The sequence below is a fragment of the Mus caroli genome, unplaced genomic scaffold, assembly GCF_978045245.1.
Source record: "Mus caroli unplaced genomic scaffold, Mus_caroli_1 scaffold_11, whole genome shotgun sequence".
Taxonomy (NCBI): domain Eukaryota; kingdom Metazoa; phylum Chordata; class Mammalia; order Rodentia; family Muridae; genus Mus; species Mus caroli.
Window position 1 is genome coordinate 8526229 of NW_028227266.1, and position 144179 is coordinate 8670407.

Consider the following 144179-nt stretch of genomic DNA (forward strand, 5'->3'; position numbering starts at 1 on the left):
CTCTTCTGAATTTCCTCTTCAGTTGAGGCTACAGGGTCTCACCTTCTAAAGTCCAACTGTCCACCCCCCAGGTCACCTATTTTGGACTAACAATTACCCCAGCCCACAAGGCTTAGACAGAATCTGATTCAGTCTCTAACTGTTCCTTCTACAAAAGATTTTATCTTTCCTAGGAATAGCCAGTTTTTTACATCCATGAGTTCCTTCATTTTCCCTTTCTTATCCCTTATATGAAACAGTGTTAGGTCCCACTCATGATCCTCTTCTCAAACCTATTACCAAGCCTTTTCAGAGGCTCCAACAGTCTCTCCTTAAGGCCCCAGCTAAAGATGGCCGTTCTTCATACACATTGACCCTAACAGGACTGTGCTCTGTTAAGTTTTGGATGATGTTGAGACCACCAGTCGTGTCCCCTATCCCAGAAAATGAGACTCCACTCTGGCAGCCAGGCTTGACTTCACTGGATTAAATATAGGTTTCTCGTCTTCACCCTGATGTTTATTTCCATCCAGGGCAGCCATTACATCTGGAGATTCTAGGTGCAAGGAACCCCCAAAGATAACAGTCTTTCCAAATAGGGTCAGGAAACTGCTCCAGAACTGGATGCCAGGAACCAATCCAAATTGCTATCATCCCTGTATCTGTTGTCCCTTATAAATATTATGATCTCTATACTTGCTTTTTCTTTGACCAGATAAAAGATTATTGTAGAAAATGGCCAGATGAATATGGGGGATGCCTACATTTGTCTTGCCAGATACATATGCTAGGATCACAGATCAATCATTTCTTCTATCAACACTGCAAGACACTCTTTTTCTACATACAAGGTCCATGACATTCCAGGTGGGAAACAGGAGTTGTTGGTAAGCTATACCACAAAAAAAAAATAGCTCAGTTCCCCAGTAAGTATCATCCATATCCAGAGAAAATATGTCACAATCACCCAAACCCTAGATATAAGAAAAGTAGAAGAGATAATCAAACACTCCTCTGAGGTCCTTACCTCTTTGACTTCTCCCCTCATAAATAGTACTAACTTGTTATTTTGCCTTTTGCTTCAGACTTTGACCTTGGCCTTCCAACTCATTAATGTCACCAGGCCTGGATGCTTTAAAGATTACTGGTTATGTGTACCCCCCTGGAACTAACTCACAATTGTCACTTACAGTGTCTCCGGTGATACTGTCAAGTAACCTTATGTCATCCTTTGTCAGCTGCCCTGAGTCTAATGTTGCCATGACTCCATACCTTATCTCTATCCATCTCTTTGGCTTGGCAACTCTTTTAAGACCTCTAGGACACATTCTGTAGGAACACTGAGCTCCTTAGACTGCAATAAAATCATAACCCTTGATATATCATCTCTGCCACAGTGCCCTGCAGTCCAGAACATGTCAATTCTCTGTAGCACTCAGGCATATCATCGCCTACTGGCCAGCTGGTCAGGAGTTTTCATGTAAGTACTTCTTTTCCCTGAACTGGGAGTAATCCAGGGAAATGAGCCCCTGCCAATCCCAGTTGTAGATATGATAGCTGCTCAACATAAGAAGGCAGTTCAAGTCATGCCACTTTTGGTTTCTATGGGTATAGCCATAGGTGCTGGCACTGGAATTGAGGGATAACAACTTCTATGACCCAGTATAATATGTTCACTTTCCAGTTTAAAAGTGATCTTTAGGAAATGACTGAAATTGTGCTTACTATCCAGAAACAGGTATATTCTTTGGCACCTGTGGTGCTTCAAAACCAATGGGTTAGATGTCCTGACAGCTAAAGAAGGTGGTCTTTGCCTGTTCCTCCAAGAAGAAGGCTGTTTCTACGTCAACTAATTCAGGATAGTGAGAAATAAAATCCAGGAGCTACAGCCAGACATCGAGAACTTCAGAGATTATGAGACCTCCAGTTCTGGTATTTTTGAAAATCCTATATGGAAGTGGATAGTCCCTTTTGTAACACCTTTCCTAGTCATCTTCCTGGCATTATTTGCTCCTTGCCTCTTTAATCTTGTTTGTATATTCCTTCCAAGACAGATACAAAAAATTTCTAACCAAACTATTAATCAGGTCCTGTTACAGGATTACCAGCTACTGCCCACAGAAAAGCCGATGTCCACAAAGGAATCTGATGTGAATGTTCATCAAGTGGATCCCTATGGTGAAAGCCAGCTACACCCCAAAATTGACAATGCCTCTAGACAGCAGGAAGCAGCTTAAGAGAAAGCACACCCTAGTTCCCTTTTCCTCATTGGCTTCCCCCTACCTTTTCTTTCCCTTCTCTTTATGATAACAAGAAGGGAGGTATGTTGGCATCAGGACATTCCAAACCTATGATATCACATAGGCAACAGGAGACCTGAGACCTGCAGACTGGTTGCCAAAACAACAGGCACCATATTCCCTGCATTCATTTGACTCACCTCCCACCCTTACTGGTTACTTCATTTTCCATATAAATAAGAAGAACACCCCTTCCTAATTCTCTCTCCCCCTCTTCTCTGCCACTACTTTATCTCCCCCTTCCAATAAAATCTCTTCCACATGGAACTGCTTTGTCCTAGTGTGCTGTTGAGACATGACCCGCCATTCTAACACATCAGTTGTTGCTTTGGGAAAATCATTAGATTGATTAATCCTTAGCCAAACTACCTAAAAGTCAGAGAGAGAATTTCCAAATTCACAAAATTAGAAATGAAAACTGAGCACAACAACAGACAGGGATGAAATGCAGATAACCTTAAGGACATACTTTAAAAATCTGTACACCACTAAATCAGAAATCCTAAAAGAAATGGGTAATTTTCTCAATATATACCACCTACCAAAGTTAAATCAGATAAGCAACTTAAACAGACCTATAAAGCCCTAGTGAAATAGAAGCAGTCATTAAAAAGCCTTCCAACTAAAAAGGGCCAAGGGCCAGATGGTTTTAGTGCAGATTTCTACCAGATTTTCAGTGATGATTTAACTGCAACACTGCTCAAATTATTCCACAAAATAGAAGTAGAAGGAGCTTTGCTTAATTCCTTTTTTACAGAAGCAGAATTACCCAGATACCTAAACCACATACAGATTCAAGAACACGGGAAAATTAGAGCAATGTTCCTTATGAAGATAGGTGAAAGAAATCTCAAGATATTTGCATACAGAATCAAACATCATCTACTATGATAAAGTAGGCTTCATCCCAGAGACATAGGATAGTTCAACAAATATAAATCTATAAACATTATATTCATATACCAAATGACAAAAGGCACATGGTTATTTCATTAGATGCAGAGAAGACCTTGAGAAAATTCATCACCCCTTCATTATCAAAGTCCTAAAGAGAGTAGGGGTATAAGGAACAAACTCTATGATAAAAGTTCTGAAGTATTTAGGGATACCTTGACACAATAAACATAATGTACCCCAATCTCAAAGCCAACATCAATTTAAACGTTGAGAAATACAAAGCAATTTGACTAAAATCAGGAGCAAGACATGGTTGTCCACTCTCTTCATAACTGCTCAATATAGAGCTTGAAGTTTTAGCTAGGGCAATAGACAACCTAAGGAGATCAAGTGTATATGAATTAGAAAGGAAGAAGTTACAGTATCTTTATTTGCAGATGTTATAAGAGTATTTACAAATGACCCTAAAATTTTACCATAGAACTTCTAAAGCTGATAAATACTTTCATCAAAGTAGCTGGATAGCAAGATAACAAAAATCCTTTTACCCTTCTCAAAGATATGGGCACAGGGGAAATATTCCTGAACAGAACATTAATGGCGTGTGCTGTAAGATCGAGAATTGACAAATGGGACCTCATAAAATTGCAAAGCTTCTGTAAGGACAAAGACACTGTCAATAAGACAAAAATGTCACCAACAGATTAGGAAAAGATCTTTACCAACCCTAAATCTGATAGGGGACTAATATCCAAAATACACAAAGTACTCAAGAAGCTGAACTCCAGAAAAACCAATAGCCCCATTAAAAAATGGGGTACAGTGCTATATAAAGAATTCTCAACTGAGGTATACCGAATTGCTGAGAAGCACCTGAAAAATTGTCCTACGTGAGATTTCTTAACAGATACTCTAAAAGCCATAAATATCTGGGAAGATGTCTTACAGTCCCTAAGAGACCACAGATGGCTGCTCAGACTACTATAATCAGAAAAAAAATTTAATCACCATAGATGGAGAACACAAGATATTCTATTACAAAACCAAATTTAAACAACATCTATGCAAAACTCCAGTCCTATAAATGACACTAGAAGGAAAACTACAACCCAAAAGGATTAACTATACTTAATTAACAGGACATAAATAATTCTGCATCAACAAAAACAAAAGAATGGAAACACACACACACACCACCACTACCACCACCACTACTAAAACCACAATCATCAACAACAAAATCAAAATGACAGGAATTAGCAATCATTGGTTATTAATATCTCTCAAAATCAAGGAAATCAATCCTCAGGTGAAAGATACAGGCAGAAAGAACTAATGTGGAAATGGGATCCATCATTATGTTGCATACAAGAAACACTTCTCAGCAATGAAAATAGACATAACTCAGAGTAAGTGGCTGGAGTTTTTCTTTTTGTCTTTCTTCCTTCCTTCCTTTCTTTCTTCCTTTCTCTCTTTCTTTCTTTCTTTCTTTCTTTCTTTCTTTCTTTCTTTCTTTCTTTCTTTCTTTCTTTTTTTCAAACAAACTGAAGAACCACACTGGTGCATCCATTACAATATCCAATAAAATATATTTTCAACTAAATTTAATCAAAAGAGCTAGGGAAGGACACTTCATGCTCTTCAAAGAAAAAAGCAACAAGCTGATTTCTCAATTCTGAATGTCTATGCCACAAATAAAGGACACCTACATTTATAAAATTAACATTACTAAAGCGTAGATCATATATTGAACCCACACATTAGTAGTGGGATATGTTAATGATGTGTTCCATAATATTAAGTGTCTTTGTAAACAATTTGGACACTAATCATATTAGCAATTTAAGAGTACACCTGAAAGGTCTAGAAGAGAAGAAAGAGGAGGAGGAGGAGGAGGAGGAGGAGAAGGAGGAGGAGGAGGAGGAGGAGGAGGAGGAGGAGGAGAAGGAGAAGAAGAAGAAGAAGAAGAAGAAGAAGAAGAAGAAGAAGAAGAAGAAGAAGAAGAAGAAGAAGAAGAAGAAGAAGAAGAAGAGAAGAAGAAGCAGCAGAAGCAGCAAACACCTAAGAGAAATTGATTTGATGACAGGGGAAAAAAAAAAACAGAAGCAGGAATGAAATCAATAACTTAGAAACAAAGCGAAGAATACAAAGAATCAACAAAACTAAGAGTTAGTTCTTTGAAAAAAATCAACAAGATAGACAAACCTGTGGCCAACCTAACTAAAAGGCCAAGAGTGGATTCCAAATTAACAAAATAAGAAATGAAAAGGGAGCCATAACAAGAGATACTAAAGAACTTCATTAGATCTCACAAAAAAAAAGAAGAAAGAAAAGAAAAGAAAAGAAAAGAAAAAGAAAAAGAAAAAGAAAAAGAAAAAGAAAAAGAAAAAGAAAGGAAGAAACCTATACATCATAAAATTAGAAGATCTAAATGAAAGAAAGTATCTTGACAAATACCTCTTATCAAAATTAAATTAAGATCAGGTAAACAATTTGAAATAGACCCAATAGCCAATAAGGAAACAGCAGCAGTCAATAGCAGTCTCCCAATCATAAAAATCCCAAGACCAAATGACTTATCACAGAGTTCTACCAGATTTCAAAAAGAGCTAATAATACTTCTCAAAATATACCACAGCTCCAAACTTTGTCTCTGTAACTCCTTCCATGGGTGTTTTGTTCCCAATTCTAAGAAGGGGCACAGTGTCCACACTTTGGTCTTCGTTCTTCTTGAGTTTCATGCGTTTAGCAAGTTGCATATTATATCATGGGTATCCTAAGTTTTGGGGCTAATATCCACTTATCAGTGAGTACATATTGTGTGAGTTCCTTTGTGATTGTTTTACCTCACTCAGGATGATGCCTTCCAGATATAGCTGTCTCTTGTGAGACTATGCCGGGGGCCTAGCAAACACAGAAGTGGACTCTAGCTGCATATGTATCAAAAGATGGCCTAGTCGGCCATCACTGGAAAGAGAGGCCCATGGGACTTGCAAACTTTATATGCCCCAGTACAGGGGAACGCCAGGGCCAAGAAGTGGGAGTGGGTGGGTAGGGGAGTTGGTGGGAGGGTATGGGAGACTTTTGGGATAGCATTGGAAATGTAAATGAGGAAGATACGTAATAAAAAATATTTAAAAAAAAGAAAAATATATACCACAAAATTGAAAAAGAAAGAACATTGCTAAACTCATTCAATAAGTCCTAGTCACTCTGATACCTAAACTACACAAAGTCTCAATACAGAAAGATAATTTTGGATTTATTTCTCTAATGAACTTTGCTACAAAAATACCCAATGAAATACTCACAAACTGCCTCCTTCTGGTCTGGGCCGGTGCCCTGAGCAGACCTTGGGCATGAAATCCCCAGCCAATCCCACAAGACCCAGAGGAAGATCCACTCCCAGGAGCTTTAACACTTCCAGGAACATAGAATCAGAGGTGAGAAGGACACAACACCCTCCCCAACACCAGAAGTAACAAGGACCAGTGGGACCAAGGCACCCAAGAACTCTACCCAACCAGTGTTACAGGTTCATAAAAGTCTGGGCTGGTGGTCTGAGCAGACTTTGGGTGTGAAGTCCCATGAACATATAAAAAGACTACAGAACTCCAAATAGACTGACCAGAAAAGAAATTCCTCCTGTCACATATTCAAATATTCAAAACACCAAATGCACAAAATAAAGAAAAAGTGTTAAAAGCAGTAAGGGAAAAAAGTCAAGTAACATATAAAGTCAGACCTATCAGAATTACATCAGACTTCTCACCAGGGCTATGAAACCTAGAAGATCCTGGGCAGATGTCATACAGACCCTAAGAGAACACAAATGTCAGCCTAGGCTATTATACCCAGCAAAACTCTCAATTACCTAAGATGGAGAAACTGAGGCAGTCCATGACAAAACCAAATTCACAAGATATCTTTCCATAAATTCAGCCCTAGAAAGGATAATAGGTGGAAAACACCAACACAAGGAGGAAAACTATACCCTAGAAAATGCAAGAAAGTAATCTTTCAACAAACTCAAAAGAAGTATATCCAGACAAACACAATTAATCCTCTAACAACAAAGAAAACAGGAAGTAATAATCAATTTCCTTAATATCTTAATATCTCTTAACATCAATGAACTCAATTCCACCAAAAGACATAGATTAACAGACTGGATACATAAACAGGAGCCAGCATTGTGCTACATACAGGAAACAAAACTCAGTGACAAAGACAGACACTATGTAAGAGTAAAAGGTTGGAAAACAATTTTCCAAGAAAATTGTCTCAAGAAACAAGCTGGAGTATCCATTCTAATATCTAATAAAAATCAACTTTCAATCAAAAGTTAACAAAAAAGATAAGGAAGGACACTTCATACTGTTCAAAGGAAAAATTCTAAACATCTATGCTTTAAATGCAAAGGTACCCATATTCATAAAAGAAACTTTACCAAAGCTCAAAGCACACATTGTCCCACACACAATAATAGAGGGAAACTTCAACACTGCACTCTCAGCAATGAACAGATCATGGAAACAGAAACTAAACAGAGATACCATGAAACTAACAGAACTTATTAACCAAATGGACTTAATAGATATCTATAGAACATTCCATCCTAAAAAAAAAAAAAGAATATACCTTCCTCTCAGCAACTCATGGTACCTTCTCCACATTGGCCATATAATTGGTCATAAAACATGCCTCAATAAATACAAAGAGATTGAAATAATCCCATGTACCCTATCAGATCTCCATGGACTAAGGCAGGTCTTAAATACCAACAAAAACAAGGGAAAGCCAACATAAACATGGATGCTAAACAATGATCTACTCAATGATAACTTGGTCAAGGAAGAAATAAAGAAAGAAATTAAAGGCTTTTTAGAATTTAATGAAAATGAAAACACATCATACCAAATCTTATAGGACACAATGAAAGCAGTGGTAAGAGGAAAATTTATAGCTCTAATTGCCCCCAAAAAGAAACTGAAGAGAGCACACACTAGCAGCTTGACAGCACATCTGTTAGCTCTAAGACAAGAAGAAGCAAACACACACAAGAGGAATAGATGGCAGGAAATATTCAAACTCAGGGATGAAATCAACCAAATATATACAAAAAGAAAGGTAGAAAGAATCAACCAGGCGCCTAGCCTGAGCATCGGCAGCAGACATCCTGGTTCCAGGACCCCGCCGAGTGTATTCTGCACAGGTGAGAGTACAGAATACAGAAGCTAAAAGCTTCTGGGACTGGGGGAGCCACAGAGCTTCTAAGGCAGCCCCCTTTTCGGGCCCCAGACAGCTGGCCCCTTTTCTGGCCAGTGGTTAGGGATCCGACCAGCCCAGGAACGCTTTGCCTGTGCATTGGCAGCAGACATCTTGGTTCCGGGACCCTGCCCAGTGTATTCTACACAGGCCCCTGACATCTGGCCACCTACCTGACAGAGGAAAGGGGTCTGAGCGGAGAGGGAGTGCTTTGCCTGAGCATCAGCAACAGACATCTTGGTTCCGGGACCCTATCTAGTGTATTCTGCACAGCCCCAGAGATTACCAGATGGCTAAAGGCAAACGCAAGAATCCTACTAACAGAAATCAAGACCACTCACCATCATCAGAACGCAGCACTCCCACCCCACCTAGTCCAGGGCACCCCAACACAACCGAAAAGCTAGACCCAGATTTAAAAGCATATCTCATGAGGATGGTAGAGGACATCAAGAAGGACTTAAATAACTCACTTAAAGAAATACAGGAGAACATTGCTAAAGAGTTACAAGTCCTTAAAGAAAAACAGGAAAACACAACCAAACAGGTAGAAGTCCTCAAAGAAAAACAGGAAAACACATCCAAACAGGTGATGGAAATGAACAAAACTATACTAGACCTAAAAAGGGAGGTAGACACAATAAAGAAAACCCAAAGTGAGGCAACGCTGGAGATAGAAACCCTAGGAAAGAAATCTGGAACCATAGATGTGAGCATCAGCAACAGAATATAAGAGATGGCCACCAACAGATTGGGAAAGGATCTTTACCTATCCTAAATCAGATAGGGGACTAATATCCAATATATATAAAGAACTCAAGAAGGTGGACTCCAGAAAATCAAATAACCCCATTAAAAAATGGGGCTCAGAACTGAACAAAGAATTCTCACCTGAGGAATACCGAATGGCTGAGAAGCACCTGAAAAAATGTTCAACATCCTTAATCATTAGGGAAATGCAAATCAAAACAATCCTGAGATTCCACCTCACACCAGTCAGAATGGCTAAGATCAAAAATTCAGGTGACAGCAGATGCTGGCGAGGATGTGGAGAAAGAGGAACACTCCTCCATTGTTGGTGGGATTGCAAGCTTGTACAACCACTCTGGAAATCAGTCTGGTGGTTCCTCAGAAAATTGGACATATTACTACCGGAGGATTCAGCAATACCTCTCCTGGGCATATATCCTGAAGATGTTCCAACCGGTAAGAAGGACACATGCTCCACTATGTTCATAGCAGCCTTATTTATAATAGCCAGAAGCTGGAAAGAACCCAGATGCCCCTCAAGAGAGGAATGGATACAGAAAATGTGGTACATTTACACAATGGAGTACTACTCAGCTATTAAAAAGAATGAATTTATGAAATTCCTAGGCAAATGATTGGACCTGGAGGGCATCATCCTGAGTGAGGTAACACAATCACAAAAGAACTCAAATGATATATACTCACTGATAAGTGGATATTACCCCAAAACTTAGGATACCCAAGATATATAATACAATCTGCTAAGCACATGAAACTCAAGAAGAATGAAGACAAAGTGGGGTCACTGTACCCTTCTTAGAATTAGGAACAAAACATCCATGGAAGGAATCACAGAAACAAAGATTGGAGCTGTGACGAAAGGATGGACCATCTAGAGACTGCCATACCCAGGGATCCATCCCATAATCAGCTTCCAAACGCTGACAGCATTACATACACAAGCAAGATTTTGCTGAAAGGACCCTGATATAGCTGTCTCTTGTGAGACTATGCCGGGGCCTTGCAAACACAGAAGTGGATGCTCACAGTCAGCTAGTGGATGGATCACAGGGCTCCCAATGGAGGAGCTGGAGAAAGTACCCAAGGAGCTAAAGGGACCTGCAACCCTATAGGTGGTACAACATTATGAACTAACCAGTACCCCGGAGCTCTTGACTCTAGCTGCATATGTATCAAAAGATTGCCTAGTCGGCCATCACTGGAAAGAGAGGCCCATTGGACACACAAACTTTATATGCCCCAGTACAGGGGAACGCCAAAAAGAAAAAAATGAGAATGGGTGGGTAGGGAAATGGGGGAGAGGGGGTAGGGTATGGGGGACTTTTGGGATAGCATTGGAAATGTAATTGAGGAAAATACGTAATAAAATATATTTTAAAAAAATCAATACTGAGGGCTGGAGTGATGGCTCAGCAGTTAAGAGCACTGACTGTTCTTCCAGAGGTCCTGAGTTCAATTTCCAGCAACCACATGGTGGCTCACAGCCATCTGTAATGGGATCTGATGCCCTCTTTTGATGTGTCTGAAAACAGCTACAGTGTACTCATATACATTAAATAAAAAATATTTTTAACAAGCCAAAAAAAAAAAAAAGAAATGTAAATAAAAAAAAAAAAGAATCAACCAAAACATGAGCTGGTTTTTTGAGAACATCAACAACATAGCCAGACTAACCAGAGGGGACAGAGACAGTATTCAAATTAATAAACTCATAAGTGAAAAGGGAGACATATTAAAAATATATTTTAAAATAATTATTCTGTGTGTTGAATATGAATCGTGTTTTTTAAAAAAAAAATCCTCGCAAATTAAATCCAAGAACCCAGCAAAGACATAATCCACTATTATCAAATTGGCTTCATTCAAATGATGCAGAGATAGTTCAACAAACTAAATTATCAATGTAATTCAAGATATAAGCAAATGTTTTTGTTTTTGTTTTTGTTTTTTTCAAAAGAAGTGGGATGATCTTATTAGATTTTGAAAAGGCCTTGACAAAATCCAGTGCTTCAACATGATAAAAATCTTGAGAGATTGGGGATACAAGGCATATATATAGGCACAATAAAGGAGATAAACAGCAAGTCAATTTTTGACATCAAATTAAATGGAAAGAAATTTAAAGCAATTCCACTAAAATCATGGACAAGACAGAGTTTCCCACTCTTTCCATATCTAGTCATAAGACAACTAACTACAGGAGATCAGGTCGGTATAAATTTGAAAGGATATTGTACAAATATTACTTTTTGCAAAATGAGAGCTGGCGCAGGAGCTCGGACAAGAAAAATGAGCAAGATGTCCAGGCAGGTAGGGATGCAGTCAGACACAAAGAGACACAGCAGGGAACGAGGAAGGAAACATGATGTAGTTGGGAAGTAGGCAATGAGAACAACATAGAGGGAGTCAATATCAGAGAAGTAGGTTAAGTTACAGGCAAGTTTGAGAGACTGCCTCAGCAAAGGGCCAACACCCTTAAACTAAATAGTCTTCTCAGTGACTTACTTATTAGACCTCAAAGGGGATCTGAAAGAGTGCCTTTGGTACCAAATGGTAGTGGCATAAAAAGAGACAGGTTGAACAATGTAATCAAATCAAAGACAAAGAAATAAGCACAGACACCTATGGACAATTGGGTTTTGACAAAGAAGTCAAAACTATACAATTAAAAAGGGAGAGCATCTTCAACAAATGCTGTTGCTTAATTGGATTTCTTCATGTAAAAGAGGGGAATAGAATGCTGTCCATCACCCTAAACAAAACTCAACTCCAAGTGGATCAAAGACATCAACTTAGAACCAGATATACTAATTCTGATAGAAGAGAAAATAGGGAATAATCTTTAACACATTGGCACAGGAGACAACTTCCTGAACAACACAAATAGCATTAAGATCAAAAATTAATAAATGGCGTGGTGGCACATGCCTTTAATCCCAGCACTTGGGAGGCAGAGACAGGTGGAGTTCTGAGTTCGAGGCCAGCCTGGTCTACAAAGTGAGTTCCAGGACAGCCAGGGCTATACAGAGAAACTCTGTCTTGAAAAATACAAAACAAAAAAATAAATAAATGGGACCTCATCAAACAGAAAAATATCTGAAAAATATAGGATATCATGAATAGGATGAAATGGGGAATAATCCTCACCAACCCTACATCTGACAGAAGGCTGATATTTAATATATATAAAGATCTCAAGAACTTAGTCATCAACAAACCAAATAACTCAGTTTAAAGATGGGGTACAGAGCTAAACAGAGAATTATTGATAGATGTCTCTCTAATGGCTGGGAAAAAATTAAAGAAATGTTCAATGTCTTTAGTCATCAGGGAAATGCAAATCAAAATGGCTGAGATTCCATCTTACACCCATCATAACAGCTAAATTAAAAAAAAAAATCGATCTACATCTCATGCTGAGGAGGAAGTGTAACAAGGCGGGATACTCCTCCATTGCTGGTGGGAATGAAAACGTGTACAACTGCTTTGTAAATCAATTTGGTGGTTTCTCAGAAAATTAGTAATAGTTCTATCTCAAGACCCAGCTATACCATTCCTGGGCATGTACCCCAAAAATCCTCCACCATATCACAAGTACACTTGTTCAGCTATGGTCAGATGTGCTCTACTCCTAATAGCCAGAAACAGGAAACAACTTTATGTTCCTCAACCAAAGAATGAATAAAAAATCTGGTATATTTACATAATGGAATATTACTCATTTATTAAAAATGACATCATGAATTCTGCTGGCAAAGAGATGGAACTAGAAAAGTTCATCCTGAGTGAGGTAAACCCAGATAGGCACTTTGTTATATACTTACATATAAGTGGATATTAATCATGAAGTACAGGGTAACCATGGTACATTCCATGGCCCCAAAACAATAACAAGGAGGGCTAAGGGAGGATGCTTTAATCTTACTGAAAAGGGAGAATAAAATAGACATTGGAGTTGGATGAAGGGTGGGAGAAGTGGGTGGTAAGGGGAGCAGGAGGGATTAAATGTGGGTAGAGTGACAGAAGAGGACTGGGAGAACTGGCATAGGTGGAGGGGGATATCTAGCATGAGATAGACACCTACCTAGGACAGTGGAAACTCCTAGGAATCTATGAGGGTAACTCTATCTACAGATCCTAGAAATAGGGGACATGGAACTTGTAATAGTCACTTCATGCAGCCAGGCATGAGTTCCAATGGAGGAATGGGTCACCCAGTCACAAAACCTCTGACACACAAATTTTCCTGCCTAGAAGATATACAGAGATAGAGGAGTAGAAATTGAAGGAATGACCAACCAATAACTGGCCCACCTTGATACCCATGCCATGAGAGAGAGCCTACCCCTAGCAGTATTAATGATATTCTGCTATACTTGTAGACAGGATCATAAGTGTCATCTGAGAGGCTTTACCCAGCAGCTGATGAAAACAGATACAGAGACTCACAGGCAAACATTAGGCAGGACTTGGAATCATTGGGAAGAGGGGAAGAATGATTGAAGGAGCCAGAGAGATCAAAGACATTGCAAAAAAAAAAATTATACAGAATCATCTAACTTAGGCCTATAGTGGCTCACAGTCTGAACTACCATAAATATCATGCATGAGATGGGCCTAGGCCCTAGGCACATATGTAACAGATGTGCAGCATGATCTTCATGTGAGACCCTTAATGACTGGAGCAGGAGCTGCTTCTGACACAGATGCATGCTTTGGATAACTTTCCCCGAACTGGGCTGCCTTGAAAAGCCACAATAGAAAAAAGATGTGTCTGGTCTTACTGCAACTTGATATGCCAAAGTAGGTTGATATTCATAAAGACCTCCTCTCCTTCTCTCTGAGGAAATAGGGATGTAGGGAGAGGGTGTGGTGAGGTGAGGAGGGACTGGGAAGAGAGGAGGGAAAAGAAGCTGTGATCCAGATGTAAATTACATTAATTAATTAGTTAATTAATAAATGAAAATCATAGTATTTTCTTTTTATATTTGTCCTCTAAAAGCAGACAATCTGATGCCAAGATTATAATTATCATTGTTTTTAGTAGAGCCAAATTCATGACAACACTCTGCTAACACTGCAAGAAAAAAAATCAAAGCATTTATTTAAAAAATTATTCCACTGGGGGAAAAAATCTAATCTTAATAAATTAGTACTTTGAAAGTATGCCTACTTATTGATGTTACTGACAAAGGAGAGCTAAGCAAATGTATTCTCACCAACATAAAATTCTTGAAGGCATCTCTCCCCTAATCAGCCTTATTCATCTGAAAAGAAGGTAAAACCATCTTACTTCTAGAAGTGTTAATTAGGTATGTAATACACATCATCAGATAAATGAATGCAGGTTTATTCTCAGTGAGATTTCAAAATGTATCTCATGTTCATTTAACTTAAACACAAATCTCTGAAAGGATGTAGTAAAGATCAGCCTGAACAGATAAAAAATTACCCCTATTAAAAGAGAGTAAGTGGGATCAAATGCATTTCTTCTGTCAAAGTAATATTGTATTGATTAAAATAGTGATGTTTATCAATGTTAAAGTGACCTAGCCACACAAACATATCATTTTTTCTATGCACTGCTGTCACTATGAAACATCATCTTTGCAGTTTAGAAAAAGTCTTGTGATAATATTTAGGATACACACAGGTATAATGACTATCAAAATAGTAAATAAAACATACAACATTATCAAGGACCTTAAAAGTCATAAAATTTTGGAGTAGGTAAAAATGCCATATTGTATATATTTTAGAAGTGATATAAATTTGACACTATCTAGGTCTAATGTATACTAAAGGTCATGTGACTAACACATTGTTTATAGCATTAAATTCTAATTAAACACAAAGTGACAGTTTAAAATATTATCCTGTTATTCTGATTAAAATATTAAGGTTATAGCAAGTGATAAATTACCCACCATTTTGCACATATTAGGACTTCTTAGTAGAAATAAGACAAAAAGTTGATCATGCTATAATGACACATAAACACACACACACACACACACACAAATATGAACTTCCAGTTCTGCAAGGTCAGGTCTTGTTAATGTTGCCACAGACACTATGAGTCTGCCTGTGCAACTACACTGCTGTGTCTGAGAATCACTGTTTCCACAGTCATCTACCACCTCAGACTTTTACACTCTTCCTGCTTCATAAACTGAGGTGCTCTCTAAGCCTTGAGAGAGGGGGTGTGAGGAATGCCCCTTAAAGCTGAGCACTGACACCATTGCATACACTAGCAAGATTTTGCTGAAAGGACCCTGATATAGCTGTCTGTTGTGAGACTATGCCGGGGCCTAGCAAACACAGAAGTGGATGCTCACAGTCAGCTATTGGATGGATCACAGGGCCCCCAATGGAGGAGCTAGAGAAAATACTCAAGGAGCTAAAGGGATCTGCAACCCTATAGGTGGAACAAAAATATGAACTACCCAGTACTCCCTGGAGCTCGTGTCTCTAGCTGCATATGTATCAAAAGATGGCCTAGTTGGCCATCAGTGGAAAGAGAGGCCCATTGGTCGTGCAAACTTTATATGCCTCAGTATAGGGGAACGCCAGGGCCAAGAAGTGGGAGTGGGTGGGTAGGGGAGTGGGTGGGGGAGGCTATGGGAAACTTTTGGGATAGCACTGGAAATGTAAATGAAGAAAATACCTAATAAAACATTTTAAAAAAATGCTGAGCATTCCCTGCTCTTCATTTCTCTGTATCTTTGACCAATTGTGGGTTGCTGTAAAATAAATGTTACATTTTGATATGTTCAAAGGGAAGAAATTTCAAGATAGAAAATTGGGGATTTCTACATTTTCAGAAAGAGTTAAAAACTCAAATATAAGTCTAACTAATAGCATGCATTCTAGAGGTTATTTCTGAAGAGTTAAAGCTTGAAGACATTATGACTTGGTTTAGTTGAAATTGTGTACCAAGAGGTCTACTCTTATAAATGAATGAAAAAGTTGGAAGGGACACGATCAATAGTAATGGGAAAAGTTAGGCATTGAATGCTTCCCAACTTCATGCTTATTTCATATGTTACCAAAAGCATGTTTTGCAATTCTTTGAATGTTTTGGTACTTTCACGACCTTATAATCTTGCACTCTTGATATTACTGATTTTAAACTGGGAATTTGGTGAGATGATGTGTCTATTTTAAATGTATATTTTATGTTATAATTTGTCAACTACATTGCTGTGTGTGAGAACCACATATATATGTGTACCACATGTATACAGTGCCCTCAGAAGTCAGATTTCAGGAGTTATGTGGATCTCCTATAGTTGCAAAATCAGGTCCAATCTTACATTTTGGTATTGGGAATTAAACTTTGACCATTGTAAGAGCAGCCAGTGCTCCTAGCTGTTTTTGAGAGTAATACCCTCCCTATATTCAGCTGTGATCAAATGATTTCTGGAAAATATATTTTTTTCTTCATAGAATGGTTTTATCTACCTCCCTGCTGGACTAAAGTCCTCTTCTCAATTATTTGAATGGGAAACCTAATGTTAAGACCTAATGTAAGTCTATGAAAAAGGAAGTGGCAAGGTTGGCTTTAACATTCTATAATATACAGTCTTAAGAACATTCCTCTGAAGGGGAAATAAGTTTTGGCCAACATTGCAAAAACCTCTAAGTGGAAGTATATCCTATGGTTAAAAGCATAGTCATAGTGTGAACACCTTAGAACTTTGGAAATATATACATGTCCCTGGGCAAATCATCTCACTTCATATTCTCATGAAATATTTTTGCCATTGTTTTTATAAACTATATTGGCATCCATTTATTTGGTGCAATTATTATTTTGATTTTGTATCATACTAACCATCTATACAACAATGCATACTGTAAGATGTATCAATTTGTGTTCACAAAAGAACATCAGGGAAAGGGAGGAGGAGGAGGAGAATAAATTGAAAATGGAACAAAGAGATGGAGTAGGTAACATTTGATGAAAATGTTATAATGCAAGATTCTTTTAGCTTTTCCTTTTGTGTAAATCATATGACAGATTTTTTTTTCAGCGTGGGGATGGGTGTGCATTCACCTGTAAGTTAACAGTTATTATTTTGCTAAAGCTACAGCTTATGACCTACAAAAACAGAGCAACTCACTGTGCTATACAGAATTCAAAGCCATAGAGAACCATGAATTTATCAATGTAGAAATTCAGTAATTGCCATTGATAAAGTCTTAATTAATGAAGCAGTAAGGTAGGATGGAGTTTCACACTGGCTTTAAGGTATTTACTGAGTTCAATGACATCAGGGGAATTGATTATGATTTTAAAATGAAGAAGAAGAAGAAGAAGAAGAAGAAGAAGAAGAAGAAGAAGAAGAAGAAGAAGAAGAAGAAGAAGAAGAAGAAGAAGAAGAAGAAGGAAGAAGAAGAGGAGGAGGAGGGGGGAGGAAGAAAGAAAAAAGGAAGGAAGGAAGGAAGAGAGAGCAGAGAGAGAGAGAGAGAAGAAAGAGAGAAAGAAACCATAGAGAACTATATGAATAAATTTATTTCAAATTTTAATACTAAAATCAATTTACATTCATTTTCAGTATAAAATTTTATTTACAAGGTTCTTCTTCCCTGGGGGTTTAAAGCTCACATGTAAGGTGTGGTCCTGTTGGAGTAAGTGTATCACTGTCAGTGTGGACTTTAAGATGCTCATTCTAGCTGCTACCAGCCTTCAGATGAAGATGTAGAACTCTCAGCTCTGCCTACACAGTGCCACCCTGAATGCTGTTGTGTTCTTGCCTTAATTACAATGGATTGATTGAACCTCTTCACCTGTAGGCCAACCCCATTTAAACACTGTTCTTTATAAGACTTGAATTGGTCATGGTGTCTGTTCAAAGCAGTAAAACCCTAACTAATACACATAGGTTTTAACATTTTCTGTGAATGATAAAAAAAAATTGTAAATCAGGTATGCAAAACTATAAATATGAATGGCAAATGCAGGTATGAGAGCCTTGTACTAAAAGTGACTGTAATAGAGATGAAAGTAAAAGAACCAACACTTATTAATTTTTTCAGGAAAAGTTAATTTTGTAAACAATCTAATTCAAAAAAGTCCTTGTAATGATCAATATCATTACATCCAAAATTTCTGGGCTGGGTTAATTTACTTAAAATATCATTTCAAAAGGGTTGGAAGGAGGGCTGAACAGTATTACTTATCTTCCAGAGGACCTGAGTTTGGTCCCCAAAATCATGTTGGTTGGTCAGAATAACATGTAACTCTTCACTTCCAGGAAATCCTTCAGTTCTCTGGCCATTGGGTGTGTCTACATTAACAAGCACTTGCACTCATGTGGACACACACACACACACACACACACATATATATATATATATATATATATATATATCAACTTGGTTACTTGCATAAAATATATTTGGTATTGTTTTATATATACTATTTCACATTTATGCTATTCTGAGAAAATCAACATAAATAATATACTCTGCATTATTTGTAAAAATAGCCTAAGAAAGTTATAGTGGTTTGAGTAGGTTTGCTTCACTTTGAAACATAGACTCTTGTGTTTGAAAGCTTGGTCCACAGGAAATGACATTATGAGGAGGTGTGGTCTTGTTGGAGGATCTGCATGATTACAGGGATGGGCTTTGGGATTCTAAGCTCAAACTTCATTCAATACAAATGGGAAGCTCCTTCTGGCTGCCTTCAGATCAAGATGTGGAATTCTCAAATCCTTCTCTAGCACCATGTCTGCCTGCATGCTGTCATGCTTTGTGCCAAGATGATGTTGGTGTAGAGCAAACTCAATTAAGTGTTTTTGTTTTTATTTTTTATAAGAGTTGCCTTGGTCATGGTATTTCTTCATAGCAATGGAAACCTTAACTAAGAAAGGAAAAGACTGAAGAGACAGATCAGACAAAATGGCAAGTTGTTTTAACAAAATCAGAGAAAGACAAACACACTTTTTTAGAAGAGTCAAAGGTATTAAAAATTTAGCCTATTACCTGATGAGATGGCTCACGAAATAGTAAAAATTGAACTAAAGATAAAGTACAGATATCAAATGGTATCAGGATTTGCTGCCATCTTGTCCTATTGACATGTCCTTTGCCTTATAAAAACTGGGCAATTTTATGAGGTCCCATTTGCCAATTCTTGATCTTAGAAAATAAGCTATTGGTTTTCTGTTTAGGAAAAATTTCCCTGTGCCTATGTGCTCAAGGCCCTTCCCCACTTTCTTTTCTTTCTTTTTTTCTTGTTTCTTTTCTTTTATTTTCTTCTCTCTCTTTTTTTTCTTTTCTTTTTTTTTTTTTTTAACTTTCAGTGTATCTGGTTTTATGTGGAGGTCCTTGATCCACTTGAACTTGAGTTTTGTACAAGGAGATAAGAATGGATCAATTTTAATTCTTCTACATACTAACCATCAGATAAAACAGCACCATTTGTTGAAACTGCTGTCTTTTTTCCACTGGATGGCTTTAACTCCATTGTGAAAGATGAAGTGACTATAGGTCTGTGGGATAGAGGGCTAATATTCAATATATCCAAAGAACTCAAGAAGGTATTATCCAGAAAATCAAACAACCCTATTAAAAGTGGGGTACAGAGCTAAACAAAGAATTCTGACCTGAGGAATACTGAATAGCTGAGAAGCTCCTAAAGAACATCCGTAGTCATCAGGGAAATACATATCAAAACAACCCTGAGATTCCACTCACACCAGGCAGAATGGCTAAGAAAAACCTAAGGTGACAACAGATGCTGGCAAGGTTTTGGAGAAAGAAGAACACTCCTCCATTGCTGGTGGGATTGCAAGTTGGTACAACAACTCTGGAAATCAGTTTGGTGGTTCCTCAGAAAATTGGACATAGCTATTCCACTCTTGGGAATATACCCAGAGAATGCTTCAACATAAAACAAGGACACATGCTGCACTATGTTCATAGCAGCCTTACTTATAATAGCCAGAAGCTGGAAAGAACTCAAATGTCCCTCAACAGGGGAATGGATATAGAAAATGTGGTACATTTACACAATGGAGTACTTCTAAGCTATTAAAACAGTGACTTCATGAAATTCTTAGGAAACTGGATGGAACTTGAAAATATCATCTTGAGTGAGGTAAACCAACCACAAAAGAACACATGTGGTCTGTACTCACTGATAAGTGGATATAAGCCCAGAAGCTCAGAATACCCAATAACACAGACAACATGAAGCTCAAGAAGAAGGAAGACCAAAGTGTGGATACTTTGATCCTTCTTAGAAGGGAGAACAAAATACCCATGGAGGAGATACAGAGACAAAGTGTGGACCACAGACTGAAGAAAAGGCCATCCATAGTCTGCCCCACCTAGGGATCAATCCTGTTTACAGTTACCAAACCCAGACACTATTGTGAATGCCAAAAAGTGTTTGCTGACAGGAGCCTGATATATCTGTCTCTTGAGAGGCTCTGACAGTGCCTGACAAACACAGAGGTAGATATTCTCAATCAACCATAGAACTGAGAACAGGGTCTCCAATGTAGGAGCTAGATAAAGGACACAATGAGCTGAAGGGGTTTGCAGCCCAATGGGAGGAACAATGATTTGAACTAACCAGTACACCAAGAGCTGCCAAGAACTAAACCACCAACCAAAGAGCATGCATAGAGGGGCCTATTGCTCCAGCAGCATATGTAGCAGAGGATGGCCTTGTCAGACATCAGTGGAAGGAGAGGCCATGGGTCCTGGGAAGGCTTGATGCACTGGTATAGAGGAATGCCAGGGTGGGGAAGCAGGAGTGGGAGGCAGGGTGGGGGAGCACCCTCATAGAAGCAGGGGGAGGGGGAATGAGATAGGGGTTTTCTGAAAGGGAAACCAAGAAATGGTTTAACATTTGAAATGTTAATAAAGAAAATATCTAAACAAAAAAGTATCTGTGCATTTGTGAATGAAGAGTCAGAAAAGCAGACACTTCTTTCAAGGAGCTTGCCAATGCCAGGTACTACCAGGCTCAAACTGTGGTCAAGTAACTGGCTGGAACTAACTTAGTGCAATTTGTCTAGATTGTTGCCATGGGCTCTTTAGTTTCTGGTTTTTTTGTTTGTTTGTTTTTGGGTTTTTTTTATTTTGTTTTGTTTTTGTTTGCTTGTTTGTTTTTGCATTCCTTTGATTTTGTCTTTTCCCTAGCATAATTTATTTGATGTTATTTATTTCTTGTTTTGTTTCATGTTTTGTGTTTGTGTAAATGGTTATCCATGGCATTGACCATATTTAGGCAAGTACTTTACCACTGACATACATGTTTACCTATGGAACCCTTAGTCCTAACTTCAAGCTATATTATTCTTACAGATGATTACCCAGATATCAACAACACAATTTTCTTTAAGTTCATTTTTACCTTTTACGATACAGAATTGCTGCCTTGCAATACTACTATATATCATACAATGATAAAAATTATCCAACTGAAATATAGAACGTAATTCCAGAACTGTAGGGAGTGGACAGTAGAGCTTAGATTAGCAGAAAGGTTGTAAATGTGACACCAGGATTGAAAGAGTGGATAAAATTAACAAGCAAACCAAAGTGGTAAGATTATTAACAGAAAAGTTGTATGTTTAAAAGTTCTATTTGTTTCTTGATTTTTCAATTGGTAACTACTAAGGTGAGGGAAAGTCAGTTTTCTTCAGCAGTGTAACACTGGTTACATAAGTTATACACCACAGCTGATTCATGTAAGGAGTCAGTAAACATGCACTGGACTCTACCTTGTCTATTTAGTTCGTTGAAGAAAGCAAAATAATGAGGAATGTTAGTGGCTAGTTGGTAAGGAGGTGAAAGAATATGATTTAAAAATACAGAAAGATCAGCCAAACAAGTCTAAACAGTTAGTATAACTCAGGCAGAGATTCAGTAATAGACTGGAGGTCATATTAGCTGCAAGGACTCCAGTTATGTGCCTCACCTATTGATCATTTCTAGTCTCTAAGATCCTTCCACAAACTATCCCCAATCTCCCCTTCCCTTCTCCTCATTCTGTCTCAGCCCCTAACTCAGACAGAGCTTCTTTGATGAAGTTGAGGTCACACCAGATGCCATAACTTTAAGTCACAAAACCAGAAAGACCAAAGAGGAAATAGAAAGCAAAGAACAAACACCAAGACAAAGAAGGCAAACTCAGAAAGAGGCACCTAGACCTATAATCACCCCAAGCCCAGATACCTTGACACCAGTGTAAGAACACAATCAACAACAGCCTGGGCAGTATTTTTCCACCAAAAGTCAGCTGTGCTACAACAGCAAACTGTGAATATTTCGTCACTGTACACACACACACACACACACACACACACACACACACACACAACTGTAAAACCAGCTTTATAAAGATGATAGAAGTCCATAAATTGGGAATGAATTAATCCTTAAAGTAACCAATGAAAATCAAAATGAACAATTGAAGGCAATGAATAAATCCCTTTAAGGAAACCAAGAAAGAAAAAAAAAAAAAAAAAAAACACCAAAATACTTGAGGGAAACAAATAAAACTGTTCAAGACCTGAAAATGGAAATAGAACCAATGGAAAAAAAATCACAAAATGAGTAAATTCTGGAAATGGAAATTCTAGGTAAGCAATCAGAATTACAGACACAAGCATCTCCAAAAGGATACTAGAAACTAAAGAATTTCAAGCATTATTGAAGACATGATAATTCTATCATATATCACTCAAAGAAAATTTCAAATTAATACATCACTCAAAAAATGTAAAACAACAAACACAAACCAACTTAGAAATCTGGAATGCTATGAAAACACCAAACCTAAGAATAGTAAGAATGGAAGAAAGAGAAGAAACCCAATTCAAAGGCCAAGAAAATAGTTAAGACAAGACCTACAAGAAAATTGTCCTAAACTAAAGAAGGATATGCCTAATAAGGTGCACAAGTCATACAGAACACCAAATAGATGGAAGAGAAGAAGGTCCCATCACCACATAATAATTAAAACATTAGAATTCAGAACAAAGAAAATTAAAATTTGCAAAGAACAAGAACAAGTAGAGAAGCAGCAGAGCAGCTATGACATGTTTCTTCAAGCCTCCATCTGTACCCAGAAGGTGGGGCTGTTCTGAAGCCCTCTGTGCACTGGTCTTGCCAGGAGAGAGATGGTCTCCCAGGAGTGCTAAAACAGGCTGACAGATTCACAGAAGGAACAACCTCCAGCCAGAGACAGCAAGAACACCTAACACCAGAGATTATCAGATGGTGAAAGGCAAATTCAAGAATCTTACCAACAGAAACAAAGACCTCTTGGCACCATCAGAACTTAGCACTCCCACTACAGCAAGTCTTGGATGCCCAAACACACCAGAAAAGCAATATTTTGATTTAAAATCATATTATATGATGCTGATGGAGGACTTTAAGATGGACATAACTCCCTTAAAGAAATACAGGAGAACATGGGTAAACAGGTAGAAGCCCTTAAAGTGTAAACATATAAACCCCTTAAAGAATTACAGGAAAACAAAACCAAACATATTAAGGAATTAAACAAAACCATCCAGGATCTAAAAATGGAAGTAGAAGCAATAAAGAAACACCAAGAGTGACAACTCTGAAAATAAACAAAACAAACAAAAAACCAAACAAAGTAGTTAAATATATTCTACAAAATTATAGAAGAAAACTTCCCTAACTTAAAGAAAGAGATGCTATAAACATAAAAGAAGCCTACAGAACTCCAAGTACTTTGGACCAGAAAAGAAATTCTTCCTGTCACATAATAATAAAAACAGCAAATGTACAAAACAAAGAAAGAATATTTAAAGCAGTAGGGGAAAAATTTTAAGTAACATATAAAGCCAGATAAATAAGAATTATATCAGACTTCTCACCAGAGACAATGAAAGCTAGAAGATCCTGGGCAGAAGTCATACAGACCCCAAGAGAACACAAATGCCAGCCTAGGCTACTATACCCAGCAAAACTCTCAATTACCATAGAAGGAGAAACCAAGATATTCCATGACAAAATCAAATTTACAAGATATCTTTCCAAAAATCCAGCCCATCAAAGGATGTTAAAGGGAAAACTTTAACACAGCCGGGTAACTATGCCATAAAAAAAAATCTTGAGTGATCTGCCCTGCAGGGAGCACCATCTTGGCTCCGGGACTCTGCCGAACTTAGTCTGTACAGGTTAGAGTGAGGACCACAGAGGCAGACAGCTTCTGGGACAGGCGGGAGCCACAGAGCCGCTGAGGCAGCACCCTTCTGGGGCCACAGACATCCGGCACCCTCCCAGCTGGAAGACAGTGGTCTGCCCTGCACAGGAGCCCTCTGCCTCAGGAGCAGGGAGCACATCTTGGATCCAGGACTCCACTGAACTTAGGAAGTTAGTCTGCACAGCTGAGAGAGTGCACCACAGAAGCCTACAGCTTCTGTGACCTGCCAAAGCAACACAGCATCTGGGAAAGGTCCTGTTTTCCGCCTTCTTCTTCGGCCAGGAGGAGGTCCAAACGCCAGATATCTGTACACCTTCCCTTTAAGAGGAAAGCTTGTCAGCAGGGAGTGCTCTAACCACTGAAACTCAGAGGAGAGAGCCTGTCTCCCAGGTATGCTGACAGAGGATACACAGAATCACCAGAAGAACAACCTCTGAACAGAGACAACTATAACAACTCCAGAGATTACCAGATGGCGAGAGGTAAATGTAAGAATCCTACTAACAGAAACCAAGACCACTCACCATCATCAGGACCCAGCACTCCCACTTCCCCCAGTTCAGGGCACCCCAACACACCTGAAAAGCTAGACCTGGATTTAAAAGCATATCTCATGATGATGGTAGAGGACATCAAGAAGGACTTTAAAGAACTACAGGAGAACATGGCTAAAGAGTTACAAGTCGTTAAAGAAAAACAGGACAACACAACCAAACTGGTAGAAGTCCTTAAAGAGAAGCAGGAAAACACATCCAATCAGATGATGGAAATGAACAAAACCATACTAGACCTAAAAAGGGAAGTAGACACAATAAAGAAAACCCAAAATGAGGCAACACTGGAGATAGAAACCCTAGGAAAGAAATCTGGAACCATAGATGCAAGCATCAGCAACAGAATACAAGAGATGGAAGAGAGAATCTCAGGTGCAGAAGATTCCATAGAGAACATCGGCACAACAATCAAGGAAAATGGAAAATGCAAAAAGATCCTAACTCAAAACATCCAGGAAATACAGGACACAATGAGAAGACCAAACCTACGGATAATAGGAGTGGATGAGAATGAAGATTTTCAACTCAAAGGACCAGCAAACATCTTCAACAAAATTATAGAAGAAAACTTCCCAAATCTAAAGAAAGAGATGCCCATGAACATACAAGAAGCCTACAGAACTCCAAATAGGCTGGACCAGAAAAGAAATACCTCCCAACACATAATAATCAGAACAACAAATGCACTAAATAAAGATAGAATACTAAAAGCAGTAAGAGAAAAAGGCCAAGTAACATATAAAGGCAAGCCTATCAGAATTACACCAGATTTTTCACCAGAGACTATGAAAGCCAGAAGATCCTGGACAGATGTTATACAGACACTAAAAGATCACAAATTCCAGCCCAGGCTACTATACCCAGCCAAACTCTCAATTAACATAGATGGAGAAACCAAAGTATTCCATGACAAAACCAAATTCACACATTATCTCTCCACGAACACAGCCCTTCAAAGGATAATAACAGAAAAAAACCAATACAAGGACCGGAACCACGCCCTAGAAACAACAAGAAGGTAATCCTTCAACAAACCTAAAAGAAGACAGCCACAAGAACAGAATGCCAACTTTAACAACAAAAATAACAGGAAACAACAATTACTTTTCCTTAATATCTCTTAATATCAATGGACTCAACTCCCTGATAAAAAGACATAGACTAACAAACTGGCTACACAAACAAGACCCAACATTTTGCTACTTGCAGGAAACTCATCTCAGAGAAAAAGATAGACACTACCTCAGAATGAAAGGCTGGAAAACAATTTTCCAAGCAAATGGTATGAAGAAACAAGCTGGAGTAGCCATTCTAATATCTGATAAGATTGACTTCCAACCCAAAGTCATTAAAAAAGACAGGGAGGGACACTTCATACTCATCAAAGGTAAAATCCTCCAAGAGGAACTATCAATCCTGAATATCTATGCTCCAAATACAAAGGCAGCCACATTCATTAAAGAAACCTTAGTAAATCTCAAAGCACACATTGCACCTCATACAATAATAGTGGGAGACTTCAACACACCACTTTCACCAATGGACAGATCATGGAAACAGAAACTAAACAGGGACACAGTGAAACTAACAGAAATTATGAAGCAAATGGATCTGGCAGATATCTACAGAACATTCTATCCTAAAACAAAAGGATATACCTTCTTCTCAGCACCTCATGGTACCTTCTCCAAAATTGACCACATAATTGGTCACAAAGCAGGCCTCAACAGATACAAAAATATTGAAATTGTCCCATGCATCCTATCAGATCACCATGGACTAAGGCTGATCTTCAATAACAAAATAAATAATAGAAAGCCAACCTTCACGTGGAAACTGAACAACATTCTTCTCAATGATACCTTGGTCAAGGAAGGAATAAAGAAAGAAATCAAGGACTTTTTAGAGTTCAATGAAAATGAAGCCACAACATACCCAAACTTATGGGACGCAATGAAAGCATTTCTAAGAGGAAAACTCATAGCTCTGAGTGCCTCCAAAAAGAAACTAGAAAGAGCACACATTAGCAGCTTGACAACACACCTAAAAGCACTAGAACAAAAGGAAGCAAATTCACCCAAGAGGAAATAATCAAACTCAGGGGCGAAATCAATCAAGTGGAAACAAAAAGAACTATTCAAAGAATCAACCAATCAAGGAGCTGGTTCTTTGAGAAAATCAACAAGACAGATAAACCCTTAGCCAGACTCACTAGAGGGCACAGGGAAAGCATTCTAATTAACAAAATCAGAAATGAAAAAGGAGACATAACAACAGATCCTGAAGACATCCAAAACACCATCAGATCCTTCTACCAAAGGCTATACTCAACAAAACTGGAGAACCTGGATGAAATGGACAAGTTTCTAGACAGATACCAGGTACCAAAGTTGAATCAAGATCAGGTTAATGATCTAAACAGCCCTATATCCCCCAAAGTAATAGAAGCAGTCATTAATAGTCTCCCAACTAAAAAAAGCCCAGGACCAGATGGGTTTAGTGCAGAGTTCTATCAGACTTTCAAAGAAGATCTAATCCCAGTTCTTCACAAACTATTCCACAAAATAGAAACAGAAGGTACTCCACCCAACTCATTCTATGAAGCCACAATTACTCTGATACCTAAACCACAAAAAGACCCAACAAAGATAGAAAACTTCAGACCAATATCCCTTAAGAATATTGATGCAAAAATCCTCAATAAAGTTCTTGCTAACCGAATCCAAGAACACATCAAAACAATCATCCATCCTGACCAAGTAGGTTTCATCCCAGGGATGCAGGGATGGTTCAATATACGGAAATCCATCAACGTAATCCAGTATAGAAACAAACTCAAAGACAAAAACCACATGGTCATCTCATTAGATGCGGAAAAAGCATTTGACAAGATCCAACACCCATTCATGATAAAAGTCTTGGAAAGATCAGGAATTCAAGGCCCATACCTAAACATGATAAAAGCAATCTACAGCAAACCAGTAGCCAACATCAAAGTAAATGGTCAGAAGCTTGAAGCAATCCCTCTAAAATCAGGGACTAGACAAGGCTGTCCACTTTCTCCATACCTATTCAACATTGTACTTGAAGTCCTAGCCAGAGCAATTCGACAACAAAAGGAGATCAAAGGGATACAAATTGGAAAAGATGAAGTCAAAATATCACTTTTTGCAGATGATATGATAGTATATATAAGTGACCCTAAAAATTCCACCAGAGAACTCCTAAGCCTGATAAACAGCTTCGGTGAAGTAGCTGGATATAAAATTAACTCAAACAAATCAATGGCCTTTCTCTACACAAAGAATAAACAGGCTGAGAAAGAAATTAGGGAAACAACACCCTTCTCAATAGTCATAAATAATATAAAATATCTTGGCGTGTCTCTAACTAAGGAAGTGAAAGATCTGTATAATAAAAACTTCAAGTCTCTGAAGAAAGAAATTATAGAAGATCTCAGAAGATGGAAAGATCTCCCATGCTCATGGATTGGCAGGATCAACATTGTAAAAATGGCTATCTTGCCAAAAGCAATCTACAGATTCAATGCAATCCCCATCAAAATTCCAAATCAATTCTTCAACGAATTAGAAAGTGCAATCTGCAAATTCATCTGGAATAACAAAAAACCTAGGATAGCAAAAACTCTTCTCAAGGATAAAAGAACCTCTGGTGGAATCACGATGCCGGACCTAAAGCTCTACTACAGAACAATTGTGATAAAAACTGCATTGTACTGGTATAGTGACAGACAAATAGACCAATGGAATAGAATTGAAGACCCAGAAATGAACCCACACACCTATGGTCACTTGATCTTTGACAAGGGAGCTAAAAACATCCAGTGGAAGAAAGACAGCATTTTCAACAAATGGTGCTGGCACAACTGGTTGTTAACATGTAGAAGAATGCGAATCGATCCATTCCTATCTCCTTGTACTAAGGTCAAGTCTAAGTTGATCAAGGAACTTCACATAAAACCAGAGACACTGAAACTTATAGAGGAGAAAGTGGGGAAAAGCCTTGAAGATATGGGCACAGGGGAAAAATTCCTGAATAGAACAGTAATGGCTTGTGCTGTAAGATCGAGAATTGACAAGTGGGACCTCATGAAACTACAAAGCTTCTGCAAGGCTAAAGACACCATCAATAAGACAAAAAAAACCACCAACAGACTGGGAAAGGATCTTCACCTATCCTAAATCAGATAAGGGACTAATATCCAATATATATAAAGAACTCAAGAAGGTGGACTCCAGAAAGTCAAATAACCCCATTAAAAAATGGGGCTCAGAACTGAACAAAGAATTCTCACCTGAGGAATACCGAATGGCAGAGAAACACCTGAAAAAATGTTCAACATCCTTAATCATCAGTGAAATGCAAATCAAAACAACCCTGAGATTCCACCTCACAGCAGTCAGAATGGCTAAGATCAAAAATTCAGGTGACAGCAGATGCTGGTGAGGATGTGGAGAAAGAGGAACACTCCTCCATTGTTGGTGGGATTGCAAGCTTGTACAACCACTCTGGAAATCAGTCTGGCGGTTCCTCAGAAAATTGGACATAGTACTACCGGAGGATCCAGCAATACCTCTCCTGGGCATATATCCTGAAGATGTCCCAACCGGTAAAAAGGACACATGCTCCACTATGTTCATAGCAGCCCTATTTATAATAGCCAGAAGCTGGAAAGAACCCAGATGTCCCTCAACAGAGGAATGGATACAGAAATTATGGTACATTTACACAATGGAGTACTACTCAGCTATTAAAAAGAATGAATTTATGAAATTCCTAGCCAAATGGATGGACCTGGAGGGAATCATCTTGAGTGAAGTAACACAATCACAAAAGAACTCCCACAATATGTATTCATTGATAAGTGGATATTAGCCCAAAACTTAGGATACCCAAGATATAAGATACAATTTGATAAACGCATGAAACTCAAGAAGAATGAAGACCAAAGTGTGGACACTGTGCACCTTCTTAGAATTGGGAACAAAACACCCAGGGAAGGAGTTACAGAGACAAAGTTCGTAGCTGTGATGAAAGGATGGACCATTTAGAGACTGCTGTATCCAGGGATCCGTCCCATAATCAGCTTCTAAACGCTGACACCATTGCATACACTAGCAAGATTTTGCTGAAAGGACCCAAATATAGCTGTCTCTTGTGAGACGATGCCGGGGCCTAGCAAACACAGGAGTGGATGTTCACAGTCAGCTATTGGATGTATCACAGGGCTCCCAATGGAGAAGCTAGAGAAAGTACCCAAGGAGCTAAAGGGATCTGCAACCCTATTGTTGGAACAACATGATGTACTAACCAGAACCCCGGAGCTCTTGTCTCTAGCTGCATATGTATCAAAAGATGGCCTAGTCGGCCATCAATGGAAAGAGAGGCCCATTGGACTCGCAAACTTTATATGCCCCAATATAGGGGAATGCCAGGGCCAAAAGAATGGGAATGGGTGGGTAGGGAAGTGGGGGGCGCTATGGGGGACTTTTGGGATAGCATTGGAAATGTAATTGAGGAAAATATGTAATAAAAATATAAAAAAAAAATAAAATAAAATAAAATTAAATCAAGCAAATCAGTGGCCTTCTTCTACACAAAGGGTAAACAGGTTGAGAAAGAAATCAGGGAAATAACACTCCACAATAGTCACAAATAATATAAAATACCTCAGTATGACTATAACTAAACAAGTGAAAGATCTGTATGATAAGAGCTTCAAGTCTCTGAGAAATGAAACAGAAGATGATCTCAGAAGATGGAAAAATATCCCATGCTCATGGACTGGGAGGATTAATATAGTAAAAAATTGCTATCTTGCTGAAGGCAATCTACAGATTCATTGCAATGTCCATCAAAATTCCAACTCAATCCTTCACAGAATTAGAAAGAGCAATTGGCAAATTCATCTGGAATAACAAAAAACTTAGGATAATTATAACTATTCTCAACAATAAAGAACTTCTGGTGAAATCACCATTCCTTTCTTCAAGCTGTACTACAGGGAAACTGTGATAAAAACTGCATGATATTAGTACAGTGACAGGCAGGTATATCAATGGAATAGAATTGAAGGCCCAGATATGAACCCACACACCTATGGTCACTTGATCTTTGACAAGGAGCTAAAACAATCCAGTAGAAAAAAAAAAAGACAGCATTTTCAACAACTGGTGTTGGCTCAACTGGTGGTTAACACGTAGAAAAATGCAAATCCACCAGTTCTTATCTCCTTGGACAAAGGTCAACTCCAAGTGGATCTAGGACCTCCACATAAAACCAGACAAACTGAAACTAATAAAAAGAAAGTGGGGATTTTGGTTCCCAAATAACGCTGAGAGTGTGGACTACAGAAGCTAACAGCTTCTGGGACAGGCCCAGTTTCAGGCTTTCATCTTCTGCCAGGAGGCAGATCCAAATGCCAGATATGAGTGTACCTCCCCTGCAAGAGGAGAGCTTGGCTGCAGAGAGTGATCTAACCACTGAAACTCAAGAGAGAGCTAGTCTCTCAGGTCTACTGCTAGATGCTAACAGAATCATGAGAGGAACAAGCTCTAACAAGAGACAACTATAGCAACTAACTCCAGAGATTACAAGATGGCAAAAGGCAAACATAAGAATCTTACTAACAGAAACCAAGACCACTCACCATTAGAACCCAGAACTCTCACCTCAGGAAGTCCTGGGCACCCCAAAACACCCAAAATCTAGACCTGGATTTAAAAGCATATCTCATGATGATGGTAGAGGACATCAAGAAGGACATTAATACCTCACTTAAAGAAATACAGGAGAACACTACTAAAGGGTTGAAAATCCTTAAAGAAAAACAGGAAAACACAACCAAACAGGTAGAAGTCCTTAAAGAAAAACAGGAAAACACATCCAAACAGATGATGGAAATGAACAAAACCATACTAGACCTAAAAAGGGAAGTAGACACAATAAAGAAAACCCAAAGTGAGGCAAGGCTGGAGATAGAAACCCTAGGAAAGAAATCTGGAACCATAGATCCGAGCATCAGCAACAGAATACAAGATATGGAAGAGAAAATCTCAGGTGCAGAACATTCCATACAGAAATCTGCACAACAATCAAAGAAACTGCAAAATGCAAAAAGATCCTAACTCAAAACATCCAGGAAATCCAAGACACAATGAGAACACCAAACCTACGGATAATAGGAGTAGATGAGAATGAAGATTTTTCAACTTCAAAGGCCAGCAAATAACTTCAACAAAATTATAGAAGAAAACTTCGAAAACCTAAAGAAAGAGATGCCCATGAACATACAAGAAGCCTACAGAACTCCAAATAGACTGGACCAGAAAAGAAATTCCTCTCGACACATAATATTCAGAGCAACAAATGCACTAAATAAAGATAGAATATTAAAAGCATTAAGGGAAAAAGGTCAAGTAACATATAAAGGCAGGCCTATCACAATTACACCAGATTTTTCACCAGAGACTATGAAAGCCAGAAGATCCTGGACAGATGTTATACAGACACTAAGAGAACAAAAATGCCATCCCAGGATACTATACCCAGCCAAACTTTCAATTACTGTAGATGGAGAAACCAAAGTATTCCATGACAAAACCAAATCCACACATTATTGTTCCACGAATCCAGCCCTTCAAAGGAAAATAACAGAAATAATTCAATACAAGGAAAGAAATCACATGCTAGAAAAAGCAATAAGGTAATCCTTAAACAAACCTAAAAGAAGACAGCCACAAGAACAGAATGCCAACTCTAACAACAAAAATAATAGGAAGCAACAATTACTTTTCCCTAATATCTATTAATATCAATGGACTCAATTTCCCAATAAAAAGACATAGACTAAGAGACTGGTTACACAAACAGGACCCAGCATTTTGCTGCTTGCAGGAAACCCATCTCAGGGAAAAATACAGACATTACCTCAGAAAGAAAGGCTGGAAAACAATTTTCCAAGCAAATGGTGTGAAGAAACAATCTGGAGTAGCCATTCTAATATCTAATAAAATCGACATCCTACCCAAAGTTATCAAAAAAGATAAGGAGGGACACTTCATACTCATCAAAGATAAAATCTTCCAAGAGGAACTCTCAATTATGAATAACTCTGCTACAAATGCAAGGGAAGCCACATTCATTAAAGAAACTTTAGTAAAGCTCAAAGCACACATTGCATCTCACACAATAATAGTGGGAGATTTCAACACACCACTTTCATCAATGGACAGATCGTGGAAACAGAAACTAAATAGGGACACAGTGAAACTAACAGAAGTTATGAAACAAATGGATTTAACAGATATCTACAAAGCATTTTATCCTAAAACAAAAGGATATACCTTCTTCTCAGCACCACATGGTACCTTCTACAAAACTGACCATACAATTGGTCACAAAACAGGCCTCAACAGATACAAAAATATTGAAATTGTCCTATGCATCCTATCAGATCATCATGGACTAAGGCTGATGATCAAGAACAACATAAATAATAGAAAGCCAACATTCACGTGGAAACTGAACAACACTCTTCTCAATGATACCATGGTCAAGGAAGGAATAAAGAAAGAAATTAAAGACTTTTTACAGTTTAATGAAAATGAAGCCACAACATATACAAACATATGGGGCACAATGAAAGCATTTCTAAGAGGAAAACCCATAGCTCTGAGTGCCTCCAAAAAGAAACTAGAGAGAGCACACATTAGCAGCTTGACAACACACCTAAAAGCTCTAGAACAAAAGGAAGCAAATTTACCCAAGAGGAGTAGACAGCAGGAACTAATCAAACTCAGGGGCAAAATCAACCAAGTGGAAACAAGAACTATTCAAAGAATCAACCAAATGAGGAACTGGTTCTTTGAGAAAATCAACAAGATAGATAAACCCTTAGCCAGACTAACTAGAGGGCACAGTGACACCATCCTGATTAACAAAATCAGACATCAAAAGGGAGAAATAACAGCAGATCCTGAAGAAATCCAAAACATCATCAGATCCTTCTACAAAAGCCTATACTCAACAAAACTGGAAAACCTGGATGAAATGAACAAATTTCTAGACAGATACCAGGTCACAAAGTTAAATCAGAATCAGATTAATGATCTAAACAGTCCTATATCCCCTAAAGAAATAGAAGCAGTCAATAATAGTCTCCCAAACAAAAAAAAAGCCCAGGACCAAATGGGTTTAGTCCAGAGTTCTTTCAGGCCTTCAAAGAAGATCTAATTCCAGTTCTTCACAAACTATTCCACAAAATAGAAGCAGAAGGTACTCTACCCAATTCATTCTATGAAGCCACAATTACTCTGATACCTAAACCACAGAAAGACCCAACAAAGATAGAAACCTTCAGACCAATTTCCCTTATGAATATCAATGCAAAATCCTCAATAAAATTCTCGATAACTGAATCCAAGGACACATCAAAAAGATCATCCATACTGACCAAATAGGTTTCATTCCAGGAATGCAGGGATGGTTTAATATATGGAAAACCATCAACATAATCCACTATATAAACAAACTCAAAGACAAAAACCACATGATCATCTTGTGAGATGCTGAAAAAGCATTTGACAAAATCCAACACCCATTCATGATAAAAGTCGTATAAAATTAACTCAAAAAATGTCAATGGCCTTTCTCTACACAAAGGATTAACAGGCTGAGAAAGAAATTAGGAAACAACATCCTTCTCAATAGTCAAAAATAATATAAAATACCTTGGTTTGTCTCTAACTAAGGAAGTGAAAGATCTCAATTTTTCAACGAATTAGAAAGGGCAATCTGCATATTTATCTGTAATAACAAAAAGTCTAGGAATGCAAAATCTCTTCTCAAAGACAAAAGAACCTCTGGTAAAATCACCATGTCTGACCTAAAGCTTTACTACAGAGCAATTGTGATAAAAACTTCATGGTACTGGTATAGCGACAGACAAGTAGACCAATGGAATAGAATTGAAGATCCAGAAATGATCCCACACACCTATGGTCACTTGATCTTTTCCAGTAGAAAAAAGACAGCATTTTCAACAAATGGTGCTATCACAACTGGCGTTTATTATGTAGAAGAATGCAAATTGATCCATTCTTATTTCCTTGTACTAAGGTCAAATCTAAGTCGATCAAGGTGCTCCACATAAAACCAGAGACAGTGAAACTTATAGAGGAGAAAGTGGGGAAAAACATCGAAGATATGGGCACAGGGGAAATATTCCTGAATAGAACAGAAATGGCTTGTGATGTAAGATCGAGAATCAACAAATGGAACCTCATAAAATTGCAAAGCTTCTGTAAGGCAAAAGACACCGTCAATAAGACCAAAAGACCACCAACAGATTGGGAAAGGATCTTTACCTATCCTAAATCAGATCGGGGACTAATATCCAATATATATAAAGAACTCAAGAAGGTGGACTCAGAGCTAAACAAAGAATTCTCACCTGAGGAATACTGAATGGCTGAGAAGTACCTGAAAAAATGTTCAGCATCCTTAATCATCAGGGAAATGCAAATCAAAACAACCCTGAGATTCCACCTCATACCAGTCAGAATGGCTAAGATCAAAAATTTAGGTGACAGCAGATGCTGGTGAGGATGTGGAGAAAGAGGAACACTCCTCAATTGTTGGTGGGATTGCAAGCTTGTACAACCACTCTGGAAATCAGTCTGGAGGTTCCTCAAAAAATTGGACATAGTACTATCAGAAGATCCAGCAATACCTCTCCTGGGCATATATCTAGAAGATGTTCCAACCGGTAAGAAGTACACATGGTCCACTATGTTCATAGCACCCTTATTTATAATAGCCAGAAGCTGGAAAGAACCCAGCTGCCCCTGAACAGAGGAATGGGTACAGAAAATGTGGTACATTTACACAATGGAGTGCTACTCAGCTATTAAAATGAATGAATTTATGAAATTCCTCAGCAAATGGATGGACCTGGAGGATATCATTTTGAGTGAAGTAACCGAATCACAAAAGAACTCACACAATATGTACTCACTGATAAGTGGATATTAGCCCAGAAACTTAGAATACCCAAGATATAAGATACAATTTGCTAAACACATGAAACTCAAGAAGAATGAGGACCAAAGTGTGAACACTTTGTCCCTTCTTATAATTGGGAACAAAACACCAATGGAAGGAGTTACAGAGACAAAGTTTGGAGCTGCGAGAAAAGGATGGACCATTTAGAGACTGCCATACCTGGGGTTCCATTCCATAATCAGCCTCCAAATGGTGACACCATTGCATACATTAGCAAGATTTTGCTAAAAGGACCCTGATATAGCTGTTTCTTGTGAGGCTATGCCAGGGACTAGCAAACACAGAAGTGGATATTCACAGTCAGCTCTTGGATGGATCATAGGGCCCCCAATTGAGGAGCTAGAGAAAGTACCCAAGGAACTAAAGGGATCTGCAACCCTATTGGTGGAACAACAATATGAACAACCAGTACCCCCTGGAGCTCATGTCTCTACTTGCATATGTAACAGAAGATGACCTTGTTGGCCATTAGTGGAAAGAGAGGCCCATTGGTCTTGCAAACTTTATATGCCTCAGTACAGGGCAATGCCAGTGCCAAGAAGTGGAAGTGTGTGGGTAGGAGAGTGGTGGGGTTATGGGGGATTTTTGAGATAGCATTGGAAATGTAAATGAAGAACATACCTAATTAAAAAAAATTGGGAAATAGATGAGAGCACTTGGGCACAGGAGAAATTTTTCCTGAAGTACACCAATAGCTTTCTCTCGAAGATCAAGAATTTAACAAATGGGTCCTCATAAGATTACAAAGCTTTTATAATGCAAAGCACACTGTCAATAGGCCAAATGGGCAACCGAGATTGGGGAAAGATCTTTACTAATCCTACATCCAATAGAGAGTTAATATCCAATATATACCAAGAACATAAGTAGTTAGATCATTAGAACCAAATAACACTATTTAAAATGGGGTACAGAGCTAAACAAAGAATTTCCAAGTGAGGATTATCAAATGGCAAAGTACCACCTAAAGCAATGTTAAACATGCTTATTCATCAAGGAAATGCAAATCAAAGCAACCATGATATTACACCACACCAGTCAAAATGGCTAAGATTAAACGTCAGGTGACTGCAGATGCTGTCGAGGATGTGAAGAAAGAGCAATACTTCTCCATTTTTGGTGGGATTACAACCTAGTACAACCACTCTAGAAATCAGTTTGGTGGTTTCTCAGAAAATTGGACATAGTATTAATTGAGGACACAGCAATACCACTCCTGGGCATATACCCAGAGAATGCTCCAACATAAAACAAGGACATATGCTGCACCATGTTCATAGTAGCCTTATTTACCCAGAAGCTGGAAAGAACCCTATCATATCATCTGCAAATAGTGATATTTTGACTTCTTCCTTTCAGATTTATATTCCTTTGATCTCCTTTTGTTGTCTAATTCCTCTAGCTAGAACTTCATGTAGTATATTAAATAGATAGGGAGAGGGTGGTCAGCTTTGTCTTGTTTTATATTTTAGTTGGATTGCTTCAAGTATCTCTCCAATATGTTTCATGTTAGCTATTTGTTTTCTGTAAATTTATTTTACTATATTTAGATATGTATCATGAATTCATGATCTCTAAAAGACTATTCTATTTGAAAGGGTTTTGGATTTTGTAAAAGGTTTTCCAGCATCTGATGAGATGGCCATGTGACTTTTCTGAGTTTATTTATATTCTGGATGACATTGATGTATTTTAGTATATTTTCTCAGTCCTGCATCCCTGAATGAAGCCTACTTGATCTTGGTGAATGATGTTTATGATGTGTTCTTGGATTTGGATTGCCAGAATTTTATTGAGTAATTTTGCATCAATATTCATAGGCAAAATTGTTCTTAACTTTACGTTTTTTGTTGGGTTGTGTAGTTTAGGTATCAGAGGACCTGTAGGTTCATAGAATGAATTAGGTAGTATACCTTCTGGTTCAGTTTGGGGAATGGTTTGAGGAGAATTGTTACTAGCTTCTCTTTGGAGGTCTGGTTGAATTGTACACTAAAACCATCTGGCCTTGGGACTTTTTGGTTGGTAGGTTTTTTAATAAATTATTCTACTTCTATAGGGGTAATAGGACTATATTGATAGATTACCTGACCTTGATTTAACATTAGCGGGTGGTATCTATCTAGAAAATCATACATTTCATCTAGGATTTACCAGTTTTGTTGAGAATAGGTTTTTGTAGTAAACTCTGATGATTTTTAAAATTTCCTCAGTTTATATTGTTAACTCTCTCATTCTACTTCTGATATTGTTAATTTTGGATACTGTCTCTGTGCCTTTTAGGTAATTTGTCTAAGGTTTTATGTATCTTGCTAACTTTCTCAAAGAACTAGCTCTTAGTTTTTTTGATTCTTTTTTTATTTTCTCTCTCTCTCTCTCTCTCTCTCTCTCTCTCTCTCTCTCTCTCTCTCTCTCTCTCTCTCTCTCTCTCTCTCTCTCTCTCCCTCTTTCATAATTCATTAGTTTCAGCCCTGAGTTTGACTGTTTCCTGCCATCTACTTTTCTGGGTATGTACCTTTCTTTTTGTTCTAGAGCTGTCAGGTGAGCTGTTAGGTTGCTCTGACCTCTCCAACTTCTTTATGAAGGCACTTAATGATATAAATGAGTTTCTTAGCACTGCTTTGATTGTGTCACATAGGTTTTGCTGTACTTTCATTTTCACTTAATTGTAGAAACTTTTAATTTTTCCTTTCTTCTCTTACCAAGTTATCATAGAGTACTTTTTTTTCCAGTTTCCATGGGTTTGTGAGCTTTCTGTTGTTTTTCTTGTTACTGAAATCCATCCTTAATCTATGGTGATCGTGGCACTATTTTAATCTTCTTTCATCTGTTGAGACTGTTTTGTGTCTGATTATATTGTCAGTTTTGGAGAAGGTTCTATGAGGTGCTGAGAAGAAGGTATATTCTTTTGTTTTGGAGTGAAATGTTCTATAGATATCTGTTAAGTCCATTTAGTTCATAAAATTCTGTTAGTTTCACTTTTTGTCTGTTTATATTTGTTTAAGTGATTGGTCCATTAGGGAGAATGGGGTATTGAAGTCTCCCACTATTATTGTGTGAGGTTCAATGTGCATGCTGGGTCTTAGTAAACTTTCTTTTATGAATGTGGGTACTTTTGCATTTGGGACATAGATAGATGGTCAGAATTGAGACTTAATCTTGGCAAATTTTCCTTTGATGAATATGAAGTGTCCTTCTCCACATCTTTTGATTACTTTTGGTTAAAAGTCTATTTTATTGGATATTAGAATGGCTACTCCAGATTCTTTTTGGGACGGTTTGCTTGGAAAGGCTTTTCCCAGCTGTTCTCTCTGAGATAGTGTCTGGTTTTTTGGCTAAGGTGAATTTCTTGTATTCAGCAAGATGATGGATCCTGTTTATATATACAGTCTATTAGCCTGTGTCTTTGTATTGGGAAATTGAGTACACTGATGTTTAGAGATATTAAAGACAGATGCCTGTTACTTCCTGTTATTTATGTTCTAATTCTCTTCTTTTGAATTTGCTTTGATATGATTAATTTCTTGTGTTTCTTGGCTGTTGTTATCCCCCCTTGTGCTGGAGTTTTCCTTCTACTCTTCTCTGTAGTGCTGGATTAGTAGAAAGATATTGTTTGTTTAAGATTTATTTAGCTTGGAATCTCTTGGTTTTCCTATCTATGATGATTGAGAGTTTTATTAGGAATAGTAACCTGGGTTAACATCTTTGGTCCCTTCATGTCTGTATGAAATATGTCGAGGATATTCTGTCTTTTAGAATCTCTGTTGAGATGTTTATTGCCGTTCTGATAATTCTGCTTTTATGTCACTTGGACTTTTTTCTTTACAGCTTTTGATATTCTTTCTTTGTTCTGTACAGTTAGAATATTTTTTATTATGTGGAAGGATGATTTTATTTTCTGGTCCAATCATTTTGATGTTCTGTAGGCTTACTGTACATTTATAATCATTTCTCTCTTTAGCTTAGGGAAGTTTTCTTCTATGATTTTGTTCAAGATGTTTTCTGTCACTTTGAACTGGGAATCTTCACCCTTTTCTAGTCCCAATATTCTTAGGTTTGGTCTTTACATTGTGTCCCAAATTTCTTGGATGTTTTGGGGTTAGGAACTTTTTATACTTTGAATTTTCTTTGACTGACATATTAATATCTCAATGGTATTTTCTATGCCTGAGTTTCTTTCTTCTGTTTCTTGTATTCTGGTAATGATACTTGTTTCTGTAGTTCATGTTCTGTTTTGTAGATTTCCCATCTCCAGAGTTGCCTCCATTTGGAATTTCTTTATTGCCCACTTCCATTTGGAGATCTTGGACAATTTTTCCAATTCCTTCACTTCTTTGATTGTATTTCCCTATGTTTCTTTTTAAGCAAGTTATTTATATCCTTTTTAAAGGGCTCTATCATCTTCATGAAATGTGATTTTAGGTAAGAAGAGCTCTTCAGGTGTGTTAGGATATCAAAGGCTTATTGTCATAGAAGAACTCTGTTTTGATATTACCAAGTTACACTGCTCGTGTTCTTGCCCTTGACTTTCACCATCTGCTTATCTCTGGTGTAAACTGGTCTGGATGTCTCAGATTAGAGTAGGCCTCCTTGGAGGCAGGTAGAGCTGTGTGGCCTGTGTTGGATCAGGAATCCTGAGAGGTAAGCAGTGCTGTCTTTTGTTATGGCATGGCTCCTGTGATCCTGGTTAGAGCAGGCCTTCTGTGTCCCTGGTTATGGCAGATCCCCTTGAGGACAGGCAAGCTTTGTGGTTCTGGGGCAGGCACACATATATGCTACAGGTGCATATTGATTTGCAGAATGAAAAGCAATTGCTGTAAGGCAGAGAGGGATAGATCCCATGTTTGCTAGGCTCTGTGAGGGTTCCAGATGGTGTGGCTATTAGGCTGTTGATCTCACCTGTATTCCTGATTAGGGAAGACCTCTTTGGACACTGGCAGGCTGTGGGGTCTGGGGGTCAGGTATATTGATATGCCACAGGTTCAGGTGGAGGTATAGACAGGAATGGCCAAATATTTCATTTTTTTAAAAATCTATGCTCCAAATGCAAGGCCATGTGCATGTGTAATTTTACTGAAGGTTAACTCATACCTAGACTCTTACACATTAACAGGGAAACACTTTAATACAAGTCTCAGCAATGGACAGGTTAGTCAGACAAAAATGAAACAAAGAAATACTGGAGCTAACAGATATGAAACAAATGGACCTAACAGATATGTACAGAACATTTGCCCAAACACAAAATAATATACTTTCTCTGCACCTCATTAAACTTTGTCCAATATTGACAATGCAGTTGGTAACAAAGCAAGTCTCAATAGATCCAAGAAAATTGAAAGAGCACCCATATCTTACCAAACCACCACAGGCTAAAGTTAGGTTTCAAAACAAATGGAAAAATCAGAAAGCCTACAAACTAATGGAAAGTGAACACCTCTACTCAATGACATCTGGGTAAAGGCAGAAATAAAGAAGCTAAAGATTTTCTAGATTTCAATAGTTCAAAAAAATGAATGCAAAATATTTCCAATCTTTTGTGTTCCAAAGAAAACTGTGATGAGAGAAACGTTCATAACTGTAAGTGCCTACATATAATTGGAGAGAGCTCATACTTGCAACCACCACAAAGCTATACACCAAATAGAAGCAAATATACACAGGAGTAGACAGTAGGAAATAATCAAACTAAATGTTGCTATCAATAAAACAGAAACAAAAAATCAACAAAGAATCAAAGACACCAAGAGATGGTTCTTTGATAAAATCAAGAGGACAAACACTTTCTCAAACTAACTAAAAGACACATAGGAAATATCCAAATTAACAAAATAATAAACAAAAATGGGGTTATAACAACAGACACAAAGAAAATCTAAAGAAGAACTAGGTCATACTTTATAAACCTATACTTCATAAAATTAGAAAATATAAAAGAAATGCACAGTTGTCTCCATAGATACCAATAACACAAGTTAACTCAGAATCAGATGATTTAAATAGACTTATAATCTCTAAGGAAATAGAAGCATTCCTAAAAGTCTCCTAATCTAAACAGCCCTGAGCCAGATGGTTGTAGCACTGAACTCTACCAGACTTTCAGAACAGAGCTAGCATCAATACTCCTCAAAAATTTCCACAAAATAGAAACAGAAGAAATATTGCCAAATTCATTTTACAGTGCCACAGTCACCCTGGTAACCTAACTACACAAAGATTCATGAAAGAAAAAGAATTTGAGAATTTCCCAAATGAACTTTGATGCAAAAGTACTCAATAAAATATTTGCAAACCAAATCCAAAACCACATTGAAAACACCATCCAACTTGACAAAGTAGGTTTCACCACACAGACACAGGAATGACTCAACATATGAAAATCCATCTGTGTAATCCATCATATTCACAAACTGAAAGAAAAAAGACATGATCATTTCTTCAGATGATGAAAAAAATCTTTGACATAATCCAAAATTATTTTATGATAAAAGTCACTGAGTTATTAGGAATCTAAGCGACATACCTCAATATAATTAAAGCAATTTACAGCAATGCTATGGGTAACATGAAGTTAAATGAAGAAAAACTAAAAGCAGTTTTAATAACAGGATAAGGCTGTTCACTCCCTCCCCATAGCTATTCAATATATTACTAGAAGTTTTAGCTGGAGCAATAAGACAACTGAAGGAGATCAAGGGAGTAAAAATTGGAAAGGAAGAAGTCAAAGTGATTTTATTTGCAGATGGTATGATTCTATACATAATCAATCACAAAATTTATACCAGGAAACTTTTCACCATTGATAAGCACCTTCAGTAAAGTGGTTGTATACAAGTTTAACTCAAAAAAAAAAATAGGTAACCTTCTAATAAATGGACTGAGAAAGAAATCTGTGAAACTTCATCTTTCTCAATAGCCATAAATATGATATAAAATAGCTTAGGGTACTCTAAATAAACAAGTGAAGTATCTGCATAAAAAGGCTTTGAAGTTAAATTGAAGAAGATACCACAAGATGAAATGATCTACCATGCTTGTGGATTTTAACATAGTAAAATTTACCATTTTACCAAAAGCAATCTATAAATTCTACACAGCTCTCATTAAATTCCAAAACGTACTTTAAAAGAATTTTAAAGAACAATACTCAACTTCATATGGAAAATCAAAAATCTCAGGATAACTAAAGCAATCCCAGACATAAACAACCAAAGTATAAACTTCCAGAGGCAGTTATACTATACTTAACAAAACAAAACAAAACCTTGGTATCACCATAAAACGGACCATCTAGTGGAATAAAATCAAAGATCCAGACATATATCCACATACTTATGGACTTCTGTTTTCATAAATAAACCAAAAACATACAGTGGAAAAAAGAAAGTATCTTCAACAAATGGTGTTGATCTGTCTTCATGTAGAAGAATGCAAATAGATCCATATCTATCACTCTACATAAAACTAAAGTCCAACTGTATCAAAGTCCTCAACATAAAATCAGAAACACTAAATCTGATAGAAAAGAAAGTTGGAAATGGCCTTGAGCACATTGAAACAGGAGACAACTTTCTGTACAGAATACCAGTTGTGCAGGTACAAAGATGTTGTTATTTACAATTAATAAATGAGATTGCTCAAAACTGCAAAACTTCTATAAAGGAAAGGACAAAACAGCAGTGCACAGAATGGTGAAAGACTTTCACCAACCCTATATCTGACAAGTAGCCAATATTCAAAAACTATAATGAACTTAAGAAACTGGATGTCATCAAACCAAAGAATGCAATTAAAATAAAGTCTATAAATTTAAACAGAAATTCTCACCGGGCAGTGGTGGCACATGCTTTTAATCCCAGCACTTGGGAGGCCGAGGCAGGTAGATTTCTGAGTTTGAGGCCAGCTTGGTCAACAAAGTGATTTCCAGGACAGCCAGGGCTATACAGAAAATCTTTCTCAAAAATCCAAAAAAATAAAAGAAAAAGAAAAAAAAAGAAAAAGAAAAAGAAGTTCTCAACAGAAAATTGTTAAGTGGCTGAGGATCACTAAAGAAACATTCAACATTCTTCGCTATCAGGGAATTGCAAATCAAGACTACTTTAAGATTCTATCTTACACCTGTCAGAATGGCTAAAATCAAAAATACAAGTGACAACTCATGCTGGTGTGGAAGTGGAGCAAGAGAAAATATTTCCCCATTGTTGGTGGGAGTGTAAACTTATATAGCAACTTTGGAAATCAATATGGCATTTTGTCAGAAAATATGGAATCCATCTTCCTAAAGATTCAGCTATAATCCTCCTGGACATACACAAAGGCCAATTCATCCTACTACAAGGACACTTACTCAACTATGTTCACAGCAGCATTATCTGTAATAGCCACAAACTGGGAACAAACTTGATGCCATTCAACCGAAGAATGGATAAAGAAAATTTGAACATTTACAGAACAAAGTAGTGAAATTTGCCTCCTGAATAAGGTACTTGAGAAATAGAAAGAGGAACAGAGTATAGACTCACTTATATGTGGGTGTTATCTATTAAGTAAAGGATAAGACTGCTACAATCCAAAGAGTTAGAGAGGTTAACTAACAAGGAGGGCTTAGAGATGGATAAATAGATCTCCCTGGAAACCAGACTTAGGATAGATTATTCGAGAGTGAGCTGAGATCATAGGGCTTGAGGAATAGGAGGTATCAAGATAGAGAGTACCAAGAGAGATACCTGTAATTGGGTACGGGGGATTTGAGGGAAATGTGACAATTAGTGCAATGGAAACTCACTGGAGTCTATAAGGGTGACCTTAGTGAAGACTCCTAGTAATATGACATATGAAGCACAAATTAGGCATCTTCCATAACCAAGCAAGGCTTTCAGAGTTAGCAGTGGGATGTCAAACTAGCCACAGGCTTCTAACCTACAATTTGTCTTGGCTGCAATATGCAGTGTAACAACAGCTCAGAACTTGTGGGTGTAACCCACCAATGACTGGTCCAACTTGAAGTTTGAGCTTTGAGAGGAAACTCATGCCTGACATTGCTGGATGGCCAGAAAGCAGAGGTTAGATAGTTCAGAAACCTAGGATTAGAACTAAACATGACTAGCTAAAACCATACCAACCAACAAACAAACAAAACAAACAAAAAAAAATGAAATGATTCCTGATATTTGTCTAAATTCATAGGCTAGAGCCTAGCCCACTTGTCCTCAGAGAGGATTCATCCTGCAACTGGTGGTAACAGACACAGATGCAGAGATCAACAGCTGAACATTAGACAGGGCTTGGAGAAACCCAAAGAAGAGGAGGTGGAAGGATAGTAGGACCCAGAGGGGCTGAGGACACCATAAGAACTCAGCCTACAGAATCAATTGAGCGGGCTTCATAGAGGCAAACAGAAACTGCATGAAAGAGACTGTATGAGTTTGACTTGGATCTTCTTGCACATGTGAAGGTTGTGTCACTCAGGTTTTTGTGTGACTCCTGATAGCAGGAGCAGACTGTATCTGACTATTTGGCCTCCTTTTGAAACACTTTGCTTCTTCTGGGTTGCCTTGTCCAGGATCACTATGAAAGGCTGTGCCTTGTCTTATTGCATCTTGTAATGTCATATTTATTTGATGTCCTTGTGGGGTCTGCTTTTTTTCTGAAACAAATGGGAAGTGGTGTGGATCTTGGAGGGGGGGTTGCAGGGACTGGGAAAAGCTGATGGAGGGAAAACTGCAGGAATATATAAGAGAAGAAAAAAGAAAATGAGAGAGAGAGAGAGAGAGAGAGGAGAGAGAGAGAGGAAGGGTGGAAAAGAGGAAGGAATGAAGAAAGAAAGAAAGAAAGAAAGAAAGAAAGAAAGAAAGAAAGAAAGAAAGAAAAAAAGAAAGAAAGAAAGAGCACTGAATTAAACTATCAATGAAAACATTGAAGCATTTTATAAATATATACTATTAAATAGTTGGTTATGCATTCCAAAGATACACATGAAAATGTAACTTATAAAATTAAAGTGTACTTTCCAATTATTGGAATAAATATATTATAATTTAAATTTTCTTAGGTACACCATTTTCCAATAAATGGGAATAGATTCAGTGTGAATTGTGTGTAAGTTTCTATATTTGCATTAAAATTAAACTGAAAATATCATGCAAATGGCCTAAATCTACTCTAATATCAAGCAATAATGCTTAAGTCCTCTCTACCAATTAGTTCTCACAGTATGAACTGGAGCTCATATTTTTAAATTGTTATGCCATTTCTAAGCATTTTCCTTTCTATTGCTATTATACGGATTTAATGGAGGCCGCCTCGCTGTATGAGAATGTGCCCCCTAAAACTCAAGAAAGATAATTATAAGCTATCAGTTTTTCTAAGCCCTCTACAGCTCTCCATGGAGATATAAATTTAGAAGGGCATATGATTAACTATTACTCCTGTCTACCTCAAAGCAAAGTTTTAAGGTTTAATTGGATAATGTCGGCAAAGTGTTTCAATTCCAAGGGAAAATAATACCCAAGCATAAGGAGAAAAGATGTCAAAGTGAAATTATTGCATGCATGTGGCTTTAAGGTAGGTTTTGGCTCAACTTCCAACAGACTAAATGTGGGACACAAATATGAGCTGTTTTTAAAACTTATTGCAAATTTTGTCAGCAAAGGCTTAGAGAGTTGAAGTGTTAAGGAAGTATATGAGACATACAGGATTGGGTAAGGAGACATGCCATTCTTTACGTATCAACCATAAGTCTATAATGCTGCATGGGAATTCTCAGTACCAGTTTCCTCCAGTTAGCAAGATTTTCCAGCTTTTTCACAAGTTCCTGTGATGCTAATGTATCAAGAGTTTATGGGAATTTACTTGAAAGTCCTCAGTATTATCTGGAAATGTTGCCTAAATATCACAGTTATTAAAAAACAAGGAATGAAAAAAAGATAAAGTATGACTAGTTTGCTTGGATGTGTGTGGATGACTGGTGCCCACAGTGGTCAGAAGGAGTCATATCTTCTGAAGCAAATCACAGTCTGTGTAAGACACTTAACCACTCAGTTAGTCATATGTGTGCTGGAAGCCAAACCCATGTTCTCTACAAGAGTGGTGGGTGCTTGTACCCTTTGAGCTGAGTTTACAGCATCAATTCTATTTTTATTTTTTAAATTAAGGTACTTTATATTTACATTATTTTTTGTTTGTTTACTTTGAGGTGCTCTTGGTCACATACAGTAGATCAAACATCTCATTTAGCATCTGTTTTCCTTTCTTTTGTTCTTTCTTTCTTTCTCTCCGTCTTTTTTTTTTTTTTAGTATAGAATAGAGTTTATTCAGGGCATGGGGAGGGGAGTTGAAGCAGAGAAAGGGAGAGAGAGAGAGAGAGAGAGAGAGAGAGAGAGAGAGAGAGAGAGAGAGAGAGAGAGTAGAGAAGTAGAGGAGTAGAGGTGGGCTATGAGCATGTGGAGACAGAGTGGGGAAGGGAATGGGGAGAGAAAAGAAACAGGAGCAGAAAAAGAGCAAGACCATCTGTATTTCTTCACCCCAACCTCAGCATAACTTGCAGAGAATATTAATAGTCTTTTACTTCTATGTATTGTCAAAGAGATCTTTCATATTGAGAAATGGTTTGAGTTCCCAAAGGAACAAGTCCAAAAAGAAAAAAAATCTCTTTCCTCATTCTCCACTTCCCACATAAAACTACCCAGCTTAACCACTATGAATTAATCCTTTTGGTTAATATCCTAGAGCCTTTAACAATAAGCCTGCATATGTTCATGTACACGTTTCTGCAGGTGGATGCACAAAGCTGACAGCACTACAGTTTGAATACTCCAGTCATCAGTAGTGCATTACTCTCTGGTTAGGATTTCAATATTTCATCCTGTAGCAGTGCTTGTCCTGTTCTGTGTTCTCTTTCCATGTGCCCAGTTCATCAGCTGTTTTTCTTCATTGAACATGTGCATTTAATGTTTATATTTGCCTACTATATTTTCTTAACCTACCTCTGTAACTCTTATGAATCTAGGTTGATGAGTGAATATATATGCATGACTTATTTATCCTGGTGTGTGGTATGTGGTTGTGTGTGTGTGTGTGTGTGTGTGTGTGTAGACAACTAGTGGTAATGTCTTAACCATGCTTTTACCACTTTTCTGTTATGCTAGATGACAATGAAGATCCTGTTTTCAAATAGTTCAGAAATTCAATGCTGTGTTATGTTCTATGCTTGTTTAACATTAACTCAAAGTTTCTCTTATAATATAATAGACTGATATAGATAATTCTATGAAATTGTATTTTATCACTAATTCTTTTGTTTGTTAGTTTGAAACAGGGTTTCTCCATGTACTCCTGGTTGTCTTACAACTCCTTCTGTAGACCATGCTGGCCTCTGACTTACAGAGTTGGCCTGATTCTCCATGTACTATTATGAAAGGCATGTGGCATCACCACTGAGAAGCACAGCTTCTCCATGATTTTTTTCAAATTGGATATTTTATTTACCATTCAAATGTTATCCCTTTTCCTGGTTTCCCCCCCAAAAATGTCCTATCCTATCCCCCTATCCTATCCTCCCTCTCCCTGCTTCTATGAGCATGTTCCACTACCCACTCCTGGTTCCTGGCCCTGACATTCCTCTACACTGGAGCATCAAGCCTTCACAGGACGAAAGGCCTTTTCTCCCATTGATATCAGACAAGACCATCCTCTGTTACATATGCAGCTGGAGCCATGAGTCCCTCCATGTGTACTCTCTGGTTAGTGGTTTAGTCCCTGGGAACTCTGACGGGTCTGGTTGGTTGATACTATTGTTCTTCCTATGGGGTTGCAAATCACTTTGGCTCCTTCAGTCCTTTCTCTAACTCCTCCATTGGGGACACCATGCTCAGCCCAATGGCAGGCTACTAACATCCGCCTCTCTGTTTGTCAGACTTTGACAGAACCTATCAGGAGACAGCTATATCAGACTCCTGTCAGCAATCACTTCTTGGATCCCAACAGTGTTTGCACTTGGTGACTCTATATGGGATCCCCAGGTGGGACAGTCTCTGGATAGCTACTCCTTCATTCTCTGTTCTGTCTTTGTCTGTGGATTTCTTCCCTTGAATATTTTGTCCCTCCTTCTAAGAAGGACAGAAGCACCCACACTTTGGTCTTCCCTCTTCTTGAGCTTCATGTGGTCTGTGAATTTTATTTTGGGTATTCTGAACTTTTGGGCTAATTCTACTTATTAGTGAGTGCATACCATGTGTGTTCTTTTGTGACTGGGTTACCTCACTCAAGATGATATTTTCTAGTTCCATCCATTTTCCTAAGAATTTCATGAATTCATTGTTTTTAATAGCTGAGTAGTACTCTGTTGCATAAATATACCACATTTTCTGTATCCATTCCTCTGTTGAAGAACATCTGGGTTCATTCCAGCTTCTGGCTATTATAAATAAGGCTGTTACGAAAATAGTTAGCATGCGTCCTTGTTAAATGTTGGAGCATCTGCTGCATATATACCCAGGAGAGATAGAGTCTTAAGCACTGAAATGCTGCCATTACCTTTGGTTTTACAGTTCTGTAAGGGGCACCTCTCCACTACAACATTCAAAATCCTTACCAAGGGATGAGTTTTAGTTAGAAATGAATATTTTCTATGAAGTCATCTCTGGCCTTCCTAAACTATCCTCCATCCACTAGATTATAAAATATGTTTTCTAAGTTTTAAATGTTAATTTTGATATAATCATGTTAATAAATATGTTTATGTATCTGTATTTGTGAGCATTGAAGTAGACCAGCATTTACAAAAAAAAATAGCTTTTAATATAAATTTATTTGTTTTCTTTCTTTCTATACTCTGACAGCAGGTTCCTCTCCCTCCTCTCCTCCCAGTCCTGGCACACCTAGCTTTACCCTCCCCCCATAGCCACTCTTCAGTTTCTAACCTCAGAAAAGAGCAGGCTCCCAAGGATATCAACAAACATTGACTTTTATTCTCTTCAAATCTCATCCTAACTCCTAAGAAATTACTCCTAAGGAATTACATTACTGACCTAACAAATATTTTTTGTGTAAAAAATACAATAATTTTTGTGTAAAAAAGTACAATAATTTGTAAAGAAAAGTTCATAATTTGTAAAGGAAATAGCTACTTGTGTCCACATGCATAGAATTATCTCCAATACACAGCAGTTCCCAAATTTCGGAATATATTAAAGAGAAGCAGCAAATATATTCTAAACTCTGCACATCACACATCTTCTCAACCAACTTACCACTAAGTTACATCCTTAAAATCCCAAATGGTTCACTTTTTGTGATTTTTTTTCATATGCACATACTTTGAATGGTTTTGACTTTATGTATAACACTATTCATGCACAAGGAAATTACAAATCAAACCTTTAGTATATTACTTAAAAGTTTCTTAGTAACTAAATTTCTGCCTAGAGTTATTTGATAGTGTTAAATGATTAAAAAATAAGTACTTGAACTGTTGAATGTATAATAAAAAAAAATTCATTGAAGTAAGTCAGCTGACCAGATTAGTTACCTCATTTAATATTTGCTGGTTCACATCATGCTATCAAACTTGGTTTTGATCATTATCCAAATTCAAATGTAGAAAGTGAAGGATTTGAAATGATGATAAACACAAAAATGAATATGAAATAGAGACAAGATTATTTTGCAAAGCATCCAGCTTTCTTTGAATTCACAGATGCTGTGTAAAACAGGAAAGAGAAATAAATCCCATTGTATCCTGTCCTGACCTCTGACAGATTTTACTTGCTATTTCTATGCAATTTCTGATCTAGTAGTCTCTTATTATGGCCACCTCGACCTCTCTTTTGAGAATGGTGGCAAGTCAATTTTGAGAAATTATTACTAACATTTAACACCAAATAGATTTCTAAAACAACTGTTACAATTTGACTTAAGTGATGAATTATGGTATACTTTTATGATAACTTCCTATGTATTTTCTTTTGTTGTTATAGGAGGGTATTTAATATATTCCTACAATCCATAATATAAAAATGAATTTTAAGAGGCAGACATTATACAAAGCTCTAACCTATAAATATGTCTTGGGCCCTTTTGCTCACAAATGTGAATGCAAATTAAATTTTAAATTATAGTTGCTTATACAATTTATAGTTTTCCCTATTGTGCTATTAACTATTGAAAACTCAAAAGAAATATAGTTATTGAAGATATAGGTAAAGCATTTAAAGAAGATTCAAATGTATTAAGTACAGTTCAACCTTTGGTGACAATGCTCTTCTGTTGTGTTAGCCAGAATAAAAATGTTGATTTTCTGCATATATAAGAGATACCAATGAAGTTTTAGATGTACTTCAATATACCATGTGTACTGGCTGGTTTTGTGTCAACTTGACACAGCTGGAGTTATCACAAAGAAAGGAGCTTCATTGGGGAAATGCCTCCAGGAGATCCAGCTGCAAGGCATTTTCTCAATTAGTGATCAATGGGAAAAGGCCCCTTGTGGGTGAAACCATCTATGGGCTGGTAGTCCTGGCTTCTATAAGAGAGCAGGCTGAGCAAGCCAATAGAAGCAAGCCAGTAAAGAACATCCCTCCATGGCCTCTGCATCAGCTCCTGCTTTCTGACTTGAGTTCCAGTCCTGACTTCCTTTAGTGATGAACAGCAGTCTGGAAATGTAAGCTGAATAACCCCTTTCCTTCCCAACTTGCTTCTTGGTCATGATGTTTGTGCAGGAATAGAAACCCTGACTAAGACAAATTGGTACCAGCATAGTGGGGTATTCCTGTGACAACCTGACCATGTTTTAGGGAGGACTGTAGAAGGACTTTGGAACTTTAGGCTAGAAGATCCATTCGGTGTTAAGAGCTCTGTGGGATGTTGCATAGGACCTTCGAAGATAATGTTGAGAGCAGTGCAGAAAGTGGAGGCCTGGCTTGTGAAATTTCAGAGGGAAGATTGAAAACTCTTTTAAGGGCCTTTGCTGTGTTGATTATGAAGATTCTGTGGTTCTGGTTAGCTGGGGCTGAAGAATCAGCTGTGATTAACAAGATACCAGAACTACTAAAGTGAAACCTTGGCATTACTGGGACTATTGATGCTGGTTAGCTGGAGCTAAGGAATTAGCAGTGATTAAGAAGAGACCAGCATCTTTGGCATGACATCTTCTGGGATGCATCTTTCTGAGAGCACAGAGGCTGTGTTCGAAAGATAGCCAAGGTTGTACCTTGTGCTGTTGCTGGACTTAGTAATATGTAAGAGTTACCCAGGTGGTACTGGTTTTGAAGGCATGAAGATGTCATGCAGAGCAGCTGAGGCTCAGCACTGTGAGAGGCCATGGAAGGCCATTGGTGAAGCTGCAGCCTCAGTTGCAATTGATGACCCAGGACTGATGGGGTCATGCAGAGGAGTTGAGGCTTGGCATCATGAAGAGAGCCTATGAGAGGCTATTGTTGAAGCCAAGTTACTGTGGAAGACAGAAGCATTTTGGTGATGCCAATACCATGAACAACCACCAAGAACAGCAGCGGCGGTGGAGTGCAGGTATCTGGATCCTAGAGGAAAAGCTGTGTGCTACAAAGGACAGGGCTGGAAAAATGACCCCAGCTCTTGGAGAAGCCCAGAAGATCATGAGTTGTCCAGACATAGGAAAACTGGAGTTTAACTTTTGCTTTTGATTGTGATTATGCCTTGATATTTTTCCCTCTTGAAGGAAGAATGTTTGTGCAGGAATAGAAACTCTGACTAAGACTCCCATGTATTACTGTAAAGCTCAGAGAGAGAAAAAATAAAAGACAACAAAGAAAGAAAGGGAAGAAAGAAAGAAAGAAAGAAAGAAAGAAAGAAAGAAAGAAAGAAAAGACAGAGATAGAAACCATGTCTATGAAAATGCATGTATCTGGATAAAAATGTGCATATGTATTCATTTTTAAAGCTAACATTAAAAAGAAAGTTAATACAATAGCTAATGTATAAAATATTGACACTTCCAATAGCCCAACATTTTATGAAAACTCATTCTAGAAATGATCCAATTTTGGCAGAAAGTCAAATACATTGTTAAATTTCTAGAGTTTAGATGATGAATTTTCACTGGCTTTCTCTCCACAACTCTACTAGGTCACAGTTTAACAAGTCAATCTATGACTGAAGAAGGATAAAGTATTTCCTGTCAGAGGAAAAGAGTTTTCAAAAGACTTTTAAATTTTTTTATTTGTTAGCCTGGACCAGTATCATAACAACCTGTCATTCATATCCTCAGATTCACTTATGAGTTTGTTTGTCCATTAAGATCTTTAAAATGGTTCTGACAGCTTAGTTCATTGTTCATTAGTAAAGCGTTTATATCTACACACTGATATTTGCTTACTCCCTACTTGGGGTTTTGTGGTTACCACTGAGTTCCAAAATGGATCAGTTGTAGAGTCAAGGATTCCTATTCAAGCTGTTGAAGACATCTTTCTTCCAGAAAGAGGTTAGGGAGGGGGGTAAGGAAGGAAGGGAGGAAAGAAGGAAGGAAGGAAGAAGGAAGGAAGGAAGGAAGGAAGGAAGGAAGGAAGGAAGGAAGGAAAAGAAAGAAAACAAACTTCATTTTAAAATTTTTTCTCTAGGTAATTTTCATTCTACTGAAATTTCTGATTGTTTAAATTTCCCAATTATATGATGATTCATAATTTCATTTTAAGTCTTATATTTAGAAGTTCCTATCAATTGAATGTAAAGATCTGCTCTATGCTGAGCAAGGAGTAACAAAATTGTACTTGAATCGGTGTGTACATTTATGTGTGTGTATGTGTGTGTGCATGTGTATGTTTGTGTGTGTGTGCACTTGTATACTCACACCCACACACATTAGAGAGAAAGAGAAAGAGAGAGGAGAGAAGGGGTCATAGGAGGCAATATTCCATATGCTTTAAGATCTCAGATGTAATTATAGAGTCACTCATTGAAATATAAATCAAACAATCCTAAGATTCCACCTCACACCAGTCATAATGGCTAAGATCAAAAGCTCATATGACAGCAGATACTGGTGAGGATATGGTGGAAGAGGAACACTCCTCCATTGTTAGTAGGACTGCAAGCTAGTAAAACCACTCTGAAAATCTGTCTAGTGGTTCCTCAGAAAATTGGACATAGTATTATGAGACAACCCAGCTATACCACTCCTGGGCATACACCCAAAAGATGCTCCAACATATATCAAGGATAGCTGCTCCACTATGCTCATAGCAGCCTTATTTACAATAACCAGGAAATGGAATGAACCCAGATGTATTTCAACAGAAGAATGGATACAGAAAATGTGGTACATTTGCACAATGGGCTACTACTCAGCTATTAAAAACAATGAATTCATGAAATTCTTAGGCAAATGGGTGTATCTGGAGGATATCATCCTGATTGAGGTAACCCAGTCACAAAAGAGCACACATGGTATGCACTCACTAATAAGTGGAATTATCCCAAAGGCTTGGAATACCCAAGATACAATTCACAGACCACATGAAACTCAAGAAGAAGACCAAAGTATGGGTGTGGGTGTTTCTGTCCTTCTTAGAAGGGGGAACAAAATATTCAAGGGAGGAAATATGGAGATAGTGTAGAACAGAGACCGAAGGAATGGCCATCCAAGGACTGTCCAAACTGTGGATCCATCTCATATAGAGTCATCAAATGTAAACTCTATTGAGAATCCATGAAGTGCTTGCTGAGGAGACTGATATAGCTGTCTCCTAATAGGCTCTGCTAGAGCCTGACAAATAGAGAGGTGGTTCTTATCAGCCAACCATTGGACTGAGCATGACTTTCCCAATGAAGGAGTTAGAGAAAGGACTAAAGAGCTGAAGGGCTTTGCAACCCCACAGTAAGAACTACAATGTCAACTGACCAGACTTCTCAAACCTCCCAGGGACTAAGCCATCAACCAAGGAAGGGTTCATGGCTTCAGCTGCATATGTAGCAGAGGATGGTTTTGTCTGACATCAATGGGAGAAGAGGCCCTTGGTCCGATGAAGGCTGGTTGTTTCAATGTAGGGGAATTCAAGGGCGGGTAGGCAAGATTGGGTGGGTGGGTGGGGGAAAACTCTTACAGAGTCAGGGGGAGTGGTGATGGTGTAGGGTTTTTCCAGTGGGAACCTTGAAAAAGGATAACATTTAAAATGTAGATAAAGAAAATATCCAATAAACAAAAAGAGAGAAAATGTTCTGTAGAAATGCCTACATGCCAGCCTGATATTCACATTTCTTCAATCAAGTTTCCATGCTCCTAGGTGATGCTAATTTTTTTGTCAAGATGGCAAAGCTTAATGAGGGTATACCATTTATCTCATTAAAGGAAAGTGAAATTAGTAACATTTTCTGGATTCTAGAATATTCTTTCGATAAAGACATTAATAATATTTTCTTACTATCTTTCAATCTGACTTTTTTGAACTATCTGGATGTAGTAATTTGGTTATTAGAGTGTTTTAAAATTTGATAGGTCTTTGGATAAATGCAAAAAGACCACATATATACATAATTAATATTGTTTTGACTACATACATGTTCTTGTCAAGGTTATACAGTCACATTTTTTACTGATATATGTACTACAATGTACATTCCTTGAGCATAGGCTGAAGTAAGTGCTAAAAACTGAACCTACTAAAGAAAATAACACAAGTTCTTTTAAGTCTGCCTCTTGTTTTTTTTAAGATGCATAATCATAATTTGATTTGCATTTCCTTGCTTACTAAGAATGTTGAACTTTTCTGTAGGTGCTTCTTGGCCATTTGATATTTATCAGTTTGGAACTCTTTGTTTAGCTCTGTACCCCAATTTTTAATAGGGGTATTTAATCCTGTGGAGTCGAACTTCTTGAGTTCTTTGTATATATTGGATATTAGTCCTCTGTTAGATACACGATTGGTAAAGATCTTTTCCCAAATCTGTCAGTTGCCTTTTTGTCCTATTGACAGTGTTCTTTGCCTTACAGAAGCTTTGCAACTTTATGAGGTCCAATTTGGTGATTCTTGATCTCAGAGAATAAGCAATTGGTGTTCTGTTCAGGAAATTTTCCTCTGTGCTCAAGTGTCCAAGACTCTTCCCCACTTTTTCCTCTGTTAATTTTAGGGTATCTGATTTTATATTTAGGTCCTTGATCTACCTGGATTTGGGCCTTATACAGGGAGGAGAATGGCTTGGTTTGTATTCTTCTATGGGCTGTCAGTTGAACCAGCACAATTCATTGAAAATGCTCTTTTTTCCACTGGATAGTTTTAACTCCTTTGTCAAAGATCAAGTGACCAAAGGTATGGGGATTCATTTTTGTGTATTCAATTCTATTCCACTGATCTTCCTGCCTGTCTCTGTACTAATACAGTACATGTTTTTCACTATTCCTCTATAATATAGCTTGAGGTCGAGGATAGTGATTCCCCCAGAAGTTCTTTTATTGTTGAGAGTACTTCTCACTATCATATTTTTATTATTATTACAAATGAACTTGGAAATTTCTCTTTCTAACTCAATGAATTGAGCTGGAATTTTGATGGGGATTACACTGAATTTGTAGATTGCTGTCTTCAAAATGGCCATTTTTACTTTATTAATTTTGAAAATCCATGAACATAGAAGATCTTTCTGTCTTCTGAGATCTTCCATTTCTTTCTTCAGAGACTTGAAGTTCTTGTCATACAGATCTTTCACTTGCTTATTTAGAGTCACACTGAGGTATTTTATATTATTTGTAAATATCGTGAAGGGTGTTGTTTCTCTAATTTCTTTCTCAGCCTGGTTATCCTTTGAGTAGAGGAAGGCTATTGATTTGTTTGAATTAATTTTATATCCAAACCCTCTAATTTACATCTTTTTATATACAACCCTCTGAAGTTGTTTAAGAGTTCTCTGGTGGAATTTTTGGGGTCACTTATGTATACTGTCATAGCATCTGCAAGTAGTGATATTTTGACTTCTTCCTTTAAAATTTGTGTCCCTTTGCCCTCCTTAGTTGTCTAATTGCTCTGGCTAGGAATTCCAGTACAAAATTTAATAGGTAGGGAGAGAATGAAACCCTTATCTAGTCCCTGATTTTAGTGGGATTGCTTCATATTTCTCTCCATTTAGTTTGATGTTGGCTATTTGTTTGCTGTATATTGCTTTTACTATGTTTAGATACAGGACTTAAATTCCTGATCTTCCCAAGACTTTTATCATGAAGCAGTGTTGAATTTTGCCAAATGCTTTCTCAGCTTCTAATGAGATTATCATGTGGATTTTTTTTTCTCTGAATTTGTTTATGTAGTGATTACGTAGTTGGATTTCTGAGTATTGAACCATCTCTGCATCCTGGGATGAAATCTACTTGATCATGATGAACCATGGTTTTGATGTGTTACTGGATCTTGTTTGTGAGAATTTTAGTTTTGCATTGATATTCATAAGGGAAATTGGTCTGAAGTTCTCATCCTTTGTTGGGTCTTTGTGTGGTTTAGGTATAAGCATAGCTGTGACTTCATAGGATGAATTGAGTAGTGTTCCTTCTGTTTCTATTTTGTGAAATAGTTTGAAAGGTATTGGTATTAGGTCTTCGTTGAGGTCTGATATAATTCTGCACTAAAACCATTTGGCCATGGGCTTTTTTTTTTGGTTAGGAGACTTTTAATAAATGCTTCTATTTCTTTAAGGGACATGGGACTATTTAGATGGTTTATCTGATCCTGATTTAACTTTGGCTCCTGTCTAGAAAATTTCCTATTTCAGCCAACATTTCCAGTTTTGTTGAGGAGAGGTTTTTGTAGTAGGAACTGATGACTGTTTTGAATTTTCTTGGTTTTTGTTTTTTATGTTTCCCTATTTATTTGTGATTTTGTTAATTTGGATACTGTCTCTGTGCCAGCCGGTTTCTCTGACTAAGTGTTTATCTATGTTGTTGGTTTTCTCAAAGAACCAACTACTTGTTTTTTGATTCTTTGTATAGTATTTGTTATTATTGTTGTTGTTGTTGTTTTTTCTACTTGTTGGTTTTCAGCCCTGAGTTTGATTACTTCCTACAGTCTACTCCTATTAGGGGTATTTACTTCTTGTTGTTCTAAAGCTTTCAGGTTGCTGTCAAGTTGCTCTGATATTGTCTCTCCAGGTTTTTGTTTGTTTGTTTGTTTGTTTGTTTGTTTGTTTTTTTGAGACACTTAGAGCTATGAGTTTTCGACTTCACACTGCTTTCATTGTGCCCTAAAAATTTTGGTATTATGTGCCTTAATTTTTATCAAATTCTAAAAAGTCTTTAATTTCTGTCTTTACTTCTTCCTTGACCAAGTTATCATTGAGTAGAGCTTTTTTCACCTTCCATGTGTTTATGGGCTTTCCATTGTTTTTGCTGTTATTGAAGACCAGCCTTAATCTATGGTGATCTGATAGAATGCATGGGATTATTTCAACCTTCTTGTATATGTTGAAGCCTGTTTAGTGACTGATTATATGCTCAGTTGTGGAGAAGGTACCATGAGGTGCTGAGAAGAAGGTATATTCTTTTGTTTTAAGATGAAATGTTCTATAGATATCTGTTAAATTCACTTGGTTCATAACTTCTATTAGTTCACTCTGTCTTTGTTTAGTTTCTGTTTCCATGATTTGTTCATTACTGAGAACAAAGTTGAAGTCTCCCACTATTATTAGGTGAGGTGCAATATGCGCTTTGAGCTTTAGTAAAGTTTCTTTTATGAAAGTGGGTGCCCTTACATTAGGAGCATAGATGTTCAGAATTGAGAGTTCATCTTTGTAGACTTTTCCTTTGATCAGTATGAAGTGCTCTTCCTTATCTTTTTGACAACTTTTCTTTAAAAGTTGATTTTACTTGTTATTAGAATTGCTACTCCGGCTTTTTTTCTTGGAACCATTTGCTTGTAAAGTTGTTTTCCAACCTTTTAGTCTGAGGTAGTTTCTGTTTTTGTCACTGAGGTAAATTTCCTGTATGCAGCAAAATGCTGATTCCTGTTTACTTATCCAGTCTATTAGTCTATGTCTTTTCATTGGGGAATTTAGACAATTGATGTTAAGAGATAATAAGGAAAACTGGTTATTGCTTCCTATTATTTTTGTTTTTAGGAATTTTGTTTGTGTGGCTATCTTCTGTTGGGTTTTTTAAAAGATTACTTTCTTGCTTTGTCTAAGATGTAGTTTCCTTTCTTTTGTTGGTGTTTTCCATCTATTATCCTTTGTAGGGCTGGATTTGTGGAAAGATATTTTGTAAATGTTGTTTTGTCTTGGAATATGTTAGTTTCTCTGCCTATAGCAATTGAGAGTTTGCTGGTTATAATATACTGGGTTTGTATTTGTGTTCTTTTAGGGTCTGTGTGACATATCTCCAGGATCTTCTTGATTTTATAGTCTCTATTGAGAAGTCTGGTTTAGGTCTGATGGGTCTGCCTTTATTTGTAATTTGACATTTTCCCCTTACTGCTCTTAATATTCTTTCTTTGTTTTACACAATTGGTCTTATGATTATTATATGACAGAAGGAGTACCTTTCTGGTCTAAGTTCTGTAGGCTTCTTGCATGTTCATGGCCAGCTCTGTCTTTAGGTTAGGGAAGTTAAGATGAGAATCATTGCCCTCTTCTATACCTATTATCCTTAGGTTTGATCTTCTCTTTGTGTCCTGGATTTCTTGCATGTTTTGGGTTAGGAGTTTTTTGCATTTTGTATTTTCTTTGACTTTTGTGTCAATGTTTTCTATGCAAACTTCTGCATCAGTGATTACCTTTTATATCTTTGTTATTCTATTGGTATTTCCTGCATCTATGACTCCTGATCTCCTTCCTTGATTTTCTATATTCAAGGTTATCTCCCTTTCTGATTACTTTATTGATATTATGTCCATTTTTAGATCCTGGATGGTTTTGTTCCATTCCTTCACCTATTTGGTTGTGGCTTTCTATAATTCTTTAAGGGATTTTTGTTTTTCCTCTTTAAGAGCTTCTACCTGTTTACCTGTGTTATCATTTATAGGTAGAAGCAGGCAGTTTTCTGAATTCAAGGCCAGCCTGGTCTACAAAGTGAGCCAGGCCTATACAGAGAAACCCTGTCTAAACAAAACAAAAAAAGAAAGAAAGAAAGAAAGAAAGAAAGAAAGAAAGAAAGAAAGAAAGAAAGGAAAAGGAAAGAAAAGAAAAGAAAAGAAAAGAAAAGAAAAGAAAAGAAAAGAAAAGAAAAGAAAAGAAAAGAAAAGAAAAAAAAAGAAAACAAAAGTGATTTAAATCAGAATCTTGCTTTTCCAGTGTCATGGGGTATCCAAGACTTTCTATGGTGGGACAACTAGGTTCTGATGATGTCAAGTAATCTTGGTTTTTGTTGCTTGTGTTCTTGTGCTTGCCTCTTGCCATATAGTTATCTCTATTGCTACCTGCCATTTTTGTCTCTGACTAGAGTCTGCCCCTCCTGTGATCCTGGTTATGGCAGAACTCCTTGGAATCCAATTGTCTCTGTGATGCTGTGATTCTGGGATACTGTGATCCTGAGATCCTGGGTATGTCAGTGCTCCTAGGAGTCATTCTGCTTCTGTAATTCTGAAATCCTGGTGCGTCCAAGCTCCTGAGATCCTGTGATCCTATGGTCCTGGGCATTTTAGAGTACCTGGGAGTTGAGCTTCCTCTGTGTGTTTTGGGACAAGGTGTGTAGCACCCAAGGTCTGCTAAGAGCACTGGCTCATACCAGAAGGAACTTGTTCTGTGGGACTGTGATAGGCAGCCTATTTTGGTTGAATGGGGCTTGCTCCAGTGACCCAACAGAAAACTCTGCAAGGGATGGAAAAATGAGCCATGTTCCTAGAGACAAGTGCCTGAAACCATAGTGCCCTCAACTCCATAATTCTGTGACTATCAGTCACACAGACAATGTCCTAAGCTTCTGGCATTCTGGCTAGACTCCACCCCCACAGTTATCTGACTATATACAGATATGCTCCTCCTCACAGTTACCTGGAAAGAGTAAGATAGTCCAGCCCACTATAATAGGGGCTGCTTGGCTCCTCCTCACTCTCTTTAAGCCCTCACCTTTCTTACTCTCTATCCCTTCTTCTCTCTTTCCCTTACACCCCCTCTACATGTGTCCATGTCCTGTCTCTCTCTCTCTTTCTACTTTCTCTCTTTCTCACTGCCTTTCTACAATAAAGCTCTAAAAACATAGACTGTCTCTGATCATCAAGGCCCACCATTCTTGAACAGTGGGATAGGCTTTCTCCTAATGCACTGTGTCTAACCTCCTGCCAGAAGGCCTTCTTACACTGCAGCCATGGAACAGACCAAACACTCTAATTCGTGTGGGAACCATCAAGTACCCTCTCCCCCTGCCCTCACCTCCCTTCAGCCCCAGGGCTCAGTGCCACCCCTGGGGCCTCTATTGTATTCTCAGATTTTCTGAGTTGTCCACCGGTATGGGATGCCCGTAGCCAGGAACCTGGTGCCTAGGACTGGCCCTTGTCCACCACCTGCAGCGGTGGGGTCAGTGGCTTAACACAACCAGACATCCACCCAGGGCCATGTGGAAAATATATGGCAGTCCTTCCACTTCTGCCCACCCAGAGCACCAGAACTCTGGTGGGACATGGGTTCTCTCCCCTCTTTCCCCCGTACCCATGACCCTGCATTGTTCCACTGGCCGACAAGGGTTCCTGTGTCCCTTGATTCTAGGCATCTCAGATACTAGTGGTCTTGGGAAAGATGTTGTAGTCTCTTCACCTATCGTTCTGTGTGTGGTAGAGCACCTGGGAGTCAAGCTTCCTTTGGGTGTTGTGGGAAGTACCTAAGGTCTTCTCAGAGCACTAGCTCAGCCTGAAAGCTCTATGGAAGTTTTTCATTACTTGTGATTAATGTGGGAGAGCTCTTCCCATTGTGGGCAGTGTTGTCTCTAAGCAGATATTCTGGGGTATTTAAGAAAGAAAGCTGAGAAACTCATGGAAAGCAATTCAGAAAAAATATTTCACTGTGGTCCTTACTCTGTTATATTCCATGATGGACTGACATTAGTTAATGTGTATAAAGTCAATTCTCTCCTCAATCTAAGTGCTTTTGGACATAATGATTAAGATAGAAACAAAAAGCAAACTAGGGCAGCATGTCCTTAACTTCATCTGCTATATAATCTGGGATAAAGACTAGTAAGGTGGCTCAGTGACACAGCCCCAAGGACTGACCCCAAGCTTGGCTGCCTGGTTTCAATCCCTGAAGTCCATGCGGTAGATAAAGAGAACTGATTCTTATGTAAACAGCAATACACAGCTTTTACCTAGGTAAAAGCTATCAATCCTGATATTGTATGTCATATTGGAAGGTTGGAAACATCAATAGGGAAAGTTGTTTGTTATTGATAGCTGAAAACAACATCAACAACAACAACAACTGCATAATAGCTTTAAGAAAATACTAGACATTCAAAATATGATCACAAATTTATGTATTTTTTTAAATCCCTTGAAGACATGAAATAGAACAAGACAGTGGAATAATTAGACAGTCAGAATAAGGTGTTTATAAATTATTGGAAAAGAATGATTGCTAAGCTAATGTGAAATTTCAGACAGGCAAATGCATCACCTCTTGAGGAATAGGTATAGAAATAATGTAGGAACGCACCACATATTAAAACCAACAACCTACTGTATACTAAAATCTAGAATTATTGGTTGCATGCAGAGCATTTTTCATCCTGTGCTATGAAAAAACAAAACAAAATGCAGGGCCATGGGTGTGTGGGAAGAAGGGGGTTGGAGAGAATCTGCATCCCTCCAGAGTTCCTCTGCTCTTGGCTGGTATTGGAGACTGACACTGAGCCATAAGCCAAAGTTCCCCTCCCTTCTTGAGAAACTTCTGACCTTTTGAAAGGACAGCTGTCAGAACATCAAGATCAGATAATAGTATTTGCAAACTTTCTGAGAAAAAACACAGAATGATCCCTGGGCTAAGAGTAGATAGCACCTTCCCGGGCAGTTCTGCAGAACCACCCCTGCCCCTGGCTGAGGCATGGGCAAATTTTTTCCTCCTTTTTTTTTCTCCTTCTTACTGCTTATATTCTGTAACCTTGCTCACAATAAACAGACCCTGATAAGGCTTGCTTTACTTGATCTCGCTCTTCTTTCTCGCCCATTTTCCTTTGCAGGCATGGTCCTCCTCGAACCGCCCCCACCCCCACACCCCAATAACTGAGTCCTGCGGGTAAGGACAAGTGGCGCCCAAACGTGGGGCCCGAGGTAAGGACCCTCGCCTGATGGATCGCATTTTCCTGAGAAGGTCACCATGAGGAAGTCGTTTTGAGGAACATTCTCACCGCTCATGAGAGAAAGTCATCATCAGTGAGTTTACTTTTCTCTGTGCTATAAAATGGGCCAAAATCTTTCTAAAGGGGCACGCTTCATTAAGGATCTCAAAGCCCCTCTCAGGGAAAGAGGAGTTAGAGTTAAAAAGAAAGATTTGACAAAATTTTTCATCTTTGTCTCCCAAGTCTGTCCATGGCTCATAATAGATGGACCAGAGATTCATCCCCTTAAATGGGAAAAGGTAGGACATGATCTTAATGATCTTTTAAATAAAGAAGGACCAGATGCAGTGCTTACTCAGACCTTTAGTTATTGGGATCTTATTAGAGATGTCATTAAGTCATCCTTGGCTGAGGCAGGCAATATTGTTTCATTGGCTGAGGATTTCCTTAAACCAATTTCTCGCTCAGCCTCTATGTCCTCTGTAAAGATTGCAGACCCAGAGTTGCCACAACCTCCCTCACCTTGCCTTTCCATTATTATTGATATGTCATCCTCAGAGGACCAAGCTGTTCGCCCTCAAAAGCCGTCCAACCCCTCTATCCTCAACTGCCCACCGATGCAGCCGCATCCAGTGAGCCAAAATTACAAGAATCAAAGCTTACCAACCCCATTTTTAAGAAGCCTCAAAATGATCTGCTAAGTCCCTCTGAGGAGAGCGATTTGGAGGTAGAGGCTGTCCGAAATCACAACCCTGATTTGCCACCCATTGCGAACACAGTGTCACGTTCTAGGCCCCCTCCTTACCCCTCCGCTCCTGAATTTTGTGTACCCGTGGTCATTTCACCGTCTTCACAAGGTGATTACCTTTTACAGGCCAAAAATCAGCTATCTAAACAAATTTACGACCTTAAAGACGTCTAAAATTTACAGAAACAGTTTGCCTATCTCTACACAGAGCTCTCCTCTCTTCAGGAGACTGTAAGACAGACCGTTTTCCCTGGTCCATTGATGGCTCCAGTCCCTTTCCCTGCCATCTCTGGCAGCTATCAGGCTCCTGGGATGGCCAGCTCACCACATTCTCACCCTAACAAAGCCTCCCAAAAATAGCATTCTAACAAAACCTCCCAGAGAGTTAGTTCAAAGAAATTCTTGGTGTTCCCTGTGTTAACCCACCAGAGCGCCAAAGAGGCTTCTTCTTCAGAGGAGGACCCTGCTGCTGATACAGAAAATGGTGGAGGATGAAAAAGCAAGTGATAGTGAAGCCACAGCTCCCGGGGCCCGGCAGTGAGAGATGTCTGAGTATAAAAGATTAAAGTTTGAGGCTCTTAAGTATCTTAATACTGCAGTCAAAAATTATGGTCCTAATACACCGTTTACTGTTTCCATGCTTGAAGCCCTCTCCAGAGGGGAATACCTCACTCCCACTGAGTGGTTTAGAGTTACCCAGGCAGTTTTGACTCATGGGCAGTTTTTGCCTTGGAAAGCTGATTTTCTAGATAGGTGCCAATCTTTCACAAGGCAGAACCAGAGAGATCCCAAAGCGCCTGCGGCTGAGTGGACTCTTGATAAACTCAGCAGACAGGGGAAATATGTGTCTAAGAAGCGCCAACTTAAATTCCCCACCAGACTCCTGTCACAGGTTAACGAGGCTGCCCTTGGGGCATGGCAGGCCATCCCGTCAAAGGGCTCTATGACTACCCCATTGACCAAAATTATTCAGGGAGCTCAGGAGCCTCACAATGAGTTTGTGGGGAGACTCTTAGAAACTGCTGAAAATGTCCTGGGCCCTGAGGAAAATAATATCAAGTTTATAAAACAGTTGGTCTATGAGAATGCCAATTCTGCCTGTAAGGCTGTTCTCAAGGCCAGACTAAAAATAAGACTCTTGTAGATACCTTCACCCATAGGATCTCGCAGAGCCTTTCTCAGAGTGTGAATTTGGCTGTGGGGGCTGCCCTGCAATCTGTTGGCCCTTTCAAAAGTTGTTTAAAATGTGGACAGCCTGGACATTTTGCTAAACAATGCCCCCTGACACAGGACATATCAACTGCTATGCCTCAGCCCCTGGTAGCAACACCCCCAATGCCAAATACTGTGTGCCCCAGGTGCAAAAGAGGCAAACATTGGGCTAATCAGTGCTGTTCCAGGATAGATGCCATGGGTAATCCTTTGCCACCCCTTCAGGGAAACAGCTTGAGGGGCCAGCCCTGGTCTCCAAGACCAATCCATTTCCTGCCGGCCCGGGGGACCAGCCAGCAGACAATAATGCCTCAGCCTGTGGCTACTCCACTCAATTCTTCAGAGCAACCCCATGGAGCGCAGGACTGGACCTATGTACCTCCACCAGTACAATTTTAAAACCTAAAGATGGTGTTCAAGCCTTACCTACTGGTGTTTTGGTCCTTCTCCCCCTAATATGATTTTTCTCATTCTGGGATGTGCCTCATACACCATCAAGGGCCTCATTGCTCACCCTTCCCTGGTTGATAATGACTTTACAGAGGAAATTAAGATTTTAGCTAGTTCCAGCTCAGGGCCAATCTTACTCCCTCAAGGACAGCAAGTTGCACAGGCTTTGCCTCTCCCATTGAACACCCAGAACCCGGTTATTGGGAGGCATGGGCGGGCCTCTCAGCCAGGGTCCTCAGATCTTTTCTGGGTCCAGATTGTGTCTAGAGAACGTCCTACACTATGCCTTAAGTTAGAGGGGCGATGTTTTGAGGGCATTGTGGATACGGGGACTGATGCCACCATCCTTCAAAAAAATTCCTGGCCCTTGGCTTGGCCACTTCAACCTTCCCTTACACATTTACAGCGCATTGTCTATGCTCCTGTGCCCTGATGCTGGTGTTGCCACTTCCCCGCATTAAAATTTTAATTATACCTGGGTGATGTTGAATGGCACTGGAGATGTTGTCAACTCCACCTCCCATATCGCTGCCGAGGCCTTTTGGCCCACCCTGGAGGTAGATCTTTGCCAGTCCTGACTGGGGGACACCTGATAATTTCCTCCCCCAGCCCAGGGTGCTTGAATTGAAGGATTCCAAAGCTGACCCTGGTTGCAGTAATTCCATCAGGAGAGTTGCCCTTGCCCTATTAAAGTGAGGACTTTATGTGTTCCCAGGTGGACATAGAGATCGGTCCCTGGCCTGAGGGTGTGGATATGAAAAGGATTATTATTGTGCTGCCTGGGGGTGCGAGACTACTGGAGATACCTGCTGGAATCCAACTTCCTCTTGGGATTTCATTACAGTTAAGAGGAGGTATCCAGTAAAATGGGTTTACAGCTCAGGGGAGATGCCTTTATATGCCAAGTGTGGGGTAGATTCAGACCTCCAGGGCTGGTGTAACTCTTTGTTAATTACTTTTACAGAGAAAGGAAAAGGGTTCGCTTGGGAAAATTCCAGGGGTGCAGAGTGGGGTCTCCGCCTTTATAAAGATGGTCCTGTTTATGGATTAACCTTTAAATAAAATTACTTAAAATCATTCCCAAGATTAAAAGACAAATTGCCATAGGACCTAATTCTATGCTTCATCCAGCAGCCCCTAAAGAGCCTGGGGCCCCTAAGGAGACTGTTCCATCTTATACTGATGTCCCTATTACCTTCTTTCAACCCACACTCCCTGCAGGCCCGCCCTCCTCGGCAGAACTTATTGTTACCATGATTGATGCCTCATTACAAACCATTCATGAGGCCAATTCTACCCTTGCTAGGGATTGTTGGATTTGTTATTCGTCCCAGCCTTCTTTTTATGAAAGAATAGCCCTTTTAGAGAGGTGATTGCCACCAATGATACTTCCTTTCTGAGATGGCATCTAGAGTCTAAAGAAGGGCTGACTCTTGTCCAAATATCTGGTATTGGTCTATGTCTTTTGGAACCCCAGATGCTTCCCCCACCCCCACCTCTGTTTGAAGTGTGTAATCAAACCCTGTATGTTAATAATGTCTTTCAATATGTATGGCCCCTAGTAATACTTATTTTGCCTCCTGCTCTTCAGGTTTAACTACCTTTATAGTTACTTCCACCTTTTTAAAATGCAGAGAATATTGTGTCTTGACTAAATTGCTTCCTCATGTGACAGTACACCTGCCGGATGATTTTCTAAGATTCTGGGAGAGAGGGTCCACACTTCCATCGAGGCACAGGAGAGAGCCTATCACAGCTATAACCCTTGCAGTTCTCCTTGGATTAGGAGCTGCGAGGGCAGGAACAGGGACCTCCAATCAACAGTATACCCAACTTAGTATGGCTATACATAGAGATCTTCAGGAGATGCAGGCTGGCTTAAAGAACCTTAAAGATTCTGTTACTTCACTTTCTAAGGTAGTGTTACAAAATAAAAGAGGGTTATATTTGCTTTTCCTCCAACAAGGAGGACTGTGTGCTGCTTTAAAAGAGGAATGCTGTTTTTATACAGATAAGACAGGGTTAGTAGAAGATTGTCTGAAAAAGGTAAAAGAGAGTTCAGAAAACAGAAAAAGAGAATGAGGAAAAAGTGAATCCTGGTACCAGAATTGGTTTTCTACTTCTCCATGGCTCTCTACTTTGTTGTCCAGTATTTTGGGTCCTGTGGTAGGATTACTTTTGTTTATATCCTTTGGACCCTGGGCATTTAGAAAGCTAACAGATTTTGTCAAATCACAAGTAGATGCAGCCTTTAAGAAACCAGTGTCAGTATACTATTATCGGCTTGATGTCTGAGATATTGACCAAGATACTTATGCTGATCCCCCAGACACCCCTTCGATGGGCCTAGATTTTACGGTCTTGGACTCAGGTCCTAACCAGGGATGCTTTGGTAAGCTATGGAGACATAAATGACAGGAATAGCATGATGTCACATACCAGAGGCACACCCATGATTAGCTGTAGAGCACCTCAATGACAGGATTATTGTGAGTCCATAATCCAGGGGTCCACTCTGAGATAAGAGTGCTAGATGTGGGGGCAACTCACATAGCTTAAAACAGAGACTCTACCCTCAAAAACAACCACTTTGGGTGCTGGTTGTGGATGCACATCATGTAGACTAAGACAGATGCTCCATCTACCATATGGCCAAAGGCTGAAAGCTGCATCTATAAAATAAAAGAGGGGGAGATGTTGGAGAGCAACACTGAGTCTTAAGCCAAAGTTCCCCTCCCTTCTTGAGAAACTTCTGACCTTTTAAAAGGATAGCTGACAGAACATCAAAATCAGATAATAGTATCTGCAAACTTCATGAGAAAAACCACAGAATGATCCCTGAGCTAAGAGTAGATAGCACCTTCCCGGGCAGTTCTGCAGAACCACCCCCGCCCAGGGCTGAGGCATGGGAAAATTTCTCCCTCTTTTTTTCCTCCTTCTTACTGCTTATATTCTGTAACCTTGCTCACAATAAACAGACCTTGATAAGGCTTGCTTTACTTGGTCTTGCTCTTCTTTCTTGCCCGATTTCCTTTGCAGGCATGGTCCCCCTCGACCCCCCTGAATAACTGAGTTCTGTGAGTCGGGACAGGCAGGCTGATGTGGAATAACTGCTGGAAGCTTTCCACATGGCCCCAGTGGGCATCTGGCTATGTGAAGCCACTGACCCCACCCAGCGAGGGGTAGACAAGGGGCAGCCCCGTACCATGTTCTCAGTCTCTGGCATTTTATGCTAGATATGTCAGAGGAGCTGAGAACAGAATAGGGGCCCTGATGTGACACTCGGCCCAGAGGGGAAAGTAAGAGTGGTCAGGGGGAGAGGAGGCCGCTGGGTGGTTCCCATGCAGGTGAGAGTCCTTCAGAGACAGTCTATGGTTTTAGAGCTTTATTATAGAAAAGCAGGAGGAAAGAGAGAAGATAAAAAGAGAGAAAGAGGCTGGCCATGGACAAAAGGAGAGAAGAGGGAAGAGAAAGAGAGAAAGAAAGTTAGAGAGTAAGAAAGGTGAAGGTGGGGAGAGAGAGAGAGAGAGAGAGAGAGAGAGAGAGAGAGAGAGAGAGAGAGGTAAAAGCTTAGAGAATGAGGAGGGGACAAGCATCCCCTCTTATAGTGGGCTGCTATTTTGCTGTTGCTAGCTAACTGTGGAGGAGTCTAGCCAGAATGCCAGAAGCTTGGAACATTGTCTATGTGACTGCTAACCACATGCTCTCTTGTGGGGGTTATGGGGGGTGGTAACTTTGACAGGAGCCAGGAGACATGATCGAACACCTATCATCCCATATAGGTGGAAATTACCACCCATTGGGTACAACCGGGTTTCAAGACCTTAGCTGGACTGGAGACCAGGCTGTCTGTGGATAGTCCATTGCCTCACAACAAAAACTATACCTTGGTATTTTATGAGAAGCTTCTGGACAATACGAGTTTCAGGAACCTTATGTAAAAGGCAAGTAAAACAGAGACTCCTGCCTGTGATGGCAATCCAAAGTGATGCTTTTAGAAACAACACTGTGTGCAATTTAATCTGCTGGTCAATCCTGTCCACTTACCTGGGAGTTCCTTAAGGGCTCATGCATTATCCCTTAAGTAATACACTGTCTTTATATTCTCTCTATACTCTGCCAGCCTTTTAAACAATTTACTCTATTCATGATATCTCAGATGTTGTGATGAAAACAATGAAACAGTGAATGTATTGTTTTCTGTCATTTGTCACATGGAGCTGAGAAATGATTTAAGTAGTTTGGCTCATTTTCAAAGGTCAATATTTGTGAAGCAATCTAGAGGAGTTGCTTTTGCTGAACAAGTGGAAGCTGCCAAAGATGATGCGGAAGCTGATGACCTCACTGAAGTAACCAGAGCTCACCATCTCTTCACTACAGAATTCTGTTGACTTCTTTCATCAGTCTCAATGTCTCAAGGTTTACTTAGGTGGTCACATGAACATGCTAGACAGGATGTATTTTCATTATCAAGAAGAAGAAAGACTTTTCTTCTTTTTGTGAAATTTATTCAAGGATGTATGCTAACTATAGAAGTTTAAGAAATTATTGTGTTTTCAATTATATTGAGTACTTGAAAAGTTAAAAATGTAGTTTTGCCTTGATTTGTTATAAGGACAGTATTGGTGTGCATCATAAGATTGAATTTGTTAGTATCAGTAGTATGTGTTTCCTAGCCTTGTGGTTGCATCATGACTTTTTAGCAAAATGCCATTGTATGTAAACAACATTAGAGCCACATAAATCTGACTGGTAGCTCTAAAGGAAACAGGAGTAAAGTTTTCCCGGGGTCACTCTGCAGCTTCTTTGTGAACTGCTTCTGTTTTAGTACAAAGAGATGGAAGAAAGAAGAGATTCAGAGAAACAACTACAAACAACACCAGAAAAGCTAAACAGAATTTTGGGAGATGTGGATGGGCTTGGGATTCACATTCTTTACTTGGCAGCTCAGAAAGGAGAAGGGTGTAGGGAATCAAAATTATTACTCACATTCATAGATTATAGAGGATCCAACATATATAAATATTAAAAGCATGCCTTTGAGCTTCACAAAAGTAAAGTCCACTGATTTGAAGATTACTAGCTATTTTATTCTTCAATAAATCAAACAAAAACAAACAACTATGCCTTCCTGAGTAAAGGAGAAACAGGATCACACTGAGAACCTAAGAGAATGTCCTATATCCAATGCTCAGCTAAAGTATGTCTACAGCTGGTACTGATGTGTGAGGACAATCAGGAATGCCTCTTTAAGATTTTCACACGAGGCCTGGGCATCTGCGGAAGACATCTTGGTTCCTGGACTCCACCGAGACTACTCTGCACAGGTGAGTATGTGGAATACAGAAGGTAACAGCTTCTGGGACAGGCGGGAGCCACAGAACTTCTGAGGCAGGCCCCTTTACGGGCTCCAGACATCCCGGCACCTTCCCTGCCAGAGGATAGTTGTCCGCCCAGCCCAGGAGTGCTTTGCCTGGGCATTTTCGGGAGACATCTTGGCTCCCGACCTCCACCAAGACTAGTCTGCACAGGTGAGAGTGTGGACTACAGAAGCTAACAGCTTCTGGGACAGGTCCTGTTTCAGGCCCTCATTTTCTGCCAGGAGGCAAATCTGAATGCCAGATATCTGTGCACCTTCCCTCAAAGAGGAGAGCCTGCCTGCAGAGAGTGCTCTGACCACTAAAACTCAGGAGAGAGCTAGTCTCCCCTGTCTGCCGGTAGAGGATAACAGAATCATGAGAGGAGCAAGCTCTAACCAGAGACAACTAAAACAACTGACTCCAGCATTTACCAAATGGCGAAAGGCAGACATAAGAATCTTACTAACAAAAACCAAGACCACTCACCATCATCAGAACCCAGTACTCCCACCTCAGGCAGTCCAGGACACCCCAACACACCCAAAAACCTAGACCCGGATTTAAAGGCAAATCTCATGATGATGGTAAAAGATATCAAGAAGGTCTTTAATAATTCACTTAAAGAAATACAGGCGAACACTGCTAAAGAGTTGCAAGTCCTTATAGAAAAACAGGAAAACACATACAAACAGATAAAGTAAATTAACAAAAACATACTAGACCTAAAAAAGGAAGTAGACACAATAAAGAAAACCCAAAGTGAGGCAACGCTGGAGATAGAAACCCTAGGAAAGAAATCTGGAAACATAGATGTGAGCATCAGCAACAGAATACAAGAGATGGAAGAGAGAATCTCAGGTGCAGAAGATCCCATAGAGAACATCTGCACAACAATCAAAGAAAATACAAAATGCAAAAAGATTCTAACTCAAAATATCCAGGAAATCCAGCATTCAAGGAGAAGACCAAACCTACGGATAATAAGAGTAGATGAGAAAGAAGATTTTCAAATCAAAGGGCCAGCAAATATCATCAACAAAAGTATAGAAGAAAACTTTCCAAACCTAATGAAAGAGATGCCCATGAACATACAAGAAGCCTATAGAACTCCAAATAGACTGGACCACAAAAGAAATTCCTCCTGACACATAATAATCAGAACAACAAATACACTAAATAAAGATATAATATTAAAAGCAGTAAGGGAAAAAGGTCAAGTAACATATAAAGGCAAATCTAACAGAATTACACCAGATATTTCAACAGAGACTATGAAACTCAGAAGATCCTGGGCAGATTTTATACAGAAACGAAGAGAACACAAATGCCAGCCCAGGCTACTATACCCAGCCAAACTTTCAATTACTATAGATGGAGGAACCAAAGTATACCACGACCAAACCAAATTCACACATTATCTTTCCAGGAATCCAGCCCTTCAAAGGATAATAACAGAAGAAAAAAAAAAAAAAACAATAAAAGGAAGGAAACCATGTCCTAGAAAAAACAAGAAAGTAATCCTTCAATTAACCTAAAAGAAGACAGCCACAAGAAGAGAATGCTAACTTTAATAACAAAAATAATAGGAAGCAACAATTACTTTTCCTTAATATCTCTTAATATCAATAGAATCAATTCCTCAATAAAAAGACATAGACTAACAGACTGGCTACACAAACAGGAACCAACTTTCTGCTGCTTATAGGAAACCCATCTCAGGGAAAAAGATAGACACTACCTCAAAATGAAAGGCAGGAAAACTATTTTCCAAGCAAATGGTATGAAGAAACAAGCTGGAGTAGCCATTCTAATATCTGATAAGATTGACTTCCAACCCAAAGTCATCAAAAAAGACAGGGGGGCACTTCATTCTCATCAAAGTTAACATCCTCCAAGATGAACTATCAATTCTGAATATCTATGCTCCAAATGCAAGGGCAGCCACATTCATTAAAGAAACTTTAGTAAAGCTCAAAGGACACACTGCAACTCACACAATAATAGTGGGGGACTTCAAAACACCACTTTCACCAATGGACAGATCATGGAAGCAGAAACTAAACAGGGACACAGAGAAACTAACAGAATTTATGAAACAAATGGATCTAACAGATATCTACAGAACATTTTATCCTAAAACAAAAGGATATACCTTCTTTTCAGCACCTCATGGTACCTTCTCCAAAATTGACCACATAATTGGACACCAAACAAGCCTCAACAGATACAAAAACATTGAAATTGTCCCATGCATCCTATCATATCACCATGGACTAAGGCTGATCTTCAATAACAAAATAAATAATAGAAAGCAAACATTCATGTGGAAACTGAACAACACTCTCCTCAATGATACCTTGGTCAAGGAAGTAATAAAGAAAGAAATTAAGGATTTTTGGAGTTTAATGAAAATGAAGCCACAACATACCCAAACTACGTGACACAATGAAAGCATTTCTAAGAAGAAAACTCATAGCTCTGAGTGCCTCCAAAAAGAAACTAGAGAGAGCACACATTAGCAGTTGACAACACACCTAAAAGCTCTAGAACAAAAGGAAGTAAATTCACCCAAGAGGAGTAGAAGGCAGAATATAATCAAACTCAGGGGTGAAATCATAGAAGTGGAAACAAGAAGAACTATTCAAAGAATCAACCAAACTAGGAGCTGGTTCATTGAGAAAATCAAGGAGATAGATAAACACTTACCCAGACACACTAGAGGGCACAGGGAAAGCATCCTAATTAACAAAATCAGAAATGAAAAGGGAGACATAACAACAGATCCTGAAGAAATACAAAACACCATCAGATCCTTCTACAAAAGGCTATACTCAACAAAACTGGAGAACTTGCATGAAATGGACAAGTTTCTAGACAGATACCAGGTACCAAAGTTAAATCGAGATCGGGTTAATGATCTAAACAGTTCTATATCCCCTAAAGAAATAGAAGCAGTCATTAATAGTTGTCCAAACAAAAAAAGCCCAGGAGCAGATGGGTTTAGTGCAGAGTTCTATCAGACCTTCAAAGAAGATCTAATCCCAGTTCTTCACAAACTGTTCCACAAAATAGAAACAGAAGGTACTCTACCCAACTCATTCTATGAAGCCACAATTACTCTGATGCCTAAACCACAAAAAGACCCAACAAAGATAGAGAATTTCAGACCAATTTCCCTTATGAATATCGATGAAAACATCCTCAATAAAGTTCTTGCTAACTGAATCCAAGAACACATCAAAACAATCATCCATCCTGACCAAGGAGGTTTCATCCCAGGGATGCAGGGATGGTTCAATATAAGGAAATCCGTCAACATAATCCAGTATATAAACAAACTCAAAGACAAAAAACACATGATCACCTCGTAAGATGCAGAGAACTCATTTGATAAAATCCAACACCCATTCATGATAAAAGTCTTGGAAAGATCCAGAATTCAAGGCCCATACCTAAACATGATAAAAGCAATCTACAGCAAACCAGTTGCCAACATCAAAATAAATGGTGAGAAGATGGAAGCAATCCCACCTAAAATCGGGGACTAGACAAGGCTGCCCACTTTCTCCCTACCTATACAACATTGTACTTGAAGTCCTAGCCAGAGCAATTACACAACAAAAGGAGATCCAGGGGATACAAATTGGAAAGTAAGAACTCAAAATATCACTTTTTGCAGATGATATGATAGTATATATAAGTGACCCTAAAAATTCCATCAGAGAACTCCTAAGAATGATAAACAGCTTCAATGAAGTAGCTGGATATAAAATTAACTCAAACAAGTCAATGGCCTTCCTGTACACAAAGGATAAACAGGCTGAGGAAGAAATTAGGGAAACAACACCTTTCTCAATAGTCACAAACATTATAAAATACCTTGGCCTGACTCTAACTAAAGAAGTGAAAAATCTGTATGATAAGAACTTCAAGTCTCTGAAGAAAGAAATTAAAAAAAGAACTCGGAAGATGGAAAGTTCTCCCATGCTCATGGATTGGCAGGATCAAGGTAGTAAAAATGGATATCTTTCCAAAAGCAATCTACAGATTCAATGCAATCCCCATCAAAATTCCAACTTAAATATTCAATGAATTAAAAAAGGCAATCTGCAAATTCATCTGTAATAACAAAAAACCTAGGATAGCAAAAACTCTTTTCAAGGATGAAAGAACCTCTGGAGGAATCACCATGCCTGACCTAAAGCTGTACTACAGAGCAATTGTTATAAAAACTGCATGGTACTGGAATAGTGACAGACAAATAGACCAATGGAATAGTATTGAAGACCCAGAAATGAACCCACACACCTATGGTCACTTGATCTTTGACAAGGGAGCAAAAACCATCCAGTGGAAAAAAGACAGCATTTTCAACAAATGGTGCTGGCACAACTGGCAGTTGTCATAGAAGAATGCGAATTGATCCATTCCTATGTCCTTCTACTAAGGTCAAATCTAAGTGGATCAAGGAACTCCACATAAAACCGGAGACACTGAAACTTATAGAAGAGAAAGCGGGGAAAAGCCTCGAAGATATGGGTACAGGGGAAAAATTGATGAATAGAACAGCAATGGCTTGTGCTGTAAGATCGAGAATCTACAAATGGGACCTCATAAAATTGCAAAGCTTCTGCAAGGCATAAGACACTGTCAATAAGACAAAAAGGCCACCAACAGTTTGGGCAAGGAACTTTACCTATCCTAAATCAGATAGGGGACTAATATCCAATATATATAAAAAACTTAAGAAGGTGGACTCCAGAAAATCAAATAACCCCATTAAAAATGGGGCTCAGAAATAAACAAAGAATTCTCACCTGAGTAATACTGAATGGCTGAGAAGTACCTGAAAAAATGTTCAACTTCCTTAATCATTAGGGAAATGCAACTCAAAACATCCCTGAGATTCCACATCAAACCAGTCAGAACGGCTAAGATGAAAAATTCAGGTGACAGCAGATGCTGGCAAGGATGTGGAGAAAGAGGAACACTCCTCCATTGTTGGTGTGATTGCCAGCTTGTACAACCACTCTGGAAATCAGTCTGGCGGTTCCTCAGAAAATTGGACATAGTACTATCAGAAGATCCTGCAATACCTCTCCTGGGCATATATCCAGAAGATGTTCCAACCGGTAAGGAGGACACATGCTCCACTATGTTCATAGCAGCCTTATTTGTAATAGCCAGAAGCTGGAAAGAACCCTGATACCCCTCAACAAAGGAATGGATACAGAAAATGTGGTACATTTACACAATGGAGTACTACTCAGCTACTAAAAAGAATGAATTTATGAAATTCCTAGGCAAATGATGGACCTGGAGGGCATCATCTGGAGTGAGGTAACCCAATCAATAAAGAACTCATACAATATGTACTCACTGATAAGTGAATATTAGCCCAGAAACTTAGAATACCCAAGATATAAGATACAATTTGCTAAACACATGAAAATCAAGAAGAACGAAGACCAAGGTGTGGACACTTTGCCCCTTCATAGAATTGGGAACAAAACACCGATGGAAGGAGTTACAGAGATACAGTTTGGAGTTGATAAGAAAGGATGGACCATCTAGAGACTGCCATATCTAGGAATCCATCCCATAATCAGCGTCCAAACGCTGACACCATTGCACACACCAGCAAGATTCTGCTGAAAGGACCCAGATATAGCTGTCTCTTGTGAGACTATGCTGGGGCCTAGCAAACACAGAAGTGCATGCTCACAGTCAGCTATTGGATGGATCACAGGGCCCCCAATGGAGGAGCTAGAGAAAGTAACCTAGGAGCTAAAGGGATCTGCAGCCCTATAGGTGGAACAAAAATTTGAACTACCCAGTACCCCCTCCCAGAGCTCGTGTCTCTAGCTGCATATATAGCAGAAGATGGCCTAGTGGGCCATCAGTGGAAAGAGAGGCCCATTGGTCATGCAAACTTTTTCTGCCTCAGTATAGGGGAATGCCAGGGCCAAGAAGCGGGAGTGGGTGGGAGGGGGAGTTGGTGGGAGAGCAGGTGGGGGACTTTTGTGATAGCATTTGAAATGTAAATGAAATAAATACCTAATTAAAGAAAAGAAATGAACATTAAAAAAAAAAGATTTTCTCATGAAAAAATTAAAGAAAACTATGTCTCAGAACTTTCACCAGATGGACAGTCTGTAAATAGTCATTAACTGAGCAGAGCCAAATTCATAAAAAGGTAATAGTTCACTGTTGTTTTTTTTCTTTAGTTAGTCCCTGACTCCATGATTCTCCTGACTCAGGCTCTGCTACTTAGCTCACACATGTGTGCCATGCTTCCATGCCTAGCAAAAATTTCAAGTCATAATATAAAGCTGTTTCAATTTGTTTACAGTAAAATTTTAGTCTACCATTTCTTTTCTCCATTGATCGATCACTCTTGAGCAATGACTAGGTAGGCTGGATTTCTTCAGCAGAGGGACTCTGCTATGTCACTGATCTCTTGTGTAAAATACAAATTACTTCATAAGCCCTCAGAGTAAAACCAAATTTAAAGTTTAAAAAATAGGAATTAGGAAAACTATTTTGCTGAGACAAACCCACATAACCATGGCTGGTTCACCAGCATCTTCAAATGGCTAGAAATATGGGTTTGTTTCACCAGGCACCATTTAAGAGTAAATAAATTATGTAAACATATCAGGACTTTAAAGCAGGTTGGGATGAAATGTTCATAAAGAAATGAAGCAACAGAATAAGAAGAAATGATCAGAAGTGGCATCATTTTCAGAATTCTGCAGTCTAGTCACTTACAGAGTAAGTCCTTTATAGCTTGTTCACATGATAATGGAAACATCTGTTCCTAGTCTCATGGCTTGCATTTGTATACATGGCTACCACATGATAATGGTGGATACACTCTGTTTCTAGTCTCATGGATTGCATTCATATACATGGATACTGCATGCTAATGGAGGAGACACTCTGTTCTTAGTCTCTGTTTGACTCTCTCATAACTTTCATTAGAAAGCTGTTTAAGGGGTGTATGTGGGAAAGAGACTCATAATTCTGAGCAGCTACCACAGAGGGCGAAGTGTGACATGAACAAAAATGATAAGAACTCTGGATATGGTAAACAGAAACAGCACATACATCCTCCAGACTATGACAGACATATTCATTCAAATGACAAATACATCTAAATGAAATGTAAGTAGAACAACGAACTTTTGCAAACAAAACAGTTTTCCCTTCTTTACATTTTCCTTGTATTTCAAATAATTTGCACACTGGAATGCCATGTCATGAAGGGGAGGTATTATCTAGTACTACAGAGCTTTGCAATTTAAAAGTAAATCTTACAGAGTAGTACAAGATAGAAAATGTCTAGTTAGCTATATTTGTTTTATATTCCAAAACAAATTCTAAAGTTTAGTTTTAAAAAGTGGAAGTTTTCAAAATTCATATTCTGAGTAAAATTAAACTTCCTTGGACTTATTTGTAAAACTTAAAGGAAAATGGCATAAAGCTGTTTTCTTTGTTCTTGATACTCATAAACTGTTATCATTAATAAAAATAATATGCCTATACAGCACAGACACTATTAGGTAAACTATGGTATTTCCAATTTCTGAAAGCCTTTTATTGGAAAATATCCCAATGCATAAAAACACATCCATATCTATACAAGCCTATTTAAAAATCTACTTTAACTGAATCTCTCAGTGGCTGTGTTTCTTTCCTAATTGTCTGAGCCAAAAGTATCTTGTTATGTTATGTTTCAACAAATCACAAGAATCTTCTGCAACTAAAGTCTCCAAAGACTGACTGAAAATCTTATAGCCAACTATCATGGAAATGCAGGATTTTTTTTCTCCAATTTCTAGGATGCCATGAGGGGTCCATTAAGTTTTCAGAAAGGAGAAGAGATGAAAGGGGCCTGGTCCATCTGTGGGCAACAACTATCAAATCCCCTTTTAACAAAATGTCTTTGTGTTTTCTGTAGGACATTTTCATCCACAGTTTTAGTCTGAAAGTTAACAAAAAGAGAACTGTTGAGAAGAAAGGAAGTCACACATAAGTGGAGGTATGTGCTTCAAAAGGAAGTTTAGGGCAAGTAGGTGTTACCTCCTTCCAGCCTAGCTAGGCTGGCCTCAGACCATCTGCCACTTAGGTGGAGCCACCTGCTGTGCTGCTTCTCAGCACTCTCCTTTGATGTGCCACTCCCTGCCTGAGGCCAAACCTGCCTGAGGCTGAACAGGTTCTCGATTTTACTGAGTTAGCACCAAACTGTGATCTTCCAGAGTTCCCACTAAAAGGCTGATCTGTCTACTTCAAAGGAACTTTGTGTGGTTGGGAATGGGCCTCCCCTCTTCTTTATAAAGCGTGCTTCTCCGACATTAAAATTGAACCTTGATCAGATTATTGTCTTGGTTCCATTCTTTCTCTCATCCGTCTAGTTCCCTCTCTTTCAGCCCGAATCTGCCGCTTCAGCCATACCCCGTTCCTTCCGAGCCGCTGGAAGGCCCGCAACAGTTTGGCGCCTGAACAGGGACCTGAAGAATGGCAGAAGAACGCTGAGAGAACGCTGTCCATGTGGAGCTCCACGGGAAAGCAAAGGGTCTTTTGGGCACCAGAGCAACAAACAGGTACACATGCTAGCGCTAGCATAAATTTTCATTTTTAAAGTGTTGCTGAGGATGTGGTAGGATACGAACTAATCTTGAATCTGTGCTAACCCAACACTGGCTCTGCTTTGGTCAGCAGCAAATTAATCAGAACTAAAAACTAGAATCAGGCGGTAGTCCCCAGCTTTCAAGAGCTGTCTTAGGTGTGAGAAAGTAGGGTTTGAAGTTATGAATCAGGCAGTTGTTCTCAGCTTCCATGAGCTGCTTCAGGCAAGAAGAGTAGGACTTGAAGTACAATTGGTAAGAATTTTTTTAGGTACGGTAGATTCTTGCTGCCCATGGTTCAAGGAAGAAGAAACACTAGATTACAGAACCTGGGAGAAAGTTGGTGAGGCCTTGAAAATCACTCAGGCAGATAATTTCACCTTAGGCCTCTGGGCGCTCGAAAAAAGATGTTGTTGAAAAGGTGGTCTCTCAGGGGTCAGACTGTACCCAGGCAAAGATTGTAGAATCTCAGGAAGAGCGCCTATCAGAGAGGGCCTTCTCAGAAAAGGGTTCTCTTAACTCTAAATTTGATAAATGTGGAAACTCTGATGATCACTCAGATAGAGGAGCTGCCAATTATTTTGATGAGAATTGGCCTTCTTGCGAGTCTCCTGCTCCACCTATGGTCCCCTCCTTGGGAGATGCTACTCATAGAGACATGCGACTAAGCAAATTAGAGTTTGAAATTAGGCTTCAGAAGTTGACTAATGAGCTTCGGGAGCTAAAAAGGATGTCAGAAGCGGGGAAGAGTAACTCTTCTGAAGTAAACCAAGTGCCGCTAGAATAGCTGTGAGTCAGGCTCGTGGGAGAGGACCGAATACGTCTGATATCCTAGTCTTTCCTGTGGTCGAGGTAAATGATCAGCAAGATACTAGAGTCAGACATTACCAGACTTTGGATTTCAAGTTGATAACAGCTGTTGAGCAATATGGCCCTTCAGCCCCTTTCACTCAAGCATTACTGGATACAGTCGTGGAGTCACACTTAACCCTCCTAGATTGGAAAACTCTTTGTAAGGCTATCCTGTCAGGAGGAGAATTTTTTGCTTTGGGATTCTGAATGGCGAGATGCCAGTAAGAAAACTGCCGCTTTAAATGCTCAGACCAGTAGTTTAGACAGGGATAGCAACATGCTTTTAGGAGAGGGTCCATATTAGAGACAGACAAATCAGATTGATTTTCCCGTTGCAGTGTACACACAGATAGCCACGGCTGCACGCGGTGCTTGGGGACTGTTACCAGTTAGAGGTGATATTGGTGGGAGTTTAGCTAGCATTCCACAGAGTTCTGATGAGCCTTACCAAAACTTTGTGGATAGACTGTTGATAGCAGCTAGTAGAATCCTTGGAAAGTCTAACATGGGAAGTCCTTTCATTATGCAATTGGCTTATGAGAATGCTAACGCAATGTGTCATGCTGCCATTCAACAGCACAAAGGACAGACAGATTTGGCGGGATATGTCCATCTTTCGCAGACATCGGGTCATCTTGTGCAATTTGCAGGGTACCCATATATAAGCAAAGTTCTCGCAGAAACGAGGGAATAATGCATGTTTTAAATGTGCAAGTTTGGATCATTTTAAAAGTAATTGTCCTAAGAACAAAGGTGCCGACAGTGGGCAAGCAGGTCGTGCCCCAGGAATTTGTCCCCGGTGCAGAAAGGGCAACCACTGAGCTAGGGTATGCAAATCTAAGCCAGGCATTCTGGGCCATCAGGTGCAGAGAAACGAGAGGAGGGGCCAGCCCCAGGCTATAAACCTGCTATCCAGCCAAAGAGATCAGTTTTTTAACTTGTCAGGTCAAACCCAGGAAGTGCGAGATTGGACCTCTGTTCCACCATCCAAGCAGTATTAACCCCAGAAATGGCAGTCCAAACTTTGCCTACCAGAGTCTTTGGACCTCTACCTGTAGAGACTTGTGGATTTCTTTTAGGATGAAGCAGTTCTATTGTAAAAGGCCTGCTGATTTATCCAGGTGTTATACATAATGATTATGAGAGAGAAATTAAAATCATAGCTGCTCCCCTCATGGTGTTATAACTGTACCCGCTAATCAGAGAATTGCTCAACTTGTTTTAATCCCTTTACATCAGTCACCGTATAGATTCTTTAAAAATGAGAGAGGACATGGTGACTTTGACTCCTCTGGTGTGAATTGGGTTCAATCTATTACTAATCAGAGACCTAACCTTAAATTGACATTTGATGGAAAAAGCTTTGAAGGATTAATAGATACTGGAGCCAATGTAACAATTATAAGAGGGCAGGCTGGCCCCTCAAACTGGCCTTTGACTAATACGCTAACTCAGCTTCAAGGAATTGGGTATGCTAGTAACCCAAAATGTAGTTCCAAATTGCTAACCTGGAGAGATGGAGATGGAAAATCAGGAAAATTCAGCCGTATGTTCTGACAAATTTGCCTGTAACTCTATGGGGAAGAGATCTCTTGTCACAGATGGGCGTTATAATGTACAGTCCTAATGAGATGGTGACTAAGCAGACGTTCAAGAAGGAACCCTTGCCTGGTCATGGACTAAAAAAGAAGGGACAAGGAATTAAGACTTTTGAGGATTCTAAACCTCACTCTAACACAAGAGGTTTAGAGTATTTTCAACAGTGACCACTATCTTGCCTGCATCCCATACTGATAAAATCCAATGGCTTAATGATATTCCGGTGTGGGTGGATCAGTGGTCTTTACCTAAAGAAAAAATAGAAGCCGCTTCTTTGCTAGTGCAGGAGCAATTAGAAGCAGGACATTTAGTAGAATCTCAGTCTCCTTGGAATAAACCAATTTTCATTATCAAGAAAAAATCTGGTAAATGGAGACTGTTACAACACTTAGAAAAAGTAAATGAGACCATGATGCCTATGGGAGCTTTACAACCTGAGCTTCCCTCCCTAGTAGCCATTACTAAGGGATATTATAAAATTGTGATAGATCTGAAAGATTGTTTCTTTACTATTCCTTTGCATCCAAAGGATTGTGAAAGATTTGCATTTAGTGTTCCTTCTATAACTTTTCAGGAGCCTATGAAGAGATATCAATGGACAGTTCTCCCACAGGGCATGGCTAATAGTCCTACCTTATGCCAAAAGTTTGTGGCACAAGCCATTCAGCCTGTAAGGCAACAAAGGCCTGTGATCTACATCATTCATTTCACAGATGATGTTTTGATGGCAGGAAAGGACCCCCAGGAATTACTTTTGTGTTATAGAAATTTACAAAAGGCTGTAGTTATTGATAAAAACCACAGAGCCATGTTTGTATAATTTATTACACATCTTAGATGCACGTAACCTCCTATGACAGAATTGGATGGTTTAGGAGGATCTGAGATCCTAAGACAGGCAGGGCTGCCAGCCACCATAATTCCCAGGCAGGACTTTAGAGCATAAATAAATTTTATGCCTCAGTCCAGTTTTGTTTAATATTATTTAAAGGGGAGAAATATTACCTCCTTCCAGCCTAGCTAGGCTGGCCTCAGACCATCTGCCACTTAGGCGAAGCCACCTGCTGTGCTGCTTCTCAGCACTCTCCTTTGATGTGCCACTCCCTGCCTGAGGCCAAACCTGCCTGAGGCTGAACAGGTTCTCGATTTTACTGAGTTAGCACCAAACTGTGATCTTCCAGAGTTCCCACTAAAAGGCTGATCTGTCTACTTCAAAGGAACTTTGTGTGGTTGGGAATGGACCTCCCCTCTTCTTTATAAAGCGTGCTTCTCCGACATTAAAATTGAACCTTGATCAGACTATTGTCTTGGTTCCGTTCTTTCTCTTGTCCAGCTAGTTCCCTCTCTTTCAACCAGAGTCTGCTGCTTCAGCCATTCCCCATTCCTTGTGAGCTGCTGGATGGCCCGCAACAAGTAGGGTGCCCAGAGTAAGAGCAGCAGCAGCCTAAAGTAAAGTACACAATGGATTTGATCAGCATTTGTCATATATATTCTTTTGGTGGCTCTCAAGTTACATTGTCAATGGATGCATGAACTTTCAGGCTCTGGGTTGGAAAACAAGAAGGGACTCCAGGAGCTGGTAACTGTGCTGGATCCCTTGAGGCTGGTAAATGTATCAACCAGACTCTAGACCTAGGAGTTCCTTTCCCTTCCTCTTTCCCCTAGGATTTTTTTTTCTGCCTTTCTATACTGCCTCCAAATGATGATAATCACCAAATACAAGGTTCTTTGAACTGGAATATCATTACAGCATTTAATGAGAAGGTTCATGAAAGTTGCTGTATTTGGTTTGTTTTTATTCTGAATTTGCTTTAATCGGTTTTGTTTGTTTGTTTGTTTGTTTTGTTTTTTGAATTTTGCTAAGAAATTCCTGATTGGAAAAAACATACAAACAAACAAACAAACAAACAAAAACAAAAACAAAAACATTCCAAACCACAGTTTGATTGTGGCATGAGTAAATCTAAAGCAAAGAAAAGCAGTACAATTTTATCAATATTTCCATCCTGGAAAAATAGATGTAAATAAAGAAAAGGCACTAATGAAATCATTTTACTCCAAAAAAGAAATGGAAAGCACAGGGTATGAAATTGTACATCTGCATAATGTGATTTCTATTATGAAAATAGCCAACTTGATAATACCTAGGAAATTTAATAGGGACAGAAACACATTTTGGTACTGTATTATGTCAGTGTTTGCCTTTGTAATATTAAGTATGACTTTCATTATTTTCAGGTTAATATGAATGCCAAAGTCTTGCAAGACCCTAACACTAGGTAAAGCATCACAGGAAGTTAATGGCTAGTGAGTAAGTGACAATCAGTTTTCTTTGCAGACAAATCCCTTACAAGGTTAACCAATCCTAAGCTTTAAGCATATGCTTATTTAAGGAAAACTAGCGGGACTCAGGATACGGTATTTATATATGCTTATGTCAAACATATTTTGAGAAAAATTTGATTCATTTTGGAGATAAATTGGGAGGGCCCACAGAAAGAGTTGGAAGTGAGGAGAGAAGAATAGAAATATAAATAAAGTAGCCATGTGTGAAAATTTTTAAATGTAACTAAAATATAACATGTTCTTTTCATAGTCCGCAATGTTCTTATGTAGGTTTTTTAACTGTGTAAATGGAGGCATAATCTGACAATATTGGAAACAGACCAATAAAAGTTGTCTTACTCATTATTCTATTGGTGTGAAGAGACAGCATCACCAAAGCATCTCATTATAAAAAATTAATTGGGGACTTGCCTATAGTGTCAGAGACCATGTCCTTATGACAAAAAGCATAGAGGTGGGAACACATGGTGCTAGAGAAGTAGCTGAGAATTCTACATCTGGATTTGCAGGCAGAGAGTAAAATTGGGCCTGGAATGGGCCTTTGAATCTGAAAAACCCATCTCCAGTGACATATTTCCTCCAAGAATGCCACACCCACTCTCATTCCTCAATCCACTAAGCATTCACATATATGAGCATATGGAGGCCATTCCTATTCAAAGCATCACAGATCATAAGATGAGGAAAGATGAACAGTGGGCCCTAAGACATGGGAAAAGAAAGAGAAAAGGAAACTGAATGGTTAGGGGCTACAAGGATCAACTTGGGGTAGCAGCAGTGGAGGCAAGGAGGCAAAAGACGAAACAAAACATGTACTCACATATGTCATATAGCCTCAACCAAACTAACTGAATAGATTGATTCTTGTCCCATTTATGTCTGAAAGTGCTCTGTGTTAGAGTTTAACCTTGATTCCTAAGCTAAACTTATTTTTGTTTGTACATGTGTGAGTATGTGTCAACAGGGAGTGAGCAAGAAAATATCCACAGTTCAAAACACAACATGAGAATGTCATAAAGTTTAAGCTGCATTTCTGCACTGAAGATTTTAAATGAACAAAAGACATCTTATAATATATGGCTTCTGGTATGAACATCATATTTTTCAAATACATTTAAAGTGTAAAGATATTCAGAATGTAACAAATTTGACAGAAATGACTGTTTAGTTCTATAAAGTATTAAAACTGTCCAAAAACACATGTGTCATGTTACTAATTGACATTATTTATAGTTTTGTTTGACAAAATTCAATTTGTATTGTAGAAGAAAACTTTCCATACCTAAAGAAAGAGATGCCCATGAACATACAAGAAGACTACAGAACTCCAAATAGACTGGACCAGAAAAGAAATTCCTTCCAACACATAATAATCAGAACAACAAATGCACTAAATAAAGATAGAATATTAAAAGCAGTAAGGGAAAAGGATCAAGTAGCATATAAAGGCAAACTTATTAGAATTATACCAGATTTTTTACCAGAGACTATGAAAGCTAGAAGATCCTGGACAAATGTTATATAGACCCTAAGAAAACACAAATGCCAGCCCAGGCTACTATACCCAGCAAAACTCTCAATTACCATAGATGGAGAAACCAAAGTATTTCATGACAAAATGAAATTCACACAATATATTCCCACGAATCCAGCCCTTCAAGGGATAATACAGGGAAAACTCCAATGCAAGGAGGGAAATGGCACCCTAGAAAAATCAAGAAAGTAATCTTTCAATAAACCTAAAAGAAGATAGTCGCAAGAACAGAATTCCAACAAAAATAACAGGAAGCAACAATAACTTTTCTTTAATATTTCTTAACTTCAATGAACTCAATTACGCAATAAAAAGACATAAACTAACAGACTGGCTACACAAACAGGACCCAACATTTTGCTGCTTACAGGAAACCCATCTCAGGAAAAAAGACAGACAGTACCTCAGAGTAAAAGGCTGGAAAACAATTTTCCAAGCATATCGTCTGATGAAACAAACTGGAGTAGCCATTCTAATATCTAATAATATCGACTTCCAACCCAAAGTTATCAAAAAAAGACATTGAGGGGCACTTCATACTCATCAAAGGTAAAATCTTCCAAGAGGAACTCTCAATTCTGAATATCTATGCTCCAAATGCAAGGGCAGCACATTCATTAAGGAAACTTTAGTAAAGCTCAAAGCACACATTGCACCTCAACACCCCACTCTCATCAATGGACAGATCCTGAAAATAGAAACTAAACAGAGACACATTGAATCTAACAGAAGTTATGAAAGAAATGGATTTAACAGATATGTACAGAGAATTTTATCTTAAAACAAAAGGATATACTGTCTTCTCAGAACCTCATGGCACTTTCTCCAAAATTGACAACAAAATTGATAATATAACAGGCCTCAACAGATATGAAAATATTGAAATTATCCCATGCATCTTATCAGATCACCATGTATTAAGGCTGATCTTCAATAACAACATAAGTAATAGAAAGGTAACATTTATGTGGAAGCTGAACAAAACTTTACTCAATCATACCTTGGTCAAGGAAGAAATAAACAAAGAAATTAAGGACTTTCTAGAGTTTAATGAAAATTGTGGGAATTAAAGGTGGTAGCAGAAGGAGGGAGAGGGAGGATAGCCCTCACCTGGCCAGAGTTCCTCCTATGTTCTGGACAGGCAGATGAGGGAGGGCTGTTTGACACTTTCCACTCCACCCCGGTGAGCATCTAAGCCACTGGCCCCACTGACAGGGGTGGACAAGGGGCAGCCCCAGACTGGGGAACCCTGACATGACACCCTGTAGCCTGGGGGTTATGGGAGGGGGGGAGGACGAGAAGTTCCCACACAGGCTAGAATAAGTACAGTGGGCCTTGATGAACACAGACAGTCTATGGTTTTAGAGCTTTATTGTAGAAATGCAGGGGGAAAGAGAGGGAGAGAGACCAGCCATGGCCAAGAGGAGGGAAGGGAGAGAGAGAGAGAGAGAGAGAGAGAGAGAGAGAGAGAGAGAGAGAGAGAGAGAGAGAGAGAGAGAGAGGAAAGGCTAGAGAGTAAGAAAGAGAGAGTAAGAGGGAGTAAGAGAGAGAGAGAGGAGAGGAGAGTAAGGGGAGTAAGAGAGAGAGGTGGGGCCAAGCAGCCCTTGGTATGGAATTCTGTTATCTTTACTGTTGCTAGGTAACTGGGGAGGTATTTCGCCTGAAGGTCAGAAGCTTTGGACATTGCCTATGTGATTAAAAGCCATACTTTTCCTGTGGGGGCTGTGGGAGGCAGTAACTTCCACAGGAGCATTGAGTGCCAGGAGATATGAAAAAACTCCTTGTGTTCCATGTAGGTGAATTATCACCGCCTGTTCCTGGGATTCAGACCTCAACTCCACTGGAAACCAGACTTTCTGTGTATAGCCCAATGCCCCACAGAAAATGAAGCCACACCATAACCAAACTTGTGGGACACAAAGAAAGCAATCCTTAGAGGAAAACTCATAGCTCTGAGTGCCTCCAAAAAGAAACTAGAGAGAGCAGAGACTAGCAGCTTGACAGCACACCTAAAAGCTATAGCACCAAAGGAAGCATATTCACAGAAAAGGAGTAGATAGCAGGAAATAATCAAACTCAAGGCTGAAATCAACCAAGTGGGAAAAACAAAACAAAACAAAACAAAACAAAACAAAACAAAACAAAACAAAACAAAACTATTCAAAGAATCAACCAAACCAGGAACTGGTTCTTTGAGAAAATCAACAAGATAGAAAAGCCTTAGCCAGACTAACTACAGGGCACAGAGACAGTATCCTAATTAGCAAAATCAGAAATGAAAAGGGAGATATAACAACAAATTCTGAGGAAATCCAAAATATCATCAGATCCTATTACTAAAAGGTTATAAAAAAAAAAAAAAAAACCTGGAAAATCTAGAGGAAATGGTCAAATTTCTAGACAGATACCAGGTACCAAAGTTAAATCAGGATCAGATTAATGATTTAAACAATCTCATACCTCTAAAGAAATAGAAGCAGGCATCAACAGTCTCCCAACCAGAAAAAGCACAGGACCAGATGGGTTCAGTGTAGAGTTCTATCAGACCTTCAAAGAAGATCTAATTCCAATTCTCCTCAAACTATTCCACAAAATAGAAACACAAGGTACTGTACCCAATTCATTTTATGAAACCACAATTACTCTGATACTTAAACCACATAAAGACCCAACAAAGAAAGAGAACTTCATACCAATTTCCCTTATGAATATCAATGCAAAAATACTCAATAAAATTCTCACTAACTGAATCCAATAACACATCAAAACATTGATCCATCATGATCAAGTATGCTTCATTTGATGGATGAAGAGATGGTTTATTATACAGTAATACACCAACGATATCCTCTATATAAACAAACTCAAAGAAAAAAAAAACACATGATCATCTCATTAGATGCTGAGAAAGCATTTGACAAAATCCAACACACAGTCTTGATAAAAATCTTGGAAAGATCAGGAATTCAAGGCCCATAACTAAACATAATAAAAACAATATACATCAAACCAGTAACCAACATCAAACTAAATGGAGAGAAGCTGGAAGCAATCCCACTAAAATCAGGGACTAGACAAGGCTGCCCATATTCTCTCTACCTATTCAATATAGTACTCAAAGTCCTAGCCAGAGCAATTAGACAATAAAAGGAGATCAAAGGGATAAAAATTAGAAAGGAAAAACTCAAAATATCACTATTTGCAGGTGATATGATAGTGTAAATATATATAAGTGATTTTAAAAATTACACCAGAGAACTCCTAAACCTGATAAACAGCTTCCGTGAAGTAGCTGCATATAAAATTAACTCAAACAAATCAGTGGCCTTTCTCTACACAAAAAATAACACAGGGTGAGAAAGGAATTAGGGAAATAACACCCTTCACAATAGTCACAAAAATATAGAAAACCTTGGTGTGACTCAAACAAAGGAAGTGAAAGATCTGTATGTTAAGAACTTTTAAGTCTCTGAAGTAAGAAATCAAAGAAGATCTCAGAAGATGGAAACAACTCCCATGCTCATGGATTGGCTGGATTACTATAGTCAAAATGGCTATCTTGCTGAAAGCAATTTACTGATTCAATAAAATCCCCATCAAAATCCATCTCAATTCTTAACAGAGTTAGAAAGGGCAATTTGCAAATTCATCTGGAATACAGAAAACCTAGGATAGCAAAAACTATTTTCAGCAATAAACGAACCTCTGGTGAAATCACCATGCCTGACCTCAAGCTGTACTACAGAGCAATTGTGATTAAAATCTGCATGGTACTGATAAAGTGACAGACAGGTAGGTCAATGGAATAGATTTGAAAAACCAGAAATGAACCCATACACCTATGGTCACTTGATCTTTGACAAGAGAGCTAAAATCATACAGTGGAAAAAAGAAAGAATTTTCAAAAAATGGTGCTGGCACAACTGACAGGTATCATGTAGAAGAATGAGAATTAATCCATTCTTATCTCCTTGTACAAAGCTGAAGTCTAAGTTGATCAAGGAACTCCACATAAAACCAGAGACACTGAAACTTATAGAGGGGAAAGTGGGAAAAAGCTTCAAAGACATGGGCACAGGGGAAAAAATTCCTAAACAGAACAGCAATGACTTGTGCTGTAAGATAGAGAATTAACAAATGGGACTTCATGAAATTGCAAAGTGCCTGCAAGTCAAAAGATAGTGTCAAAGACAAAAAGACCACCAACAGTTTGGGAAAGGATCTTTCTTTACCTATCCTAAATCAGATAGGAGACTAATATGCAATATATAAGAAGAACTCAAGAAGATGGACTCCAAAAAATCAAATAACCCTATTAAAAATGGGGTACAGAACTAAACAAAGAATTCTCAGCTGAGGAATAATGAATGGCTGATAAGCACCTGAAAAAATGTTCAACATCCTTAATCATCAGGGAAATGCAAATCAAAACAACCCTGAGATTCCACCTCACACCAATCAGAATGGCTAAGATCAAAAATTCAGGTGACAGCAGATGCTGGCGGGGATGTGGAAAAAGAAGAACACTCCTCCATTGTTGGTTGGATTGCAAGCTGGTACAACTACTCTGGAAATCAGTCTGGCAGTTCCTCAGAAAAATGGACATAGTACTACCAGAAGATCCAGCAATACCTCTCTACTGGGCATATATCCAGAATATATCCATAGAACAAGATGTTCCAACTTGTAATAAGGACCCATGCTCCACTATGTTCATATCAGCATTACTTATAATAGCCAGAAGCTGTAAAGAAGCCAGATGTCCCTCAACAGAGGAGTGGATATGGAAAATGTGGTACATTTATACAATGGAGTACTACTCAGCAATTAAAATCAAATGCTGGGGCCAAGAAGCAGGAGTGGGTGGGTAGGGGAGCAAGATGGAGGGATGGTATAGGGAACTTTTGGGATAGCATTTGAAATGGATCTAAAGAAAATATCTAATGAAAGCAATACTTAACACACACACAGAAAAAAAAAGAATTAAAAAAATAATTCATGAAATTCTTAGGCAAATGGATGGATCTGGAGGATATCATCTTGAATGGTGTAATCCAATCACCAAAGAACACACATAATATGCAATGCACTGACTGATAAGCAGATGTTAGCCCAGAAACTTAGAATACTCAAGATACAATTTGCAAAACACATGAAACTTAAGAAGAAGGAAGACCAAAGTGTGTGTGGAAGGAGTCACCAAGAGGAAGTGCAGAGCTGAGTTGGAAGGACGAACATCCAGAGACTGCCCCACCTGGGGATCCATCCCATTTACCACCACCAAACCCAGAAAGATTTTGCTGACAGGACCTTGATATAGCTGTCTCTTGTGATGCTATGCCAGTGCCTGGAAAATACAGAAGTGGATGCTCACAGTCAGCTATTGGATGAAACACAGGGCCCCTAATGAACTAGAGGAAGTACTCAAGGAGCTAAAGGGGTCTGCAACCCTATAGGAAGATCAACAATATGAACTAACTAGTACCCCTTAGTTCTGTGTCTCTTACTGCATATGTAGCAGAGGATGGCCTAGTGGGCCACCAATGGGAAGAGACGCCCCCTTGGTCTTGCGAAGATCATATGCCCCAGTACAGGGGAATGCTAGGGCCAGAAAACAGGAGTGGGTGGTTTGGGAGCAGGGTGGGGGGAATGTATAGTGGACTTTGGGCATAGCATTTAAAATGTAAATGAAGAAAATATCTAATAAGTACATAAACAAATGTTCTTAATATTGTTGAGTAAGTTTAATCATTTCCTAAAAGATGTACTTTATATTTACTTACAAACACCAAGACCATTTACACATATCCAAAGCCTTAATCTCCCTGCCTTAACACACACACACACACACACACACAAACACACTGGTGCATGCTTTGCCAATGGTGATTAGAGAACCCATAGGAGAACTCTATGCCTTCACTCGGTTACTCTATCCTGACAACTGAAGAGATCTCAGCTACAGGCATCAATTCATCTTGTCTAGAAACCATGTACTGAATGGTGAAGCCACATTCATCCAAGCAGTGGTTCTATCTGTTGCCACTTCTGTTGTTTTTAGTTTCATAGAAATCAGCTATGGTTATGTGATGTTCTTTTTGTTCCTTAGCTTTTTTTTTCCCTCCACTATTATCTCAAAATGACTTTGTTAAACAGAGCACACTTAATTCCTTCGGAGTGTTGTGTTTATGCTGGCACATCTGTGCCTGATAAGATTTTCTTTTGGGATTTATAATGTTTATAAAATTGAAATATCATTCTTGCCAAAACCTTTTCTAAAACTATTTCTTCTGAAATTATAATAAAATAAGTCTAGACATAGTCAAACACAATCATTCCTATTCTTAATTTTTAAAGCATTTATTTCTAATTTAAGCAATGGAAATATTCAACAAATTTTTCTTCCTTTCTTCTTTCCTTTTTTAAATTGTATGTGTTTGAGAAAGTGTGAGTGTAGGCATAAGTATGTGTATCTCTGTGTGTATATCTGTGGGTGTGTGTATGTGTGTGTATGTGTGTGAGGAGGTGTGTGGGTGTGTTTGTGTCAATGTACACACACTCTACCAGATGCACTTGGAGGACAGAGGACAACTTGTAGAAGACAGTTTATGTCTTCCATGTGTATATGCTGAGATATATAAATAGATTTTTTCAGTATCAGCTATATGGATGTGGAGGTGCTATATGGAGGAGGTATGAGTCTTATAAACTTTCCCTTAATTTTCTGGTCTTAGAGAGTGAGTTGTATACACAGAAAGATCAAACAAGACAAAAAAGATATTTAAAAAGTGGTAAATGCTTTCCTTCATTTCCACACAGGGCACTCATTTAAGATATTTGTTAAACTTTGAAAATATGTTTGATTAGCCAGTATTCATGTTAACTAGAATTTTAATGGTTATCCATTTTTAATCATAAACCTTTATCTCTGTATCCAGAACAACTATAAAAGAATCACAGCTTGCGTTACCTGTTCTCTAAAGGCAATTTTATTACACTGGACTCAATGCATTATAATTATATTTATATAATCATGTGTATATATTTTGAGTTGTAATTGTATTTTTGTATAGTTCTATATAACATATAACAGATTAATAGTAGAAAATTAATTCTTTGGTAATCAAAATAATTTACCCAAAGTTTTTCTGCAAACTAGATTCATGTGCTTTGCTTATTTTTACTTAAAATATAACTTGTATTAATATGTATATAAATTTATTAACATTTTAAATAATATAATTGTTTAAAGGTTTTTAGTTATCTCTTCAGTATTTTAAGTGTTTAAAATATACTTTATATTTACTTTATATGCATTTTATAATAAACTTGTTGAATTGCAGTATTTTCACCTGGAAATATTAGAATCCCTATTTTTGGAGTGACTGAGGTTTTTTCTATTTATTTGCATTATTCTGATATCATCTCCCCTCTCCTCCCATTACCCCTTCACACACATCCTCTCCCCATTTCCCACTCCTCTTCTCCTACACCTCCATCCATCAAGTCACTCCAGCATTAGGTACATCCTATCCCACTGAGGCCATAGAAGGTGGCTCAGCTCCAAGGATGGGATCCATAGACAGGCAGCACATTCAGGGACAGTGCAATCTTCAATTTTTTAGGAGGCCCTGCTTTAGTTCAGTCTCTGGGAGTCCCCAATTATCCTAGTTAGTTGACTCTTTTGTTCTTTCTGAGGAAGCCCTTCCCTCATCATATCCCTCAGTCCTTACCCCAACTCTTCCACAAGATACTAGGTTCTACATCTGATGCTGAGCTTTGGGCTTTATATCTGACCTGTTTCAGTTAGCTGTTGGGTGGTCCTCTCAGAGGACAATTACGCTAGTTTTCTATCTGCAAGCAGAAAAGAGAATCATTAATAATGTCAGGAGTTGTGTGGTATGGTATTCTGCCTCTCTTTCCTGGTAGTGTCAAGGTGCTGACAATTCACAGGCTCAGAGAAGGCAGAGCAGAAACTATACTAGGGAGCTCACAGGCAGTGTTTCCCAGTGGGGTGTTGGAGGACATCACAAGACTAGCAAGAATGGGAAACAGCAGGGTCTGGGACAAATGTTGTGGCTCCAGGTCTCCCCTCAGGGTACCCATATGCTTCTAGTAAAGCAGCAGAAGAGGAAGTCAGGAACAGGGGTCCACTGTCCACCTTTTCCCTCCAGGCATCTATACTCCAGATAGTAAGGGGCATGCAGAGCCCTGGATGAGTGGGATCTAGTCTGTTTGGGAATGAGTGCCAAGTACCAGAGAGGGTGGAGAAGGGAGAAGCCTTCTTTGAGAGTCTTTGGTGATCTTTGTTTTGGTGAAGGCCTGCCTCGTGGTGATCATTGAAGACACAACTATTTGAGACAATCCTTGCTTGTTCATATTGTTTAATTTTGGGTAAAAGTGGGCATGTACACTTATTTTATTTGGAATAAAACAGGGATTATATACTTCTGGAGGAAGTGTGTGGGAATACCCAGAATGGGAAGGTCATTGGCTGAAGGCATAGGGTATGGAAAAGTGTCATTAGCATGGGGAAGCATTTCAGGAATCGCTGGTGCTAAATGAACAAACTCTTATTGGGATAAAAGAACTTGTAATCTTAATCAAGGCTACCTGACATTCTGCAAGTAGAGGTATGAGGGTTTTTGAACTCCCCAGAGTAAGTCCAAGAAGGAGAAGCAGTGTTAATGAAAGGAATCCTCTGTATATCCTCTTCCAAGCTTCAGAAGGCGATCTGATCTATGGTAGACTTTAACTTTAATTAGCAGAGTTTCTCCACAGGATTTGTTCTTGCCCATGGGGTGAGTCTCAATTTTCACCAGTCACAAGTTGACCATTCTCTCCATCTCTACTCTATCTTCAGTCCTGCACTTATTTTAGGCATGACACATTCTGGATAGAAAGGTTTTGTGGGTGGGATGTTGTCCTTATCCCTCTTCTGAGAGTATTATCTGGCTACAGAAAGTAGTCCCTCCAGAATCCATGTTCCCCACTGCTAGGAGTCTCAGCTAGAGTCACTCCCAAAGACCCTCTGGGTCCTATAACAATCCCAGGTCTCTGGCACAAATTAGAGATGCCCCTAGCCATTTCAATGAGGCTAACCATACTCAAGAAAACACAAGAAATAAATAATTTCATACCATAATAATAATAATAATAATAATAATAATAATAAAAATAAAAAAAGAAACACACACACATATACACACACAGTAAAACCCTAACTAAGACAACATCTATGGTGTTTGAAAGTTTTGCTGGGTATAGTAGTCTGGCCTGACATCCATGATCTCTTTTAGTCTACAAGACATCTGCCCAGGCACTTCTAGCTTTTAGAGTCTCTGTTAATGTCAGGTATAATTCTGATAGATCTGTATTTATATGTTGCTTGGTCGTTTGCCCTTACGAATTTTATTCTTCTTTTTGTTTGTTCTCTATATTTAATGTTATGAATAGTATGTGGTTGCAGGGTTATATTTTTTGGTCCAATCTATTTGGTGTTCTGTAAGATTCTTCTATGTTTATACATATTTCTTCCTTTGGGTTAAAGGATTTTTTTTTTCTGTGATTTTGTTGAAGATGTGTTCTGGGCCTTTAAGCTGGAAATCTATTTCCATTATTCTTAGGTTTTGACTTTTCATAGTGTCCTAAATTTCTTGGATGTATTGGGTCATGAACATTTTAGATTTTGAATTTTATTTCATGGATGTATCTTTTTTTTCAATTGTACCTTCTATGTCTGATATTCTCTCTTCCATCTCTTGTATTCTGTTACTAATGCTTGTGTCTCTATTTCTTCTTTTTCCAAGGTTTCAATCCCTAGGGTGTCTTGTATTGTGTTTTCTTTATTGCTTCTATTTCTATTTACAGTTCTTAGTAATATTCATATCCTTCATCTTTTTCATTGCATTTTTCTATATTTATATTCATTCATTTCTTCATTAAAGGCCTCTACTGGTATAAATTTATTTTCCTGTATTTCTTTGAGGAGCTTATTAATTTCCTTTTTAAAGGATCTTTATCATCTTTATAAGACTGGGTTAAAGATCATTTTATTGTGCTTCTGTTTGGTTAGGCTATCCAGAGCTTATAGCAGGATTTCTGGGGGCTGTTGTTACCATATTTCCCTGTCTCTTGTTGAATGTGTTCTCATGGTGTCCTTTAGACACTTGGTTTTCCATAGTGTTGGCTGGATGATTCTGATACCAGTAGGATTCCTCAAGAATGCAGGAGGAGTTATGGGTCAGACCATGGAGGTCAGAGAACCCTACTCTGCTGGTTGTTCTTGTGGACTTTGCAAACCTCCATGTAAGCAGGATGCTCATAGTATCCTCCAAGGCTGCTCAAGACAGAATGAAATCCCAGATCCAGACAATCTACCTGAAATGTTTTTCTTTCCTTTCCCTTTCCCTTTCCCTTTCCCTTTCCCTTTCCCTTTCCCTTTCCCCTTTCTTTTCTTTTCTTTTCTTTTCTTTTCTTTTCTTTTCTTTTCTTTTCTTTTCTTTTCTTTTAAAGATATTTTCTTTATTTACATTTTCAAATGTTATCCCTTTTCCTGGTTTTCCCTCCAAAAACCCCCTATATCCTCTTCCCTCCCACTGATCACCAACCCACCCTTAGTCTTCAGGAAAATGCAAATCAAAACAACCCTGAGATTCCACCTCCCACCAGTCAGAATGGCTAAGATAAAAACTCTGGTGACAGCAGATGCAGGTGAGGTTGTGGAGAAAGATGAAGACTCCTCCATTGCTGATAGGATTGATTGCAAGTCAGTACAACCACAAACAATCAGTTTGGCAGTTTCTCAAAAAAAAAATGGGCATAGTATTACCAGCTATATCACTACTGGGCATAAACCCATAAGATGCTCCAACATGTAATAAGGACACATGTTCCACTATGTTCATAGCAGCCTTATTTATAATAGTCAGAAGCTGGAAAGGACCCAGATGTCTTCCTGAAATTTCTTAAATACTGTATGTTCCTTCTGATGAACACAATAATGTATATCTTATTTTCATCTTTGCTTTCTTTAACTGCTTCTTTGTGGCTTTAGTAATGGCTTTTCTATAGAATTTTTCATAGAAAATTTGGAACATGCACCCATTTACAGCTGTCATTGTCTGGTTGCACTGTGTGTTCCCATGTAGATTTTTTGGCTCCTTCTTACTGTTATTTTGCATCCTTCTCTGAGCATGTTTTCTACTTAATCATTTGTGTTGACTGAACCCATTTGTGTGTATATTTTTCTCATTTGTTTATGATTGAATAAAATTATCTTCAGGTGGGATATTTTCATTTATTTTTATAGTACATTGGCGATTCACTTGACCCACTCTAGTAGCTCAGTGGGTGTTTGTTAACCAATGTAATGAACTGAAAATCAAAACAAAGGAAAGTATGCAGGGATTACTCATATGCATGGCTAAACTTGATGAGGAATGATCTGAGTGATCAGAATTTGACAACCAGTTTGACATCAGCACCATGCCATGTGGTATGATGCCAGACACATCTTCTGACTAATATAATTTATTATGTCAATCAGTGTTTAGAGTGAGGATGAGCCTTTGATGATGGTACGCTCCCTGGGTGCTGGATTAGAAAACAGGGAAGTGGAAGAAGGGTCATTCATGCTGAAATAGTGTGACAAGGGGTATTGGAAAGCCATCTCAAATTTAGTTGGACATGTAGCCCCTATTTTTAGAACATACAAACTTAAAAATTTAAATTTGGATTACTATATAATGTCCTTATATAGGAACAAATTTTGAAAGACTTTGTACAGAAACTATGCACTATTCAAAAACTGGAGCATGGTTTTGCCAATTTTATTGGAAAAATTTACCCAGAAACAATGCTTGGAATTAGAGAATACCATGAGGAAAAGAGGCCTACATAGTTTCTATATATATCCTTAATGAGAATCAAATGTCCAAGGGGAAAGGTACTTAATTAATTATCATAGTAATTAAGAATTACACAGACCATGCTCTGACCATTCTGACTTTCTTCCACATACATTTTTATGGATGCATTTCTCACAATTTCCTTTGGTACAGCAATGGCTATTTTTCTCATTCATAGATGAGAAAACAGAGAAAAGATTCTAAGAATTACCCAATGTCACACAGTTAATAAATGACTTATTTGCTCTTTGAAGAAAATAGCCTTTCATTAAGTTTGTTCTTTAGGCAATTAATCCACTTTGGTAATGCATTCTGATTACCTGTGCATCTACCCTCACATATTTCCTTCCCTGTTCCTGTTAACCTCACTTCCTCTTACAAGTCCATCCTCTTCTTCATGACTTCGGTTTTTCTTTTATATTCCAGCATGTTTCAGCACAGCTCTCTGAGTAATCATGTTGGAACCTGTATATTGAAACAATGAGAAATGAGACCTCTAAGAAATTACTGCTGTTAATTGCCTAAATTGACATGGCTTTGAACTTCCTTACAAGTACTTGCTATTCATTTTATTTCATAATATCCCATAACCCTATAATTAAACATTTTTATTTTCTCAGCATTTGTCTTAGGGTTACATCATATTCAATATTTTGTATACATTTCATCTTTTAGAAAACTTTGAGAGCTATGCACATTTATATGTTTAGTAAACTGTCACCATCATTGAAACTATACCCTATAATGTCATTTTCTTCAAAGAACTATTCCATTATAGTGAGTGTGTCTCTGTTCATTTATGTATGCTTACTTATACTTCCATCTGCTTTCCTATAATGTATCCTTCTTCTTTGAATCTGGTTCTTCATTGACATTATATAAAGATAAGCCAACAATATATGAACTTTCATATTTTGTTTCATTTGCCCTCTTCAGAAATTAACCTAGAATGTAAGGTATATCAATTTTTATTTTTGATGCCAAATACTATTTTATAGTCCAGATGGATGACTTTTTAAAATCATTTATACACTAAACAACAGCTGGGACGTATTTAACATTTAATCATTATGAACAAAGTTTCATAAGTATTTTAGTGCTTTGAACATAAACATTTCTTAATTTCTCTATAATATATATTAATGGATCCAATTGCTAGGTCATATGGTTATTATATAGTTATTCTGGCAATTGCAGTAGTATTTATTTGATGTTTGTCTGATTCTGTAGTTCCCTTAGTAATGGTTTAATTAATTTCACTACATTAAACTATTTTAATGCCATTTTAAAGTATTTATTTTTATTTATATTACATAAATATACATTTATAAACATTGATATATACTAATGTATATGTTATTTAAAATATTTAAATACACATAAAATAAAATAATTGCATATAATATTTATTCACAGTACTTTTATTCCACTTAAAATTTTATATAATATTTATAACATATCTATAATTTAAACAAATAAATGTTATTTAACTGCAATGGAACATGATATTTTAAAATATTTAATACAATATGTGCTAATTATATATAATTTATAACATATATTTACAGTTAGAAAAATGTTGATGTTGTGTCTTTTATTTGCCTTCTTGTCAAATCTTTAATGAAATATCCTTCTTATTCTTTCCTCATGATTGAATACAGTTGTCCTGACTTTTCACTTAGTTATGAGTCACAAGACTTAGAGTCATTGCCTGCGCAAGATTCCAGAGAGTTTCTCCTTGATTCTCTCCTTTCTACACCCCTAAAAAGCAAACAAACAAACAAACAAAAACCAAAAACAAAGTTTTAAAATTGTCCATTTTTGTCTTTGACCATTCTTATTTAAATTTTGTTTGAAGTCTGGAGCAGGTAAAAGTTCACCTTCTAAACATTCACGAGTCTCTTGCTGTGATGTTGTCCCCTATCTGTTACACTCTTCTGCATATGTCTGTGACCTATGATGGATATGCTTGTATGAGTTCGATCCTGGACTCCTCCCTATATTCCATCTTTGCAGACCTGCAGCTCATTTCTAACACTACAAAGTTTTGTGGACTTTAGTTTGATAGGATGTTCTGAGATCTGATAGATTTGGCTGACTTTGCTAGGTTTTTCCAAACCGCTCCACAATTTTGTTAATTTTTTTTCTTTCTATAAAATTTTGAAATATATATGTCCATGTCTGCAAAACTTCCTACTGGAAAATTTACAAATCCCTGTTATAAGTCGATTAATCAAATCCTGAACATTGATGTATTTGTAAAAACTTCACCCAGGGACTAGAGCTATGGTAGTGCACACCTTAAATCCCAAGCATTTAGGAGGCAGATGTGGCCATATTTTCAAATTTGAGGCTTGCCTGATCTACAGAGCAACTTGCAAACAGCAAAGGCTAAACAGAAAAACTCTGTGTCAAAACAAACAGTTCATCAAGAAGCAACCATGTCTCTCCACCTGGAGAGGTCCTTTATCTGCCACCGTTACTGTATTCTAAAGGCAAATCGTTTCTCTTTCATTTACACTTGTTCTCATATATTTAACTTCTGCAAAATTCTTAGTGGCATTCGACTTTAAATTTTGCTTTGCTCATTACCTTTTGTTGCATCCTTGCTAGGATATAGAAACTTAACTTTGTTTTGCATCTTTGTCTGAGGTATTTGACTATGCCATAGTATTTTAATATGTTTAGGAGAGCTAATTTTAGAATTCTTTAAATTGCCTGGGTTAGCGATCAAACTACTTGGAAACAGGGGCACATTTATTTCTTCTTCGTGAACTAAATGTGCTTTGTGTTCCTTCTTGCTCCATTATAAAGTCTAGAATGTCCACATAGTAAAATTAAGTGGTAAAACAGGTATCTTCCATTTTTTTTTTGCACAACCCTAGAAGACATGCCATTTAATTCAATATCAGTTATAATACTTACAAACAGAAGCCTTCTATGAAGTTGCAGAAATCTCTCCATTCCTATTATTCTGAGAGTATTATGATAAGTAAGTATAAAGATTTTTTTTCAAATGTAATCCTTTACTGGTTAGTGTAATCTTAAAATTAAATTTACCAACCTATCAAAGACTGAGACTTATTCAGTCACATTTATTATTCTTGGATATAACCTTTTTGCACTTTAAATTTTTCTTGTTATCTGGGGAGCACACAGACTTAAAATAAACTTATAACTTTCACAATAGTTTTCCACATATAAGGAGAGATGAACACTACTTTGTGTCTCATCAGAATCTCTAAAATTTCATTTTCTCATTCTATGTACCATTTTAGTGAGTAGAAATATCTTTAATAATTCAACCAACACCAAATTTATGGTCTCATTCATTATGCTTGTGAGTTTTCTTTAATTTTTATTTACTTTTTGTATATGAGTACATTGTTGCTGTCTTCAAACATACCAGAAGAAGGCATCAAATTTCATTATAGATGGTTGTGAGCCAGCACGTGGTTGCTGGGCATTGTACTCAAGACCTCTGGAAGAACAGTCAGTGCTCTTAACCACTGAGCCAATTCTCTGGCCCCTGTGTTTGTGTTCCTAAAGGAACATGAGCCCATTAGTTAGATGAGTTGGATAAGAAAGGCTTTAGTATTGACTTCATCCATCTTTACTGCTTAAACAGGAGAATTCTTAGACATATTAGTATATTTGTCTATCTTCAGAGTCCAAATGTTTTTATATCTTACTTTATACATTTTTGATTATAGATTAAAGTTATTTAAGCACATTTATTGTATGTAATTCAAATAGCATATCCAAATAAATTAGTGACGTTTAATTTAGTAAAACTTAAGGATTAAGTAAACTTTTAAATGTTGAGGTATATTATGGAAAAGTACTTTTGTAAATTTCAACACAAAATCAAGCAGACAAGAATTAAATGAGAATGAACAAAAGGTATAGAAAAATAAGGTTCAACTTAATTTGAAGAAAGCAATGAGTTAGTTAGACATCTAAGGAAATACACTATCCAACATATTTCAATAACATTTTTATTTTTCTAAATTATATAATGACACACATATATAAACTACATTTCTACTTTTCACAAAATACAGTATTTTTATAGAATATTGACTTTTCCTTTAATTCTCACAATTAATTTGCTTTACGTTTTTAAAATTTGTATAATCTGTGAGGTAATATATACATTAACAATTTCAAGTTAAAAAAATGAAAGTTTAAAATATCAATACACCATATTTCATGTGATCTATATAGACTTAATTTTACTTTTACTTTTGATCCATATTCATTGTAAAAACAGTTTCTTTCTACATATTAGAACATCCTTCTATTAAAAAGAAACTATACAGTACTCATTGAGTTATATTTCCTGATCTTTATCCTTGCATTGGGTTACAATGAGGGGAATGTAAGGGTCACAAAATGAAAATGCCCTTCACTGTGAAAGGAAGAACATTTTCCATAGAGATCCAAATAAAGTCTATAAATCTGAGTTCTTCAGACACAAGAGGGGAGAGAATCCTTTCAATCTTGCATTTTGAATGTGAAATCTGATGAAACAGAACTGTTTACATGTCTTGCTACTACATTACAGTGTATGGAAGTTTGTTTGTTTGTTTATTTACATTTCAAATGTTATCCCCCTTGCATGTTTCCTCTCCAAGAACCCACCATCCCACCTCCTTCCTCCAGGCTCCACCAGAGTGGTCCCCAGCCCACATACCCACTCCCAACCCACCACCTTGGCATTCCCCTACACTGGGGCATCAAGCCTTCACAGGACCAAGGACCTCCCTGACCTTTTGTTGCTAGACAAGGCCATCCTCTGCAGCATATGCAGCTCTAGTCATTGGTCCTGTGAAGGCTTGATACCCCAGCTTAGGGGAATACTAGGGCACTAGGGAAGAAGTGGGCATATGGGTGGGGGTGGGATGGGGATTATGAGAGAGGAAACTGGGAAGGGGGATAACATTTGAAATGTAAATAAACAAACTAACCAATAAAAAAGAAAGAACAAAAGTCAATTTGGGATGCTATTTTACCTTCATACACAGTCTAGTCTCAATTGCTATAACTCAATGAGTTAATTGAAATATTGTAACTATTCAGAAGAAATACATTGATATGAACATGTACAGACTATATTTATCATTATTCCCTAAATAACATGGTCTAAGGGTAACCTACTGTGCTCCTTTCTACCAATTGCTGTTAGCAATGTAGAGATGAGAAGTCATGAATAAATTTCATGCTAATACAAGACTGTTTTTTAAAAAAGATACTCATCCATGAAAGTCTAGGAGCTAATCAACCATGACACTGAGTAATTAAAACTTGTGTTTGTAACTGAAAAAAATTTTCAAGATCTTTAAAGATCTTAGAAAATAAGCTGGTTCTGTAATCAAGAAATGTAGTAAGATTGACAATTCAAAATTTGGTAAATGTTTTGTGTGGATATTTTATATATATATATATATATATATATATATATATATATATATATATGTATATAGGTGTGTGTCTGTGTGTGTGTATGTGTGTTATGTATGTGTGATATATACATATGTATCACATATATCACATATATATGTGTATATATCACATATATGTTTATAGATCCCTATGCACATATATACTTATATTATACATACATATGTACATATTAAACACACATATATACATATATATTAAACACATATGTATATATTGTACACATATATACATGTATATCACACATGTATATATGCACATATAAATATTATATATATTTAAGAAACAATTTTTCTGTGTAGTCCTAGCTTTTTTAGAACTCACTTTGCAGATCCAGCTGGCCTTTATGTCAGAGACTTGATGCCTTTGTCTCCTGAGTGCTGAGATTAAAGATATACACCACCACTGAGCATCAATACACATTGTTTTTAAAGTTGTTTTTGGGTTAATTAATGTTCTGTGATACCTTAAGTATGCAATAAGAAATTTATTATGATTATATCATACATAAGTCCATTCATGACATGTGCACATATATCCTATTTATTATAGTATTTTAAATAAAATGGATTATAAATTCTTTGAAGACTCATTAGTTTAGATGTGTTAAAAATTCAAATATTTGATCAATTAACATGCATAAAATATGTAAGGATTTAAAAATGTTATGTAGCATGTTTGTTTTTCTAAATGCAGATAACAAAACCAAAGTGTGTCTAGACAAGGAAGCATATGATAAAAGGAAAGATAAATTGTGAACCTCGATAGATCAGTACTAAAATACTGTAATGAGTATTTCTCACCATACAAAACTTGATTTTTCCGATGTGATTGAATATTCTAGAAAAACAGTTCTAGTTTTGATTATTTCTCCAGTTTATCTCAAGGTAGTAAAAGAAGTAGTTATTCAAGAACAATTTAGTGAAAAAGCTTATACAGAAGTCTTTGAATTCATGAATGAACATAATATCTTCCTAAGAGTGAATTTATTCCTGTCCTGCAATTTTCTTTACTTCTATATTTCTATTGATATATATTTTAAGTATAACTGTCCAGGATTTTCTATAATAAGGTTTTATTTCATTACATATTTTCCAACAAGGAATAGTATATCTGTGTTTTTCTTTTCCTTTTACTATGCAGGATAAAGTAGATTAGAATCTGTTCCTAGCTGGGCAGTGGTGGCACACGCCTTTAATCCTAGCACTTGGGAGGCAGAGGCAGGTGGATTTCTGATTTTGAGGCCAGCTTGGTCTACAAAGTGAGTTCCAGGTCAACCAGGGCTACAGGGCTACACAGAGAAACCCTGTCTCAAAAAACAAAACAACACACACACACACAGAGAAAGAGAGAGAGAGAGAGAGAGAGAGAGAGAGAGAGAGAGAGAGAGAGAGAGAGAGAGAATCTGTTCTGAAATTATTTATGTTATTGTGTTTTGAAAAATGATTAACTTTTTTTGTTAATACTCTTTAGTAGTTTATAGTCCTCTTGGACTGTCCCTTTTGTATTTTTTTAAGTGATTTTATTTTTAATTATATATGAAAACATTTATCTGTGTAAATATTTGCATAAAGGCATATAATAGAGAGTCATGAGCTGCCTAAAGTGGGTGCTAGGAATCAAACTTGGGTCTGCTGAAAGAGCAGTTTGTGCTCTTAATAGCTGAACCATCTTTTGTGTAAACAAATTTTCATTTCCTTTAACGTTTTATGTAAGAATTCAAGTCAATTTATTACATAAATCTTGTTAGAGTCAAATCTTCCCATGATCCTCAATGTCCAGCTAAGTATTTCAAATGATATTTTTATCACACCTATTAAAGAAGAATTATTGTCCTCATTTTAAAAGAAAAAACTCATTAAATAAATTGGAGTAATCTGTTCATGTATTTCTGGATACTCATGGTAAAAATTATATATAAATATTTTAGTTTTATGCATTAAGTGAAAATAACTTGTTCTCAAGAGAGGGCTTAACATGGTGATCTTAGTTACATATACATATATAAATACTTAGCAGCTCTGAAATTAACTGCTGTTCATGGCTAATGACCCAAAAATCTCATATCTAAAATTATTTATTGCATTTGTTTTGGTAAAATGGTTGTAAATTTATAATGAACATTTCTTTCCTTGTACTAATTAAATAAGTATCTAAGGAACTTTAATGTAGTGAGGATTTTGTTCCTTAGTCAATGATTTAATTCTTTTATGATACCTCTAATTTTTATACAAGTGAATTTTAATTTTAATCAGTAAATTAAGCTTAAAAATTTAATTGGACTCCTCTCACTAAGACAGTAAGCTAAAAAAGGATTTTTCAGAGGACATTATAACAGCAAGAGTACATTTGTAATTAAAAATAATGTATATATATAATTTTTTAGTTATCAAATAATATTCCCAATGCTATGCACTAAGTTCTTGGTTATTAATTCATGATCATTTATATTTACTTATTTACTGAATTGAGGACCATGAGTTAGGATAGACACTATTAATTACTTGATACAGTACATTTCAAACATTTGCATGACAGATAAGTGATATAACTGTTAATGTTAATTAAAATTCATCTAATATGTTAATTTTTTGCTGGAATCTTGATTCTTATACCACTTTGGTGTACAGCCAAAAGTGAGTCAGAACCCTGGAAGTACACATGGTTGGGAGCCACCTTGTGGGTGTGGAAACAGAAGCCCCAGTCCTGTATAAGAACACTCAATTCTCTGACTGTTGAGCCAACTCTCAAGTCCTCCAGACATGTGAAATTTTTATATGAACACTGTTTAGACACTGTATGTAGAATTAACTTAAGAACTCATATTCTAGGAAGTAAATGGTTTCTTTTTATGTTCTAGTGAATCCAATTTTGTTATTATCAGTTTGTTTTTTACTTCCCTGTAAGGAATATAATTATTCATCTGTTACACCAGATTGGAATAAAGGATTAGAAAGATAAACAGCTTGAATCAGAAATTAGTGCTCTTCCACCAATGGCCTCTTCTGTCCTCTCACAGAACCAAGGCTCAGCTGATCTTCCTGAGCCTATCATGCCATCAAAGTCATATAAAACCCAGGACCACCAGTCTAGGAATGTCACCACAGACAGTAGGCTTGGCCCTCCCACATCAATCACTAGTCAAGAAAATGTCTTACACACTTGCTTACAGCCTGATCCTATAAATGTATTTTCTTTGTTTTGTTTTGTTTTGTTTTGTTTTGTTTTGTTTTGTTTTGTTTTTCAAGACAGGGTTTCTCTGTATAGGGTTTCTCTGGCTGTCCTGTAGACCAGGCTGACCTGGAACTCAGAAATCTGCCTGCCTTTGCCTCCCAAGTGCTGGGATTAAAAGTGTGTGCCACCACTGCCTGGCTAATGAATGTATTTTCTTCCTTTTTTTTTTAAATTGGATATTTTCTTTATTTACATTTCAAATGATATCCAAAACGTCCCCTATACCCTCCCGCCCGCCCTGTTCCCCTACCCACTAACTCCCACTTCTTGGCCTTGGCTTTCCCTTGTACTGGGGCATATAAAGTTTGCTAGACCAAGGGTCCTTTCTTTGCAATGATGGCCAACTAGGCCATCTTCTACTATATATGCAGCTAGAGACACGTGTTCTGGGGAAATTGATTAGTTCATATTGTTGTTCCACCTATAGGGTTTGCAGACCCTTTAGCTCTTGGGAACTTTCTCTAGCTCCTACATTGGGGGCCCTGTGTTCCATCCTATAGATGACTGTGAGCATCCACTTCTGTATTTGCCAGACATTGGCAAAGCCTCACAGGAGACAGCTATATCAGAGTCCTTTCAGCAAAATCTTGCTGGAGTATGCAATAGTGTCTGTATTTGGTGGTTGATTATGGGATGGACCCCTAGGTGGGGCAGTCTCTGGATGGTCCATCCTTTTGTCTCAGCTCTAAACTTTGTCTCTGCAACTCCTTCCATGGATATTTTATTCCCTATTCTAGGAAGGAATGAAGTATCCACGAGTTGGTCTTCCTTCTTGATTTTCTTGTGTTTTGGAAGTTGTATCTTGGGTATTCTAGGTTTCTGGGCTAATATCCACTTATCAGTGAGTGCATATAAAGTGACTTTTTTTGTTATTGGGTTACCTCACTCAGGATGGTATCCTCCAGATACCATCCATTTGCTCAAGAATTTCATAAATTCATTGTTTTTAATACCTAAGTATACTCCCTTGTGTAAATGTACCACATTTTCTGTATCCATTCCTCTGTTGAGGGACATCTGGGTTCTTTCCAGCTTCTGGCTATTATAAATAGGGCTGCTATGAACATAGTTGGAACATCTTCTGGATATATGCCCAGGAGAGGTATGAATGTATTTTCCAAATTAAGGTTTCTTCCTCTCAAATGACTTTAATTTGTGACAAGTTGACAGAAAACTATCCAGAACTGATTAAATCTGGTAGTGGCTCTGAAGTTCTATCATCTTCATTTCCCCAGAAATCATAAAGAAAGGACCTGAGATGAAAGTGTTTGTGATTTCTTTAACAAAGTATTTAAACAAAACACTACAACTCCTGGTTCTTGGCTATGCTGAATAATAAGAGAAGGGAGGCCTACACATGGCAAAAAATAGTTATATACATTCATAACATATTATAGTCATAAAAGATCAATTGGTTGAGTTTTATACTTAAGATATATGAGATAAATTAAAATAATACAGAAATAACAAATGGATTCTTTTTCTAGGGTCAGAGGGATGTAACATTCATATCTTAGATTTTCAAAAAGCTTTTATATATCTAATGTGATTAATCCTACACATACTTGCATTGCTATATCTAATTTTAACCATTTCAGCTATATTTGAGTAATATTACAATTTCAAGATAAATAGGAAAACTTGGAAGGCAAAAACAGTTGAAAACCATGAATGAACTGAGAAAAGATAGCTGAAATAAAGGACTCTGAGGGATCGAGTGTCTGTAGCTCAAAAGTGTTGCAGAGACCTGAAAATATGGAGTGAGAGACATGAAGTCTAGGGGTGCAGGGTTAAGGAACAAATCATGTAAGTGATTGGCAAGCTGGTTAGCTTCCAACACAAGAATTATTGTTATCTTTAGAGTGGAAAATGTCAATCGAAATGATAGATTCCCAACATTCTTTAACAGGAAAACACACGATAATTTCAGCAGGGATTGTTGTAAAAAGAGACACTGGAGCTTATTCCTAACGTTTAGGTGCAAGTCTTCAGAAACCTCGGGAAACTTGAAGTCATCCGATTTTAAGGAACTGTGACAGCTGTCAGTGTGTACTTAGTCCCTACTGATTAAGAGAGACTAAAAAGGGAAGACTTCCCAGGAGAGCATTAAGGACACTCAAACAGAAAGTATTCCACTCAGCAGACAGGGTCCACACTGAACCTGGAGACACATGGAATTTTTAGGGTTTATTTGACAAACTTTCATATCCTTACTTTTGTCTTTCTCATCATCCAATCATCTATTAATAGGTAAAATTTATCTTTACATACTGTTAATAATATTTAAAGATCCAAATCATAAAAATCAAGTTTATCATAAGCATAGAACCACAATATAAAAATTTAAAAATTACTAAATTTTATATAAATCTATAGATTTACCAAAATAAACTTTATTTAAAATATAGTCATATGCAGAAGGATATCCTTAATAGAAAATCTTCTCAAAACTTAATAGACACATAAAAATTACTATGTGAAACTAGACACCTTGATGTTTAAAATATTTGATTTTAAGTCATTAGATATATGCACTAGCACCACTGACTTATCACCATACTGCTCTGTGTTCAAAGAGTAGAAATGCCATACTAAATAGATACTCTTTCAGTGTAAAGTAAATGCATCATAAATTTTATGCCACAATGTAGAAAAAATGTAACCGATATTTCAAACGTCTGAGGGAAAGTCAATTCTAATTCAGAAGCTGTTATTCATATAAATCATTAACCAATTTATAGTCAGTGAGAAGAAGTGACCAAGTCTGTCAAATCTGAAATCATTCCCGCCTACTTCTTTGTGATGATTATAAAAGAAAAACAAGTTCCATATTATGGAATGCCAAGGAAAGCATAAGAGAAAAATAAAACTTCCCATGAACAAAAGATTATAGGATCATTTTCTTATATAAAAAATTTCTGTCCCATTATAATGGAGGACATGTGTTTAGAATTCAACCACAGTATTTCATATTATCAAATTATACTTATGAAGAGGTTTTGTCAGATCATGCAAAAGTAGCTGAGTTCTATATTCTTGTGCATGTTCAGGAACATATATCCCAAAAGAACACCAAGGAGCAAACCACACTAGGAATTTTTATTCTAACTAGAGCTTGGTCTTACTGCAGACCCTGACATAGCAGCATAGAAGGGTGAAGTCAGAGCCCAGTTTCAAGCAAACATTTATAGAGGCAAACAAAGAAGCAAGGGGGTATTTAGCTTGGCATACTTCTGATTGGGGAGCTATTATGAAATTCCTTGCCATTTAAAATGATTGGCTAGTGCTGGAAGCCAAATTAACTTTTTTAAAATAGATATATTTAGGTACAACTGTAACTTCTATTTTCCTCCTGATTGGTGGTTGTTAGGGTATGACCTGGAAACTATTGCTAGTTTCGGGCTTGTTGGTTAACTCGAGTTCAACCTTAGGTTATGTTCTCTAAGATGGAGCCTGAAACCGAGATGAATGGTCTGATCTCTCAATAACATTACCATATTACTATAATTTATGGGTGTTTTTTCATGATCATGCAACTGACAACTTGTTAATGACCATAATATAAATAAAATTAATAAAGCAAATAAAAGTGATGGATACAATATTCAATACTTATTAACACATTGGAGGTTTTAAACAAATTGTTGATTATCACCAGATGACCAAAATCAACAGCATTACTAAATAAACACAGAAAACAGATAATAGAAAAATGAAAGGAACTGAAATTACAAATAAAGTTATTATAGCACAGTGGACTTGATATACTTTAATAAGATTGCCCATGCTTGAAATGAGAAAGGAGAGAAACTGAGTTCAGGTGTGCATGTAAAGGTATTACTGGGTTCTTTGGGAGCCAACTATTGCTAATGGATACTACAAAAGTGGTTTTACATACTGAGTATAATCCTATTAAACTGACACTAAAAATGAATCATACTTAGTTTATTGTTATACACTATTTTTTGATGTTCCTCCTGACCTAATAAACAAATTAAGTACTTAGAATGGAACATCAAAATTGTATATTTTTCAGCCTTGAAATATTGCAAACTCTGCAAAAGAGGTCTCTGATATAAGCATATATAATAAAACACAATGGAGTCATTTCCAAGGTGAATCAAGAGGCTAGCCTGGAGAAAGGTTTGAGCATATGCCTATAACACAAAATAAGACTCGATTGAAGTGATCAAAATTTGACTTAAAATTATATGTGACATAGGTCTCATGAGACATACTACATAAAATGAATGGAAACATGAATATTTACACATCCTCCACCATGCTTTCCCTGTTGTGATGGACTAAATCTTCTTCCTGTATGATGGTGCTAATCCAGTTCGGTCACATTTAGAAGAAAGTAACTGATACGTATTATTTAATAATTTAAATAAGATAAAAGGACAGTCACATGAGTTCTCTTCCAAAATGGCTGTGCTAAACAAAACAAAACCAACCCACCAATCAACAAAAGCCTTATTGAGTTCAACATTCAGGGTAGGTGGAAGCTGTCCTCAGCACCCTTCTGTAGGTTGTCTTGAATGAGTGAAGCATTAAAATCCAGCTACTCCAAACAAAACAAGCTTGAGTAGCTTGAATATTCTTTCAGTGATTTTCTTCACTGTTTATCAAACTGTCAGATACAATGATGCCCAAGATGATCCACTACGCGGGGAAACAATGAAGAAACCCTCTGTAACTTTGTAAAGTACATATGAGAATGCAGTGACTCTGCATCTCAGTATGGGTAAATTCAGCAGGTTTTGTGGAAGTATCATCCATAGTTAGTGTTGGGGTGACACTTTACCTCAATTAACCAGTGTCAGACTTAAATTTACTAAGAACACTGAACTTAGAAGGAAATTATCTCTTTTCTGGGCATCTGGTGTATTCATCTTAGGATTTATAATAATGACCATTATTTTCCAAGCTGGAAATTAACAGACCTCTAATGTGTGCTATCTTCTCTTTCTCCAACAAAAGCTCTACAAAGAGACGCACTAGGTTACAAAATTATTTGTTAAAATGTCCAATAATTTATATAGTCTTATATCTTTACTTACAACATTTTGGATTGTTATTTATAAGACACAGATAATGTGAAATCTATATTCAATGAATTTTAAATGCAGTATAAAAACAGTTCTTAGTATGATACTGCATGGTTTTCTAGAATTTGTTCTTAACCTATAACAAACTTAACACTAATTCATTTCTCCCAATAATAGACTTTGATGACCACAATTCTAATTTATCCACTAATGAATTTATTATTTTAGATAGCTGACCAGGGTCTTATGCCAAGTCTTAAAAAATTGCATACAGCACTCATATGCTACACTGCCCTAGTTCTTTCTGTGTAGCAGCAAAATGTTGACAACATTGCTTCTTTAGCTCATATGTACAGAGGTTTATTCAAGAAGGGATATTAAATACTGTTATATATTTCCCTTCATTGATTCAGATTGTCATGTTCTTCCATTCTCTGTTGCTGTGTTTTATTTATTGGTTCACATGTGCCCATTCATCCCCAGAGAAATCTATCTAGCTATGATATATGAAGGGTAGGTTATCTAGTGTTTTTCTGAAACTTCTGATCCTGGTACTAGAGTAACAATGGGATCACAGAATTGGTTTAGAGAAGTTTCTTCTAAAGCTTGTCTACAACTTGTAACAAATTTGGAGTTTTTGAAAAAGTCAGTAACTTCAGTAGCAAAACATCCAGAGTTCTTCCTATCCTGACTGATTGTCTACATAGCTGGTTTTGTATCAACCCAGTGCATGAAGCTATAGCTGATTTAAGTTATTGTTACCACTGCTGCAGTGAGTGAAGAGGATGACATTTTAGCTCCTTCCTCCCCTAAGTTCAAGCTCCATGCCCTCTTTCTCGAGTTTCTGTCTTCAGTCATTGATGTTATTGGAAAAGTAGCTTCACTGCCATTTTAAATAAGTGGGAAAATGGATGCTGGACATCCACATGGTCTTTAGCATTAGTATGTGCCACAGAACTCAGTATAGTCTCTGGTCGAAGTAAAGACATTAATCTGGCCCTCTGCCAGAGTGCATGCCACAGGCACCATCATAGCCCTGGGCGGCAGTCCAGCCCACAGATATCAGTGTGGCTTCAGGCCATAGCACAGACCAGATATCTACATGCCATTTGATGGTGACTTGCCACATGGTGGGAAGCATGGCAGTATCCAGGTAGACAATCTGCTAGAGAAGAGCTGAGAACTCTACATCTTGAACCTCAAACAGTGAAGAGGAGACTATGGTCTACACAGAGCATATCTTGAGTACAGCACAACTCAAAGCCCACCTAGACAGTGACATCATTCTCCAAAAAGGCCACACCTACTTCAACAAGGCCACACCTCCTAATAGTGCCAGTCTCAATGTGACAAGCATTCAAATATTAAGTCTATCGGGGACAAAGCTATTCAAAGTATGACATGCTAGTCTCTTGCCCCCATAAGCTTATAGAAAAATGTATTTCATCCTACTTCATAAGTTTATCACAATCTCAATAAAGTTTAAAAGCCCAAAGTTCAAAGTCTCTTCTGAAATTCATGTAATCTAAGTACAATCCCGTATAAAACCAAAATCAAAGTGCATATCATATACTTTCAATATATAATGGCAAAGGATATACATTACTACTCCAAACTGTATGGAAAGTAGCATACTGAGAAAACCCTGGACAAAAGTAAGACCAAAAACCCAGCTGGGCAAACTCCTTACTCTACATCTAAATGTCTGATATCAGAATACTCTTCAGATCTTCAACTCCTTTCACTTTTGTTGAGTGCAACATATGTTTTTCTCACCTCAGGCTGATTTCATTCCCTATTTTATACCCCAAACTTCCTTGGCAGTTATCTCATGGCTCTGATATCTCTATCCTTTTGGAGCCTCCAAAGCAATCAAGGTTTCACATCAATAGCTTTACACAATGCCCTTCAACTTTACCAGCCTTTTGTTTTTGATGATTTCCTTCACTGCCAAAACTTGGCTTCCCTGGAACTTGCTATATATACCAGGCTGACCTTGAACTCAGTGATAATGCTGCTCACTTTCAGAGGTCATGGGTTCATTTCCTGATATCCACATTAGGTGTGTTATACCAAATGTAAGTACAGGTATAGGTGCCTTTCATTCTCTTCTGACATCTTTATGTATGAACATGCCTATGGTGCACATACATGCACTTGGGTCCCCATATCCAATTAATAAGCAATCAGTAAAATAAGTAACTTTTTTAAAAGAAAATATAGAATAGTGGTGGTAAGTTCTCTCTCTTAACATATGGTTCTTAGGCTGCCTCAGAAAGCATGTCTGGAAAGCTGAAACAAGTATTCTTAACTCCTGAACCATGCTTCCAATCCTTATATATACAATTTCTATCAGATTATACTTCTATTGAACAATAAAAATCAAACTAAAATTTTCATTCAGACTGAACTAAAACCTGTAAACAAGTGAGAAAAAAATCCAATATTTTTGTAATTTGAGCCCTTCAAACACATAAAATACTATATATGTGCATATATATATAATTCATAACCTGAATATAAAATATAAAACATAGAATATATATTATAAAATGTAGACTATAGAATATGACTATAGAATAATGAATGCACATAATACAGAATATAGAATATGGAAAACAAAATATAGAAAATAGAATATGGAAGTAAAGTATATATAATCCTTGAATCATACAATTATCATACCATGGAGATACTCCAGATTTCAAGATATTAACAGGCAGGAATCGGCTCCACAAATAAATGATTACCATGGTCATGTTTGCTGCCTGGGCTTGGACACGTTGGCAGACTGAGACTAGAGCAGTTTAAATTGCTCATCTACCTCTCATGATCTCTACTCCATCTTTTACATGATCTCTACAGTGTGACCACTTTAACATAGATTAAGACCTGTGTATATCTCAAGTTTCCTGTAATGCACGAGAAGAGTAAAAGCAAAGTTACACAGTGTTAAACTTCATGGTCTTGGTTCAGAAGGCATGTTGTAGCCAACCAACTTATCAGAATCTTCAGAATCTACATTATTAATAGAGGATATGGGTAGGCACATGGTTTGGGGCATGAAGTAAAGCCTTCACTGCATGGAAAAACAACTCTTTGGAAGTTTAAGAGGAAGTTCTCTCTGGGAGAACCACTTAGTCGTGCACACACCCACTCTGTACACTGACTCCCAAACACATCCAAATATCTGACACCAGGGCTTGATTCTAAGAATCCACAGCAGTACCTCCCTCCAGGACTGGACTTGAGGATCATATTTGTTATTGTAGCCAGTCATCACAACTGTCTGCTGAGGTCTTAAAATGTGGCTATTACCACCCTAGAACAGAATACTCAAATTTATTTTATATAAATGTATTTGAATGTAATACAAAAAGTCATGAAATGACTAGTGAGCACGAATTTTCACAAAGTAGCCCTTCTGAGATAAATTATAATGCCCTTATATTTGAGATTTTAAATGCTTGTGATGTCAGTTTATTCCAGGTGATACACTTCTTAATATAATAGCAAAATCAGTTATGTAAGAGGAATGAATTTTCAATTCAAATGTTTTTACTCTTATAATTGAAGATAATTTCCTTTCTTTCTTTCCTTTTTTTTTTCCTGTGACCACAGATAATACAAATCTGGGGAGCTATGACATATGATGTCTAATGCTAAATGGATATATTATCAACTCATCTAAGTTATAGGAAATAGGTTTGTTTATGTGATGTAACATAGGAAGAAATAGAGAAAGAAAGAAAGAAAGAAAGAAAGAAAGAAAGAAAGAAAGAAAGAAAGAAAGAAAGAAAGAAAGAAAGAAAGAAAGGAGGGAGGGAGGGAGGGAGGGAGGGAGGGAGGGAGGGAGGGAGGGAGGGAGGGAGGGAGGGAGGAAAGACAAACTTCCCATTCTCTAAGAACTTAGTTAACCATGAAGAAAAAGATAGTCCAGGTTGGGCTGAAATCCTTTGTGCGTTATTTCTGGTCTTTAAATGTGCTGATCTAAAGTTACTATGGCAGCCTCTTCATAGGGTTGTGTTGTTTTCCATCACCTGTTAAGTCCTGTTGCTAATCATACCTGTCAGATGACTTCCTTTCAAGTTCTCCTACTCTTCAACTTTCATGGAAGTTGTTCTCAGGATAGAGACACAGTGGCCCAACATTTTTTTTTAAAGAATGCCACTTGACAAATATAATATGAATTCTAATATGGACACTGTACAGGCGATATTTATCATAGGAACTTTAAGTAACAAACATGACTGCCCACACTGGTGAGCCAGTAATGCTTGGAGTTCATGTGAAGCAGAAGAGCTCCAGTTTTGTTTTGTCTCATTTTATTCTGATCTTTTCAGTTTCTTATTTTCTCATCTATGAAACCTGATCCATATAGTTACTTTATTTATCAACTACTAAATTCCTTTTTCGTTTCTAGATGAGAAGTGAAGCTTGACAGGAAAGGTCAAAAGGAGTAATAAAGTCTCTGTTTATTCTGTAAATGGTAAGTCACACTTCCTGCTAATTAACAATGAGCAATATTCATCTCTCAATCTCATGTCTGTTTACTGCGCATAGGAGAGGAATGCCTCCCTCTATATGAAGTAATGAATACAAACTAGAGATTTGTAAAGGAAAGAGATCTATTTACCAGGGCTTATTAATATAAATATCAAAGCCACCTTTCCTTGCTGTGTAACTTCCACAGGTCCTCTGTTGGGGGAACTGACACACCTGGGGAGGTCAGGCTAGGTATGTGGACTCACTGGAGCACAAAGAGACAAGCACAGAATGCAGGAAGCCTGAGAACATTTGCAGGCACTAGTTTAGGTGTTTGGAGCTTCATATTGGTGTTCCCTGCTGTGTTCAGAGGCAAAGAAAGAAAATAGAAAAAACAAGCAAAAATGATACCGGGTTGGTGAATTGGGTGGACTATATGTTGTTTTTCTTCTGTGAAAATGTGTTTGTTCAGCTTATGAGATTCAGTAAATATTGTATTTAAAGGCATGAACAAACTCTTTGTATAACTCTGCCATGGCCTGAGTGAATTGCTTGGCAAAAGTCAATTCACCTCTGAGACCTCTGCTCCAGTTCTATAAGAAGGGATAGACACTGATACTAAAATTGCTGTCTTATTTCAAGACAGAAATGAATAAACCATGTGGTCCCATTTGTTACTGCAGAGAATGCCTTCTTAAACATCAGTGAGCCTGAGTCAACTAAAGAAGTAGTAAGAGCAGGGCTTGAGATGAGAACCAGAGGCAAAGGCTACCTGCAACTTCAATGGCATCAACCACTCTACTGAACAGGCTGCTCTATAACACCACACACACACACAAACACACACACACACACACACACACACACACACACACACGATGAGGAAGAAGGGAGAAATAGGGAATAGCAAAGACAGAAAGGGAAAGGAAGACAGAAATGGAGACAATTCAAGAAATAGCTGTAACTAAGAAAAGCATAATAGGTTCTGTAGGCACAGTTTTCTAAATTATTTCAAAGGAAGATATAACACAAAACAGATAAGCAAGACAAAAGAGGCATGGCAATATCCCTGATCAAGTGATAGGATGGGAGTGACCTTCCCCTTCCCCCAAGAAGTCATTATAACCACAAGGATTTTAATAAAGAGTTGATTGGGATATTCATCATAATGGTTGACATTTATGGGATTAAAACAAAACCCACTTTATCCCCAACCCCAACATGGTATAACAGATCTCCCTTTAGAGTAATTATAGTAATGATAATGATTCTATTAAAAACTCATGTATGCTGAAATATCCTTGATTCCCTTATATTTAATTTCTTAAAAGTTGGTCTCATTCCACTCTCTAGTAAACCCTTATAATCTTTAAATGGAGGCAGGGCAGAGCCCCCTTTCTGTAGTGATTTCCACAGGCTGAGAATATCCAGAGACCCTATCCATAAGCCAAGCATTTCTGCTGTGTGTGCTAGATGGTTTTGTTAGGAGGAAAGCTTGTTAATGTACAAGACATGACATAGTGACCGATGGTCCCAGTAGGAGTTTATCCCATTTGATCCACTATAGGTTATGATTCTTGGGACCTGGTCTGAGGCTCAAGATATTTCAGAACTCTTTGAAGCTGCATCTGTTGAATTTTGGAAGAAATGACACTTCTTGGCCCTTGAGGGAAGCAGCAGCTGAATCTACATAAGAGAGGAAAGCCTTGGCTATGCCAATTGCAAAAAATGAGCAGAAAAACTGAGAAGAAAGGAAATGGCAGCAGGTATAAATCAAGTGTTATATATAAGGAAAACAAACAAACAAACAAACAACAAAATAAAAAAGGAAACACAATTGTGTTGTGGGGTGGCTATGTTTAGAGGACTTGACATTTGTTTTTTCTCTCAAAAGTCTGTGCGTAGAGCTCATGTTGGGGCTGGCTAAATAATGTTTTGAAACAATACATCTAACTATGACCATTATTATTTTGCTTGTCCTTTCCTATTAGTTTAGCACCTGTAAGTGGTCACATTTTAAGCCTTCTCTCTCTTTTGGCTTAGTCACAGCCTTTCATTCTTTTAATTTATCATCTATAGGAACCCACCAACCTATTATTAATCTGACTTCCATTGGGAGCAAATGACACCCTCACCCAACTCTCCATTTTGCAAGATATAATATAGCTAAAATCTGAGCTTTTGGGGGCCTCCACAGCATCAGTGATTGAGAGAATGTGAGACTTTCTGGAATGATGGAAACGTTAGGGGATTCTGTTATCTTCGGGGTTTTGGCTGAATTGAATAGGCAAAGCCAAAAATATCAGCTATACTTTTAGCGATTTATAATCGTTGGATAAGGCCACTCACTTTAACAGTCGAACACTCTAAAGAACAACTTCAATTTCAATGAGAAAGTACTGGATATTAGTATTTTTGTATACTATTAAAGTCAAGTTTAAATGAAAGTGACCACTTAAAAACTACACTGATTATTAAAATTCAGCTTGACTCTGGGTCCTGCTGTCAACAACAGAAGAAAAATCTGGAATCCTCTGTCAGAATTGCCAAGTGAGTGGCAATTAGGAAAGGGACCTGGTTCTTAATTCTGCAAGAAAAGCCTAGCCTGAGCTTCAAGGCAGTTTTACCATGTAGCATTTGTCTTTCCCCTCTCTCTGTCTCTCTCTGTCTCATTCTCTCTGTCTATCTCTCTCTTTGGCTCTCTCTCCCTCTATCTTTCTCTCTATATGTATAGGGGTGTGTGGGGTATATATGTGTGTATGTTTGTGTATGTGCTGATACAGGTGTACTGCTTTAGAACTTTCTGCTTCATTCCCTGAGTTATCTCCTGTACATACTAGTGTATGTGCGGCTCCCCTTGTCTTTTTATAACAGCATTAAGCACTGGAACTCAGATTTTCATGATTGTTTAGCATCAAGCTTACTTACACTGACCTACTTTCCCATTCTATGAATGTGTACTATGACTGGCAGAAGACATGACTACTAAAATACAACCTGCAGTTTTCTTAGTCTAATAGTAGAGTGTTTGCTAGCCTCTACAAGTCTCTGCATTCTTCTATATTTCAATCTCCACCACACAAACATAAAACAAAGACCCCCACACTGAAAAACATCTATCACCTGGGGCTGGTGGCACAAACTCATGACTCCAGCTACTCAGGAGACTAAGACAAGAGTATCTTAAGTTCAAGGTCAAGTTGAACAAAGAATGACTAAAAGGCCAACATAGGCAATGTAAGACACTGCTCAAAATACTTTTAAAGAGATAGTGCCAACCATCTTTTATTTGGTGTTAAGCACTTTGTTAATATATGTTGCCATGTGCAGAATTGCAGTATCAAGAGGCCTTGCTTGTAGTCATCAATACCTGATGCCTTTAAACCTCTGGATTCTATATCTGTTTTTACCTAGGCATCTTTGCTTCCAACATGACTTATTTCAATGCAGAGTTTCTGCCCTTTCTTCCTCTCTTCACTCTCTCAATGCTCTGTTCAATGACAAAATTATACAGGCATTTTCTGTTTTCTCCTTCCTCGTGCTCAAAACAGATTATGATTTGTTTGAACAAAAGTATGTAACACTTTCTTCTAGCTCTGTCCAAACATGGAAAGACATCTGCAGACAGGCTTTGGTAAGCGCAGAGGTTGGTTTTGAAATATAAGATGAAATGCCTCTATTCCACAAAGTCTATACAGTAAAAATGACATATATGCCAGCATATATACGTGTGTGCATTGTCTTGATGAAGCAATGTTCTTGGTTGTCTGATTTCACGTTGAGATTTTTGTGATTTTCAAGGTCTAATGAAAAATCATCCCCTTAGTGCAGCTGTTCCACTACTGAAGAAATAAAGCATGGGCAGCTTTAACAAATGGTGTTCAATGTGATGCTGGTCAGATCTGAGCAACACAATAGGTTACCACCCATAAAGCTCTACTAAATGAAAATTATGAAACACGTTCAGGTCATATAAGAGTATCTCTCCTTGTAGGCTCTCTATACACAGTCCCATCTGTATACATCACAAATGAGGGGTTTATGCTATTTTAATTAGTTTATAAATAATTCATAACAGAGAAAATCATTCATTCTTAAAGAAATGAAGAAAATTATTAACCAAAAGACAAATAGTGAGATTAAAATTTGGTGATTCATGCAGCTAAAAGGAGTGGTGCTCTCTCAATTTTAATTCTAGTTTGTGATTGTAAACTTCATCAGTGTTGTAAGAGAAAAATTGCCATTAAACAGCATCATATTAATTAAAATTTATTTGAGTTTGAAGTTACATCTTTCATAGGCTCAGGAAGAAAGAACAGTGGTACTGGGCTCAAATGTTTGATGTCTCTGAAGACATGTGTTTGATAGAAAATATATAACTTCTTGATTGTCCACCTTCTGGAATTCTTTTCAGAATTTCCCAATAACAGCTTTACATTTCTTAATGGAATAATCCACTTCTGGCCAAAGGGGATTTCCTTGTGATCTCTTAAAACACTATCCTCTATAAGATAACTGACAGATTTACACTAAGTAGTCCTATTTTTTAAGTACCTGAACTTAGCCTAAGTTCAACTATATAAATGACATCAGTTTCCATTGATAAAACTCTAAGAATGACAGGGTTTTTGGCCTTCCAGTTTGGTTAAATAAAATCAAATGCTGTTAAAATGATAGCAAATCAGTTGTGCAGAATTTGGAAAAACAAGGACAGTCATCAGAGTCTGGAAGTGAGTGCACTGATGCATCACAAGCCACATGGGCAAAGCCATTATAATCAGTTATTTGTTAAGAATAGCATTTCTTGCTGTTTTGAAATTATTAATATTTTACTGCTATCCTCTACTATACAAGGGTACCAGGCATGTAGAAAAGACTGTTCTTTTACCAAAACTGAGTGGATGGAGTTCTGCAGAGAAAAAGTACCAGAATGGTCAAAAAGAGAAATATTAAAATTAATAATTCCTATATATTTAATTCCCTAAGATGGTTAATACTACAGAATCTTGAAAACATTTGAAATTATAAAATATGTGACTATTCATATAAATAAAACATTGTCCTCATGCCCAGGGTATTTAACTGCAACTCCATTATTTTCAGTCCAATAGTTAATCCCTAGAAGAAGAGTTAATCTTAAATAATATTTAGTAGAATTATTTCAGACTAGACAAATTCTGATTGAAGAAATCAAAGGCAAAATTAACAAAGCCATCATGTCCATCACCATGTGCTATGGAAACAATGTCCTCTGAGGTCACTGTAATGCCCAAGTAAAACTATTTAGAAAAGATCTCCTCTAAACATAGTTATATCCCAGGGAAGTTCAAACCTCTGCCAAATATTGATGGTTTTTCATTCAACACTAATACATACTGAACTCAGGGATTTTTGTTGTTGTTTTGCTTTTGCTTTTGTTTTGTTGTTGATTTTTAACAACAACAACAACAAAAAGAACCCTGGAATAACTGTAGTTTATTTAGTCTTTATATTTGGGGATTAACGTTACTCAGACGATTTCTCATTGCTTTCTGAGAAATCTCCTCACTATTTTTTTCTGTATTAGTAACCTTTGTTGCTTTTGAAATTACCTGAGTTAAACTATATTTATAAGTAAATTAAGTTTACTTATCTCATGCTTTCAAGTCCTAAAGTCCAACAGTCAGAGGGGGGTTCTATGGCAGATGGCAGAACAGAGGAAGCAGCTACATTTAAAGATAAAAAGCCAAAGAGATTGGGTGTCAGTGAGGCTTAGAGTTTTACAACTTGTAATCAGGACTCATTTACTACCAGAGACCAATATTCCCTTCTACAGGCAATACCCTTAATAGTTCTATGGTATCACTCCTTAAACATTCTTTTTCTCACCATCACCACTCTAAAGAACAGATGTTGCACATATGGCCCTTCAGAGAGGCACCAGATGTTGCACATATGGCCCTTCAGAGAGGCACCAGATGTTGCACATATGGCCCTTCAGAGAGGCACCAGATGTTGCACATATGGCCCTTCAGAGAGGCAGCTGGATTACTGGAGGTATGCTAGGTTTTATCACTATATAAATAAATGAAACACCTTTGTCAGACATAAGTTATATATTTATTGTTCTATGACTTCTTTATTTTGTATTCATAGTTCAACTTGCATGGTATCGTTACTACATGTCTACCTTCTACCTGTTTTATCCGAACACTATCTTGATATTGCCTGTTTCATTAGAAAACACACTGACCTTCAAGGTTAAATTTGGCTGTTTATTTAGTCTTGTTAGTTTTAACTTGATGCTCCTTCTGTGTGTCTTCATTCACTGACTCTGATCCATTGTCCTCTCTTGACCTCTAGACTACATTGCTCCCATGCCTTCTAATCCCTCTTCTTGTTTCTAATGGCCTCTACTCTATGGGATCTGTGCCTGTAGCAATACTTTCATATTAAAGATTTGATTTTATGCATCTCATGATGACTTTGCATGTGGTGATTGTAATTTAAATTGCCTGTGGTCTCAGTGTGATATATACACTTTTCCAGGCAGGAAATTTCCAGTTTTACTGGAAAAGCAGTGCTGTGGTCCATCATGATAGAAAAACACCCTGCTAAGAAACTAGCAGTCTAATGTTTGATCTTTATCTGGTTGGATCTATTCCTATCATACTACTTGCACTGCCCTTATGTCTAAAAGTTTGTCTGGCCAGTCATCTCCTTGCTGGTGCCAGGAGCACTAGCTTTATACACCTGTCTTCTCCTCACATAATGGAAATAAGAGTAGGCTAGATGGTCAGTGTCTACAAGGAACCCTGCAGGTCAGCATTGCAGAGGCCATTAGCCATATGAGATTTGGCTAACTGTGACTTTCATGTACCTGTAATTTAACCTTACTGTAGTAGAGACTTGAAGGTCACATGAATGATAACTCTGAACAAGATCAGTCTTCTGAAGGACCAACTTTTCTGACTGGAGAAAATAATTTTATTAAATGTACTTAATATGTTTTAAATTAAGTATAAGTATGTATGTCTCTATGTGTGTGAGAGAGTCTTTTATTGCTGTGAAGAGACACCCTGACCATGGCAACTCTTTTAAAGGAAAACATTTCATTTGAGTGGCTTCGAATTCAGACATTTAGTCCATTATCATCATGTTAAGAAGAATGGCAGCATGCAGGCATACAGCAGGGTGTCAAAGAAGTAGCTGAGAAATTTATATTCATCTCTACTGGCAGGAGGAAGCCACAGTGGGACACTAAGCCTGGCTTGATCTTCTGAAATGTTAAAGCTCACCCACCCCCAGTGACATACTTCACCCAACAAGACCACAACTCGTAATAGTGCCACTCCATATGGGCTTATGTGGACCTTTTTTTCAAATCACTACAGTAAATATGTGCACACCAGTTCAGGTGACCATGCAAGGCAAATGTACCAGATCTCCTGGAGCAGTAGTTATAGGCACCTGTGAACTACCTGACCTGGGTTCTGGGAACCATATTTGCGTAAGCAATATGTATTCTTAACTTCTGGTCCATATTTCCAGAAAAACTGAGAGTAGGGTTTGTTGATGTTAAGATTTTTATTTGTCTTTTCATCTTTTATGTGTGTGTGTGTGTGCCTCTGTATGTGCCATATGTGTGCAAGTGCCTGTGAAATCCAGACGACAGTATGAGATAGCCTAGAGTCGGAGTGACAGGGTGTTATTAAATGTCTGATGACAGTTCAGGGAAATAAACTGGTCCCTCCTTTTGAGTCCTGAGAATCTCTCATCACAGGTCTCTCAGGTCTCTAGTATTTTCTAGAGAGTCCCTGCAGCTCCTACTTCCCAAGGTTGACAGTTTCCATTCTTTCTGCCGGTTCTTAGGACTTTACTCCTATTCCCTGAATGTCTGACAATGTTCCCCTTTTCCTTCCCTGTTTCCTCTGCCACCCAGGTCTCTCCATTCCTGGCATGATTGCTTTCTTCTCTCTCCCAAGTGGGATTGAGTAATCTTCACGTGGGCCCTTCAGCTTGTTGACCTTCTTGAGTTCTGTGGTCTGGATCCAGTGTATTCTGTACATTTTTGACTAATATGAACTTATTAGTGAGTACATACCATGCATGTTTTTTTGGGTCTGAGTTACCTCACTCAGGATGATGTTTTACAGTTCTATGCATTTGCCTGCAAACTCATGATGTGTTTGTTCTTAATAGCTGAGTAGTACTCCATTGTGCAAATGAACCACATATTCTGTACCCATTCTTCTGTTGTGGGACATCTTGGTTATTTCCAGCTTCTGGCTATGACAAATAAAGTCTCTATGAACACAGTGGAAGAGGAAGACAAGCCCCTGTGGCATGGTGGGGTATTTTGGGGGTATATGCCCGAGAGTGATCGATCTGGGTCTTCAGGTAGATCTATTTCCAGTTTCCTAAGGAATTTCCTGATTGATTTGCAGAGCAGTTGCGCCAGTTTGCAATCCCATCAGCAGTGGAAGAGTGTTCTTTTTTCTCTACATTCTCACCAACATGTGCTGTCACCTGAGTATTTGTTTTTAGACGTTCTGATTGGTGTAGAATGGAATCTCAGGGTCATTTTGATTTGCATTTCCCTGATCACTAAGGACTTTGAACATTTCTTTAAGTGCTTCTCAGACATTTGAGATGCCTCTGTTGTAAATTCTCTGCTTAGTTCTATACCCCATTTTTTGATTGGGTTGTTTGGCTTTTTGAAGTTTAGCTTCTTCAGTTCATTATATATTTTGGAATTTAGCCTTCTATTGGATATGGGGTTAGCAAAGATATTTTCCCAATCTGTAGGTTGCTGATTTGTCCTATTGACTATTTCCTTTGCCATACAGAAGCTTTTTAATTTCTTAAGATCACATTTTTCAATTCTTGATCTTAGAGCCTGAGTCATTGGAGTTCTCTTTAGGAAATTCCCCTCACTTTTCTGAAGTTATCAACTGTAGAAGTTCTATCATAAAACTTTTGGTGTGGCTGATGTATACTATCCTAACATCTGCAAATACTGATACCTTGATTTCTTCTTTGCCCATTTGTGTACTCTTGATCTTCTTTTGTTGCCTTATTGCTTAAGCAAGAATCTTGAATGATATATAGAGTAGTTACAGTGAGATTGGCATCCTTGTCTTGTCTCTGATTTTAGTGGGATTGCTTTAAGTATCTCTCCATTTAATTTGATATTGGCTGTTGGTTTGCTGTATATTGCTTTTATTAGGTTTAGGTGTGGGCCTTGAATTCCTGATCTCTCCAATACTTTTAACATAAAAGGGTGTTGTATTTTTTCAAATGCTTTTTCATCATCTAATGAGATGATTATGTGATTTTTTTCCTTTGAGTTTGTTTTAGCTTTTGATGGTAAAATGTGTTTATTCTCGATTTGGGATAGATTTTCATACCAGTGACAAATGATAAAAAATGTTCAGTGCTGGTGGTAAAAATTTGAAATGAGCACTCAATTTCATATCACCATAGCTTAAACTATATTGAAGTTAAACTCTATCAATTGCCTTAAAAGGCCTATATTGTTGTACAGTTCTAACCTACAAGACATCACTTGTGAAAAGGCCTTTCAAAATTATACTGTGCTACATCACAAATGTGCAAAGACTTGGTGATCATGAAAACTTTCAGAATCTCACAACCAACCTCCCTTATGCAGAAGCAAAAAAGGGGGAAGCAGGTATATCTGTGTGAGTAATAGAACTCTGCCTATTTAGAAAAGCATTTGGCACACTGATTCTTACCTCTTTCCTGGGAAATATGCCAACAAGACAACTAAGTTACACTGTGGCAACGTCTTGGTTTTTATGCACCAGAGGCCTATAGCTTCCAAGCATTTAAATACCTTAAAACAGAGAGGTTTATCCAGTACCTTCTGAGGAGAGGATCTTGCAGATGGAGATTCAAGGCTCTTTAGTATAAAGCAAAGCTGAGCTTGCAAGCAGCATTTCTGGTCACTGTTATGTTAAATTTAGCAACCTTAAAAGGCCTCCTGGGTTCATCCCAGGCAATTATTCCCATTATATCACCACCTTCCACACAAAGTCTCTTGCTATCTAGTGACACTGACTAGCATCACATTGATATGCACTTTGGAAAGGCCTTCTGTGATATCTTGTAGGTTTAAACCTAGTAATCATATGCTGTCTTCAGTCCAACTATAACTAACTTGAACACAGTTAGAAACACTGCTATGAAATTGGCTGCTCATTTTGAATTGTTACACTGTAAAGCAGATTCATAGATGATAGTCCTAATTCTTCTTATGCTTGAATCTAAATCAAGGATGTTTTACTGTCTATACAGAATGAAAACCTAAAAAACTGGCTTTCCTTCATGTGCGGAGGAGGTGTAAAGTCTTTTGCTATTCATTCACTGTGTGTTTATGAGAAGCTACATGTAGGTAGCTGGCACTGAAAAACCTGGAGGTGGTTTTGAAAACCCATGTCTGGAGTTAAATACCATTAGACTTCTAGGAAGGCTGGATTGAAGGATTATCAAAGCCATGTTTTGATTCTAGTATGCCAAAGATTATTCATATTTTTGTGAGAGGGTCAACCACAAAATCGCACTAAAATTTGCAAGTTATTAAAATCTCTGTATTTCCATGGAAAAGTTGATTTTGGAGTTGATGATGTCAAAGTAGTGTCAACTGATTGGGATGTTTATGCTCTGGAATTTACCCAAAACATGTACCTATGAATTTAATACAATGTTTAAAGAATCATAGTTTGGTTTTATTTTTTTAAAAGCTTCTGTAAATTTTTATTGTAATACCTATGCTTGTGCAAATATAGAACATGACCAAAAGCCAAAGACTTCACTAGGGGATTATAAGGTATGAAATAATACATTCTGAGCAAAAAATTTTCCATGTAAGAAAATCTAGACACATAGAATCTCTGAATAAAACATCAACAAATATTACACAAGTATTGATTGACAGTCATGGGATTATGTATGTTTTGTGAATGAAACTTTTATGATGGCATAAGTATATCTTTTCACGTTTCACATGTAAACATGATAAGAAATTAAAATTTATCTTAAGGTAATCCATAGCTACTTCTCCAACAATGAGTGACAATTTTATATATCTATGCTTGGAAAGTCACTTCTACAGGGTGAGTGACAAAACAGAAGGAAGGAACAAAGGACTAAGTAGCTCCCACATAAGACTGACTTTCGTCTAGTCAGTAGATAATGTGTTAAAATTAACCTTTTTTAGTCTTAAAACAAAATGGTTTACTGTGAATAAATCTTAAATTTTAGTAAGTGCTTTGGCCTACAGATCTATATAGTATATAGAGTCATTGCAGTTAGACATTGTGAGCCACTGTGTCTTTGTTCTTAACTGTCAATGTTGAATAAACGTTGCCATGCACAATATATAAGTGTGTGGGTGAGGCTGCTTTCTGGGAAGATTTCTTTATTAAACAGTCATCTTTCTTGAGTACAAAAGCTTGTCAATTTCTAGCATAAATTTCACGTTAATCAAAAACTAGTATGAGGTATATGACTCAGTTTCGCCAAGAGGACATTGGGATTTTGGAGATGATATACAATGTTTATTTCATGTTATTTAATGTTTAATTACATGATAAAAATACACAAAATTTTTAGTTGTCACTACATAATAACATAGCACTCAAGTTTTGAGTAGATCATTTCTAAATGGAAGCCATGATAGGGTAAAAGATAGCATAAAGTATCAACTAGATGAAATATATTGGTTCACTAAATTTTTTATCACAAAGAATTGGGATAACAGAGAAACTTACAAAGAACTAAATGTAAAGCTATGGGAGTCTGACAATTGCATCTGTGTGTAAAAAGAGTCTGTCTGTGAGGACTGTCAGTTTGTAGCAAGAGAATCAGGAAGGTTTATTTTTTCCTAAGAACACATGATATCTTAAAATATCACTTCCTAAAACTAAGGGGAAATCACAATTTTATTACTTGAAATCTACACAATTTTTACAATACTTTTGAATGTTCTGATATATAGCCAGAAATCAGGAATGTATAGGCTGTATATTATTCATAGATCCAACAGTCCCAGAGGACTGGATCTAGATCTTAGAAATCTCACTTAATATCACCTTTTACCAGCAGATTGCACAAGGGGGTGGGGGGGTGAACAAATCAGTCAATCATCTTAGAACTCTATCTTGCTGCTCAGGTCAAGAATTCAGTCTTGTTTCTCAGAATTATGACATTGGTTATTATTTCCTTATTGTTTGAAGGCAAGAAGTAGTGAGGATTCTGGATAGCAACCTTTATTCTCCCATGATGTATAAACATCTATAAAGCTTAAAGTTTGTGCGACTTTCATAAAAAGGAAACAATGCTACAGAAATGAATTAAAATGTTATATTCCTCAGTCCACTCATTTTCAATAGTCAGCCTTGAATCTTATGCTTGAAATACACACTTTGAAAACCTTCCGTAAAAAATTGTGTGTAAAACCTGAATTACTTTGTCATCTAAAATAAGTGCAACTGCTTGTACTTTTTTTTTCTGAGAAACTAATTTTTTAACAAACTGAAGAAATTTTACGTGGACCAAAATATACTGGCATCTATATAAATATCCTTCTTGCTATTTTCACAATTCTTCACCCTTAACATATTATGCTGCTAATTTGAGCAGTGGATCCAGCATATAAGTAGATTGAATCAGTATCTGTTGCGCCTACCTCGGCCGGCAAGGAAAATGCAACACGGTTGGATTCTTCTCAACAGCCTTTATTGCAGGAACGCCTCGATGCTGCTACAGGAACCCCGGGAACCCAGGAAGGACTGCTTATATAGAGACCAGCACTGGGGAGGGCTATGTGTCCTCCTGGGATTGGTCGGCCTGTCGACACTTCATTAGCATGCACCCGCTGGGTGGTGGTGGGGGGGTGGCGCCAGATTTGGGCTAGCGCCTGCACAGTGGTGTTGTTTATGGCCACGGTGTACCAGAAACCGGCACCATCTTTTAGGCATCGGCTGCCTACAAGTATCCTTGGCCCATCAGTCTTGTCTCATGTACCTGAGCTTCCATTTCATTTTCTGATGTTCTCTCCAACACACCCTCAATTTGGTTTTTGTTATCCTCACTCAACTGAAAGAGTGATGCCCATCAGTGTCTTTGTGGCTGCATTTCTATGTCTGCAGCTTAGTCCACCTTCTAATCCTTGCTGAATTCCTTGCTGTCAGATATACAACAGACAGTTATACTTCAAAAAAACCTGTGTAAATGAAATGAGAATGAATTTACTAAAAGGCTATCATCTTTTGTACCACTAGTTAATAGCCTCTCTGAAAGCATTGGGTGATGCTGGAAGTGACTTGTAAAAATATGTTCAGAAATAAGACTTAAAAAAAAAATACCAAAAATGTGCTTTAGGAACTTCTGTCTAATCAATGGTATGTTCTGTGACTAAATCTGTGATGTTTAAATTGATAATCTATTATTTGTCTAATGGAATCCTTTAAAAATATGTTTAGTTTGCTATGTAGATAGTTTTGTACAATAGGTACTTAAAAATGATATTTTGGGGGATGGATAGATGGTACTGTGGTCAAGAGAACTTGTTGCTTCTAGAGAGAACCTAGGTTCAGTTTCCAGCACATACATGGTGATTCACAACTATCTGTAACTCCACTTCCTGGGAACCTGACACACTTTTCCAAACTCCTGCAGTACCTGGTATTCACTAAGTATGCATACATATGTACCCAGAACACACACACACACACACACACGTGTGTGTGTAAATTATATATTCTTCTCTAGACAGCAATGTATGTATGGCTTTTTCTGGGAGGATGCACAGCATCCTGTTTGATCCACACAGATAGTGAACAGGCAAAAGACAGATCAAGTAGTGATCACCCTGACTCCAATGAACCAAGGAGTGTCTTGGGATTATTTAGAAAAGCACAGTGTCCAGGAAGGTCATCTCCAGCATGGCTGAGGATGGACAAAACTATACCTCTGGAATCTGCTACACCAATAAGGAATGTGGTACCCCTCCCTAACTCACATACAACCTGGCATTATTTCTCCTTTCCCAATTTCCAAATGCTTTCTGTTTTTAATTCTCAGTTTACTTGATGTCAATCTATGTTAGTCTCATTTAAGATTCATCCAACCTGTTGAAATTTGTAGGTTGTTGTGAAAAAAGTTGGGGGGGGGGTTGGATCTCTAGCTTCTTGTCTGATTTGGCAGGTGTGATGGTTTGAATAGGTAAGACCTCTATAGACTCATGTATCTGAGTGCTTGGCCCATAGGGACAGCACTATTAGGAGGAGTGGCCTTGTTAGAGTATGTATGGCACTTTGGAAGCAGGCCTTAAGGTCTTATATATGGTCATGCTCTGCCCAGTGTGGCACTCAGTCTCTTCTTGCTGCCTGAAGATCTCAGCATAGAACTCTCAGATCCTCCAGTACTGTCTATTTACATATTGTCATATTTCCCACCATGATGATAATGAGCTAAACCTCTGAAACTTTAAGCAGCCCTAATTAAATGGTTTTTTTTTTAAAATATAAGAGTTGGCATGGTCATAGTGTCTGTTCACAGCATTAAGTCCCTAAGACACTGGGGAAAATGAGCATGCAGGGTATTTACAGATGACTGCCATTACTTTTTTGAATATCTCTCTACTTCCATGCTTCTTTTTTAAGAACTCCAAGAATCAAGTGATTAAATTTCTATCTTGCCATGATGTTTTGCTCATGTTTTCCAGCTTATGCTTTGTCTTGCTTAGCATGGGCAATTCCTGTTGGTGCATCTTCATGTTCAAACATTGTTCCTCCTTCCCATTTGTCCCATTAAATAGCTTGTCTGTAAATGTCAGTCTTGTTATTTTATTTTTAAGTTTTTTTTCCCATTGTCTTCATTGTCTCGTCTTCTAACTTGACAGAACCTCTCCATTTGTATTGGTTTTCATGCATACTTTAATTGCGGTAGCAAATTTTAGAATTGAAGCTAAAAACCACGGTAACTTAATCCCATCAGAGAAGACATCTGTTGCTTTTCTTTTTTATGCACAATGATTTTTGTATGCTTATTTATGTGAATGACACTGAACTGTACTCAGATCTCTGTGAGCACAATATTAAAAGCTTTACTTAATTTTTATAGACTTCATTGATATCTCTAGATATGCAAGTTGTTATGTTTGTTGTTCATGTTATATGTAGGTCAAGTTCAGTCTCCTCACTTGACCTTCTTGGAGGCTCTTGGTTAGTTGAGTGTTGCCTTGTTCATGCTGGGAGATCTTGTATTTCATTTCCCAATAGAAACCACTTCTTATAGAAGAGAGGCCTTCTTGCTTGCTGACCTCGGATAATCTGCAATAATACAGAAGAGAATGTCGTTTGAGTAGAATGCAGAATGGCTTATTGGAGTGGGGTATAGAATCACCCCTAATTTATGTTGGCATAGTAGCTCTTTGCTTTGCCCAATCTTGTGAAAAAGCACTGTGTCCTTTGTCTTCTCAGGGAACAGGGTGCAGGTGGCAACTGGTTTTTTGTTTTGTTTTGTTTTTGTTTCTGTTTTTTTTTTTAAACCAAAAAATAAAAACCTAAGTTCTACATCCATTAATGCAGTAAGGTAAAGGAAAACAATTTTTCTTCTAAAATGTTCTGCCTTAGAATGTTTCTACTATGTTTTTAAAAGAGGAAAATTCTGTGATACAAAATGCCAAAAGAGAGCTAAAGCTGTCAGTGGCCTCTGTCACACAGCAGCATGTTTAGAATGCCTTTATTGAACATAAACCTAGATACCACTCTAATTGTATTTCCTAAAGGATATTAAAAATAATTAGTTCATACAAAGAAAGAAGGCATATTCTCAATATTAGATCCACTCAGAGGGCTTTATTCAATCAGATAGAACATTTTAAAAGCAAAACTGAAGCTTTTACAAAGAATGACTTTTGCTATGGCATGCAGGTTTATCTCCAGCCAGTCTATATCAGCTACCTTTTCTTGATGATGGGAAAGCCTACAGAGTTTACCACACTGGTCTTTACAAACACATGAGCCAATTTCTTGGGATAAATGGCAATAGGAAGTTCTGTGCTGTTATAATAGATAAGACATACAAAAGATTTCTAGTGTAATGTAATCCTAGGTACAATAGGAAGCAAAATTACATTGCAACAACTCAGGATACATGTTGTTTCTTCAAAAAAAGGTTCTAGAGATAAGACTCCTGCACTAGATTAAGGGTCTATGGAAGGCTCTGGCCTGGTCTCCAGATATCTTTACTACTTAAAGATGGTGTAGAGGTCATTTATGCATTAGCCAACTATGCTCCATGCTTGGGAACCTCTGTCTGTAAAGGTCATCTAGATTCCTAACCACCTCCAGTCCTGGTTGTTGGAGCTTGATAAGGCCAGGACCAACAGATAAATAGCAGGCTATAGATGCTTTCTTTGAAAGAACAACTCTAGATGCTTAATACCCCTGTTTTCCTTGCAGATCAATGGGCACAAGGACTTTAATGCATTCAACACTCAAAGACACGGAAAACTGGCTCCATGCATTCATACTTCAACTAGCTTTTGGCTTCATATAAGAGCACATATCTCACCAAAGATGGCTTCATTTCAAAACCTAATTACACCACAAGGATTTCCTCTCCAAGTAATACTATCACATTTGAATTTGGGTTCAATATGTGCATCTCATATTTCTGGGTACAATATATATATTTCTCCAGCTGTCTATCTTTGTCTTTATCTGACTTCACCACATTTTTTGAGATTTTTCCCACTCAACTTAAAGCTATCTCTTCCCATTAGTCTAGCTGGCCATTGAATTCTACATCTTTCTCTGCATTACAACCCTCCACCAATGCTGAAGTTGCAAACTTGAACAGATACCTATATAAACCAGATATCTGGTTTACATAGATTCTGAGGATTTTATATATGTTTATTTGCTTTTATATCAAGTTCTCTTACTTGTGGAAACATCTTTCATTCCTCTCAGCATATGAATCTTGAGAAGATGCAAAAATAAGGCTATATTATGGTCCCAGGAAATGAGTATCTGAACTGAATCAATATTCCAGGAAACTGGTGAAGAGGAGAATGTAGTCTCTAATGGCATCTCAACTCTCTAACAGACCTTAAAGCCTCAAGAACATAAATCAGGTCTTTGCTTTCCCCAACCCTATCATGTCTCAGTCATACTAACATTATAGAGAAAAATGAGGATCCAATGTTTAAATTGTTATACAATAGAGACAGTAGGGATGACAGGATGAGCAGATGTACTTGTTGGGGCTTTATCTTATTGTGACAGGTTCTGCAGAATTCCTTTGCCATGACTGAATTGATGGTTCACCCATCTCCACATTTTTAAGATGCTTACATTGTCCAACTCCTAACAATCTAAGGAATACATAAATCCTAAACACATGTTTTCAACAAATTTCAAGGCTCTCTATTACTTCAGACTTTAAAGTCCTCCACTTATTCTTTTTTTTTTTCCTTACCTCTTCTAGAAGGACTTCAAACCAAGTTCAGTAGCTACTACAACCTTGAAATGTAAAAACCACATTTTTGAAATTGGGGCTTCTCCTGGTCTGTGGCTAAGAGTAGATTATTGGATATTTGAGATGTTTTTGATTCAAAATAAATAAGGGTTATAAATTTCTCCAAAGTTTGGCAAAATTATTCAGGTAATTGTGTTTACTTAATATTAGAGGCATCTCCCATGCCTGTGCTGAGAAGTCAGATTTTCTTTTTTATGCCATCTACAGAGAGAGGGCTGTGCTGTCTGCTCCTTGCACTTCCTCCACTTTGATATCTTCCTTCCAACCCTGGATCATTTAATTCAGGCCTTTCAGGCTCCTGAATGCCTGACTTATGCAATCTGTTCTTATCTTTTTACCTCTTATTTTCTGGCTTAATCTTGTTTTACAAGAAAAGCCAACTTCTAACATCTTGTTCTTTTTACTTTCTTCTGTATATCCCTCCCCCTTTTGTTAATTTGCATGCTACTGTATTTCTGCAAGGACTCTTATTTTTAATTGCTGTCTTTCTTATTAAACAATATTATAAATATTTTTTCAAAAAGATCTCATACTGTCAGATGGGTTTAGAAATGACTGTATTCTGTCAACTTCTAAACTATTATTCTTAATTGTTATACTTACAATAATTCCCCATGTAAGGTTGAAATTCAATTTCAAATTAATATCCATGTTTAGATATGTGCTAAATTGTGTAGGTCCCTCCATATGTTAATGTTTTAAAATGAATAAGATTGATTGTAATCATATTTTTATCACTGTAACTAGGGAACAAGTATTTTGTGCATATTAATCCTACCCTGCTAGGCCTGCATCCTCATATCAAGAAGCTATGAAGGCAAAGTCAGCAGTGGAAAACAGACTGCATTAATATCTAGAAAAAGGAGAAATGCCTCTCATCCAAGGTCACCAAAGAAACCACCTTTATCAACACCTTGAACGTCTAACCTTTGAAACTGTGCATGGTGATTTCCATTGATTACCAACTGGAGAGGCTCTAGAGTAGCTTTGAAGGCAATCCTCTCAGCATTATAGTGGGAAGTCTTCTTGGCTATTTTAATTGGGGCAGAAAGATCCACCCTGGATGATGAACTGAATGAGGAGAAAGTGAACAAAGCACCAGTGGTTTTACTTCATTCTGCTTCTGAATCTTTGAAGCAATTTAATCATCAATTTCTCCATGCTCCTGAACCATAGAGAGGCTACAACAGAATAGACTCTTAAAATGTGATTCAAAATAAAGTTGGCTTTCCATTTCTTTGGTTATTTTATTCCAGAAACAATACAATTAACACAAGGTAAAACCTCTGTTTAGCACCCAATCTAGGATGTATGGCCTTCCAAATGACTTCCAAATAATAAAATTACAGATTTTGTTGTTTAATTGTGAAAAAAGGATCATTTTGTAGCAAGGTTGTAATTGTGTACTACTTTCCCTTGCCTGGATACAAAGTAAATCATTACAAAAAATAACGGTCTTGATTCTGATGTTACTAATGAATGTCTTTTGAATCTATTTTTAGATGGAAGATATGGTTAATGACTTATCCCTTTAAATATTGCATCAATTCTTATTGCTGACTGAAGAAGAGCCCTGGGCACTAAGTTTAAAATACTAGGAAATTGGAACACTTGTAAAGTAAACTATAAAATGAGAAACATTATCTTTGCTTTCTTTACGTGTAACTGTTGTTGGCATAAGATACTATAAATCTCTTTTTTGCTTCATCCACCATACCTTCTTGAGAACAATGGCCATACTTATTTGCTTCGCTAGTGCCTAGTATAAATCATATGTGATATTGACATTTAGTGTATTTAATATTGTGTGAATGTATGTGTGTGTATTTGGTAAGACAAAATGATTTTTTAAATGATGTTATATAGATCAACATACTTTAGCATATATTTTTAAAGCTTTTCTTCCTGATGTGAAGAATGCATTACATGACAATTTTACAAGGTTTTGTTTTAAAATTCCAGGGTCTTTACCCAAAATATTTTTATTTTAAAAATAGACTTTCAATTAACTCAAAGGTTAGGACTTATGTAACAAAATTCATATCTGTTTATTAGAAAATAGTTAAAAGCTTATAAATCATGATATCATAGATGATTTTTAAAGTATTGTTCTATGAACATAAGTAGAAAATTTACATGACTAGACTCCTTTCACTTTAGAACTGGGCCCGCAAATATGCTAAGCATCCTGTTCTCTAGCAAAATATCCTGGGATGCCAACTGAATGCAAGTGGTCATCTGCATTATGCCTCATCCAGTAAGGTCTGCAATTTCTCAGTACACTAAATTGAAGAGTGAGTCATAGGGAGATCAATACTGTTAAACTCCAGCAAGGCTACTTGGACCAAACACATTTCATTTCCTCATTAGCCATGGAGCCAGAGACAGTAGGGGGGAGTTTCCATCTGAAATTACATGCAGATGGAGCCTCCAAAGAGCACAGAATCAAATGTATTTTATCAAAACTACCTTTAAAAATGCATGCTGTTTCCTCTCAGTTATTTAATAATTTATTAATTGCAGCCTGCTTTCCTTTTCCCAATGACATTTCCATTTTGGTTTTCCTTTTCATTTTTGTCAGCTCTGGGAATCGTATTTTAAATGAATTTTTGATAGTTTTGAGGTAATTTCTTCTTTGTTTTTTTTATAAAAATGACAATGAGTTTTCTTAAGTTTTTAAATACAGCTATATAGATTTATTCACATTTTTCATGCTTTCAACAGTAACTTTGTAGCATTAAAGGTGTTTCTATACTTCCCGGATCTTAGAGACTTTGTTAACCTACTCCATACTGTGCAATGCAAATATAAGTCGAGACTCAGAAATAAAAAAAATAATAATAGTAATATTATAAACTAAAAAGAAAACAAGTGATGTGAACTTTATTTGTTTTATTTAAGTTAGTACATTGTAAATACCATTTCAACATGGAATCAGTATATAAATTATCAATATGCAATTGTATATCTTAGTTAGAAAAAAGTGTTTGAAATCTGAGATGTAGTTTAAAGATGTAGCCCATATAAAGTTGGAGAAAGCTCATTTCCATGTGTGAGAAACTTGTGTGAAGAGTGGCTTACTCGGTGGACAACAGGGAATCTCTGACTTCAGTCTGTGATTCTACCAGTCCTCAGGTTTCAAAGTTGCATTTCAATGTGGTCAGGGCTTTTAATCTTTGTAATACGTCACTCCAGCCATCATCATCGCTACCCCTTTTAAAGTGTATTTTTCATTGAGTTTCAGAATATCTGCAGATTGTATCAGACATAGTACGGTTATGATCAGTGCTCACAGAGTGATTAGCTTTTGAATTAAACCACATAAAGATAGCCACCAACAATAACCCATTTTAACAGTTTCTAAACTAAGTAAGAACTGTTAATTGCAGGATGTGAACCACAAGCAATATAACTTTGTTTTCATAGTCAAAACAGAACAATGCAAAGTAGCCAAATTGAAATAAGTTAGATTAAATGGGGTGCGGTATTCTTAGAATACAGGCTGCTACTGAAATTAAACATGATCACAAACCAGCCATGTGTAAATGTACAGACACATGAATATAACACATATGCACAAGTAGTACTGTTTCAAATATCACCAAGTCTAAAGAGGAGTTCATGGATAAAATTCAGGTATTTGAATTAATTAAGAAAATATGGTCACTGGTTGAAGAAATCAAAAAACATTTAAGCTTTTTTGAAAAATATTATCTAAATGAAATAGATATTAACATGTCATTAGTTGATTCTTGGGTAGAAAATATAAGTGTTTCCACCTCTAACTCATAAAATGGCAGAAGAGAAAATGATCTTATGGAAATATAAAATTATTCCATTATTTAAAATAAGAAAAGTGACTATGATAATTTATTCTTAATACTTTAACTGTTAAAATAAATGAGGCATATTTAATGGTTGATGTTAGATAATCGGTTAGTTAGTTAGCTAGTTAGTTGGAAAATGTTACCCACATAGAATCCTCATTATGTTGTATTCCTTGCAAATTTTTCATTATTTTTCTCCTGGGACTTTTATACACTTGAATTTCTATACTTATTTATACACTTGAATTTCTTACGTATTGATTAAAACAAATCAACTACATGGCTGATTTTGCCCCTGAAGTCTGTGGTATTGCTTTTTCTTCCATCTCACTTTGTAATTCTAAAGGAATGAACTGGTCAGATATTCAGATAAGCCTGAAAGACATGGAGGCTGAACTCTGTCCTCAAAACCAACAGCTTGTAAAAACATGAATGGAAAGCAGGAGACATTGATTACTGACAAAAAGACTGAGAACTAAGTGGCATGGTAGCTTGTCCTTAATCACAGCACTCAGGAGGCAGACACCGGTGAATCTGGGTGAGTTCAAGGCCAGCCTAGCCTACACAGAGCATTATTAGCTTCCCAATGCTACGTTGAGAAAACATGTCTCAGAAACAAACGAAAAATCTGATTTGTATCACATGAGATCATGACATAAAGATATAAGAAATCAAAGGATCTCTGAACATGGATGTCTCCTCTCTTAAGAGTTGCTCCAGTTAGATTTGTCAATATGCTGTCAATATGCATATCATAGGAATGGTACTATTACCTAGGTTGTTACAGCCCTGGCTTACTGACTAGGGCATACTCACTCTTTGAAGTTTAAAAGTTCCTCTAGGCTCAAACTTCAGGTGGTTAATGTTATAATAGATCCCAGGAGGAAGCCATGAAACTGGGGAAGCCAGTCTAGAGCAAGAGTGAGGCCAAGATATGTCCAAACCCTGAAAATCCCATCATGACACTGGCAGCAATAGGACTGTCTTCCTCCTTTTTCTTGGTCTGCATGTCCCATTACACACAGATAGAATGACCTCCACCTCAACTACCCTAGAGGTAGTCATGAAGCCTGGTGGCTAAATTACTAGTTTAACTTCCTCTCTCTGTACAAGGACATGTCTAGCAAGCAACTGAAATTGTTCTCTGTGCAAATGAGTCATCCCTAGACCTCAGTCTAGCCAGTGATGAACATTAACCCTGAAAATATCTACCTGCTCCTGAAGATGGATATAATTCTTGTTACCCTCAATAAAGAGAGCTGTTTCACAGAAAATGGTTTCTGTGTAAGCTATTTCTCCCTAGAACTCACCCCTACCAAGAGTCTGCATAACCTATCAGCCTGACTACCTTTCATTCTTTCCAGTCTAACCTGGTGCAACAGTGCGTCGACACCCCAAGGACAAAACCAGAATTGGTCAGAATCACCCCTGATGAATAGTTTAAGAAACATGTAACTCCCACATTCATCAAATTCTATACAGGAAATTTGGCATCTCCAAACAGTTTAAAGTGTATAGAATGCTTCAAATCCCTCTCCTTTTGCAAGCATGTTAAAATAAAAGTCAGCTTGTATAGCAGAAACAGGCAAGGAATGGCTGTCATTGACTTTTTAAAATTAATTAAATCTGTTTTTTGACAGTTTTATGGACACTTAGTATGTAGTGCATTCTATTCTTGTGCCTCACCTTTATTTACCTTTCCCCTCCAACCCCTGTCACCACCCTTGAATTCCTTCCTCCATTTCATGTTTTAATCTTTGCTTTGGTTAGTCAGCATCTTCTTTGACACCCTGGATTTGGAACTGTCAATGGAAGCTTAGTGGGCTCACCAGTTTGTTCACTGTGACAACAATGACTCCTCTTCTAAGTTTAACCAGTAATCAGTAGTTCAGCAGGAAGGGTAGGGTCTTGTGAGCTCCTCTTCCATCTGTGACTGATGACTGACAAAATCAGATAATGGGGGCTACTGTGAGGTCATATTTGTAGTAGCTATGACATTCCCAGAAGATGGCATTTTTCAACTGCTCTCTATCTTATAGCTTCTGTCTGTTCTTCCAAAGTGTTACCATAGCCTTTGAGGGTATGAAATAATCTGGTTGTTTAAGGCTGAGCTGTTGACTGTCACTTATTCTCTATACTTTAACATCCAGTGTGAACAACCATGAATGCTGTTAGCACATAACTGCTGTTCATTAAAGAGAGGCTTCCATCACAATAGTTGAAAGAAGCATTTATTTGGGGGTATAAACATAGAGATTGAGAAATCAATTTGATAGTATGTTCTGTGCACATTTCATTATTGGTTTTCTTAAGAAACATTTGTATGCACCCCAAGTTTGCTTATAATGAATTCACAGGATGAACTTGAACTTATTATTTTTCTTGTTCTCCTCCATTATGCTAAGATTCGAGGTGTGTGCCATTCATTCTTGGTTAAAGCAGTACTATATATGTTAAGCAAGGACACTACTAACAGAGTTACAACTCCAATGCCACAGTTTTAGGGAGAATTCTGAGAGGCAACTTTCTCTCACCTAGGAGTATGGCTAGTTTTTAAAATTGGCAAAATAAGTTATGGTTGTTGAAGATGACTGACTCACAACAACTTGGAATGTGACTGGTACTCTTACTGTGCTTGTTTAGGCACTGTTGTAATAACTGTACCTTCTACAACACACTGATTTTTCTGTCTGATTTTTGAGTCAGGATCTATCTGTGGCCCGGGTTGTCCTGAGACTCCCACCATAGACCAGGCTGGCCCAAAACTCACAGATACCTGTCTGTCTCTGCTTCTCAAGTTCTGGTATTGAAGTCATGAACCACCATGACCAACTCACATTTGTTTCCAATCAGAATGCACTGATTTTTGTTACAGTGTATCAAATAATATCTTTGTTCAGGAGTCTTTAACTTTCTAGTTATTTATTGGTATATAATGGCAATCTTGAGTGATATTTCTTGTTCAAAATATGATTGTACATTTGCAGCATGTCAAATTGTTTTTCAAAATATGGAAATATTACTTTATAATCCCTCTAATTCAATCAAAGTTACAAACTTACCTTAATATTTTCCAAATCATCTTTTGATTTAAAGGTGATGGCAGAGAAAAGCACATACTTTCTGACATTTCAGGATAAACTATGTTTGCAACAGTTTCTTCGAACCTCTTCTCTGCATGTAAATGATTTGCTTACATGAGTAGGTAGTAACCTGTAACTGGGGGGTGTGCTTTTAATCACTGGTGCAATCAAAGAAGGCTTTAGCTACCCATAGAGTCAAACAGCTGGAGAAATAAATTAGGACATGAAATTTATGAAAGCAAAGTTGTTAGTCATTCTTGGAGGAAGTAATAAGCAGAACAGAGAGAAACAGCAAGAAGTAAGAACTAGCCAGGTTGGAAATGTAGAAAGACTGAAGTGTTTGGTTTATGAAGGAGACTCTTAATTGCTCCCTTTGGGGATACATAGAATGTGGCAATGTGATATTGAGAAACTGTGTTTGTGAGCTGAGAGGTGAGAAGGAGAGTTAAAGTCAGACAGAAGTAGAGGTAAAATGAGAGTGCTGTCTAGAAGTGAGGTGTTTGTGGTTTGTGTGTGTATGTTTGTGGTGGACTTCTATATATGTCTGTGCTTTTATGTATCTTTGAGTGCACAGTATGTGTGTCCATATTTATACACATGTGTTCATGATGTTCAATACTGTTAACTTCAGTTTGTACTTTATATTAAGGAAAATGTAACTAGTGTGACCGTTCAGTGAACAAAAGCAGCATTTGTTCATGTTTTCTAGTATGAAGATAAAGTTGGTGAAAGGTCTCTAAACTGTGGATTATGAGGCACCTTCTTGGGAGCTGAGGATAACTCCCTTATATCCCTATACCAAGTCAGCTGGGGATGAGAAATAATAATGCTGCAAGTTTTCTATAACTTCATTTTGGTTTTTGCTAATCATATTTTGTGACAGGGTCTCTCCATATAACTTGCCTGTCCTGGAACTCACTATGTAGATCATACTGAACTTGATCTCACTGAGATTTACCTACCTCTGCCTCATAAGTTCTGGAATTCAACGCATGTACCATCATACTTGGCAGTATTTACTAAGCTTATATGGTGGTTTGAATAAGTATAGTCCCATAGATTCATGTGTTTGAGGAAGTGGCACTATTAGGAAGTATGGCTTTATTAGAGGAGGTGTGGCCCTATTAGAGGAAGTGTATGACTGTGGAGACTGGGCTTTAAAGTCTTAAATGCTCAAGCTACACCCAGTGTGAAACATATCTAGTTTCCTCCTTGCTGCTTATAGATCAAGACATAAACTTCTTAGTTTCTTCTCCATCATCATGCCTACCTAATGCCACATGCTTCCCACCATGAAGATAATGGAGTATACTTCAGAAACTGTAAGACAGCATGAATTAACTGTTTTCCTCTATAAGAGTTGCCCTGGTCATGGTTTCTCTTCATAGCAGTGAAACCCTAACTAAGGCAACTTATAAACAAAATGTGTATAGCCCTTCACACACAGGGCCTAAAGACCCCTGAGCTATAACTACCTGAAAAATCTGCCCTTGAAGACTAACCTTCAGGGTATCAAAAGGCCCAATCATGCTTCTAAGGGGGGGAAGAAACCAACAGTTCTAGTCAGCCATGATGCCTATCATTCACAATAATGATCAGCATGGCAAAATAATTCCAAGGGTGCAGTAGTGGCACACATACCTGAATCATAGTCAACAGCTCTCTAATTGGACTTAAGACATACTCAGAGAGGGAAATTGTCTAGTACTGATAGACACACATATGTGCACGAGCACACACACACACACACACACACACACACACAGAGGAATGTATGTACCAATAATTACTAAAAAAAAAAAAAAAATGCCATAAATTTGAGAGAAATCAAGAAGAGGTATATGGGAGAGTTGGCAGGAAGGAAAGTGAAGTGGGAAATAATGTATTTATATTATAATCTCAAAAATTTAAAAATTATTCAAACAAATAAAAAATCTAAGTGCATATCCCACTACAAAACTTTGGTAGAAAATCTAATGTTAGAAATGACTTACTAATTAATTATTGATACAAATGTATCTATAAAGCAAAATTAATTAAGTAGCTACAGCATGAGTATTTGTTGGGTTTCTATATTGTATAAGAATATCCAGTTCAGACCACAGTTATGATCATTGTGACAATCAAAGTGTAGTAACACCATGAATACACACAAGTATGACTGCAATCTGCTGGCAATTATGTTATTTTGACAAACATACAAACAATCAAAAATGTTAACTCAAGCTCATCCTGGGCCAGTTATGCTATGGAAAGACTATTGTTAATTAATTTGATCTAAATTTAGAGAAAAGTTCAAGTTCTCAATAATCAACAGTTAAAAAATAGAGATTACTCAAGGAGGTAGAATTTCTGGAAATCCTTTTTACCCTGGACCTGCTTATCCTTCCAATTTGTGATTCCTCTTTTTCTTAGAAGATATGGTGCCCAACTAAGAAGTTCCCAGAGACTCATTGGGACAAGCTGCCAATATTATATCACCTTTCCTAAACACGTGACCTTTCCAGTTCTTTCCTTCTTAGGTTTCTCTCATCTTCCGTGGCATATGAAAGCACATGCCAGTTCAGAAAGCACTGAAACAAGCTATGGTAGACAAAAGCCTGTTTGTCTTTAAATGACTTCTTTTAAAAAGCATGTGTTTCTTTGTATAATAAAATTATTCAGCATCATGAGAAATAGCCTTGGTATAAGACATTAAGTTGAGGAAGGAGCGCATGACCTGTGGTGTTTGTGTGTGTGTGTGTGCACGCGTGCATGCATGAGCATGTTCTCTATGTGTGGTATACATATACTTTATGCTTGTGTGGATTTGTACAGATGCATTCACCTGAGCATTCACATGTCAAAGCTAAACATCCATAACATCCATGTCAAATATTCCTTGACTTCCAGCTTTATTTTTTGATATGGGGTCTCTTCCTGAACATGGAGCTCATTGTTTTAGCTGCGCTGTCTGCCCTGCAAGATTCACCATTCCTCCTGTCTTTACTGCCACTTTGCATGCATACAGTGGCACAGTAGTTCAAAAGCTTCTCCTACCTGTGTCTTGGAAATCTGAACTCAGACCTTTGTGCCTGCACAATAACCACTTGAATTTCTGAGCCTTCTTTCCACCCATTAAGCATAATATTTAACAGGTTAAATCATAGACTGGTTTCCTGAAACCCAACTACAACTCTTGGACCTACTTTTTTTTTTTTTTTTTTTTTTTTTTTTTTTTTTGAGACAGGGTTTCTCTGTGTAGCCCTGGCTATCCTGGAACACACTCTGTAGACCAGGCTGGCCTTGAACTCAGAAATCCACCTGCCTTTGCCTCCTAAATGTAGGGATTCAAGGTGTGCGCCACCACTGCCAGGCCTAAAAGAAGCCTATTAAAATATGATCGTGTGCATAAAGTTTGCCACTGTTGTTCTGCTACAGAAAGACCTGAGTGAAATGCAGAACAGCATGGTGCTCTGCCAGATCTGGGGCTGAAGAGCTGACTCAGAGCCTAAAAGCACTTAGTGCTTCTGCCCATTCGAACTTGCTTATTCCATAGGGAGTGGTACTATTAGGACGTATTGTTGGAGGAAG

General features: G+C 37.7%; 1 pseudogene; it reads left to right on the forward strand.

Moving 5' to 3' along the window:
* Window positions 1–79853: 79853 nt before the first annotated feature.
* LOC147001960 (endogenous retrovirus group K member 10 Gag polyprotein-like) lies at window positions 79854–81523 on the forward strand (annotated as a pseudogene).
* Window positions 81524–144179: the final 62656 nt, after the last annotated feature.